Here is a 144,179-nt window from a genome sequence, read left to right on the forward strand (position 1 = left end):
TTGCATACCATTTTATATTGAGGAAGTGGCTGACTCAAATGATTAGAGAAATCCGTCAGAATTGGCTGCCTCTGGAAGTGCCCCAGGCAGCAGCCATCACAAAGTTAAGATACTGACATTTACAATACTACCAACAACCTGTCACCGAAATCGGGAATCAAACTCCTTAACACCAATGTAGTATTAAGAAGCAGGCATTCTTTATTACGGCACCGGATGCACGGGGGATCATTCCACCTAGCGTGCATACCACAGGTTACATCAGCTGAAACTTATACTGTCCGGTTACATACATATGCATCAAATTTCCCGGAATGATCATGCATATTCATTCTATTTCCCAGAACTAATTATCATATTTGCGTGGTCATTGCGCATGCGTCCTTGAGCTCCGAGATGCTTCCGTGGGGGTCTCTGGTGGTCCTTGGTGGCCGTACAGGTGTGTCCTTTAGTTGACCCCTTCTTCTGGACATGCGCAATCCCACCTTGCTTATGTAACTTGCTTCCCTTCTTCATGGTGCATGGTCCCTAACAATGATTTGGCACCCTTAACACAAACCAATTATTCTAACCACCCTCGACTCGTTGTCAAGATGGGCTGGGGCTGTACTGGGAACATAGCAGCATGACCGTACTACTCCTTGTCCAATTGTCTTTGGGCATAGTAGCATATCCATAGCCATAGGTGTACAAACACAATATTAAAGCACTGTCTAACCTGCTCCTATCTCTATGTTGCTTAGTTACAAAAGAACAAACTAATCATTTTGGTTACATCTGGTTACATTTCCCCCCTTTTGAAGTTTTGAAAGAATTATCTTTTCAATACTTCCACTCTTAATCTTTCATATCTCAACATAAGCAGGTGGCTTCTCTCCTGGCATTGGTGTACGACGCTTCATCACCGATTTCTGTGTCAACATTTTCTTTAAACATTGATAAACCAAACAAATCACCAAAACAACTGTAATCAAAATGATTAGTGTCTGTAACAACTAAGTTATCCATCCTTTAAGAGGAAATCCAAAATATTCCAAAATTTGGCGTAACCAATTTGTTTGCATTTCACTCAAACCTTGAGTCTGCTGTGCCACCCTCTTCATATCATCTATTTGTTCATTCAAAGCAGCTGTAACATTTGGGATGTGCACACAGCAATCTTGATTTCTGTAAATCCACAATCATCGCTTCAATTCCCCAATGTGTTTCCCTCTGTTTTTCCTCTACTATTTTATCATTATTTGCAGGGTAACTATGACTTGTCGGGTGTATGTTACCCACCTCATTTTCTACTGCTCTCTACTGTTCTGCCAATAATCTATCCAATTTACCATAGTTTGGTTTCGGGGTTGGAAGTTTTACCTGTTTTACTGGTACCAGGGCAAGGATGCTTTGCTCCGCTGCCTCTCTAGCAGTTTTATCAGCCAATCGGTTGCCCACATTTACCACGGTTTGTCCAAATTGATGTGCTTTACAATGCATTACCACTACTTCCTTGGGCTGCTGGATGTCCTGGAGCAGTTGAAAAATTTCTTCCTTATATTTAATGGGCGATCCTCGAGCTGACAACAGTCCTCTTTCCTTCCAGATAGCTCCATGTGTGTGAATCTGCTTTCTGTGCTGATGTATTCACAGGGAGAGCTTCACCTTTCATCACTTGGGTGGTGGTGACCACTGCGTACCCCACCATTCATTTTCCATCTTGGACAAAACTGCTTCCATCCGTAAACAGCTCCAAATCAGGATTAGGCAGCGGTTCGTCCGTCAGGTCCTGTCTGCTAGAATATACCTGTTCAATAGTTTGCAAACAATCATGGTGTAAAGACTCACCCATTTCCGAGCTCAGAAACATTGCTGGGTTCACTGCTGTTGTAGTTTTAAGTTCCACATCATCCTGTTCCAAGAGAGTGACCTGGTATTCGAGCATGCGGCTTGGGGACAGCCAATGCCCCCCTTTTTGCTCCAAGACAGAAACTACCATATGTGGGACATAAACCGTAATTTTCTGCCCCACGGTAAATTTCCTTGCTTCTTGGATTAAGAGTACAGTTGTTGCCACAGCTCACAAACATCCAGGCCATCCCTTGCTGACATTATCCCATTGCTTAGAAAAATACCCAATGGCCCATTTCCAAGTTCCTAATTTTTGACTCAACACACCCAAAGCAAGATATTATCGCTCATGTACAAACATTCAAAAGCCTATGCTAAATCTGAGAGTCCTAACACAGGTGCGGACATCAACGCCTTCTTCAGATTTTTAAAAGCTGTCCAACACTCAGGTGTCCACAACAGGTGATTCTCCTGGGATCCTTTCAAAGCTGCATAATTGAGGATCCACAACCAACACCACCTGACCATAAACAAAAATATCCGCAATTCCTGTATTGTTCTGGGTTCTGGAACTTGACAAATTGCTTCCTTTCTGCCTGCTCCCAATCTTCTTTGTCCTTGCGAAGTTTCAAAGCCTAAATATATCACAGTCTCTTTCCCAATCTGGGCCTTGCTTTTTGATACTCGGTATCCTGCTTGTCCCAAAAAATTCAACAAGCTGATGGTCACTTGTAAACAGCTCTCTCGACTCTCTGCTGCTATCGAGATGTCATCTACATACCTCAATATTATTCCTTCTAAATTTTCTTTTTTCCACACTTCCAATTCCTTTGCCAACTGATTGCCAAATATTGTAGGACTATTTTTGAACCCTTGAGGTAGCACTGTCCAGGTGAGTTGTGTCTTGCATCCAGTGGTGGGGCTTTCCCATCCAAAAGCAAATATGCCTGGCTATCTTTGTCTAGAGGTATGCAGAAGAAAGCATCCTTGAGATCAAGTACAGTAAACCACTTATGTTTTTCTTTTAAGGATGTCGGCAAGGTATATGGGTTAGCTACTTCTGGGTGAATGTCTTAATCTGCTTCATGGCTCTTAAATCTTGAGCTAACCTATATTCCTTGCCATTCTGCTTTTTCAATGGCAATATCAGGGTATTACATTCTGATTCACACTCTATCAATAATGCATAATTCAAAAATTTCGTTATTAATTCTTCCAACCCCTTTCTAGCTTCCCACTTAATAGGATACTGTTTTGTCTTACTGGTTAGTTCCAGATTTTAGAACAACCTTTACTGGTTCCGCCAATTTAGACGGACCTGGAATTCCAGTAGCCCATACCAAGGGTGTTACTGCATCCTCCACTTCTGCAGGAATTTCTTCCTTCGGTCTTGGTGTGTTCTGTAACATAAAAATTCTCACTTCCACAGCTTTTGATTCAGGTATTAACACCTGAGTCTCCCCACATTTTTTTTTTTTAATTATTTTGTGCATTCAATTTACTCGATATATCTCTTCCTAACAAAGATGATGGACATTCTGGCATATACAAAAATTGATGAGTTACTCATTGCTTTCCCAATTTGAATTTCAAAGGTTGTAAAAAAGGCCGATTTTCTTTCCACCCTGCTCCCCCAACAACACTTACAGTTTTAGGACTAAACCCCCCTTTGCATATATTTAATACCAAATATGTTACCCCTGTATAAACTAAAAATTCTACTTCATCATTCCCCAGCTTTAATGTAACCAGGTGTTCAGCTGGTGTTGACTCCCCTGGTCTCCTTCAGTCCTCATCATTCAGAGTCATCAACTTAATTGCCTGTAGCAAAAGATCCAATTCTCTCACTTTGGGACATTCCCTTTTCCAATGCTACAGGCAGAGCAACATCATCTTAAACTCTTATTCCTTCCCTGTTTTTTTCCAAAGTCAATACCATAAAATCTTACTGGATAATCCCACACTGTTTTTGCCACTCCAGATGATTTCTCAAAGCAAAAATAAATACCTCATAAGCTATTTAATCTCATTTACCTTCCCTTTTGCAAAATAACATTAATTGCAAGATGGTATTATATTGCGATGGACTATTCTTTGGCCATTTCTCCCCACCTTCCAAAGTATACATTGGCCACCAATGATTGCAATATTCAATTAATTGTTTCTGAGTCAAAGGATCACCCCCCAGATCTTTCCAATGTTTTAAAATACATCCCAAAGGTGTTCTTTGTGGGATGGGTTTCTTACTCGGAAATGTACCCATCTCCCAGACGACTAGTGGTTGTGATAGTGCACTATCACAAGCACTAGTCAGAGGGACCCCAACCCTTGTTGGAGCTCCCTCTGGGATTCCAGGCCCCTGCCAGAAATCCCAACCTTGGAGACTTCAACCCCCCGTTGAAGACTCCCCCTTGGGCCCCGCTCCACAGGCTTTCGCCTAGCAGAGACTTACCAACCGAGGTACCTCTTAGCCCAACCCTGCGTAGCTTTCGCCGCGCCTTAAGAGCAGGCTTGGTGGGACTCTAACCCATGTCCTACCTAAAGTGGGACTCTAACCCCACGTCCTACCTAAAGTTCTGTTACCTGTTAGAAGAATGCCTTATTACCTTGTTCCAAGGGATCTTGCTCAGAATTCTTCGGTCCGGGGATCGGAGGTTCTCCCCGAGAATCCCCTGGTGCCGGCTGGAGGTCCTGTGATCCCTTGGATCCGTCGAAATTCAGAAGCAGGGTCCCATCTGGGTCGCCAAAACTGTCACCGAAATCGGGAATCAAACTCCTTAACACCAATGTAGTATTAAGAAGCAGGCATTCTTTATTACGGCACTGGATGCACGGGGGATCGTTCCACCTAGCGTGCATACCACAGGTTACATCAGCCGAAACTTATACTGTCCGGTTACATACATATGCATCAAATTTCCCAGAATGATCATGCATATTCATTCTATTTCCCAGAACTAATTATCATATTTGCGTGGTCATTGCGCATGCGTCCTTGAGCTCCGAGATGCTTCCGTGGGGGTCTCTGGTGGTCCTTGGTGGCCGTACAGGTGTGTCCTTTAGTTGACCCCTTCTTCTGGACATGCGCAATCCCACCTTGCTTATGTAACTTGCTTCCCTTCTTCATGGTGCATGGTCCCTAACAATGATTTGGCACCCTTAACACAAACCAATTATTCTAACCACCCTCGACTCGTTGTCAAGATGGGCTGGGGCTGTACTGGGAACATAGCAGCATGACCGTACTACTCCTTGTCCAATTGTCTTTGGGCATAGTAGCATATCCATAGCCATAGGTGTACAAACACAATATTAAAGCACTGTCTAACCTGCTCCTATCTCTATGTTGTTTAGTTACAAAAGAACAAACTAATCATTTTGGTTACATCTGGTTACAAACCCATTTAGTAAAACGCTATCAAGCTTCAGGTCGCAGACCATGCCTATAAGTTCTCAGAGTTTCCCTGCCAGCAATTAAATACTACAGCCACCCAAAGCAGGCTACGTTTTTTTTCTGGTTTGCCTGTAATCACAGGTATAGGAATGGTGTGGAGGTCTTCAGATTTGCACACAAGTGCCAGGGATAAAGGACTGGGATTTCAGTATTTTGCCTCTGGTTCAGCTTACTGTGTGACATCAGGCAAGCCACATAACCTCCTCATTTCCCCTAACTGTTCAGTAGCGTTTTGAGATCCTCCTTGTAGACACGAAGTGTTTCTACCTTGAAGTAGTAGTACCCTAGCATTACCAACTTATATGGTAATGGTAGTATCAACTGGACAGTTTTAAAAAATAATTACACAAAATCAAGATTTAGAAATATATTGACAGGAACTCTATAAGACAAAAACAGTGCCTGTGTTGTCCCAAATCTTTCCAGAATTGAGATGGTGGTGATAAAGCCCTTGAAAATCAGATGTGTGCCAGTGCAAACATCATCCTGCCCCTTCCGAGTTGAGATCCATCCCTGACATCCAGGGCACATTTGCTCAGGATATAGGATGTGTCAAGAGCAGCAGTTTAACCCTACTTTGGTGTGAAGACAAGTTTTATGTTTACAGAAACTATACTAGGTAGTTAACTATTTTACTGCAGTAGCTATTCTACACTCAAACTATTAATCCCCTCTCCAGATACTGCCTCTGGTGCTTGCTAAAGGTTATAATCTCATCGTCCTTTTAACAACGTAGTTGCTTGTCCTGAGAATGCCATTTAACATTGTACTCTCATTTATCCATTATTTAAACCCATAGACCATTCTTTCCTATTATCTCCCTCCTCACAGTTTCCAGTGCAATGTCTTTCCTTCAGGCTGTCATTGACAACTGACAATACAACCAGAACTGCCTCTATACACTTTATATTGTGAAATCTCCATTCGCTGTAGTCAGTGCAGGTACTCACTGCTAGAACATGCAAGTGGCATGACATAAACAAAACAAAAAACAGACACAGTGAAAGAAAAGAAAAAGGAGACAGCTAAAATAAATGTGGAACAAATACAGTCTAGGGAGCTTTCTGGACTGAGCATCAGCTGAAATAATGAAAAAAGAAACAATGTCCCATTTCATGTTGATTGCTTTGAGGATAAACATTTTTTTGTACATTTTACTAAATAAATCTGCTTGCATGAAAAAGAAAACAAAAACAGGCTGTACACTCAGAGACCTAACTGCACAACTCTGTGGGTCAGCAAATACATTTCATGCTTCTGCGTTTTTACCATGTGTTTGCAACACATTAAGATCACATGCATCCATAATTGCTGCAGTTCTACTAACTTATTCAGGCAGAGTAAGATGATCATGTATCTGAGCTGGCAGCCAACAATCTCCTTGTAATGGAAGCAACCCACTGGGCCTACAACTTCAGGAGGGCTTGTGTTCAGAGAGGTTTTGTGAAATAAGGATGTGCCATCATATGCTGAAGGGTAACATGAGCAAGGATGGCTCTTAGTAGTGTAAAGCATACTGTGACTCAATCTTTGGGAGAACCAGTAATGCCTACAGAAAGCATAGGAGCCAAAGCTTGGTCAACTGGTAGCAAAGACGAAGGAACAAAAAGAAAGCTGACACTGTGTCCAGCCTTTTATGCAATGGGCATTATGAAACCAAGCACCTGAGCAGCTGGCAAGAGTATCTGCTGTGTCAGTGCCTGGACAAAACACAAAGGCCAGGACAAGTTAGCCTGTTTGCAGCTACTATAAACCTGATGGCTACCTTTTCTTTAGAAGCTAGCATCTTAACCTGTCTTTCTGTATTTAAAGTGATAAAATCCAGAGGAACCCCAAGCAACCTATTAAAGTTCCTGAACACAATACTAGTGTGAAGTGGAAGATGTGGACTCCCTCTGATCTGCAGGCAAAATTCACTCCTTACACTGAAAAGGAGGGTACACACAGAAAGATAAACACACAACTTTACCTATTACATATTCCCTTTGTCCACAAAACAACGTGAAGATGTTTAATGCAGAGACAGGCTCCCATTAAGACCCTACTCTTGTAGCCCAAGATTTGAGCCCGTTTCTAGCTTGACTCACTGTTTCTCTCCTGAGACGCTGCTTTCTGCAGCAGCACCCTCAATATTTATGTCTCTTTGCAATATCAATAATTTTGTTTTAATGGGAGCAGGTCTGCCAAGTTGGTCATTGATTTGCAGTAAGATGTAAGTACAGCTGTATTGAGCTTAACTTTGTATGTCAGATGAGTATGTGAAAGATGTGAAGATACATTATTTGAAGTGGAGTTGCTTTATCCTAGACTGCTGATTCATAATGAAGTCAAAGAAATGTATTGTTTTCCCCTTCCTTTGGTATATGAAATAAACACAGTGATCTGTGCTACCCTTCAGTTTTCATGTGCTCTACATGAGGTGCCCACAAGAACTACCCTATCACTAAACTATCTTTTCAGCTCTGTTGTTTCTTCCCCCATTGTAAATAAATAAGTCCTTGCCTTAACCATAACATAACTGTTTCTCTTCTTAAACTTACTATGACCAGCAACTACCAGAACAAATATATGTCAATATAAAAAAAAAATTAGCTCATGCATGATTCACACTTACTCATTATAAAACAGCTCTCTGCCACCATTCACAGAAAGCACATGCTACCCTCACAATAGGCAAGGCAAATGCTAGCATGATGGAAAATTAGCTTTGGTGAGCCTGGACTGCACCATACCCCCTTCAGCTACTTGCTTACATACATTGATGAAGACAATCATGGCTAACACCATGCTGCCATGGTACCACAGTGCCCTGACAGAGCAAGCCTCCAAGAAAGGGAGTGTTTTACAAGTCCATGAAGTCAATTGGTAAGGAGAACAACAGGCTTTCCTGGCTCTGTTACTATATTGGGAAGAGACGTCGGGAAGACGGAAGGTTCAGGAGCTGGAACTTGTAGACAGGCTATCTCCCTTTGCTCTAGCAGGTGACTCCCCCATCTGCACTGTGGCCCCTCCATGCACCTTCTTTCACAGATAGGCAGACATTTTATATACATAAACATCATTGCCAACCCTAAACTTTTTTAAAAAAAACCAAACACACAAAATGTAAAAGGCAGAACTGCCATGGTGGGTCAGGCATGGTGGCTTGGGCTCAGCAGAGCCCCCTTTCAGCTGCACCTTCCCTCCCAGGTGGGTCTGGGGAGGGAGGACCAAAAATAGTTGCAAGTGGCGACCAGGCCAGTACTGCCGCCCCAAGATGCAACCAGAAATTTTTGGCACCCCCTGGCTTGCTGGTGCCACCTCCCATCAGCAGCCCCGCCCCCCCCCCCCAGCTCTTCAAGAGCCACATGCGGTGGAAACCATTCAAAAACAGTCAAAAACACATTGAAACCAGGCAAAAGCCCACCCAAACCAGACAAAACCTGTTGAAACCTGTCAAGGCAGTTACCTGATGGCGGCTCTGCTGACCACAGGCAAAGTGTTGTTGACCATGGCCAGGTGGTCTCCTCTGGGGATGGTGATGTCATCCTGCCAGTGACATTTTGAAACCTGGAGGGCTGCCCTGAGGGCTGAAGGGGCAGCAGTCAGAAGGATCACCACCATTTTGGGCGAAGTAATTCAGGAGGCTTTGTGAGGGAAGACCACAGGCACCTTGGCTGGCCAGAACACATTCATGCCTCTAAGACACAGGGCATGAAACACCGCATCATAGGTGTTTGTTTGCCAGTTCTGGGGCACACAAGGCCACCTGTTCAGCTATCAAAAAAAACTTGAAAGCTACCCGAGCTTCAAGCAGAGGTCCTTGCCAGTGGGGTTTGGCCAAGCAGGGTTGCAAAGCTGCCGCCTCACCCAGCAGTACTGCAGGCAACATGCACAGAAGGTTGCCAGGGCTGGGGTGCAGAGCCTCCCCTGGTTTTCACACACGTTTATTCTGGTGCACTTTGGTTAAAATCTACTGCCAGTCTTTAGGTGGAGTTGGAGGTCCCACGGGTGCCCACATGGAGGCTCAAAAAAAGAAAAGCCCTACTTCTGGAGAGCGCGGGCATCGATTCCACTAGCTCTCACATGCTAAGCGAGCGCTTTACCACCTGAACTGCTTCCTCTCCTCACTAATTACTCCCCTACTCCCCCCCCCCCCCCCTTCCCCCCGCAGGCTGCCACATCGCACCCCCTGCCACGCGCGCCACCGACTTGTTGTCAGGCAGTTTGGCGCCCGCGCCACGCCCTAAGGGGCGTGGCTCCGCGCGCTGGCCAATGGTGAGGCTACGGGGAAATCGCTAGCGCAGGCACCCACCCCTCTCGCTGTGGTCTCCTACCGGCTCTGGGTTGTGGTGGAAAGGGCTTATTTTTAAAAGGCACCTGCTCTTTCTATTGGGCGAGGGAAACGCCTGTCAGGGTGACGTTTCCTTGTTGCTAAGGCGGGACGGTGGGAAGCGAGATGCACCCGCCCCATGCGTTGACTGGCCAACAGGAAGCCGAGAGCCCGCCTCCATCCCCATTCGACCCTGTTGCAGTCGCGTAGCTGAGTGACTGACACCCACCAGACTGCCAGTGAGAGGCCGAGCTCCGCGCACCGCCCAATAGAAAGGCGCGAGCGGAGGAGGAGGGCGGTGCTGGGGCAGTATGATGGGCAGGTGGGCGGAGCGAGAGGAGGGCTCGCAGGAGCTGATATGTCCGCCATCTTGGAGCGTCGGTGATGGTGGCAAGCGGTGGCTTTCCCGCCTGAGCGGAGGCGGCCTGGGACCTGTGGCGGGGGGACGCGCTTGTCGAGGTATGGGCGGGATAGTGGTGAGCTCTCCCTCCTGCTGCTTCGAGCGGACCGGCGCTCCGGTAGCGGCTCTTCTGTGGTGGCGCGGGCCTGGCTCCTGCTCCCCTCTGCGCTGGGGGCTCCAGACGCTCCTCAGGTGCCGCCGGGCCGGGGACTGCTGGGGCCTGTCGTGTGTGGCGCCCCCTCGCATACGCACTACTGAGCCTGGAGCGCCTGGGCCAGGCGCGGCGGGCCGCGGCACGGCTGCGGTGTGTCGCAGGCCTGGGCGCGGCGGGGACGGCCTGGGCCGCGCTGGAGGGAGCCTTGCCCGCCCGCTGCCTCTTTCTTCTTGTGGCCGTGACGTTGGGTTCTTCGGCAGATGCCCCGGAGCTTCTTCCTGGTGTCCGTGGCGCTTCATCCCGGGTGTGGAGCCGGCCGGCAGCTGCGGAGGGGCGGGGACGCCGCGGCCCTTCCACGGCAGCATTTGGGCGCGGAGTGTTGGCGGCCTGGTGCGGCGCGGAGCGGGTCATGGCGCGGTTGGGTATGGTGGGCGGCGCTCTGTTCCCCGGTAGACTGGAGGAGCTCTGAACTGGGTGAAGTGTTTTGTCGAAATGGGGGAAGCTGTCTGCACTGTTCCCTCCCCCGGCAGCCGCTGTTGCTGTAGTTCACAGGACTTTATTCTGGCTTCACTGTTATCTCTTAAAAAAAATAGATATCTCTTAAAGTAAAACAGATATCTCTTATCTCTTAAAATAAAACAGATAGCTAATTTTGCATTCATTTTCTTTCTTTAAAATCAGTGCCTCAGTGTTCCTGTGAGGACGCTGCCTTTTTCTTTTTTTGTTGGGTTATTTGTGGATTATTTTTTTTTTTAACAAGGCAGCTTCTTTCAATTCGAATTCTTAAGGGCATAGCAGTGCTTGGGTAAGCTTTAACTGCTGTTAAATACATTTGGCAAAATCTGACTTTGAACCTGCTGGTTCTTTTGGTTTTGTTTTGCTTTAAGAACTTCTTGAAGTGTAAGAGGGAATTAGTGTTATAGTCTTGTGTCTTGTATGATGTAAATATAACTGAGGCTAAAGACCATCTCTGTCAGGATAAATGTTATTTAAGTTAGAACAGTAGGATACTTTGACTAGGTGTGTTGCTATTTAAAAAAAAAAAGTGTTCACAGTGGAAGAGTACAGAATGCTTATGAGTGGGTGGATAGCTTTAGGAAGTGTTCCTTGTGAGATGTTGACAACTTAAAAATGAAAAGTTATGTTACCACTAGTGATATTACTTAGGTTTAAGATCTCCTTCAGTGGAAAGAGTCTAAATGTACTCTAACAGTGCAGTGCATGTTTGGTTTGGTTTTCAGTTTGTGTTTTTGTTTGTTTTTTTAATTGATGAATATTAAGCTGGCTTAAAATTTCTAGGTAGTATATAAAGTAGCTTATGAGCTCCACAAATACATGTGTACTTTTTTTTCTAGAGTGCTGAAAGATGGGAAGTATCCCTGTTTCAGTGTTCCAAATAGATTACTGCAGTTATTTGAACTGCAGTGTGTATTTTCAGTACAACATACATTCCAGTAAGAGTCTGTGATTACTTAGCTCTGTGTTATTTAATGTTTTCAGTAGTGAGGCATGGACTAACTGTAGCTTGCAAGAGTCTTTATTATACAAATATAAAAGTACACTACAGAATTATCTTTCAATATGTAACTTGTTAATGAGACTTCATGCAAACATGGTATCCAGTCTGCATGTTTATTTCTTGACAGTTTGTAGTTCTAAGTACTTGTTTAAGTTCACTTAAGTGATTTGTTTCCTCTGTCTATGATGTTGCTTTGAACATAGGTGATACTTCTTATTTGCTTTCTGTGTGAAAAGCAGAATGTGTATGACGTATTGAATCCTGCACTTTGAGTTACTAAAGGAATTTATCTTCTAACACTAGTAGAAGATCTTATTTCGGCCAGAAGAACTGCTGAAGAGGTCTGTTTCCAATGAACTTAAGGAAAACACTGAGTTAAAGTAAAAGTTGTAGTTTAGAAATTCAAAACAGGAATGTTTTTAGGTAGGGTAGTGCATTATAGCTTCTTTGCCAGCAAGTTAGATTTATATGCAAACTGCTGAGACTGTAATATCTTTGGATTCTTTTAAATATAAATCAACTAGCCATTATTTATTCCCTTATGAAATTAAAGATACTAAATAGTTTGTGTCTCTCTTCACAATACTGCCTGCAAACTGTTCACTCTACTTCTGTTGACTTGCTAAAGTGAGAAAATGTGACTGTTTCCTTCAGAACCCTTCTCTTTTGCACTTAAGAGAGGTGATGCTCTTAACAGAGCCTGTATACCAGTCAGAATCAGGTGATGTTCTAAGAGTGAAATTCAAGTGAATTAATAGAACAGAATCTGAATTTAGCAGTATTAAAGCAGAAAATTATGTATGTAGTTTTACTACTAACAGATGGTTAGAGAGTGAACCTCTATTGTCATGGCTCAACAGCTTTGCTTCTCTACTCAGCTTAAGCTTGAAATGCCTGTACTATGAAATGCTAAAGAGCTGGCTCAAAAACAACTAGTATGGCATTGAAACAGTTAGAAGGGAGAAACGCTTTGAAGAATTGTCTGGTCCACTGTCCTTTCTCTCTTTTGTGAGATGTCCTCTTTTGTGCTTAAAAAGCCTTGAAGTATTTACTTAATTCTGCAGTTAATTAAGATCACTCTGTATCAATATGTTGAAATAAGACATTTTCTAGCTTCAATGTTCCAGCATACTACACAGTAGCTTCATAGGTAGGAGGCTTGCATATTCACTTCTCACATATAACTGGGTTAATTTATGGCTTTTGGAAGTTATGATGGAAACCATGGCTTTTCTGCTTGGGCAGAAGAGGCACTAGTATGAGCATAGTGATCTGTTTATGTAGTAAGGTAGGATGTCTTAAGCATATTGTCTGCCATCTAGACTCGGCGCTCATAGTAGCATCTTCATCTGTGACCCTTAAGATTGGTGTGTACTCTGTTATTTCCTATGCCAGGTTTAGGAATAGTGTGTTATCTCAAAGTAGACACGACATCCAAATTCTAGAAGGCTAGATGTCTGACTGGATTATCCTAAGAGCAAGATGTGGAGCCATTGTTTTTGGCAAAACTTTCCACAATAATAAAACAAGTAGGGATAAATGAGAAATAATATCTTGCTTGTCTCATATTATTTTGTCAAGTTGGAGGAAGAGAGCAAAGAACTTGGGGAAATTATTTAGTGATCACATTTGATCCTGATATTTTTGGGGTTGGAGGCAAGCCTGAAAGATCAATCAGAAAATACATAGAGAATATGAACATAATGTTGAAAACTTTGCATAGTATGTTTAATTGTCTTTGTGGTGTGTCGGGATGCCAGCATCTATTTTAGAAACCATATGCTACTAAGCAACTAAAATAAAATGTTTTTCTACTCTTGGATATTATATGCAGCTCTATAGCTAGCTTGGGACACTTCTCAGGAAATGGGATAGACTGAATTGATAGGATCAGGAAGACATTTGGTATAAGCTGTTAACAGCTTGCTTGTTTGTAGAATAGTTCTTCAACACAATATTGGGAAAAAAAAATCTTACTGTAAAATACAAGACTCTTCATGACCTTTGTTTATTTAATAACTTCCATAAAGTGCCACAAAGCATATTTGAAGTGGTACATTTGATTTGGAGTGGGTGAAAAAGTTCCTGACTAACCCTTTGACTGTTCTTTCCTCTTGCTGTTACTCTATATAGTCATCTCCTAATCCTGTTAAACGGACGTATCTTTTCCTCTTTGATGGCACTTAAAAACTTGGAATGCTCAGTGACAGAATCTATGCAATGTGTTGCATGCCAGCAGTGGAAAAGAATACCAAAAGGACCTAAGCATACAACTGTATGGAACTGTGAAGCTGTAATATGCTCTAGTGGAATGGTGGTATATAGGATCATAGAATCATTTAGGTTGGAGAAGATGTTTAAGATAAAGTCCAACCATTAACCTAGCACTGCAAAGTCCACCACTAAACCATGTCCCTAATATGTCTCATGCACCATATCTACATGTCTTCCAAATACCTCCGGGGATGGTGACTCAGCCACTTCCCTGGGCAGCCTGTTCCAATGCTTGACCACCCTTTCAGTGAAGAAATTTTTCCTAATATCCAATCTAAACCTCCCCTGGCGCAACTTGAGGCCATTTCCTCTTGTCCTATTGCTAGTTACTTGGGAGAAGAGACTGACACCCACCTCACTACAACCTCCTTTCAGGTGCAGAGAGAGGTCTCCCCTCAGCCTCCTTTTCTCCAGACTGAACAACCCCAGTTCCCTCAGCCACTCCTCATAGGACTTGTTCTCCAGACACTTCACCAGCTTTGTTCCTCTCCTTTGGACATGCTCCAGCACCTCAATGTCCTTCTTGTAGTGAGGGATCCAAAACTGAACACAGTATTTGAGGTGTGGCCTCACAAGTGCCAAGTACAGGGGGACCATCACTTCCCTAGTCCTGCTGGCCACGCTATTTTTGATACAAGCCAGGATGCCGTTGGCCTTCTTGGCCCCCTGGGTACACTGCTGGCTCATTCAGCAACATATTCAATATGTTTTTAGGCACGTTGGCAAAATGGCTAAGAAGAGCGCCTATGAAATTGGTAGTGAGGAATTGGTTAAAGGTGTGAAGGGAGGCAGAAGTGAGTAAAAAAAAAACATGTATGTGTAGGCACAAGCAGAAACTGCCCCATAGTGAGATTTGAAGGTTAGTTAGTTTTCTTGGAGGAAGTTTTAAGAACATGCCTATTTCATTTTGAATGAGATGATTCTAAGCATTTATACACAGTCTAAGTTGTGTATCTGCAAGGAGACGGAGTACATGGCCTAGTGGTCTCCATCCTCTGTCCACTGGGTCTTTTGGAAAATGAGCACAGAAAGACCATAGGCCAGCTCTTGTCAGTTGTGCCAAAAGATACTTTTAAATATGAAGAAAACTCTAAAGCCTTTTTATGATGACCAAGTAGGTCCTGGGTGAGGCTTGTGAAAGGGCAATGTTATTTCTAGTTTGGTCACAAAACATGGTTGGGATCGAGGACGGAAACTTCCCATTTTTTTAGTAAAAACTAGTGACTTGTTTCTGAGTTTATTAAACATGTTCTAGAAGATAGCAATTTCAGTACTAAAAGCATTCTCATTGTTAACTATGTATCAAGTGAATCCTAGACCTCTCATTCCTGCTTTGCAGGGATTCCTGCAGGAGCACAGTCCCCACCTTCAATGGCCATAGGCAGAATTTCGAACTGGTTCCGAGTGTATAAAGTAAGATTCTATTGTGCAAATTTAACTTCTAGAAGTTTTTTGGAGTGAATATCATTATTTCCCAAGCTAGTAGTAGAGAGAAAGATGCTTTCTGTAAATGTATGTTATGCCCCTCTGGAAGAGGGAAGACCCTCTGGAAGGGTCTTATGACCCTGGTCCCCCAGTTAGGTGATGCACATTTCTCACTTGTAGTAGTGCCCTAATTGATGAACATTGATCAAAAGCAACTTAAAATTTCAAGTAGTGCTTTATACAGTGGCTGTAGGCAATGCTAGTACAGATGTGATTACTTTTTTTTTTCATTGTACTGTAACTGGTTTGAGCAGTTGAGTTAGAGCAGAAAACAAGGGAGTAATAGACATTTCTAAAGGCTTGGCTTGCTACAAATTGATGTTACTTCAATGCTACTTGCATTGTGAAAGGAATATCAGCCGCTGCCTCTACAGGGTGGATTTTTGCGTCTTTGTACCAGAGTGGCTATACAGTTAGTGTTTCTCATATAGAAACTGTAAAAATACACAAAATAAAAGCAAATAGCATTGTAAGTATGAAACCAAGTCTTGTGGGGTTTATTTTTGTGGGGTGTTTTTTGTTTTTGTTTTTTTTAACTAAGTTACAGTAGGGCAAAAATCGTAGGTAAGGTCTTGGTGAAAAAACTCTTGTTTCTGTGAAATGCACTGTAACCTTACCTTTAAAGCAGATGTAGGGCTCTCTTCATATTCTGTTCTTACTTACCGTGTACTACTTTGACCACTCTCCAATCTAAAGAGCTCAACTGGAAACTTTAGGACTGGTTTGAACTACAGTAATTCACGCTATTTCTTCTGTTACTACCTTGACAGACTTGCGAGATATCCAAGTATCTTTGGAAGCTAACTCTTCTAGAAAATAAGTAGTGGATTACATTTGTTTGAGAAGTTTAGCTGCTGTCACCAAACATCTTGAGAAAGGATGGAAAGTCTAGAGACTGCTGAAACAAAGCTGTAATGCTGGCCAGAACAGACCCACTTCTGGGTAAGTGGGTTTCCTGCTGATGTTGTAAGTGGCTTGCATCTACAGGAAACTAACTTCCATTTCATGTTGATATTGGTCAGCATGCATTCCAGATGGAAGTCCGTTTGAAAATTGCAACAGCATAGGGATTGTATTCCTCTCTTCCATATTTGTCTTTCTGTGTTCTGTTATGAAGGAGGAGTTTGTCACTGCTCATAGCAATTCTGAGGGCTAATAGCATTTTGGTAACTGTTTTTTTCCTGCCTGTGAGTGACAGCTGTAGAAGTTAGACTGAACTGACTATGAAGTAGTCAGTTCTTCCTTTTGGCTGTGACAAGCAAGCATTCATCAAAGGATCCTTCTGTGTGTGTACTCGATGCTGATGATGGGCTCTGTTATAGCTTCAAGCCGCATTTAATGGCAAAAAGACGTTGTATGCTGAACATTGTATTTAGATGAAATTTGTCTGATAAAGGAGGTGGTAAAGATAACATTAGTGAGAGGTCTGCATTTCTTAATGGGCAACATAAACTAAATGTGTCTTTTCATGCTGCTTGCCTTTACTGTAGCAATGAGTGTTTTCATTTTAACAAGTGGTGCTTCAAAGAAGGGAAATGAGGAAGATTTAAAGGCAATGCAGATAGAAATCCAGTAGTTGATGAAAGATGGTATAAGACTACTGCACAACTTGTTGAGCTCTGCAGGTTGTTAAGAAAAAATAATTGCTGTCATGGCTGTGAGTTGATAGTAGCATTCAGTGCTTAATTTTAATTGTTAGATACTTGTAAAACTTTATAATTCCTTTTGACATTACTGAGTCCTTCCTGTTGCTTTACCAGTGGTGTTAAGGAATGTTTTTCCTCGTTTAAAAGGGATCTACTTTGGCATCAGATTATGAAAGCTGCGTCTAATTCTGTAGCTTGATTGTTTTTCAGGCTAAGGCTCTCTTCTAGAGTCACTTATAATCCAAAAGCTTATACATTTTGCTGTGAGACCAGTAATGTGTGATTGGGGACTAAACTTACAACTTTACTCTTTCTCAACCCATTATAAGTGTTTGATTGCTTTTATTTCTCAGTAGTTGTGCCAGGTGCAGTTGTCTTATTATGATTTCAGTCACAGATGGGCACGTACTTTTTTTTTTTCCTGTGGCTGTCTGTTCCAGTATGCTCTCCTGCTGTACTTAAGTATTATTTATTTTGGGAGCCAAAAAAAACCCTTGACATGGCTGAACTGAGTACCAACCACACCTGGCTTGGATGCTCTGCTTCAAAAATGAAATTTATAAATACAAATTAATCCCTAACTCTCCAGTTACTGAACAGGGAGTTTAGTTGCCCAGATTGGAATTGTAGAGATGGGATATCAAAGGCAGACAAAAAAAAAATTCTGAATCTCTTACATATGTGGGTGTCTGTGAAAAAAGATTCAAAGTCTGAAAAACCCATAGGTCGTTTGATATCTTTTATAATATAGGAAACACCTGTGGGTGTCTGATACCCTTTTTATTATCCTTTGATAATATTGATATCCTTTTCAGCTGACTTCCTTTTGGGGCATAACAGAAAGCAATTATGTTAATGCTTGTACAATAGCTTTTTCTTTGAAATACACTGGTCCAGTCCTTCCCTTCTCTGGACTTGGGAATTCTGAAGTTTAACTTGCACTCTTCAGGAAAATATGCTAGCCATAAGGCTGGAGACTAGAATGCAGTGGGGTTGCTTTTTTCCCTCCCATGTTGAAGTTGTAGCCCCATGCAGTCAAGAATGAAATTATTAATAGATACAATAGAAAATTTGTAACTATGGTACTGGTCTCATCCTCGTGAGAGGGAGGGATTATAGATTATCTCAATGTCTATAACTTTTTTAATTTATTGGAGATTGTGAAGATTGAGTGTGAGGATCAAGGTCTTCTCTCTGGAAATGTGAATTGGTAACTATGATGTTATATAGTGGAACTATAAGCAGCAGAATGCAAGTAAAAATGGTAAAGGTGTTTTACCGTCAAGTGAGTTTTTGTAGAGAAAAATGTGATCTCAATTTTTTTTATTATAGGAAAAACTGCAAGCAACAAGTAGTGAATCCATCCCCCCAAAACTAAAAGCAAACTGGCAGTTGAAAATAAAGAAAGGAAAGTTGGAGAGGCAAAGAGATGAAGTTGTCTTTTTTTTAATTGCAGCTAAACCACCTATAAAGTTTTGTTTCTAGACTTTCAAGCATTTCAAACTAAGTTAATTTCTGTGCCACTTGCTACACTAATGACTTTATGGAATGGTAATAAGACTTACTTGACAAAATCTGTGTGGAACCCTAAATGTTACTAAAAAGGTTAGAAGACTGTCGTGGTTTAACCCCAGCTGGCAACTAAGCACTGCACAGTTGCTCACTCACTCCCCCCCCGGTGGGAGCGGGAGAGAATCAGAAGAGTAAGAGTGAGAACTCATGGGTTGAGATAAGGCAGTTCAATAAGTAAAGCAAAAGCCACGCAAGCAAAGCAAAACAAGGAATTCATTCACTACTTCCCATTGGCAGGCAGGTGTTCAGCCATCTCCAGTAAAGCAGCGCTCCATCATGCATAACGGTTGCTTGGGAAGACAAATGCCATCACTCCAAATGTCCCCCCCTTCCTCCTTCTTCCCCAGCTTTATATTCCTGAGCATGATGTCATATGGTATGGAATATCCCTTTGGTCAGCTGGGGTCAGCTGTCCCAGCTGATACAGCTCCACCTATATCAGCTCCCTCCCAGCTTCTTGTGAACCCCCATCCTACTCTCTGGTGGGGTGGTGTGAGAAGCAGAAAAGGCCTTGACTCTGTGTAAGCAGTGCTCAGCAGTAATGAAAACATCCCTGTATTATCAACACTGTTTCCAGCACAAATCCAAAACGCAGCCCCATACTAGCTACTATGGAGAAAATTAACTCTATCCCAGCCAAAACCAGCACAAGACTTAAGTTCAGGTCTTATGTAAATTGTCTTCTAAGTTTCTGCTCAGCAGGGTATTGCTTTTTAAGGCTATATCATGTAATGCTGTTATAAATACTTTACCATTTTAAGTTCTGAGCTAGCATTTTAAATGGCTTGCTTTCTTTGAAACTTTATTGTTCACATCCCTTGAGGCATACGGCACAGAAGTATCAATGTAGTTTTTGGTAACTATTTGTCTTGCATTTGCATTAATTATAACGTTTATTTCAGCAATTCCTAGTTAGTAAAGTAATGCTTCTTGGTGAGAGTTGAGATCTCCTCTTGCAGTGGGAGAAAACTGTTGATAGATATATTGGTAGCTAGAGAGGGACTTGTAGGAAGGAGTGGATGCTAGAAGTATTTTGGTGAATTAGTGTGTTGTAGCCCTGTCTTGAAAGGGCATGAAGAAAATGAGAGAGGAAACATAGCCAGTTGAAATAAGGGTAATTCCAAAACAGCATTGTATCCCTAAACTATGGCATGTTGCTTGAATGGTTCTTTTAAACTCTGTTTGCATGTATATATTAGTGCACTTATGATATTGCACAGCTGATGATCACTTCAGTGTAAAGATTTAGAATATGAAAGTAATCTCCCTTTGAAAACAGTTTTCTTAAGAAATGCTACTAAATCTTTGAGGTAGACTTGCCCTGTAGTTTGCCGCTTGCAACTATGGTAGAGTTTTGAAAGACACTGCGTAACAAACGTCCTCTTCTGATGCTCCAGAGAGAAGCATTGAAGTAGAGCTTTAAAAAGATTATTTTGACAATTACAGAGAAAACAGAGTAGGCTTGTCATTTCCATATAAAACTTCGGCTTTTTCTTCATAAGTATGGTGCATGTTGCAGTTGGGAGAAGATGGCTTATTCTGTTAGGCAGTCTTGTGTAGTATTGTCCATCAAAATAGAAAAGTTCCATGGGGAAGGCATACAAAAGTTCAGTGGAGGCACCAGAGGCATCTGTGCCTGAAAATGTGGTGTAATTGCAGTGTGCATGGTTTGTAAAAGCACATCATTGCAAAACTGATTACTGGAGTGATTTGCTCCAAAATATAAATTGCCTGGGGGGTGGGGGAAGGAGGAAGAAAGATGTTAACAGCCACTTCAAACTCTTATGTGCAAAATGCCTTCTTCAGTGATCTTTCATTATTTTGCTGGGTTTCTAATTTCTCATCTAGAACTTGTTTCTGCATATACCCAAATAAAAATGGTAGTAATTCATTAAACTTATGTAGGTGAGACTTGGTGAAATCTTCTCATTCAAAGCAGTTTTCTCTTAGTTTTGTAAGCTGAGTCTCTCAGAAAAGTAAAGGTAGTCATGCCTCTGTAGTTTCACTATGTAGTGCTAAGTACTCATTATTTAAATAACATGGGGCAGGGGGCTTTCTAGCACTTCATGTTACAAAAAATGGTGGTAAAATGCTTGTGGAGGATATTGAATCTCTATTCAGTTGTCTTAATCCTTGAGTGATAAGGTAACCCAACTATTTGGCATCCAGTACTTAATTGACATTCCGTATGTATTAAAATAGTTTTCTTTTTGAACTACTTAACTTCATCATCAGGATATCTGCAGAAATGGGGAAACAGTTGTATAGACTATTTTCCCAAGTATACAGAGTATGTTCTGTGGAGGAAAGGAGAGTGTTCTTACTTGGTTAAAGGCTAGACTAAAGCTGTAACATTGACACTAAACTAGGGAAGATTCCAGATGGCACTAAAGCAATTGTCTAAATGCAGATACCAATATTTAGGTAAACAGGTATAGTAAAGTAGCATCACTTGCCTTGTATCCAGGTGCTGCTGCTGTATTTTATTTCTCTTGGTTGACATTGGAATAACTTTTCTACTCTTGTCTTAGGGGTTGTACTGATAAACATGAAAATTTAGGGATTGCAGAAATAAGTATAGATGGAGCTTAAGCTTGAGTAAGTGAAGTCAAATTAGTAATCTTTCCCCAAGAGTAAATCAAAATCAAAGATTTATTTTAACCTGCTTAAATTAAAGATTAAAAGAGGAAATATCTTCAGTTTTTCTCTTCATGCTATTGGACCTGCACACTCTTTGAAAAGTTTTAGGGATTCCAACTTTCATTTTGAAAAACAAAACATGTTTGTGATACTGTCGTCTTAGGGGAGTATTAGCCTGTGTATGCACGCAGGGTGGGTTGATTTAGTTCTCTCAGTTTTCGCAGGATATGGTAGCACAGAAATCATAGGTAATATATTTAGTGGCTCAATTCTTGATAGCCTAATTAAAAGGGCAGTCCCGCCTGACATCTTGAAAATGTGCAGCTGTCAAAACTTAGTTTAATGGTTCTGTAAACCTTAGTATGAAGTAAAGCAGGACAATAATCTTGCCCACAGTCTTTAACTTGTGCAGTTCAGGTAACCTGCAATGAAAGTGCAGGATACCTGAACAACCGGTCCAAGGAACCTTTAATGAAAGTGAAGAGTCAAGCAAGAAGTGACAAAGAGCTTTGGATTTAATTTTGAAGTTGCTATCTTAACACAAGAGTCCACTCTAATTCTGGCAGTAGCGATGGCTCACTGGACCTTCAGGAAGCAAAACTTTCACAGGCTCCTAGAGGCTGCTGACTTGCATTTCTGAACTGCGAACGATCTTAAGTACTCTTTTTAACAAGACTAACATTTTGCGTAAAAAAGAAAGCTCGTAACAGACTTGAACGCATTGACTATACAGAAAGAACCCTCTGGTGTCCTGGTTAGAAGTTGCTGGGGTAAGCAGCTTTCTTCTACCTCCACGTATGCACGTCAAAATTTGATTTGCATCCAACTTGCAAGGTCTAATCAACGAGGTGAAAAGGAGGATGAACTTGTTTATCTGAACAGTTAAAGGTTGTTCAGAGAAAATGAGTATGTTTACATGACGCACTGCAGTGTCTTGCTAGAAATGTCCAAGCCAGTTATGTGTATGCTTTTGTTCAGTGTGCCATGCTGAGTAGTGGTTTTGGGTTCAAAAGCTGTATGGCCAGTTAGTGCTGGCAACACTAACAGTTGTGCTGTTGTACTCGGGTTAATTAAGAGAAGTGAGAGACAGGGCTGAGTAGCTTTGGTACAGCAAAGTGTCTGACAGCTGTATTGCCTTCTAGTAGCACTGCTTCTGGTACTACCTCAGGGAACTCTTTATCATACTATTGCCAGATATTGGTAAGCATGTTCAAACAGTCTTCTCATCTCTAGCCTGCTCTTTCAGCAGCGTTCCATCTGGTTGGGGTGGAGTGGGGCAGATTGAGTGAAATGCTGAAAACTAAAGCTGTAGCTCGAGTCATGCACAGCAACCAGTGCAGCCATGGTAACTGTATCCCTGTGATCTGATGGTAGTGTCTTAAACTTGACAAAGAAGTCCAAACCCACACACTTTTTGAGAGTACTAACTGGAACACAATAGAATAAATGCTTAAGAAAAAGAAACCTCTGCTAAAATTCATACATCTAACCTTAAGGCTGTCTCCTTAAGTTACAATAGTTTTTCCTTAAATTTTCAAACAAAAAAGGAAAAGTGTACTGCTGAAGCAGTCAGTCAGCATTACTGGCTTTTACATTTCAAGACTAGTAGTACAGGAATTCAGGACTCACTTACGCTTGCAGATTATCAGATGGTTGAGACAATAGGAGAACTGATGTTGAATTGTCCAGGTTCAGCCTTACATGTCTTGTTCTTATTTGTCATCAGATTCAGGAGAACTTTTACTCTGCATTCCTGCAGCAGGCCTAAGGTGATACAATCTGGGGCAAAGGTGGAAGACACAAATCCTACTTGCCCTGTTCGTAATGGTGTGTTCCCTCTTCCTTGGCTATGCTGGCCCTGGTGATTGACAGAGCCTTTGAGCTGTTGCAGCATGTGGACTGCAGAAAAACTCCTTCCCTTCTTCCTCCACCAACTTCATTTGTCATCTCTTAAAGTACGTTTTTCACTCAGAAATGACTTGGCAGAAGTTTGACCAGTGTCTGGGAGCCAACAGAGGGAGACCTCACAGCAAGGGGTAGTGCAGAGCTTCTTTGTGTAGCCAGTTTAACCTCCTGTACCACTGCTGTTGGAGACTGGATGGAATTTCAATCCTGGTCCTCATTCTCGGTGTGGATGGTGACATTTCAGCATACAAATAATGCCCTCTAAGCAAGGTGTTTGGAACTGATAGCCAAAGCATTCAAAGTTTAAGTCCCAGCACAAGTGAGCCACTTCTTACAGTGTTTAAAAGTTGGCTTGCTTATCATGCATATTTTTTTATAAACTTCACTAGTTCACAAATTAGAATTCTAGACTGGACTAGATCAGATGCACTGATTTGTCTGTCATTCAGCTGTCTCCACCCTACCAAATTCATGGTGGTGGACAACATTTTAAGGCCAAGTTTCTTTTCTTTGAAGACCATCTGTTGAAGGTGTTCCTTAAATAAAAGTTTTTGGGAAGAGATGTTCCTGATTAACTTCTGTATTTAAGAGATGAGTGTTCTAAGGAGGACACGTTGTTATTTTTATTTTTCCCACCAGACATTTGGAGAGGTGTGGTAAGCAACAATGTTGAATCTTAAATGATGATTTCACAGTGCTCTGCCTTTGGCATTAACATTAAACAGTTTTGTGTTGCTAGACTGTAACTTCACTGGGGAATCTTTCTTGGCCAATAAGCCAGTGGAAAAAGAGGAAAAAAATCTACTGGTTTTTACTTAAGCACAGTGTTGTATAAAAACACTTGCACTTGTTCTCAGTACAATATGGCCCAAAGAGGGACTAGAACTAAACCATGCAGTGGCCTATGCTTCCCATTATTAATTGTGATACTGTATTGAATTCAGAAGCTGACTGTTCTGGTGCTAAACAATGGTATCTAAGCACTAGAGTTTTCTTTTCAAACAGAAAGAGGGATAGAGAAATATCAGAAAGACATCCTTGTAAAGGGAATAATAATAGTGGTTTTCATTTGGATAGTTTTACTGGCAATTGAAATCTCTGTGGACAATATCTTGAGAATTTGTAAACTTTTCTGAAAGTGCATTAAGCTAAGCAGACTGCTTATTTCCTCCCACATGACATAATTGAGGAAGTGATGTTTTCTCCCTTCTTGGAGCTCTACCTCTGAACATAGGTGTGCATTTGAAATGCAGAAATGATAACCAAGGAAACTTCAGTAAAGCAAACTAAGTACAGTAAACTTGTTTACTTTTTCTGCTCTATTTAGTCACTTGACTTGCAAGGGATTGGCAAATCTACTTGACAATGTAGAGCTGAAGGTCTAAGGATGAAAAACACGTGACCTTTGAAAGTATTATGGTCAATGTAGTACATCGACCTTCAGTTCATGTGTATGTTGGTTACTAAAATAGCCTTAGAGAAGGTTGTGTTTAGTGTTTTGTGTACATTAAGATGTGGAATCTTTGTGCTGTTGTGAATAAAATGCAAATGTGGTGGCTTTTGGTTCCAGAACTGTTGGAGATAACAAACAATATGGTATTTAAAACCACAAAACTTCACTACCCTAATAAAGCTAAGAAAAAACACTGTTATTGTGTGATTGTTTAACTAGAATGCAAGAGTTCCTTTTAGTTCAAGAGGAATTTATTTGTAGTATATATCTTTAGGTTGACAGAGGCTATCTGTTAAATCATCTGCAAAGATCAAGAAACAGCTTTGAAGACACAGCTTCTTATCTTTAACACGGAAGGTGTAAAATTAAATCATTCTTCTCTTTGGCAGAATACTTGAAATGCTTTTGAGGTGTTTGGTTTGGTATGTTGTGTGGTTGTGGTTGTTTGTTTTCTTTTTTTTTTTTACTGAAGATATATTTGTGGCAAACTCTGATAGCAGAGCTTTTCAGCCAAATACTAGGTAGTCACTGACATGAATTAATGAATGTGCTAGTATATTTGCTACTCTTCTTAGTTGCTACTACTTCTACTTTCTTCCATGAACAATATTATCCATGTTCACAAAAGAAACAAAAGTCTTGTCTTGCTTGAAACCTGTGTTAAAAAGCAAAATCAAAAAGCCCTCTAACTGGTCGAAAGGGAAGGTGATTCTTTCCTTCCCTGGAAAGGGAAGCAAAGGGTAGGAAATTAATCTTACAACTGCCAGAAACATCAGAAAGAACCATCAATTGATGGGATGCTTTTTCTTGCCTATTTGGTGTTGACCAAACCACAGGCAGGTAAGTGTCACTCTGAAGCCAGTTATGGATATGTAGTTAAGCTCTTTAATGTTACTTTGCTTTACATTGAAAGAATTAAACTATCAAAAGCAGAGGTTGTCTTAATGATGAATTTTAGGTGACCAAATGCTGCCTTAAAACAGCTGGTTACTTTGTAAGTCTGTTTTTTCCTAAGTTAAACTGATTTCAAATTGAAACTGCCGGAATTGTTTATACAGACTTATGCCAAAATAACTTGCATTCTTAATGCTTGTATGTTTATTTCTGTGCAGGTTTGTGGATAAATCAGATCTTAATATAACGAGAATAGTTACAAGGATAGAAAAGACTGCTGCAAAAAACTCTAGTAATGGGTATTTCGGTTCTTCTAGATCTGAAGACGTTACTTCATATGGAATTGCTAATAGTTTATAAAAAAATAGAAGTTTGGATTTGTGTTAGATTCCGCAGTCAAGTACAGATTATAAAGGAAGTTTTATTTGTGAGGCAATGAAGTTTCTTCTTTAGTCTCCCAAAAGTAAAGGGGCATGTTTAATTAAAGCTGGTTTAAAAATAAATGTCTCTCAGATGACAAGCTGCTTTTGAATTTATTCTGCACTGAACTGACACTTTTCTTCCTACCAAGTTGTTTCTTTCTTCAGTTCATATGTCTTATTCCCTGCAAAGCAGTGCGTAGTATTCATGCAGTTGTTGAGCTATTGAATAGAACCTGTTAACAGTATTAAATGATAAAATGTCTTCTTTTTTGTTGTAGGAAGAAATCTGCTTCATCTAATTCAATCCTAATTCAGTCCTGCTAATCTGCTAATACTGTAGATTGAAAGATTTTTGGCTGTTGCCAGGATACCCTGTAATGGGCAAGGAGCCTGAGAGAATACAAATCGTTCTGTTTTTTTAACTTTTAAAAAACTTTTGTGTTTAACAGGTAAGAAACTATTAAGCTTCACCTACAGCAGTAGATTTAGGTTCTGCATCTATAAAGCCTTATCTTAAATTTTAAGCGGTTCCTGAACGCTTTGTTTTTCATGTCCCTGATGTCCACCAAAGGCTTATTTACCTGATTTCTGTAGGTTCACATTTACCGCCTTCTAAGCTGCTCTTCCTTCTGCAGTTCAGACTTTGTGGCCATTCCTTCCCTTTCCTTGCAGCTTTTTTCTGACTTTTTTTTTCCCCCCCAACTTTCTAGCTAGCTGTTTCTTTGTCTTTTAACCCACTCTGCTGTTGCACTATCTTCTTTCTCTGCCCTGCTTTGGTCTTACAATAAGAATCAAGCGTCATCTAGACACACTGTTGTGGTTATTCTATTTGTTTTGCAGGGAACATGTTTTAAAGTGTTTTGGTTTTGTGCCAGGAGGTGTATCTGCTGCCCGGCCTCCAATTCTGTGGAAGAGTTTCAAAGCAAATGTGTTCATGAACTGACATATTAGGTATGAATGATGTTTAGCACTGTAGGTTATTATATTGAAGTATGGTAATACTGTCTTCTGCAATTGAATTTTTGGTACTAAACTGCATGCTTCAGTGTAAAATTATCTTCTGGGTAGCTATGCATCGTTTAGCTTGCTTTTTATAATATTATGGAACCATCTGCTTTTCTCAGTACATAGGTATCTTCATTTCCATTTTGAAGATAATTGGGAGAATTCAAAATATGAAGAATCTAACTAAATTCTGTCACCAATGAATATTTTAAATGTGTTAATGTTTGGCTGTTGAATTGAAGTTACTGGAAAATGATTTATTTTTTCTCCTTGGGCAGGGGAGATCAGTGTCTAATTGTAGTTATTGCAGGTAATTAAGATCTATATTTATTAACACTTACTAACCCGTCATTTGAGAGAGTGTAGGAATTGACAAGGATACACTTGTTGCTTGCTATAAAATTGCTCTTGTAACTTCTTTGCAAAGTGTAGATTTCAGCTGGTTTTTGTACTTTTGCTGGACAGTTATGACCACTTGAATTTTGAGGGATTGGTGTCTTTGAGTAAACATTAACTAGTTTGGACTTTTTAAATGTACTTGCATTAAAAAAGCATGTCAAAGCAATTTATTGCAGCATTCAGTCATAACGGGGTGTGTGTGGTGAATGGGGGTGTGGCACATGATGAATATATTATCTATAATGTAAAAATATACATAGTTCTGATCTAGATAGAAGTGCAGCTAGTGTGTGTAAATAAGGGATGCTAGTGATTAATAAGGGTGAAAGTGATTTCACTTCTGTCTCTGTTCTTCACTGTTCTGCAACCACAGCAGGTTCCCTCTTCCCTTGTCTGATAGGGGAGTGAAAGTCCCTGCTTAGATAATTTGCTGCCTCATTAGGAGGAGGAGGCAGCAGCTGTTAAAGAGGATGTTATGAAAATTACTGTGTCTTCATATAGTTTTCTGATGTGTTTCTCTCCCAGTCAAGAAAGGACTACCACATGGTGTCTTTTGCTTGCATTTCACTCCAGAGTATGTCGTTACCCTCTGAAAGTACAGTAGTTAGCTGAGGAGCATATGTGCTATAAGGAGTGTAATGTCTGGAAGGAATTGTCTGTAGTAGAAGCTTAAATTGTACAATAGTTAATGAATGTGATGAAGTGTTTCTCTTGTATTCCAAAACATTGTTTGGTTACCCCGGAATTCTTGATGGTATTTGGAAGAAGGTGCAGTCTTTTGTTTTTTTGGTATGTAAGTGAAACTTTACTTGCAAATAGTTCAAAACACTGAACTATTTGCTGAAATATTGCTACCTTATGTACAAGGAATGTTCCCCCATGATTCCTGAAGCTTACAACTTAATGATGGTAAGGTCTTACTAAGATAGTTATAGAATCATAGAATAGTTTGAGTTGGAAGGGACTTTTAAAGGTCATCTAGTCCAACCCCCCTGCAATGAGCAGGGACATCTTCAACTAGATCAGGTTGCTCAGAGCCCCATCCAGCCTGACCTTGAATGTTTCCAGGGGTGGGGCATCTACCACCTCTCTGGGCAACCTGTTCCAGTGTTTCACCACCCTCATTGTAAAAAATGTCTTCCTTATAACTAGTCTGAATCTACCCTCTTTCAGTTTAAACCCATTACCCCTTGTCCTATTGCAACAGGCCCTACTAAAAAGTTTGTCCCCATCTTTCTTGTAAGCCCCTTTAAGTGTTGAAAGGCTGCACTAAGGTCTCCCCAGAGCCTTCTCTTCTGCAGGCTGAACAGCCCCAACTCTCTCAGCCTGTCTTCATAGGAGAGGTGTTCCAGCCCTCTGATCATTTTTGTGGCCCTCCTCTGGACCCACCCCAGCAGGTCCATGTCTTTCCTGTGCTGAGGACTCCAAAGCTGGATGCAGTACTCCACATGGGGTCTCGTCAGAGCAGAGCGGAGTAGAGGGGCAGAATCACCTCCCTCGACCTGCTGGCCACACTTCTTTTGATGCAGCCCAGGATACGGTTGGCTTTCTGGGCTGTGAGTGCACATTGTTGGCTCATGTCCAGCTTTTCATCCACCAGTATGCCCAAGTCCTTCTCCCCAGGGCTGTTCTCAATCCCTTTATCCCCCAGCCTGTATTGATACCAGGGGTTACCCTGACCCAGGTGCAGGACCTTGCACTTGCCCTTGTTGAACCTCATGAGGTTCACATGGGCCCAGTTCTTGAGCTTGTCCAGGTCCCTCTGAATGGCATCCCATCCCTCAGGCATGTCAACTGCACCACTCAGCTTGGAGTCATAGCAAATTTGCTGAGGGTGCACTAAATCCAACTGTGTTGTTAATGAAGATATTAAACAGTACTGGTCCCAATACAGACCCCTGAGGGACATCACTTGTCACAGATCTCTATCTGGGCATTGAGCCATTGACCACTACCCTGGATGCGACCATTCAGCCAATTCCTCATCCACCAAACAGTTCATCCATCAAATCCATATCTTTCCAATTTAGAGAGAAGGATGTTGTGGGGAACTGTATCAAAGGCCTTACAGAAGTCCAGATAGGTGACGTCCATAGCTCTTCCCTTGTCCACTGATGTAGTCACTCCATCATAGAAGGCCACTAGGTTGGTCAGGCAAGACTTGCCCTTGGTGAAGCCATGCTGGCTGTCTCGAATCACCTCACTGTCCTCCATGTGCCTAAATGCAGCTTCTAGGAGGATCTGTTCCATGATTTTCCCAGGCACAGAGGTGAGGCTTTAACTAGTGTTTTTAACTAGTGTTTTTAACGGGTGTCTTTAACTAGATCAGGTTGCTCAAAGCTCCAGCCAACCTGACCTTGAACACTTCCAGGGATGGGGCATCCATAGCTGCTTTGGGCAACCTGCTCCAGTGTCTCACCACCCTCGTGACCAGAGGCAGTTCCCTCAGCCTGCCCTTGTGTGCTGTGTGCCCTGGCCCCTCACTGTCTGGGCTGGGCCCATACCCCACACATCAATGTCTTTCCTGGACTAGGGAGACCAGGAGGGGACAGAAGAGTCCAGAGGCAGTTGCCAAAGTACCAAATAAGAGAGGAGGAAAGCTTTGGTTTGTTTTGGTTTGTTTTGGTTTGTTTTGGTTTGTTTTGGTTTGTTTCCCAACCTTGAAAAGAACTCCTAATGAAGCAGCTAGAAGGGACTTCAGTGCTGTAGGCCAGCACTTCTTCCTGGCAGAACTGCAGTCTTCTGCTTCTCTAAAGGAACAACTGCCTCTAACTTCTTTGCTTGATCTGTTGCTATTCTTCGTGCACCACCGCGGAGTGTCTGGCCTCATCTTCAAGCACCCATCCGGCAGCCTTCTTGTCCTCAGACTGAAGAAACCCCACCTCCTGGCCCCAAGGACCTCGGTGGCCCTCTGAGGGACTCCGCCTGTCACCCCAGTGTAGCAGCCTGGTGGAAGCCAGGTCGTCTCATCCCCTTTTCATGGGGCTCAGGGCAGATGAGATGGCACCCCTTCAGGAGGGGTGGGGAAAGGGGTGGGGGATGGGAAAGAGAAGGGCTTACACCACCTGTGGCAATCAACAAAATAATTATTAATGCTGGGAGATGGAAGGGGTGAGCCTGCAGGACAGCCGGATGTGGAGGCTGGGCTGATGGTAGGGCACTGGCTGGGTGCTCCTGCAATGCTGTGTTGATGGTGTCATGGAGGGGAGCCCTGGTATGGTGTAGTGGTGCCAGGGGAGCCATGCTGGAGGTGGATCCATTTCCATCGGTGGTTCTTGATCTTTGGGTGGATCCGCCTCCATGGGCTCCACACCATCAGTCATGTGAGCGATGGCTATTGCTACCATGTGGCTGATGGATGCCCACCCCCCCCCCCCCCACTGCCTCCTCTTCCTCTGTGTCTCCTGCAACCACCTATTTGCCTTCCCATGCAAAGTGGGCAGCCACTTGCCTTGTTGCTGTGGGACCTCTTTGTTCCAATCATCCTTGGAATCCAAGGGCCTCAAAGCTGAGTGAATTGTGGGCGAGCTGCCAGGGTCCCTGTATTTATAGGGCCCGTCAGAAAAGGCAGTGAGGTGGCTTGTGACATCAAGAAGCCACTGTGATGGTGATGCATATGGCCAAATATGGCTGTTCTGGGAGCTGGGGGGGGGGAGGCTGTGGCCTGAAAGATGCCCTTATGGGAGAAGGAGGAAGGTTGGGGGAGCTGAGGGCCCTTTTCCTGGGGATTGTTCCCCTGTGCCATTCTGCTGCCGCTTGGGCACAGGGACTGCCCTCAACCTCCCCTTGTGTGCCTGGACTCCAGTCCCCTCCTCATCCTGTGCCTGGGGTCCCCTGGATGAGATAGTGGCAACAGTGTTGCAGGAGGGTCGGGAGTCCTCGGTGACCCCTCACTGACCCGGCTCCCTGCAAGTAGCATAGCTTCCTGTGCCCGACAGTGGCTGAGAGGGGGCAAAGCATCCGGACATCCTGTGGGGAGGCGCGGCCAGCTTGTGCGTGGTCTCCCAGCACTCCATAAAAGAACTATTGATTGGTTTTGTTTCCCTTTCAGTATCTTTTCTAGATTGCTGTGGCCTTTTGGAAATGGGAGGACTAGGACTGTGCACAGTATTTGAAATATGGGTGCAGTATGTATTGAATTGTTGAGGTAAAGGTGTTTGTATTTTGTGTTCTATTTCATTCCTTTTAATTTCAAACCATCTATTGGCTTCCTCCTCCACAAAGTTTATTTGAAACTTCTCTAGCTTATAATCATAGAAATCTAATTGTTAGTGTAAGTAATGAAGTATTTCTCAAAAATGAATTTCCACTAGGGCTTGCATTCGTGGCCTGAACAGGCTGTTCTGACACTGAAGACTGCTACATCTTACTTTGTGTTCACATGAGATTTTTATTCTATGTCAAATTGATCTTACATTTTGTTTAAGAAATGTAGAAACTGTACCATGAAAACTCTCCTGTATTGCTGCTTTTATTTTTTTTTGTGATTGCTGGATGTAATATAGTTAAATCAAGGGACTTGGAACAGTAACTTATATCTTTCTAGCTAATAACACAATGAACCTCACTGCTTTAATTGAAAATAAATTTATTTTCAAATAGGTTATTGGGTAAGTATGGTCTCTATTGTATTATTTAAAGTATTGAGAAATAAAACTAAGGTATAGTTAAGAGCAGAGTTTTTACACTACTTAAAAACCATACTATTTTAAGGGATAGAAGATAAAGAATTTCTTATTTTTTTCCCCTGAACTCTCAATGCAGAAGCAGCAATTTAAGTGTGTTGCTGTATATGAGAGATTCTTTCTTGCATTCATCAAGTGGAAAAATCCCTATCAAGTGGGGAATTCAGTTATGGCATAACTGTGTATTGCTATAAATTACCATTACTTTACAGAAAAGAACTGTTTTGGTCCAGATTTTCAAGCTAGAATACAGGTGTCTTATTTTTTTGTATTATTTTGTTCAAATTGTCCTCGATTCCAGACTAAATGCATAAGTGCTTAATTTTCCCATTTAATAAGTTTTGGGATAGTTAATGCTTTGAGAAATTGTGCCCCAGCCTGCAAAGGACAGGAGGCTGTAGACAGCAGGCTTACAATGGTTGATGCTCTGGCTGAGTGAAATAGGAAGTTTAAAAAGTAGCCATTAAGGTGTCTTCTCTGTCAGCTTGGGTAACTGGTAATTCTGTTTAGCTCTTAAATTTTTTTCAGACATGCACTTGTGCTTAGCTTTCTTTTGAACAAATGGTCCATTCCCAGTGTCAAAATAAGCACTTTATAAATGCTAGTGTGGTGTCTAATTACTGTCCATTGTTTGGAGAAAGGAAAAATACCCCCCAACTGGAAACTAATTAAATATACCTAGTGACTAACTGGTTGAGGTTATGTGAAGCTGACAGAAGGGCATGCTTAGCATTTTAAAGAAATCACTTAATGCATTTAAAGGCCTTAATGTTGGTAAAATCTCTTTTAATGATAAAAGCATAAGACTTCATCATTACTTTGTCCTTCCCCAAACCTACCTACCTACCTATTTGGTTTTTAGAAGGCAATGGATTGTTTGCATTGGAAATGCTTTTATTGCTAAGAAATGTAAGACCTTCTTGAAAGCCTGTGGTGGCATGGTGGCTGCTCTCCCTGCATCCAAAAACTAAGTTGTCTTTTGCTAGTTGCTACCCGGGAGTAGTAAAAACATATTTTGCTGAAGTAGGCTACATAATTTAGGATGTGTTTCAATCATGGAAAAGTTTGTTGGTGTAAAAGTAACTGATTTCTTTTTTTATCTGTGCACTTGAACCCTATAGTAAGAAGATATGATGGTGCATAAAGAAAATTGACAGTTACATTCTGAGTTTAGTTTTTTGTAATGCAATCCTTGTTATAACTCTCTATGTAGCGTTTCTCAGACTTTTGTGTATTACAGAATCTTTAGCTTGACACTGATACACTTTTTTTAAAAAAATTTCTCTTGCTTGAAAAATGAAAATGGGTGTTGCTGTAAACTCTGAGAAGTTCCTACTGGAAGCTCTGTGCATATGCTTTTAACATCCCAGGTGTCGGGTAAGACAGCTAGTTTTCTTTCTGCACTGGTCTAGATCCTCATGTCTGCTTGTAGCTACCAATACTCAACTGTTAAGTAGAAATATGAGGTACCAACCTGGTACCTCATACTTCTGTTTACTCCTTGCAAAGGATGTTTCTCATGTTTGTTGTACCTAAGTATGGTTCTGAAAAGTTTAACTTAAATGAGCAGCTTGCTTTAATAGTTTTCTTATTTACTGAAGGGAATTCTGCATGCTTTAAAGTAACAAGTCTGTTTTGTAAAAGGTTCAATATAGGAGACAGTGTCCATAATTAAACTATATGCTTGTCTGACTGGAATTCACGTCTTTGTCCTGTAGCTTGAAAACAGGAATGTCTGTATTCAGGAAAGGTGTTTGACAGCTATGTTGACTGGAAGCTACAGAGAAACTTACTTATACAGTTGTTACCAACTTTTTTTGATGGAGACCCCAGTTAAGCATTTGGCCTCTAGAAAGAACTGCGGACTAGTTACTGTTAAACAAAATACACAGTGTGGTTTTCTTCAGCTGTAGTAGGCAGAAGACTTCATATTTTTTTTTCTGGTCTGAAAGGATCGCTTCTAAGCTTTATTTTTTTTCCCTTTAGCAACCAATTCAAGTGAGAATTTCAGTTACCTTATCTCAGAGCAGTTGACAGACTTTCTTCATCTTGGTGAACTGCTTTCTTTTGTTTCAGATTTGTCAGGTGTTTACTACATAGAATGTTATTTCAGCATTAATTCAGAGAAGAATCTGTTAACAATATTAACTAAGAAAACAAAGCAATATTTTTCTGAATGCTAGGTGTTCCTTAGGATCTTGAATTGTTGTAACTTGTACATCAACAAGTTGATATAAACTTTCAGAAGTACTGTTTACATGAATTGGAAGTGTGTTACTCTTGCTTGCTGGGAATTTTCAGACATTATGGAAACCTAACTCAAGTTACAAAAGACAGCCAAATGTCTCTGGCAGCTTTACCATCTTTAACACAATTTTTCTTTGCACATCTGAGGTTTTTTAGTGTTATCCTGGATTATTTTGCTGCTTGTAGTATCTAATCTTGGGCATGTCTCATATTTGGCAGTCTTTTGCATCGAATCCAAATGTTGTGATTTTTCTGCTCATATTGGTGATGGAGTTGAACACTGGGAGTAAAACAACCCAGCTGACCTGTGGAGTTTATTGTAAATTTGCAGATAGTGAAATTTTGAGAGGAGCACTCCTGATTTGTGGACATAAGGACTAATTCTGACTCTGTTAATGGGACTGAAATTTGAAAAACATGAAGATAATTCAAAATTTCCAAATTGGTAGGTTTTGGGAGGGATGGGAGAACAGTAAGATGTGGGAAGAATAACAATAACTTTTGGTTTTTAAAATGTCCGTTCAGAACTATGGTAGGCTGATTCTAGATTATCACCAGTGATAACGCCTAAGAAAATTCTCTTCTCTTCAGGGTTCCTGGACTTCCTGTTTGGCACATTCTATGTTATTTTTCCTTATTTCAAAGGACCTGGGCTCCTGTTGAAAAGTGATGGAATAATCTCTGGCCGGCACCTGACATGTTGAGGGAGCACCCCCTAAAAGAGCTTGCCTGGGAGAGAGTTTGTGAAATAACGCAGTAACATGTTTGCAGTAGTATGCCTCTCTTTTGTTGTTGCTATTTTTTGTTGTTGAACTTCTCATGAAATGAGTAACTGACAAATACATTGAAGCTACTGAAATGAGCTTTAATCACTGCAGAGGGATTTACATCTGGAATTAACATTGATAGTGGTTACTTGGAAAGATGCTACTTTCACTAATTGAGGCAAGGGGAGGGATTTGATCTACTTTCTAGAGGCTCAAAAAAAAAAAAAACCAAACAAAAAACATCCTGTGACTTTAATAATGCACTAGTTTCACTTGCTTATAGTAAGTCTGTCTGTAGCCTGAATACCCACAAGCTAGTGTTTTTAATAACTTTGTATAATTTGATTTAAGCGAATTTGTGAGATCAGGTGTTGTGAACCCTGCTTGTAAGTTTACTATACTTTTAGTAGAAAATAACTTTTTTCTGGTTTTTAACCACTTGCATGGGATCTCAGATGATTATAAGTACCAATACTGCAATTGAAATTATCTGTACCTCTTCCTGATTGATTTTGTTTGACTCCATATCTTTAAACAGAAAGCTATGTAATCTAGGGGCAGTTATATGCTTACAACTTCTGACAAAAGGCTAAGCAAAGTAAAGTGGTATTAAGTGATCGGTGTGTAATGGTTAAAGCAACAATGAAAACCCTAAAAGCAGTTAAAAGTTCTCCATAGTGAGTATACCAGGCTTTTCAATATTTAAGCCAAATATTGGAAGCCTTGCTAATGAAGGGAGTCGTAAGGGTTTTGCTGGATCCTTGGACTTGTATCTGTGTTCTAAACTGCTCAAGTACTAAATTTGACACTTCACTGTTCTAAGTAGCTGTAGTGTGCATCCTGAATCCATTTTCACTTGGAAATAAATGCTTAAAGCTGTCTACCTCTTAGTTTGTGTAAGAATTAGATATTTCTGTTTTAGTTTTTGTAGGTTTTTATGAGTGTATGACAAAAGCATAGTTTGATTATTGTCTTTAAGCTTGCTCCTGCATACAAGCTGCAGCTTACAGAAGTGTTCTTGCTGAAATAGTACTGTTCACCTACATTCTCTGTGGTAACTACATGTCCTCACAGCTGATGTCACTAATGCACAGCAGTAATGTATTGAATGAATGCTTCACACTTGGAAAGCAGTTACTAAAGGAGCAAAAGAGTGTTTCTTTCCTTATTTAAATGAGTACTGCTCAAAACCATGCTGCTTCCAATTGTAAGGAAAGAAAAGTTTCTCTTACTGTTCTCTAGTATCTGTAGTATCTCTTTCAATCTACTTAAGTTCTGCATTCATGGAAGACCAGCTTATACTGTGTCAGAGGTTAAATGTTATGTAAAAGCCCTGTTTTGGAGGGGCGGAATGTAGTGAATGCTTGTATTGAGCTTAATGAGAGGGGAAAGCAGGAGTTTATTGGATCTATCATAGACTGAAATATTCTTTTCTGATAGCATAGTTGTCTCAGTAGCAACTACTTCCAAGATGTCTTAGAGCAACAGAATTAATATGGAGGTGCCAAAGCCTTTTATAAGGAAAGGCTAAGTTGCTCATCCTTACATATTTCTGTTACGGCCTTTTACAATGTTTGTGTTTGGGACACTGCCCTTTCACGTGTTTGCAATAAGATATTATTGTGCCTTGTTCTTCCTCTTGTGCCAAGTTTGTGGAGGGAGGTACAGCGAGAGAGTAGGTCCTGTGTTGGAACACTTTATGTGCTGCCTGCAAGTTAAAATTATTATAATTCCTCCACCTGTATAGGTGTTTTCTTCAATGGTAGGGGTGGTACTCCAGTGCATTTATGCAGTGCCCATTTTATCTTCTCTCAGCTCTACTAATTGCTGAGCAGGTTGTTCTGAATCTGAGACTTGGTGCATAGATTAAAAACAAAGGTTGGGAAGAGCAAATTCAGTAAATTGAAAACCAAAGTTAACTTTTTTCTTTAATGCAGATTAGCATGTTCCTTTGATGTAAGTAAAACCCTGGAGCTGCCTGACTTTATCTTTGGATGGTAGAATATTGGCTATTGCTAAACGTACAAAATTTACTAAGGAGTATTCAGTCATCTTTAATCAAGCCTGATTTTGTAGCTTTTGATCATCAGCATCTATTGTTGTGTCTCATTCAAGTTCTAGAAAGTTTCTATGCATGCAGGTACCTTTGGGGTTAGAAGCTATGAAATAACACTTCATAGTAGTACTACAAATACTGCTTGAATACGTTTGTAAACTTAATGCTTTGTGTATATTCTTCTTATCCAGACCAGCATGTTTTGGAAATTTGATCTCCATTCGTCATCCCACATAGATACGCTTCTAGAGAGAGAAGATGTAACACTGAAGGAATTGATGGATGAAGAGGATGTTCTGCAAGAGTGCAAGGCTCAGAATCGCAAACTTATAGAGTTTCTGCTGAAGTCAGAATGTTTGGAAGACTTAGTTTCATTTATTATCGAAGAGCCACCTCAAGACATGGATGAAAAAATTCGATATAAGTAGGAGAACTTTTTTGGCTGGGGGAGACTTGGGAAGGTGGAAAGAGGGGTAACTTACTGCAGTTAATTTGGTAGTGTGTTTTGAATCCCTGTGTGCTGGTGTGTAGTACAATACTGGTATCTTTAGAGTAAGTTTGTTTTCAAGGGGCTTTGTAGAGCTTTTAAGTAAATCATTCTAATATTTGCATATTTTTCAAATGGAAGCCTCTTATCCATAAATGCTTCCAAAACCAATTGCTGTCTAAAGGAGGCTTAAAAAATAATGGTAACTCACATGAAGAATCTTGTAGTTGTGATTATTAAGGAAATAGTTGAATGAAAAACCCTATTTGGGTAGTATAGTTAAGTGCTTAGCTTTGTTTTATTGATGATTGGTAAGATGTTTTGAAGATGCTTATTAGAAGGTCTGTAGCACTCCTTGGAAAAATGTACTTAATGTCTAATTGCTGCTGTTTTCCTTTGCAGAGCTAGAACTGTAAGAATTGGGTATGGCCATGACTTCAGCTAGTTTGAGAAGGTTCAAACTCAAAAGTCAACCTAGCAATTCATATAAAAGCACTTCTACCGTTTTTGGCTTATTTTAGAGTTGTCTATGCAGAAAGCTGCTTTTTTCTTAAAACAGTATGTAAAAAATAATGTGAAATAAGCTACATTCTTAGTTGCAGCACTTCACCATTTCTGGTAAATCAAGCCTCCTGTAAGTGTTTCTAGTAGAGTTTGAAACTGAAGCATCTTTCACATAAAAACCTTAAGCTGCTGATGCCGTCAAAATTGCCTTCAGTGTGAGTGCGTGACAGCACTGTCAAATGCAAGAAATTACTGGTCTTGATGGCCTCTTAGTTTAATTACTCAATGTTCTGAACTGTACTTCTGACTGTGTCATGAAGCAGTACTAGCTAGTTTTGCAGGCTTTGTGAGACTTTGACTAGTTTACTGACTTTCTACGTAATTGCAATTTTATATATATATATATATATATATAAAAAATATATATATAAAAATCCTGAAGCTATTCCTTTTGACTTTTTTAATATAGTCCTTCTTACATTAGAAAGAGGAAAACACACTGCTCCCTCCCCAGTATCGGTCCAGTACTATCAGTCTGCTTAACTTCTTGGTAACTAACTTTTTTCCCTTCAAAAAAAGAGGTGGCTTCTGAAATGAGAGATCAGTGCTTGAACAGATGGATTTAACAATAGAACAGATGGATTTAACAGTAGATCTTAAAATAAAAGCTTTCCCTTTCCTTTCCCCACTTTCCTAGTATTGTCCTATTGCTACTGAAGAACAGAGTAGTCCATTTCTTAAATGAAAGAACAGAGCTTGCAGGCTGAATGTGCAGTGATGTTACCTTGCAGTAGTTTGCTGTTTTAATTAGTGCAGACCAACCCTGCTTGTAAACTTAGTCAGAAGCCTTACCAGGTTCTGAATTCAGAGCTGGAAGTATGATAACTTTGAAGTATGAGTGGTGGATAACTTTTTTTTTTTCCTTTTCCCCAGATATCCAAACATATCATGTGAGCTGCTTACATCAGATGTCTCGCAGATCAATGATAGGCTGGGAGAAGAAGAATCCTTACTTATGAAACTGTACAGCTTCCTCTTAAATGAATCTCCTCTAAACCCTTTACTGGCCAGTTTCTTCAGCAAGGTGCTAAGTATTCTTATAAGCAGAAAACCAGAACAGGTAAATACTTACAAGCTCTCCAGTTTAACAAGTGCTTTAATAAAGTCGTAGTACTCGGCAGTGCTGCTTTAAGGCTACACATTTGAGGGATAGCAGCAGAGTCAAAAACGAGCATTCAACTTCCATACTAGCTGAAGACACTAGCTTTTTTTATGGATTAAAAAAAGATTAAAAAATATATCTGGATGAGTAAGATGTATTTGATTCAGATTTGCCTGAGCTATTTGTGCAATCAGTGCAAGGGATTGCTTACCTTGTGGCTTAGCTCAGCTCAGTATTTTGTATGGCGATAGTGGCATTAATTGCTGTTAGAAGTGAAGGTAAGTGAATTGCATCAGTGGGAGTGGGTCCCATTTGGTGTGAAGAATTCTTCTAGAAGAAGGTGAGAGGCATTGGGAGTCCTTGTTCAGAAACATTGTCCAATGTGGCCCAATACTGCAAACAGCTGCAATGACTGGCTCTTGTACCTGAGCAAATTAAGTTTGTGACTCTATTCTATATCTTTAATTTAGCAAGCTCTGTATTTGTTTGTATTGTATTATGGTTTTGCTGTGTTGAGCTCTGCTCACTAAGCAGGGATGAGAGTAATTCATACCAAAAAGGAAAGCTGACTCTGCATTGGATTACAAGTAGTTTATGGTCAGCAAGTTGGGCTTGAGAGGAGGCCCAGGACACACTGCATATAGTATGGATCTGTTCTGTGCCACTTTTGCTACTCTATATGTGTGTATTTTATCTTGCCTTGTACTTCAAGCTTTAAGTGGAAAAAGTGTTTAAGAAGCTCTAATTTTTTTCTCCCATTGGTAGGAGAGAGAAACTAAAACCGTTTGATGTAATTTGTAATACAGATAAGCAAATGTAAGCTTACTTCTTTTTAATTTCTAGATTGTGGATTTTTTAAAGAGGAAACATGATTTTGTAGACCTCATTATTAAGCACATAGGGACCTCTGCTATCATGGACTTGTTGCTCAGGCTACTGACTTGCATAGAACCTCCACAGCCCCGGCAAGAAGTGTTAAACGTAAGTAAAATGTCTCAAAGGATTTTTGTCTGACATGTGAACTGTAAGATGGCTTATCTTCTGCTAGTTTTACTAAGTTTATTTCATAAATGTGCTGAAATTAATGTTTAGGGTTTTTTTGCTTGGAGCTGCCAATACTTTTCCAGAGGAGCCACAGTGCTGGTGGGGACAACTTAGAACCTGAGTGGCTGGTCTCTTCCCCTGGTCTTCAATATCCAACTTAAAACTGCCAGATGCAGTTTTAAAAATGTTTTGGACCTTACTGAACACTTTTTTTTGGCATCAGAAAGCTTATTTAAAAATTATACCTAAGGCTTTCTTTTTTACAGTTGCTCAGAAACATTAATTTTACTTTTTTCATTTTTTCTGAAGTGTTGTTAGTCTTTGTTTAGAAATACCAACAGTATGACTCATGGCAATTGTCAGACGACTTCTTTTAACTTCATTAACTTTACTTCATTTAATTCATTCACTTGGATAACATTCTTACTAACACCCACAAACACTTTTACAGTGGCTAAATGAGGAGAGAATTATCCAGCGGCTTGTGGAAATCGTACATCCGTCTCAAGATGAAGATGTGAGTATTGATCTGATGCTTTTCTGGGTCTATCTGTTCAGCAAGTTGCTGTATGACATATGGTTAGAACTTTTAGTTTTACTGTGTTCTGCTTGCTTTTTTCAGTAAGCCAATTTCATTATTTAAGTGTGGTCATTTGAGGGAAGGTGTGTGGTTCCCCCCCTTTCACCTTTATTAACTGAAGAATTACGGTCCAGCATGTTACTACTCTTGTAGTGAAAAGCTATGTTTTTCTGTTCCAGAGACATTCAAATGCATCACAGTCACTCTGTGAAATTGTTCGTCTAAGCAGAGACCAGATGTTACAAGTACAGAACAGTTCAGAACCAGATCCACTGCTTGCAAGTCTAGAGAAGTAAGTTGGTTTGCTGAATTTCTGATTTAATTTTAAATTCATAGAAAACATAGTTTTTAACTTTTGACCTTGAAAACCTTTAGAAATGGCAAGCTCTGCTTTTCAGGTGAATTTTCTTGGCTACCCATCATCTGTGTTTAATTTAAAATAACTCAGCAAGTAAGCAGGGCCCACCTGGAGGACTTCCTTGGTGGGGTTTTGTCTCAAAAATATTTCCTGCTCTGCCAACATTAGTGGGATCAGACATGTGGAGGTCAGTTTGATACTGTGCAGAGTATAACACAGACTTTGGCTTTGATCTGGTATTTGTTTTAAGTTAGTTTAAGTGTGTGTTTCTGCTAGAGAAGATTCTCCTGTATTCCCTTCTTCCTTTTGCTGGTTACAGGTTTAGGTTTGTGTGGCTGTTACAGCAAGCTGAATCAGGTTTTTGATGTGACTGAAAACTCCCTTTTTGTAGTGTTGGCTGTCAGATCAAAAAACTAGATCAACGGAAGGAATTGGAAAATATGATTGGGACAGTGAGGATGGGAGTGATTGTCCTAGTGGTACCTGCTAGCTTGAAATAGCTGTTAGTTTTCTTTGTATTACCGCCTTATTAATTTTACATGGACAAATGGTAGCTACTTCTGTTAACAGCTGTATCCTGAAGTAGTGTTATATCTGATGTCAATGCTTTTCTTTTCAGACAAGAAATCATAGAGCAGCTGCTGTCTAATATTTTTCATAAAGAAAAAAATGAATCTGCAATAGTCAGTGCAATCCAAATACTGTTGACCTTACTTGAGACAAGACGACAGACGTAAGTGTTCTTATTTCGCTTGAATTATGCCTGCATAATTTAACTAAACTGCTGTTCAGCAATAGCAAGTGTCTTCCATGTACTTAGGACTGAACCATTTTTTTGTGGCCTGTTGTAGGTGATGAAGTAAAAGAGCAAACCAAGTGATTGAGGTTGGCATTACTACACTTTCACCAAATGACTAGTCTTTCTGCAGTTTGTTCTAGAAGCTAGTTTAAGTGCCACTGGACAGATCAGACTAATTACACTTCATCAATTTATTTCTGGATACAAAGAATACAGTAAATATGTACAGTGCAGTGAGTGGATATTGACTTTTTAAAAAGGTTGTTTGGAATTTTATTACAACTTGACTTTGAGGAACCACTGAACAGATCTCTGTGGTACATTCGACTTGTATATGTTGTTCAGGATAGATGGGCGAAGCTCTTTATCTGCCTCAAAAGAAATACAACAGCTGTAATGTTTAATCTCTAGACTATATTGGAGATTTCAAGCACAATAAACCAAAAAATACTAGGGCTAGTGTTTGGAAAAATCTTGTTCAATCATTATTTCACACTTAATTTATGTTTGTAACCTTATGTTTTTACTTGCCTCTTCTTTTCACATGCCTTCAGAACTGTGACACTCAAAATCATACCTTAAAGGTGTTTTACAACTAGTTTTGATATTGATTATCAGATTTTGCTTGTGTGTGTTTTAGGTTTGAAGGCCATATAGAGATCTGTCCTCCAGGTATGAGCAATTCAACATATTTGGTCAACAAAAGTGTTTTAGAAGCCATAAAAGCACGACTTTCATCCTTCCATGAGCTCCTACTTGAGCCTCCAAAAGTAAGTGAAACCTTGTGTTACAAATTAATTGAAACAAGACTGTCACTGTGTGACTGTATTTTAGGCAGGTTATAATAACAAACAAAACCCAGTTTGACAACTTTCGGGCAAGTGCCCAGGTTCCTTCCCAGCCTGTTGTGAGCTTTGCTGTTCATTATTGTTGTCCCTGAGCCAATGTGTTGTGCTAATTGATACACTTTTCCAGCTTAAACTTTGTTTAGTTGGCAGAATAGCCTTGAAGCAATCGCTTCTTTCTGAAAGCAATGAAGACATTTGCTGTATATTCTCAAGGTGGATCCTGTTTTCTGCTTGGAAGTCGTACCTGGATAGGAGGGATGGACGCTTCAGTTGTCTGGAACTTTGGCATGGCCCATGTGAGGCCTGCGCAATTCCTCTAGACTTGCCCAGGACCCAAGTAGACGAGCTCCATGGCGTGTACCCTGCACTCTAGTCATGTTAAATTCCTTGGGCTTTTTAACAGATTTAAGCAACTTATCTTGTATTTATCTTTTGCAACACCATGACATAGATGTATAAATAGAGGGTTTACCTATGATCCATTTATATTTTTCCACTCAAATTTTCACTGGCAGAATTTCAGCTGCACCCTGAACTGGGTGCCACAGTCCATAAGAGAGAAGGACCTGTGAGCCAAAGTGAAAATAAAGACCAGAGGCGTATAAAATACTAGAAGCAGGGCGGGGGTGGGGGGGTCAAGGTAGTGTTAAACTTTATCTTAGCCTGGAGAAGATGAGACCTCAAGACTTCCAAATGCAGAAGAGGTAATAAAATGCAAAGGAACTGTCTTATCTTTATTGCAACAACATGGCAAGATGCAGGTCTATTTTACAGTAAAAGCAAAGTCACATAAGATACCTGAGTATTTTTCTGACGGTTGGACATACTTAGCATTTGAGTAAGTCATCTAGTGAAGTTATTGAATCTGTTGTTCATTTTGAGCACTAGTTAAATGGGCATCCTTAGATTTTTGCCTTATGTAAGGAGTGGGCAAAATGAACTAGCAGGATGTCAGTCATCTTTTTTCTGATGCAAGGGTGGTGATGGTCAGGCAAAAATGACATCCAGTGTTATGGAAAGCGGTAGTGGTCTCCTTGACAGAATGTGTTTATGCCTTAAGATAGGAAGACATTTTGAGAGAATGAGACATTCCCGTGCTCATTGCATATTTGCTATTAGATTTTTAGCTCTTATGGTAGCTAATACCAGATTTTTCTTATTGGCACTTGGTTATGTGACAACAGTTCTGGTTTGTTAACCAGCTAAAATTTCAATGCAAGAGCCATGAAGCTTAGAACTGTAGTATAAGGACCCACTAGTGCATGGAAAGAGATTCTTGCTGTGTTGGAAGTAACTCCTTCAAAGACTACAGATAGAGCTTGTTTCATGTATAACATTTGAATAAGATGCCAGAGAACCTTGTTGCTCAATGAAATTGTTTTCAAGGTGTATGAAGCTAGGGTCGTTGAGGCATTATATTATAAATTGGAGACTGTCCACCTAGCTGTTTTGTGTATATTGTAGCAATGTAGACTGTAGCTGTACATGGATTAACCAGTGAGAAGCCTTTCCTAGGAAGTATCTCCTAATTCCTTTCAAGGTTGGGTACAATGCATCTACTTTGAGATCCTGTCTGTAATTAACAACTAGATTTTACAATGTTGTTTGTTTCATGTGGCTGTTTTTAGTGCTTCCTGTCTATGGAGCTAAAATAAGCTCTAGTGTTCAGAACTAAAAATTGCTTTTTTTTGAAGGGTGAAGGTAAGCCTGTTGCTCAAGGACTGATTGTATATATATTTTTAAGCACTACTCTGTCACTATGCATAGTAATGACGAGCTGGTTTTTTTTAAAGCTATTTTAATGGGTTTTATGTATGTACCTTTTTCAGAAAAGTGTCATGAAGACAACCTGGGGAGTATTGGATCCACCTGTGGGAAACACACGTTTAAATGTGATTAGATTAATATGTAGCCTCTTACAGACGAATACAAGCAGTGTGAATCAGGAGCTTATAGAGCTTAACAGCATAGGAGTAATACTGGTAAGAACTTTATGCTGCCTTCCTTATTTTTATGGATTGCTGTTAAGATCTTTTCTGGTTTTCCTGTCACTGCAGATAATTTGTAGTATATCTTCCAGCATAACTTTTAAGCCTGTTGTGTTGTGGCTTCTATTGCACCATTTAAGAACTTTTAATATTGGATTTTACTGTTAAATTCATCTGTCTGAAGTCAGCATTTTCCTCTGATCACTTGAATGGTTCTTATTCTCTACACCTTCATAAATGTAGGAAGAGGTTTTCTTAACAAGCTTATCTCTTTCATCTGTATGTTCTCAGATTTTCAGCCATGGTCAAGGATTCCCTACTGTCTTCATTATTTTCCTAAGTTGTTCCCTCTAAACCCCTTTTCCTCTCAATAATATATGGCACACCAAATGGTATCTCAGCACTGTCCTATAAAGGCACAGTTATTCTTGGTAGCTTCTATGCCTTCAAATCTCTGAAAGCAAGATGTTGCACAACAAACTTTCAGTCAGTTAATTCACTGCTTTTTGCTAATGTGGAACGTGTACTTTAAGTACTTCCTACCTCATACTTCAACTATCGCTGGACATATTCTTTGTGTTTACATTGACCAAAAAATTCAAATGTTGGTATCAGTTAATAACTAGCAAAACATGCTAGAACTTATACTACAGTTTCTGAATACAATATGTAAACTTCTGCTTTTAAGCAGGCAGTTGCAAACTTAAAGTGTAAATATTCTCTCTGTCCCAAATTGTTTTAGTCTAAAATCCCTTTTTCCTTCAACTAATTAATACAGTTATGGTTGTAATGTTTTAATCTCAATTTCTCTGCACAACTTGGGTTTTCAGACAGGTGCTAACTTGTACACAAATAGCTAACTTCACTGTAACTGAAGTTTTTCCTAGATGTGTTGTCTAAGGGAATGTACATGCTATGAACACTTGCATGTTCTTATAAGTAGATTATTTTGTAAAATAAATTCAGTGAGGTTTGAACATGCTTTTCTGTTGCAGGTTTTACATAAGGAGGAAAAAAAAGTAATTATAGCCATATAAACTTCTCAGTGTGTCATGCTGTTGGCTGAAACAGCACATGCTTTACTGTGCAGACTTGACTGTTAGCAAAAATAATTGTCTAGTTCCAGTAGCATATCTTTATGGGAGGATATCATTAGTTTAGGAGGACTGAAGGAAAATTTGAGATCTTTAGCTGTGTTTTGAATGAGACTTAAATTGTTTAATGGTGTTCCAATCACTGCATATATTTCCATAACTAATTACATTTTACCAGTTACAGCAATCATTTGAGTTTTGCAGTAAGAAGTAGTCTAAAATAACAGGACATAAAGCTTGAAAAAATCTTTCCTATGTTTAAGAGGAAAAATGTGGAGAACTAGGAACATGACTGAATGAACACTCTTTATCGTATCTCAACCTCAGTATTTGTCTGTGTCTTATGTAAGGTGTTTAATAATCCTAAACTGCATCTAGATTATCTGAGGTAGCCTTCTGTACCAGAGAATAAAATTAGTAGATGACAGGTTCAAAACAGGTAGATAGGATTTTGTAAGGAACCTCACTGAAGTGAGGAGCACATTATAAACAGTATTGTAGATGCTAGAAGGTTAAGTGAATTCAAAAAATAAATTTGTCAAGGGCTACTAAGGTCGTAATAACACTTCTGACTCTGGGACTCTCTGGGCTGCAGCTAGGAGAAAGAATGTAAGTGGGGAATGTCATTCCTCCCTGTCTTTCAGAGAACAAAGTGCATTATTGCTTACCCCCAGGATAAATCGAGTTACAGTTGAGTTTTTGTTCTGATCCAGTATGATAGTTCTTGTGTTCAGATAATAGCAAGCACAAGAATTAACTTTTTTGTAGGTCACAAATTTTCTCTTGCACAATAATACGTATTGTAAAACTTCAGAATTTGTTCCAGCGTAGTCATTCAGATGATTTGCTGGGGTGAGACTATTGGTTACGTTTAATGAAAAGATCTTGGTTTGTATAAACCTTGTTGAATTTGTTTTTCAGGACATGTTCTTTAAGTATACATGGAATAACTTTTTGCATACTCAAGTAGAAATCTGTATTGCATTGATTCTTGCAAGTCCTCTTGAAAGCACAGAAAATGGCACAATTACAGATCAGGATTCCACTGGGCACAATCTCTTACTGAAACATGTAAGTTGTGGGTTTTGGGGAATCTCTTGAATTTTCCTGTCTCCAGGCTACCGTAGCAGTTACTCTTACATAAAATATACCGCAGTTTTACTTTATGTATAGAATGAACAGGAATATTTTTCTGCTTTTTTTCTTAAAATGTCAGTTCCGGGTGTTAAAGCTAAAAGTGCCATGGAGTAGACTTTTGCTGCCCCAAAATGAGCATGTATGCAGAACTGCAAGTATTTATTTTTCTTGAAGTTCCTCCCTATTTTTAAGAATTAAAATTGCTATTTCAATAGCTTTATGCTACTACAGCTCAGCAGCTATAAAGAGAAGCAGAATTAATATAGGTTTAGGTTTTAGGTTTCTGGCTGGGATCTGACTGCTGATTCTGAACTCTAAAACCTTTAATGGAAGTATTTATCCTGAATCTGAAATTAGTTATCTTGTAAGACTTCAGTATTTGTAAAATCAACTGTAAAATGCATAATAGTGTTCCACTTTACTGCTACTAAGGATATTTTGCTTTTTTGATAGCTCTTCCTTAAGTGCCAATTAATAGAACGAATACTTGAAGCATGGGAGATGAATGAGAAGAAACAGTGAGTAACTAGTTTTTTCATTCCCTGCAATTGTCTATGTAAGACTCAAATTGTGAAATGAATGTATGACCAATTCATGGCTGATCTGGCCAGTTCTAAAAACACTTGTATGTTAATATTTGGATTAAAGCTTTCTCTCCATACTACTTTTTGGTAGCATTCTAATGCTTTTTCCCATGACCATTTGAGAATGCAATAGTTTGTCATTCTTGCCACATATATTACTATGATCTTTAAAGTCTACCCATCTTCAAGTACAGAAACATACCATAAGTTTTGAGAGGACAGAAAATACTTTTCTCCAGTAAGCAATTGAAAATTATTTATAAACACATCAAAGCATATTACATATTGGGGAGCAACCAGACTCCTAGGTAGTAAAAGCCAAGTCCTCAGCAATGGAATAACTTCCAAAAGTATGTGTTTGTGAAAGGATGGAAGTTTCAAGTAGTTGATGTTGTCTGAAATTGTGTTTGTAGCAGGAGAAAAAACCCTCTATCTTCACCTGAGGTGCTAAAACAGCTCTCTGAAGGCTTAGTAAATTTTAGCTCTAACTTGTCAAAATACTGAATTAGCTGACTGGGATAGTGTTGCTGGTTTGCTGGTGTATTATTTGAGACAGTTCTACTCCCCAAAATACTCCTGTTCCTATTTGATATGAATCAGATAGTAAATATATGGCTAATGTAACTGACCTGAAAATAAGCATGTTGAAGCAGGTGAAGAGGGTGGTACAAAGAAAGGGAATGTGACTTAATTTAACTGTAGAAAACATGCTCTCCCAAATGTCTTCTGTTTTATATCTTATTCTCCTGAGGTTATAGAGAACTGCCAACTTTATCAGCGATTAGACTGTCAAAGGAGAGAAGTATGGAAAGTTATTTCCATAGATCCAACCTAAAACTATTCTTTGGTTGGACAAGAATGTTCTTGATCCAGTACTTATCATATGGATGAATTAAATGTTTAGTCTCATGTTTGCAAATACTAATGTGGAAAATATTGTAAACCTTACATTGTGCCTTTATCTGGAAAGAATTTATTTTTATTTGTGAGAAATGAGCAGGCTGTTGTAATTAATTCACCCCTTTATGAAATTTTGTACAGGTATGACTCCAAATATAAAAGATAAGTCTAAGATAATCTAAAGGTATTTTTAGCTTAGCTGCTTCAGGAAATGGGATTTTTTTTTTATGCTTTTGTATTGTCATTTATGTTATTTTGAGCAGCTCTGGAAGCTTGAGGGTGACTGCTTTCTGCTGGTAAAAATCTGACATAGTAAAAAGCTGTTTGTTTCACTGGGATTAATAAGCATTTGCTAACAGAAGATACAATCGTATTCTAGACTTTTTGGCTAAGCAATGACAAGTCAGTCCACTTTGTCAAATACAAGCGCTCTTTATGGCATATCCTATATTAGAAATGATAACGTTTGCCATCATGTGTTGCTTGTTTTGAATGTACTTGTTACCTAAGCAGTCGAGGAAATAAGACAGGAATCTCTCAAGTTGTTCCTGTAAACAGTGTGGTACTGTTTTGTTCATGACATCTTGCATTGACATAACGTAATTTCAGTTACGTCATGTGTTAGATGATGGTGGTGGAAAATAATGTGATTTGTGTTTGCATAACATAAGCTACTTCCTGAACTGTCACTTTACAAAGACTTCAGTCAAGTTCATGGGAGGTTAGTCTAGCCAATTGAGTGGGTCTTTCTTGATTCGCGGCACCCCCTCCCCCATTTTAAAAGCACAAAACCTTAAAAAGCTGACACAGCAAATCTCTGGTTACCTTGCAGCTAAATGCTACAAATTCAGTCCAAATTGGAGCTCTCACTTTAGCTCTTTGGTCAGATCTAGAACAGTTCTAGCTGATAGTAGCTACTCAAAGCAGTACTCTAAAAATGGGTAATTCCTGTTTCTACAAAGCTGTTCTGGTACATAAAAAATACTCGAACCACCTTGTAATTGTACCTTTGGTATGCATTTAAATGTCATTCCTAAACTTCAGGAAAGCAGTGATCCTAACTTAAATTTCGGTTGGTCATACCATTCCAGCTCTGTATGCTAAATGTAATGTTAAGAAACTCTGCAATACTGGAGCACACTTAGGATTTAAGAATTTCTTTCTCCTTTGATCATGGACTCAAAGCTCTGAGAGAATGTTTGGTGTATTGGGGTTTTGAAAAATGCTCTCGGCAACAGAAATTTCCTAAAAAGTGTGGGTCTGTTAGTAACTTTGACTTTATCTTGATAATGCTGTACATTTTTCTTTCTACACACACACAAATGTGAAAGCAGAAATAATCTGTTCAGATATTCTGCTCTTCCTTCTTGGTAGTTTACATGCTTGTTAAGTCTTCTAAACTGGCTCAGTGTAGTCAAACCAGTTGGTATCTTAAATTCTTGAGTATTTTTGTGAACCTTTCATTTTAGGATGCAACTCTTCTGCTTAAAAGCCCCTATGCTATTTGCCTTGTGTAACTTCTTGACTCTGGTAGAGTGTTTTATAACAAAATATAGTAGCACAGCGCAATTGCTCTGTGGGCAGTTGAATTCCTTTTGTCTCTTGCAGGGCTGAAGGAGGAAGGCGGCATGGCTATATGGGTCATCTGACAAGGATAGCAAACTGTATTGTGCATAGTACAGATAAGGGGCCAAACAGTACACTAGTCCAACAGCTCATTAAAGGTAATGTTAATGGTCTCAAGTTTGTCTTCATGGCTTTCTTTATCAAATTTTGGGGAAAGGAATCCAACTTAAATTAAAAGGCAGGTGTTGGATAAAGGAAGAAAATATTGATTGTTTCTGACGCATTCAACTTAAAACCAGCCATCCTTAAACATATGCTTAAGTCTTTTTTTGTTTTGGTTTGGTTTTTTTCCCAAACAGTATCAAAACTCCCTGAAATAAATGCAAAGAGATGCTGACCTGCTTAATTTGGACTTGTTTACCTAGGTGGAGTAATCCTTATGGATTTAGGAGGATATATACGTTCTTTGCAGTATTTCTGGTAGAGCAGAAGAAAACAAAATTGTTAAATTAAATTTTAAGTGATGCTCCATTGTTGATAGTATCAAATTGTTGGGTTTTTTTTTTCTGTTTCCTATGCTAGAGCTCCCAGAGGAGGTCAGAGAGCGATGGGAGACATTCTGCACAAGCTCTTTAGGAGAAACTAACAAGAGGAATACAGTGGACCTGGTAAGTAGTGATGGGTAAGGTATCAAAATTGCTGCTGTTTGCTTGGGCCCCAGTTTCTTTTTGTCAGCAGCACAACCAATCTTCCCAACTACCATGTACGTTTGTTGACAAGTACATCTAGTTGCTGAACTATGGAACTGATAATTCTTTAGTTTACTTTTCATCTAAAGCCATATCATTAATATTTTGTATGGGAGTCTTGCAGTAGCTCAGTTTGTATAGCTCATCCCAGATAATTGCCAAGACGGAAGATTTCTTTACAGCTTCAAATTAGTGTCCTTGAAAGCTGCTGTATGCTTGAAGAGTGCAAACTAAAACTGGAGGAACTGGTGTTAATTGTTTTATCTACAGTTTAATGGGAACCTCCATCCCACTGCATGTGTTACTAACCTTGCTTAAGTCAAGTAACTCTGCATACTTTTTTATGCACCTGTCATATTTCTTCTACACACAGTGGTAGTGATTACACTTTTAGAAAAAAGTTAAACTTAAGTAGAAATATGAAGAGGTTTTGTATAATCATGTTAAACATACAGTTTAAGAGTGATCACTTGGAGACTTTAATAAGCAGAGGCTGTTTCCAATGTCAACAGACTAATTAATGAATTTTAATATACCTGACTTCTCTAGGAATGCAGTGCTTTGCATGTGGCTTCATTAACTTGTGCTGGTGCTATATTAATTGGGGTATAAGACTAACAGATTGTTAAATTTGCTACTTCAACATAATATAGCAACTGGAACATAATGCTAACATGTTATGTGTGGCAATAGAAGCAATAGGAAGTTCATCTGAAACTGTGCAATTTGTGCACAGGACCAAATGATGTACAGATGGTATTTTTTCCATGAGCCTGTGAATGCAAAGAAGTTTATAGTGCTTGTAGAACAATGATATTTTCCTCTTGTTAGAAACTGCTTCTTGGTCAAGGCCAAGAGAAGAGTCATCTAAAGAGGCAGAACTTTAAGCTGATTATAATTAATAACATTGTAATTAGTACTTTAGATAGGTAATAATTTACCTGAATGTATTTGATGTAACAACAATAAAACCTCATTTAAAACATCTCCAAACTCCACAATATTCAGTTGAATAGAAATATGAAGCATTAAAACAAATCCTTGTATCTAAAATGCCATCTGGAAAATACTGTGTCTTTGAATTTTTAAAGTTATAGGCTTTGTTTCTGCTTGCATGATTAATTCTCCTGAGCCTTGGATTAGCATTTAGTTCAAAGATAAGCAGTAATGGACAGTACAATGTGGTGTAGGAGATATTAAAAGACAGATCTTGGAAAAGTCAGCTTGTTCTACTGAGTCAAGTTTAAGTTATAGTTATTGTATGGGTGTTTCCTGAAAACACAGCCCCACAGTGTTTCTTCCCAGTCATACTCTCCCCTAATATCCATGCTTTTGATCTGCACGTTGGTCTCCATAGGCCTGTCCTCTCTATCTATAAACCTGGACCATTTGGTATGTCTGAGAGTTTGAACTCTTCTGTAAGTTGATGAAAGCATCCTGGGTTAATACAACAGCTTATCAGAACTAATGTTTATACCTGAAAAATTATATCCCTGATTTAAAGTGCAGATTTTCAGTGTCCCCAGAGCAAGATCTTAAGCACACCTTTCTTAATTTTCTGTGGATTAGCCTTATTTATTGCTGGATAGATAAGTAGACTGACTTATTCGGTTCAAGGTTTTCCTGTCCTAAGCAAGCTGTTGAGCAGAATCTAGTCATGGGTTTTATAATAGTTAAGCACACAGTTCCTGACCTGAATGACAGAGCTGTGGTTTACTGTTATACTTGATCTTCTTCAGTCAACTTACTGGATTTACTAAGCTCATATGAATCTGATCTTTGTGTGTGCATACTCTTATGATGTGAAGTTCATTTAAATATATGTAAATAAGTTAGCTGTGTGAAGGCTATGGAAATAACTGATCTTGTGAGTACTTGCAGTGCTTCAGCCATTTGGTGCTCAACAGAGAGAGCTCTTTTACTGTAATGGAACAAGGTGTGTGGTCCTGGGCTCCCGTGCATAATGAACTGCTGCTGCAGCCATGAGACTATTCTTCTTCAGTTGTTTTACATCAGGGATGTTGATTGTAAATCTATCAACACTTTATACCTTTCATTCTCTTTACCCCTCTTCAGGCTTTTCTGTCTTTCAAACAAATTCTTGTTATGTTTTCTGAAACAACAGTAACTGCAGACTTAGAAGTGAGCATGTAGCAGAACTATCTCAGAGTTTCCCCAAAACACTTTACAGACTTCACAGGAAGTTTATTTTTGTTTTCCCACTGCAAATTGTCCTTCTGGCAGTACTTCACTAAGCTTACCTACTTACACTTAGCTAGCTGAAGATTAAACAAATGTGGAGTAATTGTTCATTTTCTCCTTAGACAAGGTGCATTAGTGATGCTGGTACAGTGAAGAATGCTATACAATTTGTAATACTAGGTTTGTACAAGAGACTTTGTATAAATTCAGATGTGTGTCTTTATGGCATCCTACTAGTCATGATATTGAATGTTTGTGAGGTATACTTAAAGACTAGGTGAGGAGAATATACCTCCCTTAAGCCTAAAAGTAAGTCTACAGGACAAATTGTTCATGGTTGCCTTAAAAATCACCATGTAGTTCCTTTCTCTTAAGGAAAATCTGTCTCAATGTTACCAGGAAATGAGGCAGAAAATGCCACATGTTAGAATGAATTATTTGCAAAAAGTCTGTGCTGTGTGTTAGTGTTAGAAAACAACTGGTCTGAACAGTGAGGATCTTTCTTAAGTAAAGAATTAATTGCTGGAATTTGCCATGGTCATTCCCACTCCCTTCCCTGGCATAATTCTGTCATTTATTTGTTAGGGTGGAGTAATGCTGGTTTCTTCTTTCAGGCTTATGCTTCAACTACAGCAGCTGTCAGAAAACAAGAGAAGTAACTCATATATCTTAGGCCTTATGTCCTCCTAGTTCCCAAAGGGAGAGTTTAGGGGAGAAGACACTATGTCTAGCTAAGAGTCCTGAGCTTGTTTCTGTTACAGCAGTAAGGGCAGGATTTCTACTGGGGATTAACTTGTTCATTAGTTGAACAAGTTAATGTGCAACCAGTTGCAGCTGTAGGAGTAGGTATATTAACTTTTGCCCTCTGAAAATGTGCCCACATGAGGGGGGCAGTATCTAGGGCAGCTCAGGGTGTGGTATGGAATGCCATATAATTACCTTGAAGTGTGCAGACTTTGCAAGAGTATTTTCATAAATATACACTGAGCACTAACCTGCAATGGACTTGGTCGGTCATTTGATATAACAGTTCTTCGCCAGACACAAGAAGCCCAGAGATCATTTTGTGCATTACTATTCTTCCCACTTATTGACAGTTTTAGTGTTGATAGGTCAGAAATTCACTAACTTGAGGTCAGGGTACTTCTTGTATGCAAATTACAGTGCAGGGCTGAATGGTAGACATGCAAGAATAAAGCGCTCCCAATTATTTTTTTAAGTAAGTGTTATACTAACAGAGGAAAAAGCATAAAAGCACAGTATACTTCAGGTAACAACTTTCTTCATTTCTCTTGCATGTGTGTCCTGACTCTAGCATTGTCCTGTGGTATTTGTGGGAGCATATAAAGGTGTCTGTCTTGTATGAAGCCTTGTATGTGTTTCAGAACTCCTTTTGTATAGACTTGTATTTTCTTCAAAAAGTAAAAAGAATCCGTGAACCACCTGACTTCACTTGAGAATCTGTAACATGGAGTTCTAGGGGTGTGTAGAATAATGCAATATATTATAGTGCAGTATAAATGTTGTCATCTGTAGATTTTCTTTATGCTAGTGATCCTTCATAGAGTATGTCTTAAGTGTCAGCTGTTGGTACTGTTACTTTAGCTAATTGCTGTCCCAGCTAAAATTACTTTTGGAATGCTGTTCTGATTGAAGATGAGTACTTCCAAGAACATGTTGCTTAGATAGCAGTGTCACTGAACAAACTATTCCCACTAGTTCTGTGTCAGATCATAAAAAAAAAATCTCTTCTTTCAAGGGTGGTGTTTAAAACAGCGTTTGCTGTGGCAACAACTCTATGTTTGTTTCTGCAAGTACACATTGGTTGAGAATTTCTGAAGTTGAATTATTTTGTCTTTTTGTAAATGCTGCAGATACCTAAGACAGTTTCCCTTTAACTTTTATATATTTTATAAATAGGAAAGGAGGAGGATCTCTGCATATAATTTAGTATTTTGGTGATACTAATTCACTTGCTGTTCAGTATATTTCGTGCAGTACAAAGACAAGGTGCAAGTTTTCTCTCATTTTAGGTAACTGTCAGCTGTAGGACTGGCTTTTTATATTAAATAGTCATTCTGAAGTAGTCAAAAGCTTTGGCTTTTTTGGGGTATCTAATACTCACGTATGTGTTAATACTATTGAAAGATTTCAGGGACTATATTATGTGGTATAGCAGCTGGGAAAACTAAAAATAATCAGTTTCTTGTTTTGATATGAAACTGAAGATTCAAACAGATAGTGTGAGTATACTTGAGTGGCTGTCATATACTATGCAAATGACTAAATTCCTTTGTATAGGTTACTACCTGCCATATTCATTCTTCCAGTGATGATGAAATTGACTTTAAAGAAACTGGCTTCTCACAGGATTCTTCTCTGCAGCAGGTAAGTTGAATTCTTTTAACAGTGTAAGTTGCTCTTTCTGTAAAAATAAATAAGAAATTTTAAAAAAGCAGTGGAACTTGTATTTCTATCACAAGCAAATGTAGAAAGTTGAAAATAAAACTTAAGGCTTGTGTGCGTGCACACGACTGTGTTTTATCAAACCCAGAGGTATGGCTTTTAACACAAGTCACGATATCTTGGTGTGCCTTCCAGTTTTTAGTCTTTGATCATGCTGTGCATGCAGATCTCTACTCATTATGCCAAAGAACACATTTTACATGCCAGCTGTCTGTCTAAGTTGAACACAGTTTCTGTGTTAACTTTAGTTGTTACTAGATGCAGAGTGAATTTCTATGAAGGCAAGTATGGGTTTCTGTTTGCTTTTGCTAATAGATTTTTTTCTTAAATGTTGACCCTTATTTTGATGAGGAAACAAGGTGGATTGGCTATTTGTTGTTACATGCTTTTAGTTTTTGGCAAAATGTCAAGCTCTGCAGCTGCAATATAAACTCTGCAAACAATATAAATGAAGAGCTAAGTATGCTCCTGTGATGGGTAGTATCTAGCAGCTCGAATGTTTTTAACTTTATAGACCCTTGATACCTGGCAAGTGTATGTAGCCAAATCTTCCTGAACTAAATTTCCAATGAACTTGATGACTTATTTTTAAATTCAGTATGTGCTTTTGACAACTTATTTGTGATTGACTCAAAGATAATTATTTATCATTTGGTTTTTATCATTTGGTATTTATCATTTGATCTGAAAATTCCTTAGGCGTTCACAAAAAAACTTTGAGAATGCCTAGGGAATTTTCAGATCAACCAGACTGAAAGCTTAAGTCAAAGCTGTGTCCATCTTGAAGTTTTAATGCTTTCATAGCTGATTAATTGATAATGATACAGTGTTTAATACTATTATTGTATTAGAGTATTTTTGTGATGAGTGATCATGGAGAACATTGGTGCCATTTTGATGAAGAATGACAGTGTTTCTGTAATAGTACTGTACTATCTGCAATATGCATCTCTTTCAATTCTTTTGCTGGTGGTGAAAGAATGGGAGCCATGTGGCACAAGACTGCTGATAGATCCCTTATATGGAACAAATTACTTATCTAGGTTATTAACCAATATCTTTCAGCCCACACTAACAGCTATGTAGTAAATACCTAGTCTAAGACTCGCTTTGGTACTTTATGCATCTTCTATAGTTTTTGTAATAAATAATTGCTTATCTAAGTTTGAATTGTGGGTGGTGGCTCAAGCTTTAAGAATCTGATGCATTTTTATCTGATTCAGTGATTTTGTGCATGTAATGTGCACCTGAATACAAACTTGTTAAGTTGGGTGCTATCTGTAGCAGCTCTAGTGAGAAAGTAAGATCTTCAAGTATATCTGCGCTTTTCATGCATCCCCTTAGTGACCTGTTGTGCCTAGGCAATCCCAGCAGTTCCCGGTAGTTAATCTGGAGAAATGCAGATGCTCCAGTGTTGTTTCTTTCAAGTTTGTCACCATTTTCTTAATCTTTTTTTTTTTTTCTAAGCTAGTGAAATATATTTTCTAAAGTGGTCTTGTGAGGAAAGTATGATACTAGACAAGATAAATCACTGATGGGAAATGCATTGAAATGACTTAAAGCATTCTCCAGCTGCAGAAATTTGTTCATAAAGGTGTCTCTGGCTTCAGCTAGAATACCCTATTCTAGACCAATAGTTAAAGGAGGAAACGGGAGGTAAACTTCCAAAATTCAAGTGGACCCATTAGGAATTGGATAAGGGAGGAAACTACTAAGGAACCTATTTAATCTTTGATTTATTTTTGTCAAACTTAACTTCTACCTGTGCACCTTTGCTATGACTTCTTTCTTCTGGCATCCAAATCTAGTTTGATATTGTTTTCTTCTAATGAAGACCCTTTGTTCCAGAAGGGAAAGTTTCTCTCCCACGGCCTCCCCCCCCCCCTTCCTCAGAAACACTTTTTATGTAAGTTTCTGAATAACGCTTCAAAACTGACATCTCTGAAAGTGTGTTCCGTCACCTAGTTCTGGGTTGTAAGGTTTCTCGTGCCAGCAATATTTAATGTGCTGTCTTGCTGTGGCTCTGGAAACTTTTACTCCAGGAAAGCATTTCTCCACCAGCTTAGTACCACTTTTTGTCTCTTAAGCATACTGAAAATAGAGAACAGGATAGAACTGTCTAGGTCTGAGATACACTAGCAGTGTAGAGGTGCATTTTACATACTTGTTGTAGACAATTTTGATCTAGTGATAAGATTTCACACTAGTTTCATAACTAGTTGATGTCATAAACCTCATGTCTTAATTTTCTGTTTATCCTGGTGAGTGGTGTTCTTAATGGTTGCACCTTTTGTAAAACAGAACAAGTCTGTTTAACTTCTTTGGGTTTTTTCTTCCCATTAAGGTAATTTTACTAATGTCTTTGTCACATGCGCTTTTTAATATCCATGATAATGAAAATACTTTACAGGAAAGGAGAGCTCAGTAACCAGTGTAAAGCAGAGTCATTATTTTATAAGGGGGACACTTGTCTACCTGTGTAATGTTGATATACTAATTGTGTTAGTATCAAATTCTGAAGTTTTTCAGAACTAACTATCAGATTTTAAAATTTAGGATCAAAGTGTGAAAGAGTTCTTTTTTTGGCCTGTCTTAGCATGGTGACCCTACCAGTCATGAGGGTTTTTCAGGCCCGCTTCCCAGCCTGATAGTGTCTTGCTGTATACCTCATCCTTCTGTATCTCCTTTTTCCTCTAGTTCTCATAATGCCTTAATTCAAGCTTGCTTTTTTTGACCATTCTCTTGTTTTCTTTCCATATTCACTTTGTTCAGCTTTGCCACCTTCTTCAAAGGTTTTGTCTGTATACTGTGTCCCTTTAGCTACCTGGGCAAGAAACCAAGACAGTTTACGACAGCTATATTTCCTAGAATATCTTAGCATTGACTGACTTTACATGTGGAAATAACACTATTAAAAGTCCCTAGAGAATGTGTGATAATTTAATTAGTCCTTGGAAATAAGGGACAAAAACTATTGTTATGGATAGGAGGAAATGCCTATGTGTACCTTAATGTGTATATACCCATCTGCAGGCAGTTGGCACTGGCATCTTTATTTAAAAAAAACCAAAACAAACAAACAAAACACAGTTGAGTCAGTGACACTGCATTGAGGTGTAAAATGAAACCAATAGTTTCCTTCTAGATGTTGAATAGATGCAGCTGATGTGTGTGCCTGAGACTGATATTTGTAGTGATAACTACATGATAAATATGCAACTGTGCTTTAGTATCTCTATATAATGTACTCTTCTTGTTCTTACCATTTATAACTTCATGTTATTTTGAACAAAGGCAGCTTTTTCTTTTATCTAGTATGCTGTGTTGTTTCACTGTTTCTTTGGGGTGCATTTGGAAAGGTGCTAATTAACACATTATTAAACTAGAGATTGAACTTTCTTATTGAGAGCTGCTATTAGACTGGCTTTCAAGTTAGTAAATGTAAGTAGGCGTGTAGTCAGTGTTACCATTTAAAATTCAAAGGTTAAGACATTGTTTTCCTGTCCTTTATGTTTAGATTAGAGAGACTGTTATTTCTTTGGAGCAAAATGGGCAAATAAGATTTAGAGTATTATTAGAATCATTATATCACTGTCGTTGGTCCTGGGGTTGCCAGGCCTTTTCTGATTATCAGATGCAACAAATGACGTCCAATTTTATTGACCAGTTTGGCTTCAACGATGAGAAGTTTGCTGATCAAGATGACATCGGCAAGTGAGTATAACATTATACTGGCTTTGACTATAGCCTTGGGAGTTTCCTTTCTTACTGTGTATTTGGCTGTGGTTTTGCTGATGATAAATACAAGCCTTTACTGATGTCAGGCAGTTGCCAATCAGTCCTGTCTTTTTGTACCATCTGTGTACATTGATAGAAGCCTTCATGAACAGTTTATAGAGGAAAGCAACAGCTTATCTTCAATTTCTAATGTCCTGGTTGTGCCAAAATGAGAACACAGTGCTTGTGAATAAATAACTAAATTATAAATCTGGTTTTGAAAGCTATGTCTGTCCAGTGACATGGCATTGTTGGGGGCACTTTTACTTTCTCTGTGCCTCAAAGTGATCCCCCCCATCCCCCCACTGAATCTATGTACCAGACCAGATGAATAACTCTGCTTTTAAGTTTTCCTGGAAAAGATGACAGCAACAACATGTCTGAGTGTACTTTTCTGTAGGGGACAGTAAGGATGGGCATTGTAAATCTACCTTTGTTTTCAAGGTCAAGGCAGTTAAGACTTGTTTCTACAAATAGGGTAAGTGATGAGGAAATTAGAACAATCTTGGTCAGGTGTTTAAAAAAAAAAAAACACAAAAAACCACACTACCCCACACAAAAACTGATCTCTTTCTTCAGTTCTAAGTAAACTGATTCTATAATGGGAAAGGGAAAGAATAGGGGTTCTTGCTGAAAATAGAGTTGGTCTTGACTTTTGTAAGAATTCGTGGCTTGGGATGCAAGAACATGCAGATAAGAGTAAAAAACATTACTTGAAGATGGTTTCTGGAAGCATAAAATACAATAAAATGCCTCAGTGCTCTTCTGTAAGACACATTTAGTAAGTGATGGTTGACTGAAGCTTGCATGTGCCATCTAAGGATCATTGCCTTTTTATACCACATAATCTGCTGAGACTATAGATTAAGATATGATGGGAGAGGAGGCAACTCGGGATACTCTTTAACTTTGCATGTGGGTTTTAGCAAGGATAGGATTTGGAATTCCTTTAAGATCATGCCCTTAGACTATGGTCTTGGTGGAAAGATGACGACTACTTGTGTAAGCAGATCTCTTGAGATTTGTGATAGGTATATTGATGATGTACTCATGAGTTGAATTAAGCTGTATATAAAGTTACTTTAAAGTTATGCCTGTTGTGCAGGAGTCAATTACAGCTTAAATTGCCTGCTTACTGTTGTACAGTACTTCAGATGGTAACTTGCACAGTAATTCAGTCACACTTAAAACTTATGTTCCTCTAGACCGCTTTACCTTGTGCCCTACTTTGTAATGCAATGAGGATTAGAGGAAGAGTAGTACATGCTCTGCTGAATGCACTGTTATATGTGACTAGAAAAAGAACATATTAACTCTTCTGAAAGTCTGGTAGTGTTTCCCATCTTTTCCTCCTTGTTTCTTTTTACTTCCCCTAGAGATTTAGCTTGCCTAATGCTATTTTTAGTCTAAGACATGTTTGTAATTACTTTACTGAAATTACTCAACAGCTTAATAGGTGAAGATGTGTAAAGACTAATATTTAGCGTTCAGTTTGGAAAGTAACTTCAGTGATTGGTTTAAAAAAATAGATGCATTTTTTTTTCTTTAGGAAACAGAAGCTGATATTACATTTTTCACTTTCTCTCTTCCTGTTGAGAAGGTCCTTCTGTATAGAGTGATGAAATCAGTTAGAAGGTATAAGAACTGCTAACGCAGATCTTTGCAGGATTCTGAGCTGTATCATGGTAGACCCTAGTCAGATTAGGCATTCTTTAGGCCTACTTTTTTTTTCCCAGTGCATAACAGTACAGTATTTGAGATTTGCGTATATAATTCCAGTTATGTTAGTGTATATCATTCCAGACTGTTTTATGTTGGAAACGACTTTGTCTTTAATCTTAGGTTTCTCACTTTTCAGTAATCTAAAAATATAAGAGAAATGAAATGTCTTCATGTCATAATACAACATCTTGTTTTATTGCATACATCTGCTTTTTTGTAGTGTTTCTTTTGATCGGGTCTCAGACATCAACTTTACCCTCAATACGAATGAAAGTGTAAGTATGTGTTCCTGTATTGTCAGAAAAATTACTGTCTTTTAAACTTTGGTGTGACCTCACAGTTTTGGTGGTGATTGTTATATTTACTCATTTGATGTGTAATCTTTGGAAAATAACTACCCTACTTTGTTCCTGTATCATGAGATTTTCTGATTGGAAGACACTATTGTTCTTTGTGATCGGTATTAAAAAGAATTGCTTTTAATTTGTATGGCCAGGTTCAAGAACACTTGTGTGCATATTGCACACTTGTGTTTTATGGGTAGCAGCTATTTCAGCCTTCCAGTGAGATTGTGGTGACAGGAAAGTAAGCACAGAGGCTTTAACCCTAGATATTATTTTGAGCTGAAACGAACCCCACTACAGAAAATAAAGCTGGAGTACTTGGTGGTCTGGTTATCTGAAAAGCTCTTCAATGTCATTCCTGCATGCCATTCTTAAACATGTTGGAAACTCCTACCTGTTCTTTGACAGTCTACTCAACTTGTTAGTAGCTGAGTAAAACGGACACTACTGAATATTTTCTTGACAAGCTTTAAATTGTTAAGATATTCTGGTTTTCTGCTGTTTTTAGAGAAATGGGGGTTTTTTCCCATTTTCTCTTGTTTAAGATTCTCTTCAGAATAGTCATATATTTCCAAAATGTTAACTAATGTGAGTAGAAGGATTAATCATAAATACAGATTTTATACTTTTGCTGTATTTAGGGCAATATAGCCTTGTTTGAGGCATGCTGTAAGGAGCGGATACAGCAGTTTGATGACGGTGGCTCTGATGAAGAAGACATTTGGGAAGAAAAACATATTGCATTTACACCAGAGTCCCAGAGGCATTCCAGGTAAGAAATGTGTTTTTCATCCAAATAACAGTATAGTGAGCCCTCAACACTGAGCATGTCTTTTGGTTCAGGCTGACTGTTAGCCTAGGCTGTCCAGCATAACTAGCTATTTTCATTCTGTGGAGAAATGAGTAGAGGGATGGCTCTAGTGTCTGTCTTCCAGACGTAATTTGCAGAAGATAGCAACACTGCCCTGCCTACTCAGCTCTTCCTGCACTTCAGCTTTTGTAGCTTGTTCTTTTCCTGCTGCTTATTCTTTCCCTGTGCTTTTAAACCTGCTCAGCTATTCTTGCTTTCAACAAGGCAGTCCAGCTCCACACCTCTGTACACTCTTACTCTGTACACCTCTTACTAACCTCTCTACGGTACCAGTGTGGTTATGGACAAAACTGCATAGGAGGCTGCATTGAGGGGAAGGAGCATCTGGTCCCCAAAACTCTCAGGGCTGTGCAGCCTCCCTTTATCTACTGAATATTGTCCCAGGGTAGTCTTGGCTTCCTGTGGCTTGAGTCACAAACCTGATCTCTCCTTCCCTTGCGACCTTCGAAATGCATGTTGCTAATACCTTCTGTACAAAATCAATTATTTTGTCTGATGGTGGTGTGGTTACTTAATGTGGTGTGTTTCAGGGATATCCTTACCTTTTCACATTACCTTGCTTTTTGTTAGTTGTGCTCACCAGGAAGGGAGAGATGCCAATAGGGTTTAAAGTATATATGTAGTTAAAGAGGATGGACTGGAATACAGTTGGGGAGATTTTAAAATAGATTTGTTGTTAGATTTTAAGATAAATCAAGTTATATCTTGTTAGATTGGTGTTGAGGAGAGTTTTGTATTTCAGTACTTCCATTTAGTGCAAAGAGACCAAATAGACCAGCAATCTCTGTACACAGATCTGATTCCTTACTTTGCTTTTCTGCTCCCTTTTGTATGGCAGGAGTAAAACCAATCTTTGCCTTTTGCTTGCAAATGGGGGGGGGGAAAAGATAGCCTCTTTACATGATCAAGTGAAAAACCTTAAACCTTGGGTTTTTTTGAGAGAAATGAGGGGAATACTAACAGTTAACAAATTATACCTCGGTTAATCTGTTAGAAGTGATAGTTGTTGTAATTCTCTTCAGCCTCAAACTCCCCAGTATTTCGTTGTGCCCTGGTCTGATACTAAATACAGAATGTAAACTATCTCTTTGTATTTTAAGTTCGGGCAGTACAGACAGTGAAGAAAGTACAGATTCTGAAGAAGAGGATGGAACAAAACAAGACTTGTTTGAATCGCACACCAATACAGAGGACAAAATGGAAGTAGACTTAAGTGAACGTACGTAGCTTTTCTCCCAGCTGCTTTGAGTTACAGGAAAGTGTTATATCTAGCAGTCTTATTTTGTGGGAGTTTTCCTCATTTACTGTTTTTATTTCAACTATCTTAATGAAGTATTCTTTCCCACTGTAAAGACTGCTTGCAACAGAGCATGCAAATGTTGGGAAGTTTGAATTCCGTATGTGTCTTGAGTCAAGTTACTTAGTCTCTCTAAAATTCATGTTTCTGCACTTCAAGAGGGAAAAAAGGAGGAATCAGAAAGGGAAGGATGAAATGTAAATGTTTATACATCTTGAATGCCTGCAAAACTAGTAGGTTAATCTCCAAATGTAAAATATGGTTATTTTTACTGGAAGCCTTTCAGAATCTAACAATGCTCTTTTAAAAGACTTCCTACAGAAGCCAAGTAAATTTGCATTGGTCTGGTTTCATGTGTGAATGAAAGATGTGCATCAGTAGACTCTTATGTGGAAACTTAACTGATGTAATTGGTTTAAAAGTTTTCATGTTCAAGTCACAGTAGACTAAACTGGCTTTAGTTAAACTGGTGATATCTGTAGGTAAAAGCCCTGTGTTTATCTAGACTGTAAGGAATTAAATTAAAATAGAAGGAAAAGTTAAGGGTTTTCTTTTCTTTTGTCAGATTGGTGTCGTTGGCATCTGTGTGTCAAACAAGTTTTGATCCATGTGGGTCTCCTCCCATATCTGCCTGGGTTGGAATTTCTAATTGCTAGTCAGAGCTTCCTTTTCAGCCTGTTTTTTTGTATGTAAGTGTTAATGAAAAACATGTTTCCCTTGGGTAGGTGAAGTATTTTGAATTGACCTATCCTAAATTAGATGCTGTTAAGTCACAGTTGCTCCAAAATTTAAAATCCCAATAAATATTTTAAGTTGTAAAAAGCCTTAAACTTTTCTGAAACTTAGCAGTGGTGTTAGTGCATGAGAAATTATTTAGAGACTGCCTATACCTAAGTTGACATGCTCATTTTCTATGTTCAGGAAAATGTGCATAGGAAACTGAAAAAGGGATGAAAACTCTTAAGATATATTTTTATTATAGAAATTAGTTTTGAAAAATGATGACAAATGTTGATGTTAGTTTAAAGAATAAAGTGGGATTATACTTGTGATCTAGTATGGTTTATTGCTTTTGTTCTTCAGATAAGCTATATCGAATTTTAGCAGAATACTGAGTTACTGTTTTTAAAATTCTGCATTACTAGCAGAATTTCCCTTTTAGGGAATGCATTCATTTTTTAACAGTATATAGGATTCTTCTGCATGTGCTTTAAAGTCTAGTTATGAACTTTGCTGCTCTTTTTGGAATGTACATATAGAGAATAAGTGTGTTAGGCATATGTGCACTCATGTTCTTTATTTAAATTTGTTCCTAATGAACTTGTTGATGGTTTTTCAGCACCAAACTGGTCAGCTAACTTTGATGTACCCATGGAGACTGCACATGGTGCCAGTCTGGATTCTGTTGGATCTGATGTGTGGAGTACAGAAGAACCTATGCCAGCAAAAGAAAGTGGCTGGGCTTCCTTTTCAGAGTTCACATCCTCTTTGAGGTAAGAATGTTAGTGATTCAGGGCAAGTTCTTCACTATTAAATGTAATGGCAGCTGCTGTGTGTTTTCCTTGGGGTGTCCGTCTCTACCCAAGCCTGTATCGGTAGTGTTCTGGTGGAACACAAGGTGTGTAGTGTCTGAAGGGCTGCATGTGTTATAACAGTATGTCTTTTTATGATCTACCTCACAGCAGGATGGGTGGATCCTAGTGTGTCATTGTTTTAGAGGATTTTTAAAGAATATTTGGGTCCTTTAATATTGGTCTCTGACCAGAATTTGGGCTGTGATTTTTTTAATTTTTTTTTATTAGTATTAGACTGAACCCAGTGAATGGTTGAACACGAACTGTTGAATGTAAAGGTCATAAAATGTCTATGATGATTCTGGTTTATGGATGTTATAAAGCAAGTAGGTTTGTTTTTGTTTTGGTTTTGTTTTTTTAAACTCACGTGGTTATGCAGCTGTGATATCTAGGTTAGGCAGTTCTGCATTATTTTGAGAGTGCCTGAGATACACAGAGGACTTCAGTTAATTTTTTTTTTTTAATGTAGAGTTCAAGCCAAGAAAGGAAAGTGTAAGTATCTAATCATAAAGATGTAAATTTTGAGTTGCCAAGAACTGATTCCTTTTCCAGTCAGAATACTCTTCCTTTTATACATCTGGCTCTCAATTGTCTGTGGGCATTAAACAGCTCGGATATGAAAGTACAGTTTTTCCAACATAGAACAGTGTATTGTTTCATGCTTGAGGCAGGTAAGCTGATAACAGAATTACAGGTTTAGAAAATGAAGACTTGGAGTTGCCATGTTAGTAGATAGAAAAGACATTATTCTGTAAACGGTGAGAAGTGTTTCAAGTGGCCAAATCTTGTCTTTTGAGTTCCTTCAGAATGAAAAACTTGTAGCTCTACTGTATATACAATTAAGTAGTAAAATCACTTCTGAGGTGGATGATGAGGACTGTGTTGGCAGTCTCAGCAGAGAACCATCCTTCAAGTTGCAAAGAGTGTGCTTAGAAAGTCACTTAATGTTGGAAGCATTGCAAGGAGCCAGGTGTGCCTTATTTACCAGGGACATGTGCACTACTACTTGTAATCAAATTAAATAAAACAAGTAAAAATAAAACTGCTGCCAAACATACTCAGTCAGCTCAGTTCTGGTGGACTTTGCATTACTGAACTTCTGTTTAGCCTGTCTTCCCAAGACTCCTACAAAAAAAACTTGCTGTCATTCAGTTTCAGTAAGAGTTCTAGGCCTCATAGACATAGAACTAAAAATACTGTTTAAGAACATTTCATTCTGTTATTCAGAAATGTTTCTAAAGCTTTTTTACTTTGTATTTGAAGCTCAAAAGATTCCTTAAGAAGTAATTCTCCTGTGGAAATGGAAACAAACACAGACCCAATTGATCCCTTGAGTGCGAATGTAACTGTTCTTGCAACACAGCTAGAGAGTAAGTACACTGCATTCAGAAATGCAAACAAATTGATTTTAAGAGTTGTACCAGATAAAGATCTCCCTGAACTTCAAAATCTGGGTTTCCAGAGACCTCTCATCTGCCTCTGCTGCTGTTCTGCCAGGTAACGAAAATGGCTTGTCAAAGAATTCCTGAACTATTTAAAGCAGTTTCCTATTTAAAACAGGAGCCAGTGTTACTGTTGCCTCTCAAAAGCCTGCACATCATGAACAGAAAAGCATTACAAATAAGTTAAATGTGTTCTATTAGAGAATCCTCAGCTGTGTCAGCATTTATTTAGCTGAGCTGATGCCCAAGGAGAGTGGTAGCCTCTAGTTTCTTCCTATGTGGCAATAGGCCAGTAGCCTCTGTGTGTTCAAATTTCCCCTTCCTGCTCATTCCTTTCCACGTTACCTTCACTATGCATGCACTAATTCCTTCTTCTACATGTATGAACTGATTGAAGGCCAAACATGTGCTAATTAGCTTTTTGTATATATTATTAACAGACAGAACAAGAAGTGCAGATGAGAAGTCCAGGGAGCCTGGACTTCCCAAAGGCTTGTCTGTACTTGGAAACTTACGGTCAAATTTGTGCTGTGTGGGCCTGTGTAATTAAATTGACTATATAGAAGAATAAGACATCACTATAATCCTACTGAAGTCTTGTTCAGGTGTACCTGTTGCAGTAACCATTGTCTATCTAGATCATGAAGTGGCTTGCAAAATGGAAAAAAAAAATAATAGTTTGGGAATGTGACTTTTCCTTAAGCCATCTGTAGAGGTACTTATGCTCTATATATGTGTATAGTGGGGGTTGCAGAAAGGTGACTTTCTCTGTAAGGAAAAATTCAAGTGTACAAAACTGCAAAAATATTGTTGGCTTGTATGCTTGCTCATGAAATAGAAACATAACCAGCTGTGTACTAAAGAACTTCTGTATATGTAGCCCCAGGAAGTGTTGCTATGGAGGCCAGCTCAGATGGAGAGGATGATGTAGAAAATGCAGACAAGGTAACTGAAACCGTAATGAACGGCAGCATGAAGGAGACACTGAGTCTTACTGTAGATGCTAAAACTGAAACGGCTGTTTTCAAAAGGTGAGGATACCTATTTATTGTCTTCCCACCCTTGTAAAATAAGCACTGTTGATGGAACAGTACGTGTCATCAAAAAGAGTTCTTTGCAAGTGGTAATTCCTGAGGCTTTAACTAGAAACCTTCTTCCAAAGTAATTGCTTTGAAATTTTACTTCTAGTAAGTTACTGTAACATATGACTTCCCATATCAAGCCTTAATTTCAGTGGAAGATTATTAGTGACTCAATAACTTTTGACCCTGATGCACATTATTGTGCATTTCTTATGTACAATTATTCTTTTAACATAGTTAATTGCATGTCAAAGCTAAGCTTTTTAAATTTTGCACGGAATTGTTAGATTTGGGTTGGAATTCCATCCCTCTCATCCAGGAGGATGAAGGACAGAAGTTGAAGGCCAGCCAGGAACTGCTCTTGAGAGTAACTCATCAGACATATGGAGTGATCACTGTTGGTGGTATGGATAATGCTGTCAAATCTGTTCTGGACTACAGGTGGCACGTAGAATTCTAGAATAACCAGAAGAGCAAACTCCTTAATTTTGGTATCTTCTGATAGTGTTTGATTCAGGAATAACAGTCTTACAACATGGTTATATTCCATATTACATATGTCAACGTTGCAATCCTTTTATGGGAATAAAGCACATTTCCATTTAGTCTACTTAAGATATCATCTACTAAGACTTTGTGATCTTAGATTTAATGATCAAGTGTTTTTATTTAGTATCAGATCTTCATGTAGGGAAACAGAGGCTACAGTCTGACCTGCAAAAATAATTTTGCCTTTATTAATTGGAGCTTGTGTGTCAGCACCTGCCTCTGATCTTGACAAATCAGAACATACTATTAGCATTTTGGCATGCAACCCTCATCTCATTCTTTTAGAATAATTTCCTAGTCTCTATTCTAGCTTTAAATATTGAAAAGAAATTGTCCACATGTCTTGGAAGTTGCTTAAAAAAATCCCAGTCCATTTCGGTAGGAAAAAACTTCCCAGTGTTAGTCCTTATGTTGCCCTTTAAATTCATTTTACTTTGTCCCGTTAGTGGTAGTAGATAAGTGCTATTCATTTTGGATGGTTCAGGAATTGAAATGTAACAACTTTCAGTCACTCTTGCTGCCATCCTTTTGATTATCAAAGCAATAAATGACTCTAATCTCTTTTGGCACCTGGCTTAACTTCTGATGTTTTTCAATACAGAGGAGGGAGCATTTATGGCTGCACAGTGCTTATAAATCAAATGGCATTGTTAAAGGAATTGATCCAAAGCAGTTTAGAGGAGGATTGTGACACAGTGCAGGCTGATGTGGCATGGAACCATGGTGCCTTGCTGACTTAGTAAATGATGCATCTGCTTTCCAGTTTATTCTGTGTTTTGGGGAATGCTTTTATATGGTCTGCATTCCTATTGTGTTAGATGTTTACAGTTGGATGTAGTTATCCATGGTGGTTTCGCACTTCTCCTTAAACTGCTTTAGTTCACATGCACTTTAAAGTTCTGTGACTTCTGATACTGGTGCAAAAACTAACATGAGGCAGCATGTGGTGGCAGTTCCTGCCTGCCTTCATGGAATTACCTGCTTGAGCTGTGGAGTAAGCACTTCAATTCTTGTAGTTAAAAGGACACAGAGGTGCAAAGGGAGGCAATATCATAGAATCACTCAGGTCAGAAGATATCTCAAAAGATTATCTGGTCCAACCTTTTGTGGGAAAGGGAGCCCAGATAATCTCATCTAGCACTCTGCCCAGTTGCATCTTGAAAACCTCTAGCAATGGGGACTCTGGGATCTTGATTTGGAAAGTGGAGATTAATAAATGTAGAAGGAGGCTGAAAGGTGAGGTCTTAAATATGGAGACTGTTCTACCTCTGATAGAGGTATGTGGTCTCATACTGAGTCAATGCTCACATGGCTTTCATTAAACCAACTTTTAAATATGCCAGAACAACAAATGGGAGAGAAGTAATATTTCCTTTGGAATAAATATCTAAAACAATGCTGGGAAAAAAAAAAGTCCCGATTAAGGGACAATTAGAGTAGTGAGAGGAGGTCCTACTCTGGCCTGCATACCTGGCAAAGTGGATGACCTAAGCCCTAAGTTTTATATAGGTTTCTGCCAATAGAAAATTGATGGTGTTGAAGTCAATGTTGAGAGGAGGAGGAGCATCATAAGCACAGTAGTTAATTTGTGGAAAGCTGCAAAGGACAAAAATGTGGTTTCTGAATTTGGTTCAAAATGGAGAATGAGAAGGGAAGAACGATAGCAGTCTGCCCCTTTTTAAAAAATAAAAAAATTAGGCCAGTTCTGATGGTGATAAGTATCTTATTTTGAACAAATACAAAGAATATCAAGGCAAATGAGATGGGGAGAGCAGATGGGGAAAACTGGAACTTGATGAGAGGTTGCAATGCAAAAGACTATTTTTACAGGCTCTGCAGATATAAGGAGGCATGGGAGGAAAGAGGAGGATTCATTGAAATTTAAAGGATCCGTTGAAAGGAGAACTGTAAGAATAGGAAGAAAAATCAGCAGAGGAGAGTGGCTTTAAAATGTTCCTGACTTCTTGAATAAATAGATTTGTTGCCACAGAGGTATAAGATTGATGTTTGTGTCTACTTCAGAGCTACCCTATAACTATCTCTTGCAGCTATATGGTCAAATTTGTATTTTAGTGCACTCATAATGGTGTGGCTGAGGTGGGAGAGGGTGGAATAGAGAGGCAGAAAAGCTTTGATTTAGAGGCGAAACACAAGTATTTGTTTGCTAATGACTTTTGAGGCTGCCTAGTTACATGGTAATGTCTTATAGTGTGAGTGTACTACTTTTTCACTGAACTATGTCTGGTTTTGTCTCTGAGAAGAAGTTCATGAAATAGATTGGGCTGCAGTCTTAGTACTGCGTAATCCATAACATTGTATTTCACTGTGGGTTATTAGGGAGTTTAATAAAGATGGTGATGAGTTAATGATTCTGCTGATATGTTTTGTGGACAGACTCTAATGTCAGTTTCTGAGGGAATCTTGAATTTGTTTTATACTTTCTTCCTTCCACTTTTGCATACTGGCTTCAGAGTGTTGAAATCCTATCGGTATGTACAGTAAAGGATCATGACTCTGTTACCACTTCAGGCATCACACACATTCCTTATTTCCTTTCTGATCTTACTTGTAATCACTGTATTTCCTGCCCTTTTATCCAGTCAAGTTTTAATGGACATAAACACTGGTGCATTATTAGGTGTTTGTAAAGTCTAGAGCCATGTGCTTTATCTTCATGTTGCAATCATAACTTAAAATCCATTTGCATGTGAAATATGGACCCTTCTCCCAGTTTTCTCCTGTTTGCCTGAAATTTCCCTATAAGTGAACTTAAAAATTAAGTAACTTCTTTCCTTTTTTTTAAGTGAGGAAGGAAAATTGTCTACCTCACAGGATGCTTCTTGTAAATATGTAGTAGAAGAGAATGCAGAGGTTGCAGAAGAGGCTCCTTCAGCTCTGCAGCCTACTAACAGCAGTCCAGAACAGAGGTAACTGCATTCAAGGATGCTTTCAGTCCTCTAAATAGCAGTTTGCATGTTTTTCTAATAGGATCGATCTGAAGAGATTAATGAATTTCTGTTATCACCTCTGAGTTTAGCTCAATCTAAACATGTACTTGCATCTATTTTATAAAATTCTCTCAAGTTATCTTTTCTGTTGTTTCTAAGACTCTTAAGTTGTCAAAAATGTATTTGCCTTGTATTATTTGTCTTGCAGGGTGTTGTAAATATCCCCATTCTGTTTTGTGATATGTTACTAAGTTAGAATAGTGAATTGATACACTTATGAAAGTGATGATTTAAAAAAAATAATTAGGGGAGTAAGTTTGACTTTGTCCTGAAAATTTACATAAGTTAGGTCTAGGTCTACCATGCTCCTCTTCCTGCAGGGCAGGGCTTGGGGGGTCAGAGCTGTGCATGCTGCCATCTTGTTAGGGAGCTGAGGATGTTCTGAATGGGAGCATGTTTTTTGGAGAGAGGATTTTGCTTGATTAAAAGCAATTCCAGGAGTCACTTTTGCCTTGCAGTATAAACAGGGGTATAATTCTGAAAATCAGAATTCAGAATATATATGACACATACATATTTTCTGAATCTGTATTTATCTAATTGCTTAATAGTTTAAAAGCTGTTGTATTTCTTGACTTTAATAGATTTTAAACTATTATTGGAGAAACATGGTATTTCTCACAAATCCTGTGAAAGAAGTAATAATTTTCAAGACTTTGTGGGCACTATATTATATATTTAGTTTTCTTGTGAAGACAAAATTGAAATGCTTTTGTAAGCAAAGATTTAGAGTATAGCTCTACATACAACACAGAACTCTACTGCATGTTGATTATACTGTATGCAGACTAGGAAAGATGCAAGCATGTTTGACAAATTCAGATTCTGTTTTTTAGGCTTATGAGCTAGTATGTCTTACCTCTGTGGTACTGGGTGTTACACTAAAACACTGCTACCTTTTCCTGTAAGCCAGAACTTCCAACTCTGCATAAATACCATAAATTTAATCAAGAAGTGGTTTCTAATCAGAAAAAAACAACCCTCCATACTTACTTAAAATGGGAAACCCAGAAACTACCTTTCACAGGCTCTTCTATATCTGGAGGTACTGTTTTTATCAAGACAATATTTTTTTAATGCTTATCAGCATTAAATTGTAGGGAAGAAGTCTTTGGATACTAGGTAATTGCCTTTTGGGTAAAGATGGTTGTGTAAACCAACAGAGGGCTCTCCGAGCTAACAGTTTGGATTGCTTTTGAGTTGTGGGAAATCTGGAGGAACTCCTTTCATTGAATCTAGCTGGCTTCAGCAAAGCCCAGTACTTTCTCTAAAGGTGGCTGTCACAGCAGATCCTCATATAAGCGCAGTATAAAGATAAACAGAATTGTGCTTTTGGGGCTCCATGCATCTATGACTAGTGGGAGGAGTCCCCTAGGTATGTCTTTGGCTGGTGGCCAGCAGTGGTAATCTCTGCTAGGACCCCTGTTCTGTCATGGACTTTTTTCCAGTTAGTGACTTACTGCTGTGCAGACTGTCAGACTTCCTTTCCATGCAGCACTTGTTTCTTACCTTCCAGGTTTCTCTAAAGTGTTTACTTTTGTCTAGTGCTGTCTGTCTTTTCTCTAATGTGTACATATTTTTTTTAAGAAGTGTTTTTAGAGCTTAACAGCCAAAGACTTAGCTAGGGGACTCCTGCTGGTCATGTGCATGTAGAGCACGGACCCAAGAGTGGCTTCTCTGTGATGTACACCATCAGAGAACGGGAGTTACAGGTAACTTTTCTCATGTGCAGTTCCAAATGGTATTTATATTTAAGGAAATCTTCAGATGTATTCAGTAGACTTGCAGTGAGTGGAATTTGAGATTTTTTTTTTCTTCTGTTGCTTGCAGTTGTTATTGTTCTCATGCACTACTGATTTGATCTCTTTATTTGTGCTAGTCCAGGGCAATTGAGCCCACATTTACACTAAATTTCTTATCTAGAAATGTATATACTGTTACTGTTTTCACTTTTGCAGGTTTGCTCTTTATTTTCCTCCCTACTTCCTGAACTTTTCATGCTAATGGACTGACAGTCAAAGTATTTGTGAAATGGCAGTTTGTAGATTAGATTAGTAACAAAAGCAGTCTTTTTAAGACACTGTTTCCTGTTGTGTCTTAGCTGCTTACTTTTGAATGCAACCTTAAATACCCCTGGTATCACATTTCACCTCACAGAATAAGATTTGGAGGAGTATCAGAAATGTGCTTTCTATTAGTGATTCTCTTGGGGAGATATCACATCTCCCTATCTGATCACTTAGTAGCTCAGATAATAAAGACCAAACACTCTTCAGTGGTGTGCTCAGTTAGTGTTATGCTTAATTAGGCAGTAAGGACTCCAGAAGTGCTGGACTTCAGAAAATAAATGGGATGAACATGTTACTAGCTTGTGTTTCCTCTCTTCAACTCAGGGGTCATGCTACACATGGTTTGGGGTTTTTTATTTTGGGTTTTTGTTTTTGGGGTTTTTGTTTGCTTTTTTACACCTAGCCAAACTTGTTTTGGACCCTTCTTGTTTCATGTATGCTTACTTTTTTTTTTTTGGCCTCTTAGGACTGATCAACACACCCATTTAGGAGAGGCGTCTGTTAATGGCCCTGTATGATATGTGATGTCTACTTGGCTGAAGAAAATGAACTGATATCCAGGTGTTTGAGTGTTTCTTGAGGATTTCATCTACACCCTGTTGAAGCCAGTCACTGCTGCACTAATTTCGCAAGGGATCAGGACCAGCAACATTTATATTCTAGATTTTAAGACATTGTACAGAAATTCATACATGTAAAGAATATTGCACATTGAAAAATACCAATAATTTTTGCGTATGTTTATATTGTATTGTTCTAAATAATGGGTGGCCTGTGAAATAAGATCCTGCTACCCATGTAATGATGACAGTAGTGTTACTGTAGTTAAAATGGCTGTAAGAATAGTTTTATAAAAAAGTGAATACACAAATCTAATGTATTTGAGACATAACTATTTGATTAGTGTGACCAAAGTATTTAGCAGTTTTCATACATTTTTCACCTTGTAAAAAGAAAAGAAAATTAATTCATGTTTCTTCTGAAACTGAAATGCCCTATAAATGTTATTTTGGTTGTTTTAGCTTACAAAAGTGATTTAAATAAGAATTTTTTGGTGTTCAGCATTTTACAACAGGTTTTTTAATTGGTAATTGTTTTCTGTATTGCTTAAAACAGATCAAAAATGTAAGTCTATTGGTAGAGATTTTAAGTATTTATTGCTACAACTTAGTTGACAAATTGATGTTACTGTAAAGCCATATGCTCTGTTAAGTCTTGTTTGCTTGAAACAATACCTTACAGGTGAAACACAAGAATATTTGAAGTGCACATGGCTTGTTGTGTTTAGGTGATTCACCTGCCTTTTAACCCATTCACCAAGATTTAGTTTAATACCAAGCATTATACAATGGAACATTTCAGAACAATCTGCGTATTTAAAACGCTATAATCCTTTTAGACAAGTCAAGTAAACGAAATGCCCATGCTGCTAATGTAATTACAGTACATGCATTTTAAAAGTATAGAGTGTTTTTAATACAAATTTTGGCAGCAGAGCATGTTAATTGTTACTTTCACTGTACTGATCTGTGTGAGGCTTTCATTTGTATGTTCTAAACCAGTTTTTTCACCGCTGGTTTGTGTATATATATATAGTGATTATGGAAACTAATTCTGTGTAATTTATAATTTTCTATGTCAGTGTAAAATTCCAACAGCCTTCTCAAACAGAAGCAATATACTGTATATTGCCACATCATCTGGTGAAAGGGTTAAAGTACTTCACCTCCTGCACTTTTAGATGCAAATCCATTTTTGTTTCTGTAATAGTTATATTCATTTATTTTTTACATAATTTGTTTTTCTGACCAGTATTTAAAGCCAAAAGGATACTCTAAACAATGGCCAATGATTTATTTTAGAAGGCGTCCCAAGCAACGTGCCTAAACATTGCATTGCATACAGAAATAAAAAAAACAACCCACATATGTATAATGGCATTGCCCTTATTGCTTCCTCTCTTGCATTTTCTGCAGCAAATTTCAGTGGCACTCTCATTGCAAATTGTTACAAACTGATCAGTTGTGTGAAAATGGAGGGAAAAAACACAGGATCATAGGTGGAACTGGTAACTATGGCTGCCCTTTTATTTGTACTTTTATAAATGATGGAATCCAGTCAAGTTTAAGTTGTTTCCTCTTCAGTTCAGTATTACTTCCAGATCAGCTTGACCAAAAATGTTTTGTATATTAGCTTTAAGGTTGGCAGCTGTCCTCTTACCAATTCCTGATCTGTTATTGAACAAGCACTTTTGGAAACAAAACCACTCATTTCAATGCATGAATTGCAATCCAAGTAGAAATTCCAAATACAGGACAGCAGTGTGTTGCCTTATATAAGTTTGATGCTTATAAGGAATAAAACTTTTGTCCTTTCCAGTGGAGCTATTTGTCCCTTGCTAACAAGCTGAATTAACTAGCTACATAGCCATGAAAAGTGAAGGAGTTTTCAGCACTGTTGCCTGCAGTTCAGCAAAGTCTTCTAGTATGTTGTCCTTCCTTCTGTTAATGAACTGTCATATCAGTCCACTATCCAGTTCATACTGAGCTCAGAATTGAAAAGGGGGAGTATTTTGTCCCCCTTACCTCCATTCCTGATAGGTAATACCAGTTGAGTGGACGTGTGAGAAGGAATTCACCCTTCAGTGTAGTTTGCCTTCTAATTAAAGGGTGCCATAGAGGTAAACTAGGTTGGCTTACCTAATGCTGATTCCAGTGGTCTTGAGAGTTCTTCCTTACTATTGCATTTATTGTTAGTTTTAACAGCTTGTGTGGGAGGTGAGTTAAGCCTGGGATTTAATCTAGATTTGATGTAGTGTGAGCTTGTTCTGAGGTGGTGTAGGGTATGTTTTACCCACTAACTGTATTAGTTGTACAAGGAATCCTGAACTTGAAGGGAAAGCTTTGGAGGTGTGGGGGTTTTTTTCGGGGGGGAGGGGGGTGTTTTTGAGGGAGTGTATGGGCGTGTGCGCACACACACACACCCTACACCCTCACACCTTTTGCTATCTTTTGCCAACACTATACTGCTCATGTAGGCTTATGAAGGTTTGAGCATACTTGGAGAGAGCTTCTGAATGGCTGTGTTGCCTAGCCTGTTTAATCAAATTTGATTTGTATGCAGTGGAATTTGAGTCTTCTTTATTAAAAGGTATTTTAATGCATTTGTGAGGTGGACTAAAGTCTAATACCTTTGTACAGGTTTGACTTCCTACAGTGCATTTAGCAGCAGTTAGGATGAAATAGGTTGCTCTGAATGGCTCATACTGAACATATGCATTGCCACGTTTCACAATGCTCTTTGAAATGGCTAGAGGCTCAGTTGCTTGAAACTCAGGAATGGTGATGTCAGTTGATATCAAAGGGCAATGGATTTTAACCCTCAAGACTTCTCTGGTAAAGGATTTTCACTCGAGCAAGAGCATGTTGCAAAAGTGGCTAGACCAGCAGTATCTACAGTATATACAGTCATCGCCTCTGCAGACCTGTGTCTCTGTTACCTGGCAGAGTGGATGAATTATGCCTTCTTGACCAGTTAAACCATTATTTTTAAGTGTAAGCCTTGTACTAGATTTTATAGCAAGATTATTCTATTTAAGTAAAAGTAAGCCATTGTCTTGACTAACATTATTATTATTTATTAAGCAAGCATTCCCCCTGTTCAATGAGTTGACAGGTAGTCACTGAGAAGACAACAGGATAGTTGAAACAATGTCATTATGTCATTGTAAATGCAACCCAGTGTGACCATGCTTTTGAGTGAAACCTACCTTCTTGCTCCTGTTAAGCCTTGTATCTACCTCTCGAAAACAGTGAGTTCTGTATTGTCATCTGCATATTCCTGTGGAAACTTACTGTGACATTCATTCTTTGTGTGAAATCCACTGAGGAGTGATGAAAGACTTATAAGGAAGATGAATGAGGTTGTTACTATCATTCATTATAAACTTATCTTCCTGTTTAAATTAGCTTTAGTTTCCTTGAAGATTGCTTTGTTTTCTGACGTAGTCTTATACAGTTATATCAGGAAGTATTTATTGTATAAACTGATGGCTCTATTAATATACTTAATCACTTCTGACTGTCTCAGAATAAATAGTGCTTTCTCTAGTGTAGTGTTAAGTGCTTCAAGTTTCATTATAAAGTGTCTGTATTGTTTCCCAAACCAGGATGGAAAATAGAAGTTAACGCAGCAGCAACAAGCCTTTTTTAAGGTTTTTAACTTCTGTCGTTTAGTTTTTCTGTATCTTACTTCCTAACAGGTAAGGATTTGGCATCCTTCTGTTCCATTATTGTTTGAATATGTAAGGTTACAGCATGGGGGAAGAGTAAGGCAATAAAATTAAAACAAAAAATATTCTTAGCATAAAAATAGAGGCATCTTCCTGCCTGCTTTAGCTAGGACAGTTCACAAAATCTTTTGGACTTGCCCAGACCTGGCTTGGCTTTCTGGTTCAAATTGTTCCAAGCCTGTGACTTGCCCTGTGCTTAGTCTTGGTTAATGACTTGTGTGTAATTACACTTCTCTTAATGACATCACAGGGAAGTCAGTGTGTGCTGCTTACTCTTCTGCCACAGGCTGAAGCAGTAATGAGAACTGAACTTTACATTGTGTTTTGCTAGTAGTCTCTTTTAGAATTTCTCTCTCATAGATGAGTCTGGGCTTAGTGTTTGATGCATCTTTTTCCACTGGAGAGTGGAACTTCTCTGCATTTTTATCTTCTCTAAATTGGTAAGTACCTTGCAAAATGAGGTAGGATTCCCTTTAGTTCATCTTTCTGGCTATAGCTTAAGTACTGTAGTTCTAATTCTAGGACTTTCTTCCAAAGGAGTGTTCTCCCTTCTCATTATGGATCTCTTCTGAGTGGTGTGGGTGCTTTCGTATGATCTATGTTCTCTGCATCTCAAAACATGGATTTTGAAGACATAATTTAGATCATGATTGTCTGTTGGTATACAGTCATCCAGAGTAAGAGAACTAAATCTTGCCTAGCTGTCATTGAGTAGATTTTGTCACTCATGTCTCATGAGTGAAATTCAACTTACCCATTTGCTCAGGTAAAGTTTATCTGGTTGTCTCACTACTTTAGTCTGTGGATGATAATTAGGTAGATTGGTGGTTGATTCTCAAGGGCATAATAGAGATACTTCATTTTTTTTCAGGTGGAACCTGAACCTGTTGCAAATCTTTTGGGACTGCTTGTGAACTCCACTGTCTGTTACTCTTCCTGTCTGTCTTAGCTAGGGGGCGTTCTTCCCCTCTTATCTACACCAATTATCTGTCAAAGGCTGTCACAATTTTATCTTGGGTAATAGATTAACCTGGTTCTTTTGCCAGGGCACTGAAGCCTCACGGCATATACTGCAAATAAAACCTGCTTTTCCTTACACCAAACAGAATGAAGTGTTTGGAAAATCCCTCTTTGTTATTTTTTTCAAATGAAAGATACACAGTGGTGACTGTCTTCTACTGGTTCTTGTATCAGACAATGGTACAAGATTGCTAAGATAAGCCTACTGACTCTGCTGAAACTCAAGTGACCTTGTTTCTGTTGTTGGAGTTCTCCAGAGTACATTTTCTGCTTTATCCTTATAGAAACACTTGTTAATGCTGTATTTGTTTAAAAGGGTTGTTCTTCTGTAGTCACTGCTAAACCATGTGCTTTCAAATGAGAAGGGTTCTGCTTTGGAGTGAGACATAGTGGACTGTGCATATTGATCAGCCAGCATTCAGATGAGAAGAGGTAGTAACTAGGAATTGAGATGTTCATGGGACTATGGGGTCCTATTCTTTCTCTGTAGTCCCTTCAAAATTAAGTAGCTTGAAAAGGAAAAAGGGCTGAGGAAGTGTGCAGTTTTTTTTCTTTATGCTGGTACTGTGCATGTCTAGTTTGAAGTACTCTAAAGACAAGTCTCTGAACTCAGGAAGTGGTGGGTGACTTCCTGATAGCTATATTGTTTCAAGTGTGTTATTTACACAATTCATACATAATTTAAATTGATTGCTATGTCCAAGTACTTAAGACAATTTTAAACTAAGCTGTATAAATAAATAGAGATACACACTTGTATGGTACACATCAATGGGTAGGATATATTCTCTTAACACAGACAGCTGCAGCGTGGATGGTGCATTTCCTAAATGCACTGAACTGTAGAATACTAGGAAGAAGAAAGAGATACTTGTGCATATGATACAGCCCATTCTGAAGCACTTCAGTAAATATAAAATTTTTTTAAGCTCCTATCTCTGCATGTGTAGACACTATCACTGGTCTCTAGCTAGCCTGAATGTAATTTGACAGGAGCAGGAACTGGTGCCCCTGGTTTCTGAGGCCAGCTTTGACTTTTGTCAAAGAAGATTTCTCTACTTCTCTCATAGTCCAACTACTTGATATATTTGAGCCTTTTTTGCTGACATGTTTATAGCTTCCCAGAAACCAAGGCAAGAATTTGTAGTTGTGATTATTGAATTAACACTGTGCACTTCAGCCAAAAGTGGTTCATCTGTAAAGTTGTACTGATGCTCTTAATCTATTAACTGCTATGCTTCTGCATGCTGCATTAAATTCTTCTCAATACAATGGTGAGATGTAGCTGCTTCAGCAACTGTCACCAATACTATCCTCAAGAACATACTGACAGGTTGACTGCTGCTTTGAATTTGGTGTTGCACAGATGTAAACCATCATAACACCCTGTGTGAGAAAGGTAGCGTCTCTCTGATGTGATGGAACAAGTCTCTAGCTGCTCTAAGGAGTGATCTAATGCATCCTGAAGAGTCCAAAGGAAGTAAATTCACCTGAGTGGTTACCTGCTGTTCATTAGGAGCTTCCTGGTCTCTGCTGGAGGAACAAATTGCCCTTGACTTCACATTAAGTCCAGAGAACAATGGCTACAGATAGTGCATGCAGGACCTCCTGCCCCCAGCTGTCCCAGTATCTGAGCTGAGCAGGCTGCACAGAAAGGCCTTTGCAGATGACTCGGCTCTGAAGGAAGCTTTCTTCATATGGTAAGGCATACCTAGTGGGAGTCTCCAATATATGATGTAGAATGGAATATCTCAGAAAAAGGCTTTCATTGTAAAACTAGGTGCAGATTAATGGTTATGTTAAGCTTGAATTTGCATATGAGGGTGCTTGGTGCTCTTTTATCTGATCTATTCTCCAACATCCTTTTCTGTCATATGAGAAAGTATGGACTATGTTCTAAATTACTAAGTAACCGGTTCCTTCAATGAGAGGGGTAGCTGCTACTTCCAAATGCATTCTTGTGCCAAGTGTCTGGAGAGGAATAAAAAAAGTGTTGGGGTGGTGTGACAGATTGATACAGAAGCTACATCACCCGGTTACACTGCAATATGTTTTTTAGGAGCAAGAAATTCTTCATGCTCACAAATGTGCAAAGTCTGTCACCAAAAGGTTATAGGTAGGCAACAGAGTCAAATAGAATGATCATCTCTATTGCACATGTCAAGATACTGGCTTGAAAGAAATAAAGCAGATAAATGATGAAGTTAAGCTTTGAGAGGATAGGGGAAGGGGATTTGGAGTTCTTAATCTCAAGCGAGCGCTTGTTTCTCTTTGGTCATTTCAACACTTAAGTGAGCTAGAAAAAGAAGGTTACATCTTTCTAGCTGGCTAACTGCCTGCAAAATAATGGACTGCTGTAAACAAGAACCTGTGAATGGCCTTGTACTCCTGGGAGAATTTTTTTTCAAATAGTTCATGGCCATGATGCCTGTGTCAAATTAATCATGAGGAAGAAAGATGAAGTTGAGTTGCACTAGAAGAAAGAAGCAGGATGCACAGTAACAGAATCCTCTGAATAAGTTGTTAATATTAAGTCAGAATTTATACTGATGGTGTGGGCTGAGTATTATGTACTGAAATCTGACCCTTTGGAATGTGAAGATTCAGAAACTCAAATGATTGCAGCTGCTAGACAAAAATTAGAAGGTTATTTTCTATTCACATCAATTGTCTTAAAATACTTGCTCTTCTATTTAGACTTGCTATGAGGACTGCAGATTTAGTCTTAACTTACATGTAACACAAGATATGGACTTTAATATGGCATGTTTGAAAGGGTAATTAGTTAACTTAAGATTATTATTGACTCTCATAACACCCAACCATATATATCGGCAAGGTATTCTACAGGCTCTTAGCTGACTGTAGGACTTAATATTGCTTCTGAACTTTTTATTTGCTCCAGCTTTCATCCAAACTACTCTCTCTGCTTGAACACTGCTACCTTTGACAATCTTCACTGTGTGTTCTCATGACAAAAAAGCTTTTTTGATCTCGGAGTGGGAAATGGTAATGGGGCAAGAATTACTTTTTTTTTATAAACAATGTATGGCCTTGATGTGTGCACAAACCTCTAAGAATGTTTTAGAAACTCAAAAATAAGCATAAATTTTTCTATTAGCTACAGCTTTTCTATTGAGGAGAAATAAAGGTAATGATTTTTACTACTAAGCTGACAAGCATTTATTAGGTCTTCAGCTTACTGAATATATGCGTGAGGATTGCTCACTGCTTATCTGCTGCCATAGCAGCTTCTATAGTGGCTGTGGATGGAGCTGAAACACTGCAGTAACTATACTGCATGTGTAGTACTTGAACTTTGAAACAAACTGCTCTTACTCTAAGAAGTGAAGGAGAGAGCAGAATCTGTGTCAATACTGCCCAATACTCTTCATTATAAGAGACTTGTATCCCTTTTGTGTAAGAGCTTTATCATCAGGATAATTTCTTGCAGAACTTAAGGAAAAGGAACAGTGCGAGACGAGTTTTTTTTTTCCTACACTCAAAAGATGACAATTACAAATAGAGTGACAGATGATAAATGATTCCAGCTTTGAATTATTTTTACAGTTCAAGTAGCTCTTGCTTTCTATGGATTAAGAATCCTGGCAGCATTGTATTTGGCATTCTCTTCTGCCTGATGTCTCATGGAAGATTTCACAGAACTAAGATTTGGGACTGTGCAAAGATAGAATGAACTGTTATTAGAACTGCAAAAATCACATACTCAAGATATAAGTATTTATGAAGTAAATGTTCCTTTATCATAGATGTTAGAAGCTAGATAGAGATGAAGGCTGATAAGTAAAAGTATGTATGTCTAAAGCTGAAAAGGCAATTCAAAACATCTCTTCTGCAAATCTGTGTAACAAAGACTGGAATTTCACTTAATTCTTACTGCTATTGCTTTGAGTCCAGTAATTTGCCTTTGGTGAATGTTACTTATATTAATTGATGGCTTTTAAATAGATCTGGATAAAGTATCTTATGAGTAGCAATCAAAAAAGCACACCATATTAGTAGTCTAGTTTGTAATTGATAATAGGTCTAAAATTCAGGTGGCATATATTATATAAATCAAGGCAGTAGATCTAACAAAGCTGTTCTTACCCTATATCTGAAGAGTTAAATGATGCATAAAAAAGGTTTTGCATCTTCTGTCTTCAGCTTACTAGCTACCCATACAACTGCAGTGCCTTGCATCTGAAATCAGATTTTTGCAAAAGGAAAAATTAAGTACATCACCACATCTACAGTATGATGCATCACATTTACTTACCTTTTTCTTGGATATCACTTAGTATACTGCAATTGTAACTGTTTTATTTGCCACAATCAGGAACTAGGTCAGAACTGCTTAGTTTCTTTCTAGTAGTAATGTGAAATATAACTAACTTCTAAGCACTGATTGGGACTCCTCTAACAACCCAAAACTCATCTACTGCTGAGCATTTAGACTCAAACTTCTTGTAGCCTTGTTTCCCTAGGTGGTTTTTCTTTTCACCCCCTCTAACCCACTTAAGCATGCTAGATCAGCTCAAACTCTGGGTCTGTCACATGCTATGTGAATAGCTCAGTTTAACTTTGAGTTATATACAGTGTAATTCCAGATCATCTATGCTTAAATTCTTCTATTTCTCCTTCTTCGCCTTGCCCACTTTTTGAGAACTGGCAAAATGGTAGAAATCCAAATAGGATGTATTTTTCCTCTCTGGGACACTGAAGCCTGCCTGTTTAAGGAGAAGAAAAGGGCCTGTTCTGCTGCAAGAGGAGTAAGAACTGACAGCTGGGAAGTGAGAAGAGGCTTGCGTGAGATCTGATGGCCAAGATGATGCAGAACACTTAAGGGGCAGCAAAGTCCCTAGACTTCCAGCACCCATGGCTGTCAGTGCTCAGCATGAGTCTTAATTTGCAGGGTCCTTATGCCCTGCAGAAGTTGAGGCTCAGTGAAGTTCAGTATCTCCCTTTGGTAGTAGCCAACACTTCAAAACCTTTTGAGCTGCAGAGCCCAGTTGCATTGTAACCAGAAGGTCCCATCCCATGTCATTTGGGTTTTTTTCCACTATGCATTTCTACCCACTTTCTGAGGATTTAAAAGATTCTAAAGCATTTCCTATAATATATTTTATTACTGTCACTATCTTTAAAGGAAGATATTTGTTCACTTTAAAGATACAAACTTGTATAGATTAATAGATTAACTTAAATAGATTTACAGGTGTGTAAATATGAATGCTTAAATGGGTTTGAGATTAAAGCTTTTATTTTCATGAAACTTTACAACTGTTTACAACTTCAGAGAATCAATAGTGGTGGCATGTTCTCAAACAGCTGTTAATGTGATATTAAAAGACATAGCTGCCCTTTCAAAAACAGTACAGGAAAAAAAATGCCCCCTCTTCATGGATTTGAGCGTAGCTAATAAACAGCATAGTAAAACTGCTTGATTACACATATCATCCATCACACTGTAGTCACTAATAAAAATCTGATTGTTGTGGCCATGAAAGAATAAGGAAGGAAAAGCTGGACAATTTTGTCTTACAAGAAAAGTTTTTAAATTCTTAACAATGAAGTACACCAGAATTATCTTACTAGGGTAGACTAACTCCATATTAAAAAAAAAAAAGTGGAAAAAAACCAATAAAAACAAAAATCATCAGTCTTGGCTGTAGTACTAGAATTCTGTCAGGGAATTTGTAATGCTCCCCATGCACTTAAAATAAATAAAAACTCTAATGAGATTTAGTCAGAATTGGGCACTTCTGTATTGGTGAAACATTTGCTGTAGCAAATGCATTTGAATGATGATCAGGTAACACTTTTTTTGTAAATTACTGGTATTGTGGTGTTGACGTAGGACTAGCATGTAAGACTAGCTGATATAAGACTAGCTTGCATTTTTAGCATCTAAAACGTAGATGGGCTGCACCTAACTATTAATACCTTCTCATATTTATTTAGTCTGAAAGAAGTTACTTAATTGGCTTTTATATTTGAGAAGGCAGCACTCCTGAGCTGCAATAGGCAGATCCAGTGTGTTCCTCTAGAGGAACCTGCCTCTCTAATGATTATCAGGAAAGCCTAGGGAAATAGCTGGCTCATGTGGCCATATAGTGATGTTAACTAAAATTGAATGATACAGATAGTCCTCTATCAAAAATGGATTGGGTTTTCTTTCCCTAAAATACTCCTAACTCCCATTCCACCAGCCTTTTGATGATAGACTGACTTAGTATCTATGTTGGGGAAGGCGAGAGAAAGACCAGCTTCATAATTATACTTGCAAATTTCTTGCTTACTAGTCAGAAGAACAATAAATACAAATAAAATTTAAGTGATATTCTTTGATATTGGACAGCAGTTATGTAGGTAGCAGTGTATTGCATTTCTTTCTCAGGCAGGTCAACTTGCCCCATACTGCTGTACTTATCTGTTAGACCAGTAAATGATAAATTTGTAGGATGTAAAATACAAAGTGAGGACAAGAACCATAAAGCTTTTAAATGACAAAAAGACAAAACTTCAAACTGAGAAGGGTAGCATGAAGCAGTGAAACATGAAGAAGCAGTGACAAAAATTCTAAGGAATTAAGTAACTATCCTATGACTTCATTTGTATGGTGCTACTTGAAGAAGTGCCTTAGATGCATATCAGTTTATATCAGTAATTTAAACCTGAATTTAAAAGTATGTTCCACAACCCCATTTGTAACACTATCTCAGACTTGTAAGGCACAACTTCCCTTTAACTTTCCATGTTTGCCAAAAAGATAACATTTATCTACTTATTTTCTAATTTTATTCCTTATTACAATTTACGCTTGTTATTAGTTTGGTCTCCTTTAAAAACACCTAAAAATAGGCCCTATGTTTATGATTTTCCACTCCTCTAGTACAAAGTAGTGTTTATAATCTTGTACCAAGAACAGTTATTCTCTGTTCTGCCCTTGATAGGCAGCACTGATGTCAGAGGACTTCTCCCTTGTGTGAACCTCTTGGAGGCAAATACAGCAATGTAAGCATCACTGTACTAACCACTGCAGAGTCTCTACCCAAAATCCCTGAGGGCAAACTTGAGAAACTTTAAACTTTTTCCTTTCCTTGCTGTCCCTCCTTTGGTTACAAGCGACATGGTTTCTCCTCATAATCAGTCCATGAGGTCTCAATATCATTTTTTGTGGTTGCATCATATTTCAACATGCCCACTCTCTTAATTTCTTTTTCAGAAACTTTTTCTGTGAGTCTTATGGCAGGAAATGATCCACCTGTTGGCTGCACTGGCCATGTAGTGATAGTATACTTCTGTCACTGAGATGAAACAGCATTGAAACTTTGGTCCTGAAGTCTTTGGTGGTAACACATTCTTGCAAAGCTTCTATGCCCAGTCATCCACAAGACTAGGAGTCTTAACTGTGCTCCCTGGGCAGGTCTTAACTGTCTTAACTGCACAGTCTTAACTGTGCTCCCTGAGTTCACCATATTGGATAGAAAGGATGAACTGTTTTGTGGTGGTGGTGATGAGCTCTAAAAACAAATGCATAGTACTCTTGGGTATACACAAATAAAAGCTTGGGGCTTTTTTTTTTTTAGAGATTTCACAGAGGCGGATTACTGATTTTATGTGCCCAAGCAAAAAGGATTACTATTTCTTATAAACACAAGTACTGCTGCCATTACAAAGGAGTTGAGTACTTGTAAAGTTATCCAAGCTGTTAGAAATGAAAAATCTCCAGAGTCTATTTGGATCACTTTGGCTTCTCAGAAATTGGAAGATTTTGCCAATTAAGCCATCTTATATTAGTTAAATAATAATTTTTTCTGAAATCTAAAAGCATAGATAAAAGTGAGCCAATATAACAACTATCCTCTGAGCTCACAAACAAGTCACTCGGATCTTTTGAACAAGGTATCATGAAGTTTGTGTTGTCAGCTGATAAAATGAAAGTTTACCTGCAGTTCTAGATGTGATTTCAGATTTGTATCTTTAATTTCTACTGGATCTCTCAAAAAAAAAAAAAAAAAAAAACCCCAACAAAACCATTTGTGGTCTATATAGGCAAAAACAATCTGAGAAGTTGAATCTGATTAAGAATTTGATGCTTTGATATGGGTAAGGATCAGGCTCTTTATATCTTTACAATTAAGTTATTTTGTGAAACTTAAGACTCTCCTATGAAAGAGTGAGGGTACTGACATTAATGTCACATTAACCACAGAGGTGGGTCATAGTGATGCATATAATTGATATGGGTCATATGGCAAATTCCAAAATTATGAAGATTTTTATTAGTAGATCTGGAACTTAGTCTTAGGAAATGAAGAATGATGAACAAAAGTCATGACCTGATCACACTCTGAAATGGGATAAAAAAAAAAAATCATAAGCAGCTAGGTAACTTTCTAAGTAATGGACGTATACCTGAAATCTGAAGTGGAAAAAGCCAGCTAAATTGCTGTAAAACAAAAAGGGATCACCAGAGCTGTTCAAAGAGCAGATGTTCCCTTTACTTTCATCTGTGCATCTCTCTGTGTAAGTTGAGATCCATCGGTTTGCCTTTACTGATCTTGAGATGATATGATAGCTCTACATTTTTATGTAGTCAATGAAGCTGTAAAGCATAAGGCCAAACATCAGCTGAACATAAATTAGTAATTCCAAGCAGCTGGACAAAGGCAAACTAATAAGTATAGCAAACAGTGTAACACATGAAATAGTTACTCCATCCAGTATAGGCAAAAAGCCTCAGCTGGAGAACTTCACAGAATCACAAAATCACAGAATCGTATAGGTTGGAAAAGACCTTTAAGATCATTGAGTCCAACCGTAAACCTAACACTACCAAGACCACCACTGTACCGTGTCCCTGAGCACCTCATCCAAATGTCTTTTAAATACCTCCAGGGATGGAGGTATTTGACAACTTGACAACACCTTTGTGTTTTTAGAAAAATGTACCCATTTGGACAGAGACCATAGAAAGCTATGTGAATTAGAGAGGTCTAGTAAATGTAACTTATGAAAAACACTTGTCTGCCCTTTTGGATTGACACAGCAAATAATTATTGTTCTACTTACAGCTAAGAGTTTGTCTGTAATGTGCAAAAGCCTGGAAAGTTTGTTGTCTTGATAACGATTTCTTGCAAATTTCCAAAACAAATATGAAATTGATCTTTTGACTCATCTGTTTTAGTGTGAAATACAGCTTGTGGTCTAAATTGAGTAGATTATTTGCAACAGAACACTCATCTACATCCTGTAGGAGGGAATATCAGTCTATATGCAAAAGAAGGAAAATGCAGATTTATTAATTTAACTGAAATCAAACACTTATTTCAGAATAAGCGATGTGGAAATGCTTCATATCTTATTCTCTACTGTGCAGTTCTTTGAAAAAGAAAATCAACTTTTCTATCATTTATTGTATCAAAGATTCTTTTACTACAATAGTATAGGAAAGAACACCAATGCAGACAACAGACAAGTGATTTAAAACAGACGTGAAATTCCCTCTATGTAGAAAATTATAGGCACTGGTGATGACATTAGATGCATATGACTAATCACAGTTAATGCTTGCTGTTGCCAATTAGCTTTATTAGCACAAGCAATTTGAGCACAGGATGACATTAATTACTGTAAGCAGCTTGTTCATTTGTTGAGCAGTGTGCATTTAGAAAAGGGTTATTCTATCTGGAAATTAATCATAACCCTCTTTATCATTAGAAATTCAGGAACACTGAGGAAAAAAGACTTTACCATGCAAATAGAAAAAAATGGGTGATGAAAGTCTGGCAGTAATTTTAGTATTTTACTACTATTTTATTTTTTTATAAAAAGACAAAAGCTATTGTATTATTTCTCTTTGAAAGCTGTACATGAGTGAGACAAAATTTCTACCATTAGAGTTAAGGCAAGACATTATGCAAAAAAAAAAAAACATTTGCATTATGCAATGCAAAAAAAATCTTGTGAAGGTGTACAGCAAAAATAAGGCTAAAGGTATCTAGAAAAAAAAAATTCAACCCACACTCCAAGCTGCACAATAAACACAGAATTTATTTCATGCTTTTTTATCATACGAAGATGTTTGATGTGTGGCACAGGTATCAATTTTTCATACAAATTTGCATATGAGAATACAATCTTCAAAGGGTGGAATAGGCATAATTTCATTAGCAAAATGCAAAAAGAGTCAGAAATGGTATAGCAAATGAAACAGCTGCAACTATGATCTGATTTCATTTGCACCACTACACTGGCTCACAAAACTATTGCTGCAGAAAAGTCAAAATCGTGTTGATGTTTTGGAAACAAGAATTCAAAATAAGATATTTTTTTTTCTTTGTGAGTTTTGCCTAAGTCTTTATATACCAGAAATTGTTAGTTCTTAATTCAAAAGATAATAGATTCAAAAGACAAAATTTACCTTTCCTATCTCTTAAGTCTGTAGATAATTTGAGCTTGAATCAGGAATCATATTCTCCATCCCTCATTTGCCATCTTGGGCTTAGTGACCATGATATGATAGAGTTCTCAATTCGTGGCGAAGTAAGGACAGGGGTGAGCAAAACCACTACCGTGGACTTCTGGAGGGCAGGCTTTGGCCTGTTCAGGACACTGGGTCCCTTGGGTCCTGAAGGGCAAAGGGGTCCAGGAAGGCTGGGCATTCTTCAAGAAGGACGTCTTAAAGGCGCAGGAGCAGGCTCTCCCCATGTGTGGTAAGATGAACCGGCGGGGAAGACGACCGGCCTGGCTGAACAAGGAGCTTTGGCTGGGACTCAGGAAAAAAAGGAGAGTTTACCACTTTTGGAAGAAGGGACAGGCAACTCGAGAAGAGCACAGGGATCTCGTCAAGTCATGCAGAGAGAAAATCAGAAAGGCAAAAGCCCAGCTAGAACTCAATCTGGCCACTGTTGTAAGAGATAATAAAAAATGTTTTTACAAATACATTAACAACCAAAAGAGAGCCAAGGAGAATCTCCCTCCTTTATTGGATGCAGGGGGGGGAACATTGCCACCAAGGATGAGGAAAAGGCTGAGGTACTTAATGGCTTCTTTGGGTCAGTCTTTAATAGTCGGACCAGTTATCCCCAGGGTATTCAGCTCCCTGAACTGGAAGACAGGGACAGAGAGCAGAATAAACTCCCCATAATCCAGGAGGAAGCAGTTAATGACCTGCTACACCACCTGGACACTCACAAGTCTATGGGGCTGGATGGAATCCACCTGAGAGTACTGAGGGAGCTGGTGGAGGAGCTTGCCAAGCCCCTCTCCATCATTTATCAGCAGTGCTGGTTAACAGGGGAGGTCCTAGATGACTGGAGGCTTGCCATCTACAAGAAGGACCGGAAGGCAGATCTCGGTACCCGGGAAAATTATGGAGTGGTTCATCCTGAGTGCACTCAACAGGCATGTGCAGGCCAGCAGGGGATCAGGCCCAGCCAGCATGGGTTCATGAAGGCAGGTCCTGCTTGACCAACCTGATCTCCTTCTACGCCCAGGTGACCTGCCCAGTGGATGAGGGAAAGGCTGTAGATGTTACCTACCTGGACTTTAGTAAAGCCTTTGACACTCTCTCCCACAGCATTCTCCTAGAGAAGCTGGTGGCTCATGGCTTAGGTGGGTATACTCTTCACTGGGTAGAAAACTGGCTGGATGGCCAAGCCCAGAGAATTGTGGTGAATGGAGTTAAATCCAGTCGGCGGACGGTCACAAGCGGTGTTCCCCAGGGCTCAGTATTGGGGCCAGTTCTGTTTAATATCTTTATCAATGATCTGGATGAGGGGATTGAGTGCGCCCTCAGTAAGTTTGGCAGATGACACCAAGTTGGGCGGGAGTGTCGATCTGCTCGAGGGTAGGAAGGCTCTACAGAGGGATCTGGACAGGCTGGGTTGATGGGCCAAGGTCAATTGTATGAGGTTTAACAAGGCCAAGTGCTGGGTCCTGCACTTCACTCACAACAGCCCCATGCAATGCTACAGGCTTGGGGAGGAGTGGCTGGAAAGCTGCCCAGTGGAAAAGGACCTGGGGGTGCTGGTTGACAGCCAGCTGAACATGAGCTGGCAGTGTGCCCAGGTCGCCAAGAAAGCCAACGGCATCCTGGCTTGTATCAGGAACAGTGTGGCCAGCAGGAGTAGGGAAGTGATCGTGCCCCTGTACTCGGCACTCGTGAGGCCACACCTCGAATACTGTGTCCAGTTTTGGGCCCCTCACTACAAGAAGGACATTGAGTTGCTGGAGCATGTCCAGAGAAGGGCAACGAAGCTGGTGAAGTGTCTGGAGAACAAGTCCTATGAGGAGTGGCTGAGGGAACTGGGGTTGTTTAGTCTGGAGAAGCGGAGGCTCAGGGGCAACCTTATCGCTCTTTTCAACTACCTGAAAGGAGGTTGTAGTGAGGTGAGTGTTGGTCTCTTCTCCCAGGTAACTAGTGATAGGACAAGAGGAAATGGCCTCAAGTTGCGTCAGGAGAGGTTTAGACTGGATATTAGGAAAAACTTCTTTACTGAAAGGGTGGTCGAGCATTGGAACAGGCTGCCCAGAGAGGTGGTGGAGTCACCATCCCTGGAGGAGTTCAAAAAACATGTAGATGCAGCACTTCAGGACATGGTTTAGTAGCCATGGAGGTGTTGGGTGGACTAGATTATTTTAGAGGTCTTTTCCAACCTTAATGATTCCATGATTCTATGTTTTAAAATAACTATTTTCAATTTTTCTTTTAAGCCATGTGGTGCAAATCTTGTTTTGGACAAGAGATCCACTGTTCAAAGCTGTGGATTTTGAGGGGTCTTAAAGAATGACAGAGTTCTTAGCAGTTGTTGACTTCTACACTGTTGTTATTCTCTCTTGTTTATCCATAATTCCTGTAGAAGCAGTACTGCTAGAGAAAGTAGCTAGTCTGTGGCTTGTGTTATGTGGGCTCCTATGGCAAGACCACATCACATAATCAACTGTGGACTCTGCTATATGCAGGCTGCTAGGGCATGTGAATCTCTGCTGTGGGATAAAAAAAAGAGTGAGTTACTAAAGGCCAGCAAGGCTGATAACACTGGCTTGCCCTTGGCGGCGCATCCAGCTAAGGCTGCTGAGACACTGGAAGAGGTTGCACATGGATGTGGAAGTGTCAGGTTGGCTAGAGCTTTGAGCAACCTGATCTAGTGGAAGATGTCCACGCCCAGGATAGGGGGGCTGGAGCTAGGTGTTCATTAAAGGTCCCTTTTAACCCAAACCATTCTGTGATTCTGTGAGTCAAAGGTTCATTCGACAGTGGTGTGGAGGAACTCCTCAGGAGCCACTGTCTCCTTTTGCATGTAAGCTGCTTCTAGAAGTTGCCGCCTTCTTAGGGTAATACATGTGCCTTGCAGGCCTCTCAATAACTTTAATGCTAAATTATTTTAGTAAGCACAATGTCAGGTAAGGAAGGTTAGGTGACTTAACTCTTTGATTTCCCTGTTGCCTGTGTCCAACAAACGTCTTGTGAACTGTCCTTAAAATGAAAGCATGCGCTCAGGTTATGTCACTGTTTTCCACTGCATCAACTGTGTGCAGTGTCTCATGCCTGTCTTTCAGTCCCAGGACATCTGCAACTCAAAATTTCTACCAACTTCTGACAAAACTGGTTTTACCAGCCTAAATTTATTTTCAGTAGTGTAGATAGCTTTATTATACTGGGATGAAGAGTTAACTCTCCTGTGTCCACAGAAGAAGAATTTTGCTGATAGAGCATACTGATACTGTATACTGCTACCCTTTGTTATAAGCCATTACGCTAAGCAGGCTGATTGATCCTCAGCCTAAAGAATCTATCCTCCAAGCCTACCTTTGGCAAATCATCAATGATAGAATATGAATTGTTTAAAATGCACTTTAAAACAGTCTTTTCAAACTTACCTTAGCTGAAAAATAACTGATCTTCTTTTTCCATAACCTTAATATCACTTTCCATGCGTGATTTGATTCAAATAGAAGTCTCCAGCATGCATGAACTCCTGTAAAGTATGTCTCTGAAGAGCAACAAACCCTTAATTCTCTCCTAGCTTTACATCCATTTTTCAACTTATCTGAATGCATTCAGCATTCAAAAGCTTTGTAAATACAGAGTTATAGTTCTCTGGACAGCATGCTCTGCACTTCCAGAATGCCAAATAGCTGAAACTGCTGAAAACACACAGTCAGTAGGTTTGAAGTGTACAGTCTTTATAGCAAGGAACTTAAAGTAGCCCCAGGAACTGACTCAACAGAAGAAGATATACTGCAACCATAATTCAGATATGCTGCTGAAAAATGAACACAAGAAAATAATTTAAATTATTAAATGGTTATATGAATGTTCAGCTTTGTGATGTGTTTGATCTCACACTACATTTTGTTAGTCATCTGCCTGTGCTCCAGTTTCTTCTTGGCACATAATGAACTTTTTTCCTCCTTTCTGGAGCAACAATTGCTTGTGGCAGACTGTCACAACTTATTCCCAGGATGAGTACATTTCTATTCAGAATGGAGGCTCCCTTCTTATTTCTGTGCTGAAGATTATGCTGTGGAGCTCTCTAGCAATACGTACGCATGTGTTAAAGGGCAGAGGTGTATATATATATACACAGCAACGATACAAGGGAAATCTTAGTATTTCAAAAAATGATAGCATTTGGCAACTTGCATCTGCCTTGTCAGGTGCTTTCTGATTTTTTAAGGTTTGTTTTGGAGAGGAGGATTTTTTTTTGTTTGTTGTTTGTTAAGGTCACAGTTTGAAAGTTGTTTTCCTCTGGGTGCACACAGTGTGCAATATTGCCTGAAAGGTTACGGTACTTGTCAAAGACTGGGATCACAGCATCATTCTATGAGAACAGCATTAAAATAGTTGGGAGACAAAGATAAGGTTGAAGAAAAAATGCTCTATCTTCCTGGCTGCAGAGAGTAATTTTTGTTATGTATCAATTCTTTGAATTAACTGGTACTTAGAAAAATGAAAACAATACTGTGTTTTAAACATGATACCATGTTTGCATCCTGAAGGATACAAAAAATGCAAGGCATATTTAGCAATGACACATCTATATTAGCAAACATTGATGGGCAGTAAATTTTCCGTTGTTGTGGTTTGGGTTTTTTTGAGAAGCAATGAGGATACCATTGCATTGACACTGAGCAATTCTGATCTTGTTCTGGACCTTCCACATTTCTGCTGGGCCACAGGGATTATTGCAAAAAAAAAAAAAAAAAAAAAAAAAAAAGAGGACTTTGTCAACATTCTTTGAGAGCAAAGCCTGAAGGAGAATGAAGTAGCACTTCAGGCTCAGTGATGTATAAGCCATTAAGCCGTTTTAATTTCTCTTCTCTGCATTGTCTGCAGAGAAGAGAAATGTGGAACAGCATATTCATTTCAACAGATGTTCTTCACTGACTGTGAGCATCCCAAACTAATGAAACACAGGTTGGCACAATAGCTCTGAGAGGATAAAAAGTTCTGTTCTGTAGAAAAATATTCCTCTTCCCCCCTCCCATTCTTGTGACATACCACTATTCAAAGCAATCTCATTTACATAGGAATTTACAACATGTTAATGACCCATGAAGATGCAATGCTGTGTGTGTGTGTGAGGAACCCAGTGAACCCATGATGCTGAATTTGCATCACTGCAGCATTCCCCACCCTTCCCTTGTAGACTAAGCAATGTTATTTTGATCAGAGGGGAGGGGAGGCAAGAAAGGAAGGGGCAATTATGCCACCATAGTTAAAGTTGTTCCTAAATATACAGATTTAGGAAAGAGACCTACCAATGTCTTTGATAGTTTGTGATGAGGTACAATTAAAAGTGCATTTAGTATGCAACTGGTATTTTGTTCTGATATGGCCAAAACTAGCTATTGGAACTATTCCAAGCAAACTTTATTCTCTGTCCCTGCTGATGGTTCTTCCCATAATGCTGCCAGCTACTGTTATTCAGGTTGGTGGTTGGGCTCTCCCCCTGCATTTGGCTAGTTTTGGATTTAGATATCCCTGTTTCCGAAGTATGGGGAACAGACTCAAACCCTGCTAGTCCTGGCCTTATCCCATAACTATTTGATATGCCCCTGGTAAACTTCTATTTCTTATCAGATTGCATTTGCACAGGCTATAGGGTTCTTTCAAAGATGGCAGTCAAAGTTTGATATCCAGGTTTAGGCTGATAGAAAGAAAGAATATAGAAAAATAGAATTGTTTTCTGTGTTTGTTTCATGATCTGAGGTACTATTTTGGCTGACAAAAGTAGTCAGCAGCATCCTAGTCAATATGGACCATATGCAAATCTTATTTCTGTAACAGATGCATTTTCTGATGCTGAACTACCCACCATACTCACATTAGAGAGTCACAAATGCTTTTTACTCTATCATACCTAGCCATATTGCTCATGGAACTAATAAAGAACATTAAGCATAAGTATAATTTTAGTAGGGCCTGATGCAATAGGACAAGGGCTAATGATTTAAACTAAAAGAGGGTAGATTCAGACCAGATATAAGGAAGAAATTTTTTACTGCAAAGGTGGTGAAACACTGGAACAGGTTGCCCAGAGAGGTGGTAGATGCCCCATCCCTGGAAACATTCAAGGTCAGGTTGGATGGGGCTCTGAGCAACCTGACCTAGTTGAACATGCCCCTGCTCATTGCAGGGGGTTTGGAGTAAATGACCTTTAAAGGTCCCTTCCAACCCAAATTATTCTATGATTATATCATTCTGTATTTCCTTAATACTACTGATTCTTATATTTCCTTAATGCTGATCTTGCCAGAGTCTTCTACCATCCTCTATTTTATTAATACAATTTTATTTGGCTGTGTTCTTAAGGTAAAATCTAAATAAGCTTGTAAGGCTCAGAACAGTCTGAAATACTGTATCTTAACCCAGCTTACATGCAGAGCAGCAGGAACACTTGCGAAGTGGAAGCACAGAGTACACAAAAATGTGTAACTCAGTCTCAAAATGTTGTGGAGAGCTTAAACTCAAAGCATGTAGGTATTGTTCAGAATAACTGAGTTATTCTGAACCAAGTATTGAATCATTCTCTTATATTTCTGTGTCAAGCTATTTGCAAATATGCTGGCTCACAACAGAGTCCAAGCCCTGTTCACATACACATTCAACTTCGGTGCATTAGTATGCAGAGCTTTAACTATTGCTTCTCTAAAGGGAGAGCAAGTGCTGGCTAAGTCTGTAGAGTACAAGGACAGCCCGATTACCAGATAGTACAAGATTTTCTAACTAACTGTAGTGTTTGGACATCTTACTCTTCCATGAGATTGTATTGGTCTGAATAGCAATCCTCTCTCTGTCTCTCTCTCATTCCCCCTGTCTTTTTACTGTCCTGATTTAATTACATAAGTTGATTATAGCTCCCTCTTAGGACTCATCAAAAGTTTCTCATTGTTAGGACATTTGAATACATGCCTGTAACCTAAACTATGTTTCTGAGCATCTCAAGCTACTATCACCCTGGTGAAGAGGATCCCACCTAGGCTGGACTTTTAAAACATGTTTATCAATTAGTTGAAACCCATATAGAGCTATGATGGGACTGTGTTTTAGCATATTCGTAAGTGATGTGGAAAAGGGCATGCGTGGAAAGTTTGTCCTCTAAACTTAAATAGGGGAGCAAAAATGAAAGTAACCTGCAAAGTGTTGCAAAATTATTTCACAATACTGAATAAAAACAGGCAATAAAATGGCAGATAAAATTCTATGTTGATCATTTCAAAGTGTTATGCTTGGGATTAAAACAACTGACAAGATATAGAGAGAATCTTATAATAGGCTCTAATATAGCTACTGCACTGGGGAAGAAGTCTCTGGATTACTCTTACAATTTTTTAAAAATCTCAACTTTATGCTGAGGGGGTAGCTAAAAGAGCTAGAAGAATTTTAGGAATTACTAGAAACAAAATAAGGAACTTAACTCTTTGTAAATCCAATTTGCACTTGCATCTAGAATACCATTTCCCCTACAAACACATAAACAATATAGGATAACAATAAAAGGTACTGACAGCAACAGCAAAGGAGATCAGAAGTCAGAAACAGCATATGCAGAATTGGAGTCTTCTGCACTGAAAAAAGTGAATGAGAACATGATAAAAGTATATAAAGTCATGGATAGAAAATTATCAGTTTTCTATAGCACAAGAAGATAATTGAGCTAAATTAAACCACAAAATTAAGAAAAGGAACTACATAACTAAGTGCGGAACTCACTGATACAAGTTACTGTGGAGCAAAAAGCTTGGACAGGTTAAAAGTGATTAGACAAATTAATGACAAAGAATAAAAAAATCAGGACTATTCAGTATATAGATACATTCCTCTACTCAGGAAGTCCACATGCCACAGACTATGGTAAATGGGGGCTTATCAGGAGCAGTACACTGCACTTGTCCATTTCTTTTTTTTTTATTCCAGCCATCTATTACTGTGTCTCTGAGTCAGAGCAGCAGTAGATGCCTTCTTGAAGATTAAGCTCTGAACCAAGTCTTTATTAAAAGGAGGTATTAAAGTGTAAAACATTTCTCATTCATGTAAACAGACTTGTGTATTAACCGTGGAGATACTGGCATAAGCAGACATTTTAAAGTGCAAATGAAAATTTTCTACCAGCAAGTTCCAGATTTATTAGATATTAATAGCACTCCAGCAGCACCTCCAGCTAAGGGGAATGAGTCGCAAAGCAATTTTGAAAGTCTTAGTTTGAAAGTTAGAGCATGCTAACACTTCATACCCTTTCCTTACACTTGAGTTTAATAGCTACTTAGACTAAATCATACCATTGTGAAGGTAAGTTAACTGCCAAAATTCGGATAAATTGGTATAAAAGCTATTTTTAAAACACTGTTTCTTACCCTTAAGAACGTTTCCCCATGCTTTATGTCCTCTCTGAGACTCTAAATACCAGTTAGAATTCGGAATAAATATTACAATATACTTCTTTATAACACAGTCCAGCTTTATAGCAAACTGCCCAGCAAGAACCTTTTTTTTCCCTATTGACAAGTTCTGTATTAGAACAAGACTTATACAAGGCTGATCTTTACACAACAATAATTTTTCTGCTTTTCTCAACGCGTATTCCCTTTAAAGTGCAAATATATACGTTTTCATTCAATAAAAATTTTTCTATTAAAAATAACTTTTACATTTCCATCTATGTGATGCAGCCACTATAGAAGTATTATATATTGATGTCCAGTTGACATGAAATATTTCTTTATTATTCTGATTTGCTAAATTGCCAGATATTGTTACAGAGAGTACCCTGATATTCTGCTATAATTATTGTTTACCTAGGTCATAGGAATAGCTATAGTGTATGAAGATGAACTCATAGAGTAGTGGAAAGAATTTCCAGAAGTTTTATTTAAGTATGCTATCCCTTTTTCTAGAAGCAATGTTTCTGGGGAGTAGGAAGTATTTTTGAGGGTTAAGGACTAGGCAGTAGGCCTATTTCTTTGATATCCATCCTGCATTCAGCACATCAAAAAATTAACATTCTTGTTAATTAAATTATTGGCCCTCTTTTTTTATATTGCATTTATACATACTATGTAACTTTGAGTAAGTGAAAGTGTAATCATAAATAAAAAATGTTTCTAGGAAACTTGGCATAATTCATTAAAATGTCTGTAATTCTTTAAGGCATACCTACAGAATAAAAGGAAAATTTACAGCTATGGCTGAGAAGGAAATATGCTATCAAGAGCAGTTATAATAACAGATGATATCTAAACAAAAGCACAGAATAGGTCAGGATCTGACCTGCAGTTTGAAAAGTGCTGGAATCAGCTGAGGAAAAGGAAGGCAGGCAGGAAGGAAGGAAGGAAGGAAAGAGAGAACGGAGGAAGAGAGGAATGGAGGAAGCCACTTGTATCATCTTGGAAAAGGAAGGCAGACAGGAAGGAAGGAAAGAGGGAAGGGAGGAAGAGAGGAATGGAGAAAGCCACTTGTATCATCTTGAAGTCAGGGATGGTAGAAGCTGCCAGATTCTGGCAATCCCTTTAAAAAAAAAAAAGGAGTACTGCTAGCATCCACATTTTTTTTCTGAAGAATTATCTGAGCCAAAAATACTCTAATTTCATCCTTAAGTCAGGTGATGAAAGTACACTTATTTTATAAAGTATTTCAAAAACTATATATTTAGTATTTACTGAAAGGCAATGGACACAGCCTATTTACCAGTTTTACAGAACCTTAATAGAGGTATCCAGGCCCTTTGGTCTCTAAGCAGTCATCACACACAAAGACAGGGGAATCATTGCCTGGTTCTGTGGACCCAGTTTTAGCAAAAGAGGTTAATTGTAAATGCTAGTAAAAAGCTGTAGCAGCAATTAGGTTGCTGAGCATTTAAGAACTGTCCTGGGGAGTGCGGGGGGTGCTGAAAATCACATATACAATCACACATATAGGGTCTCCAACTGTAGGAAAGAGTCTCACCAGACTTGGAAAAAAAAATCAGGGTTGAAGGGGAAATAAACACCAAGTAGCCATCAATAGGAAGGAAATTATCACAGCTGATCCTTCACTGGGTAACTACTCATCATGAGATACAAGAAGTAACTCAGGATCAGAGGCACAAACATTTTCTCTAATTGCATAAGCCATCCAATAGGCATGCCATGAAATGGAGGATAATGAGGATGGAATAATTGCATTTCCAGATTTCTGTGTGAACAGAACTGGGAATAGGCCCAACAGTGTTGGGGACTGGAGATAACAAAGCTAAGCCTTAAAGCTGTCATCTGTTATTTTTTATGTACCTGAATGGCAGACATACATCATGAACAGTACCAAGATTGTAGATTTTTCTCTCTGATGAGGCTTATTCATGGAGAATGGAGATCAAGATCTTGTCAAAAGCCATCACCTTCGTCACCAGTATCTGTTACAGGCTAACGTGGATGGACAATACTGCCTCTCACAACTCATAGCAGTGAGGAATGTCAGCCCGCCTTGGGTTACAAGTTGCAGGAAGTCACTCAGATAAAAATGAAGTACATTCAGTACCAGTTCAGTACTGGTGCCAAGGATTGTTGTCGTTTACATCCCAAGATATTTCTCAAAAAGGTATTTCTGGATATGTACCAAAACCCTTTTAATTTCCTGGGATTTACAGCATCTGAACGGGATCTGAATCCAAATCCTCACTTATACAAGACAAAGAGTAAAAATGAACCTCTGTGATAGGAATATGCCCATAACAGAACGGGCAAAGTTTGAAGACATATGTAGGAAATGGAAAAGCCACTAAGGAAAAGACAAAATGAAAAATTAAAGAAAAGGAAAACTGGAAAAGAAAATATATCTAGCAAAAATGATAGAGTAGGAGAAAACTGGCATGGAAGACAAGAGATACAGGCTCACTGTCAATTTTGTAGGAGAAAAGATGGTAAAAATAAAAGGTGTATGGTAAAGGCAGTTTTGAGGGAAAGTCTGCAGTACAGCTGAATGACTGGAGGGAACTCGGGACCATATAGCCTGCACAATGGCTGTATTCAGGGTACATGGAGAGGCATAGCTTCATACTTAACACCCAATGCTAAGGTAAAAAAGCTACAGCTTGACTGCCTGCTAGAGGGTGGATAAGCATACAGCAGACACTTAAAGAGGAGTAGCTCATGTGGCTGTGTTCCTGAATGAGCTGTTCTGTGTGCCTGCACTCATCAGCATCTCATAATACTCATCACATGAATACACCACGGATTTCTGTGTCCTGTTCAAAGGCCAGTCTGAGTAATTATAGTTTATCCCAATTTTCCTGTGCAGTTTCTACACAGATATGGTTGTCAATAGCCTAACAAAGATGTATTATGAAATTATGTGCTCTTATGCATGTGCTGCATCAAAGTGAATGTCATGGTTGAAAAAGCAACACCATTGAATGCAATTTATAACATATAACTACATGGGGAACTGAACCCCCACCTGATCTGCCTTCTTAAAAATCTCTGCAGGAGCGGAAAGTGAGGAAGAATGGGAGATTCTTATGATGGCTTTCCTTCCAAAGCCATATTTAGGGAAGGAACAGCAATCATATGTTTTTGCTTAGATCTGACTGTAACAGTTTTAAATTACATTAATTATAAATGCTTGATCAGTGTTACAAGGTAAAACTGCTTGGAGAGGTTTCCTAAATAAGGTTGGATATATGTTGAAGGTTTGGATTTTTTAATTTGATCCCAACTAAATATAGAACCACAAACAATAAGCATCACAAATTTATGAAGACAATATTACAGGTAAATGGATGCAGAAGAGGCTAATTAGAATTTACACGTAATCAAATAATATATTAAGGTATACAAATACAGAGTTAGAACCCTAAATTTAGGGTTGTTTTTTTTTTTTTTAATTTAAAAAATATTTAAACACTGCTTAATAAGGAAGCTCCACATACTGCATTTGGTATAAGCGTAATGCTTATTTAAAAAGAACTGATGTATGACTGGACAATAGTTCCACACCCCCCACCCCTAATCAGTGTTAATACAGCCTTAAGCCAAGTTTCATTGGCAGGGTGGGGTGGGGGAGTTGAGAGGGAAAAGTTCAGAACAAATAAAAGAGAAAGAAAAAGGCAAAGGGTGAGAACTATTTCAGCAAAATTCAATATGGAAAATATCCAAGGAACCAGACTGAGCAATAAAACAGAATCTAGAAAACAGAATGATAAGGATACATGGAAGTGCACACAAATTAATGTAATTCACATTGCTTACAGTGGAATTATTTTGCCCATGAGAGGACTATTTTACTATTTAATATTTTCTGAATAGTCTATGAATTAGTAATTTGTTTTAAAAATGCTGTCTTGAGAAAAGATGAGTCTGCTTCTTAATAGCCCAGAATGACTCACAAGTCTTCATGGTTGACACCAATTGCATTTTAAAGGTCTTCATTTACAGAAGTCTAATAAAAAATATTTTAGACACCTCTAAATACTGAAATGGCTCTCAAAGCATTAAAATTTCCCTAAATATCACATACATTCTTCAAATAGGAGTTAATGCAGGAATAAAATGCAAATAAAATAAGCAAGCTAACCGTAAATATACACAAAATGAGTAAATTTCATTTATATAAACTATGAATGTAATTTTCTAACTGTAGGTCACACAGTGATAACTGACAGAAAAATGTGATGTCTTTAAAGATATGGTAACAATTCCTGAAACCAAGAGCAAGATCTCTGTGGTGACAGAAATCATGGAAAAGAAAATGATCTAGCTATTTCTAATATCTGAGGTTCAGATCAGAAAAAAGCACAACTGCCACTTCAAAGGGTCAGGTTTTGCTTAGTCTTCAAAAACTGCAGTAATTACTAGTATTATGCACACAGTATCTATAGGACCTTTGCAATAAGAGAAACTAGATATAATATGTGGCAAGTTGTGCTGTTTTATGCAGTCAATGAATCTTCCAGCATTTTTTTTTTCATTAGCTGATTTTTTCATACCTGGGTTACAAGTGAAAAAGGAAAACACATTTTAACAAGCACAATTTGAAATTTGAAACCACATTCATGAATCGAAACAATTCAATGAAACGTTAGGACAACACAAAATGAGGTTTTTCAACTTCATGGTTAATTTTTTTGTTAACAAGCCAGTTTTCTTCTGGCTTGTTTTCTTCTGGTTGAAGTCTGTAACAGAAATAGGATTTAATCAACAGTAACATTCTTCAGAATTACTTTGCAAAGGTATTACTTATTGTTGCAGTTTCAGTTAACTTGCATGGTAAATAAATAAAATAAGGAAAAAATGATCACTCATAGTGTCAAATCAAAGACATACATACCATTTAACAGATAGGACAGTGATCATTCTTCCATTCTGTTTCTCTTCCTGAAGTGTTTATTTTTCCCAGTGAAAACCTGGAGTGACCTAATTTGAAACTGAGGCATCTCAGTTTATCTGAAGAGAAACAAATGAAAGGCGCCTGTCTCATTTTTACCTTGCAGCAAGGTCAAAGAAAGTTCTCCTATACATTCAGATGTCTCCTGCTAAATAAGGCAGCAAAAGCATTTGCATTGTTTCCCTACACTATACAATGAAATCTTCCAACAACTTATGCTCCAAGTTTAGCTCTTAAAATACCAAGGATTTCAGCAAGTCCTTACCAGCTGTTTGCCAATGGGACTCTACATACTGTTTTAGTGTTAATACACAAAACTTGAAAGATTATAAGCTAAATTGTGAAAATATCCTTTTCAGATTTCTTACTTCATCGTCTTTCATCCATCATCTTTCTCCACATTCAGCTGAAGTCCAATTTCACCTAAGTCTTGAATTCATCAGTGAGAATAAATGCCTACTTACAAAATATAGAGAGTATACTTCCTATAGCAGTTGACTGCTGTACTAATTCTAATTACAAGGGTAAGTATATTACCAATAGGGTAATATACAGAACCAGAATATCTACCAGCAGAAATTTTTGAAAGGAGGCTACATTTACATGAACTAAACAAACTTTCTGACAAAGTCATTCAGGAAGCTGGTGCCACAGTCTGCCACACCAGTCAGATATTAAGAATATTGAAATACATTGACTTTATCTTGAAGTTGGGGACAGCTGTCCTGGCTGTGTCCCCTCCTGACTTCTTGTACACCCCTATGGGGCAATGTGAGAAATAGAGAAAGCCTTGATGCTGTGCAAGCACTGTTCAGCAATAGCTGAAACTTTGGTGTGTTATCAACCATATGAGCTGCTATGAAGAAAATTAAATCTATCCCAGCCAAAACCAGTACACCTATAAAGACAAAAACAAGTCAGAGTAGACAACTGAAAGCTGATGGAGCATAAAAGTCCTCCCCTTATAAACAAGCATTGTATTCTTATTTTCCATAAAGTAACTAGATTTGGCGTGTTGCAAGATACAATTTTGACCACTTGGTAAGTAACTAACTTTCCATGTCCACAGTGTAGGTGTTTACGTAAGAACTATTTGTTCAAGCTGCCATTATAATTGAAAGACAGTTAGTCAATGGAGTCCAGAAAGTGACCTATCTCATCTTAAAGTATACAGTTATCTACAGTTAGATGTATTTGCACTCTTAAGTTCCAATGGGTATATTGAAGAGGTTTCTTAACTCTAATGGAGCTAAGAGAACTCACTTGCTCATACGCAGCTGCCTAAAAGTAGGTAGGCAAAATAAATCACACCCCCATTTTTTCCACATATTTTGACAAAGGAGATTTTTAAATATATTTTTCTTTAGCCTAGAGAGATGTCTACAAGTAAAAAGACAACTTTTTTCCTTTTTTCCCCCTGAATGCACCTTTGCTCAGCTACCTGTTGTTCCTAATTCAAAATACCAGATACAATCTTTAAAATCCTCAGTAATTTAAAACCTCCTATTGGGAAAACACTCTCCTTCCTACAGAATATCATCTTGTAACTCAGACATCTGTCAAAATGTGTCGTTTTTCAGTATTCTATTAGGGGTTTGATTATGAAACACTTCCTTTTAACCTTCACCAGAGTCTGTATTTACTAACTTTCAAGGACTAGAGTAAGCCATTTTGATTAGCAAATGACAGATGGGAAAGCAAGGGTCTATTTTTATGCATATGTGTGCGTCTTTACCCAATAGTGGAGGCAGTCCTTTTGGCCACCCATGCTATTTCATTTATTTGTTAAATTGTAACATGCGGGCCATGCCAGATTCTGCAGCTACTGATATCAATTCTTTTCACAAAGACGTATTAATGGTACCCAGGACATATAGAGAAAAATAAACTGGAAACAGAATAAGCCTAATTATTCCTATTTTTATCATGCTAGCAAAATCTACCTTGATACAAGTGTTTATTACAGAAATGTTTATGAAATTGCTTGTTTTCTTCTTGAAATGCTAATGCACACCATTTACCTTTTCAAGACAGTAGATATCTAATGAAAAACAAGCATAAGTATTTTAACAGTTTATAATGTTTCTTGTTTTTTCAGTATATACAAAGCTTATTTGATAAATATTATTCAATTATACAAGAAAACTAGTAAGCTAGCTGTCTGCCAGGCATATTTCTGCTTTTTTTTGTTTGTTTGTTTTGTTTATTTAATTTGCTTCATTCGATTATTTAGGGAAAATGGAGCCTGTAAATTTTCAGTAATAATTGAACTGCTGTGCTGTAAGAAAGAAAGAAAGAAAGAAAGAAAGAATAAATAAATAAATAAATAAATACACAGAGAAGTAACTAACCATTGAACTAATCTGAAGAAAAACTACCAATTCGTTTTACCTCAGCATTTGTACATTTAGAGAATTGAAATTTCAGATGAAGAATGAACTGTTTATATTCTATGTAAAAAGAAAAAAAAGTACAATCTTACAGTGAAGATTGGCTTATAAAGTCAGGTATTTGTGGCTGAAGTTCTGAAGAACAAACCTATATTTTTGTAAAACATTTAAATCTTTTTTTAAAGGCTTCTAGGTTATGTACGCAGGTGTAATTTTTTTTTTTTATATATAAAGAGGCATTCACACCATCTACCTTTAACATCTGAGACTCTTAAGACAAGATCTTAGCTGCTCATAGTTTCAGCAGAGAGAAATTACTAACAAATATTCAGAATCACTTTCTTGAGACCTCACTGATTTAGGTCCTTATACACCTGAAGTTACATGGTGTGAAACTCACTTACTGAAAAATGCAATGTTATGGTTCTGAATACAGCCATCAAGACATGTGCAATGATGTCTTCTTGAACCTATAAATAGCTTGAAATAATAGTTCCAAAAGAGGTATGAATCATTCTGATTTTGATAGTTTTATTGCCAAATGAATATGATATCACAGACTAAGATGGTAATCATTTTACTCTGAGTTGCAACACACAAAAAAGTGATCCAGTAGGGGTGACTTGGAAAGTACTAAATTCAATAATTTTTTTCCTGTTACATGTCTAAGCAAGATAAATTAAAAATGAAACTGCTGCTTCAAACTCTGCAAAAACATGAATCCCCAAACCTTCTGATGACATGCTTACACTGATAATAAAGAGGTGAAAGTTGATTAAAATATGCCTATAGAACAGTACTTCTAACCTTTACAAGCCAGCTGAAGTGTTCAACCAAGTAATGATTTTCTCTACTTGACAAATAGAATAAATGTTTCTTTCCCCCATGTAAAAACAAAAGTAACTCCCCAAGTAACTCCTAGGAAACAAGAAGGAAGATAGTAAAGAGAAATATGGTAACATATTCCCCTCGTACACCTGGATTTGAAAACATTGTACATTTATTTCTGTTTGCCCAAAGAACAGGCAAAATTAAATGGATATGGATGGGGAAAATAGAAGGAATAAAATGCAGGCAAGGTAGAAGATAGGGAACTATGACAAACTCATTTGCCCCTGAATGTCCCTTTTTAAGCATTCCTATTCTTTCCTTCTTTCAGAAGTACAAAGCTGGGAGAGGTAGCAAAACAAGAAACTAACCAATAACAGGGCTTGGGGAATTTTCTATGTGGTGTTTGCTTTTGCTGAGCTATCTGGATTTGCTTGGTGCTATGTAATAAAAGTGTGTGATAATTCCAAAGATGGCAATCCGAAAGACCTCATAAGATACTGCATTTTTTTTTTTCTTAAAGAGCTTGCAACTATCTGCTGGTAATTGATAGAAACTGTTAGCTAACTTCCATTCAAAGCAAATTAGTAATCTTGTTCTTCTGTAAATTCAAGTACTTTGAAGTAATATCTGATAAGAATGTATATAGTCAACATAACTTTTCCTCAGATAAAAGTGGAAAGAAACAATCAATTTGAAGTCTGCAAATTCATGTTTGGCTACCAGCAACAGGCAGTTTTCAAAATGGCACAGAATCAAGACGCTCATATAACCTAGCGGTGTTGATTCACTAGGATAAAGCTCTAATATTGCTCCAATATCTGTGAAGTTTTCCTCTTTATAAGTACTGCAAGACACAAAGCATACAGTTTCTGTGCACAAAAGGCCAGACAACTCTGGAAGCAGCCATCTTAAGCCTCTCTTTGATCAGGTATTGCATCAGGTCCCAGAATAAGTCTAGGATATTCTGTGCTTTGGCTTTTGGGAGGATAGGTAGGACAAAATCACTTCCCCCATTTGTCTTGCAAACAAGGCCTTTGAGTGGGGGCCTGTTACTGGGAAGACAGAACTGATTGGTTTTTTAGCCTACGTTCTTTTTTTGGATACCAAACTTTTTTTATGGGAGTGTTTTGGCAGCAGTTCTCCAGAGATACTGGATTTTTTGTTTTTGCATACAGATATTTTAACCCCTACCAAACAGTGCACTCCCATTCCATTTGACTGATGTGTCTTAGTGCTATCATAAAATAAGAGACTCTCTGTCTTTTTTTTCTGTATAGTTTCTGAGAGGCTGCTGGTAGAGGTAAGATTGCTCAGTACTTTGAATGCTTTCAGCAGCTCCTCTACTTTTTATGCTTATTGAAAGAGAATGTGATGATCTTCAGTTTTTGCTCCTGTTCAAAAGACGGCTAACAGAAAACCCTGAAGATAAATATCTGTGTGAAAACCAACCCTCAATCAGAATATGCATATTCTATATGTGTGTGTGATAATATTATTAGTAACTTTAGTCACCTTGCTAGCAATGCCATTAATGCCCATAATGAATAAGTATCAAGTCTGGGGTCCGAATGAGCTCTGGCAACCTTTCTGTAGCATCTCAGATTGCAACTCCTGGCAATATTTAGGCACAACCTTCTGAACAGGAGGTCAGATCATTATATAGATGCATCTCCTTAGGAGGAATTTGACAACCAGTTCATTTTTGTGTTTATTCTTGAGTTCTTCTGTGAACATTGGACTCTGTTCTTTCTCTTTGCCAGGACACTATACTGATTATTGGTGGGCAGCAAGTTAGTTGGCACAAAGTTAGGTACTCCCTGTGGAGTACATATGTCATTCTCCGCAAAGTTGCAGCCTTCTCTGTCCACTTCCCTTCATGGTCTCCAGATGTTTAAGCCTGCTGGTTGAGCCATCATACAGTATTTGGTGTATATTTACAGAGTCTATTATGACAGACCACGACAAGTAGGGACTATTGATTCACATTCCATCCAATTTCCATTGACATTAGACTTAAAGCTCTCTATGAATGTAGGATTTCAGGCCTAGAAGATGGGAATCAAAACCTGAAATCTTAGTGATTGCTGCTCTATAAAAAGAAGTATTTTAATGTCAGCTTCATACTAAAAGTCCTGTTCAGAATTCCTGCTAGAAAAGAATAAACATTTATTCTTCATATGCAACACTGACATTGACTTGGATACCTAAGTTTCAGGTTTTCTACAATGTGCTTTCCAAAATAGCATGATAGAAATATGTAGCTTAAGCAGCTAATGTACACAAGCATTTTCTAAATTATTTTATTATCATCTGTATTCTGGCAACAATTCCTCCTGATTTGAGTACTTTAAGAATTTTTGTGACTGTTTAGCACAGTTTGGTTTCCTCATCAGTAACAATATCAGGATAATAACAGTCCAATAAACATAATATAAGAAAATGCTTTGAGTTTTTCACCTTAAAAATATGACTGCTTGCCCGAAGTATCTAACCTTTCGTTGTCCCTTTCATAAACCAAGAAGCTCTGCTGCCTGGCTTCTCCACAGCTCCAGAACTACCAAACATACCAAAGTTCAGATATTAATACATTTTAAGTTATCTTTCCATGTGAGAGCTGCCATGATTAGTGCTTCCAACAACTGATGAAACAGCTCCAGAATGAATTTCAGACTAGCTTCTTTAATATCCACTCATTATTATTAGATGGATATAATATGTGCTCTAAGGATTGTGAGAGATTTTCTGTTTTGTCTCGTGGAATGTGTTGAAAGGGAATTGCTCTTTTTAAGACATCCTGACAAACTTTGAAGGCACTCTGCCATGTCTGGGGAATCCTCATGATGGGAAAGACACTAATCTACCCCTAGATCTATGAAGAGACTGAAAACTATTTGTAGGGTCCATTCTCAGAGCAAGGCATTTGACATGAAGGTAGACTGAGTATCCCTCTCTTTTGTAATAGAAGTGTTCTGTAAATATATGTAGATTGGCCATGTCCAGCTTAAAGCAACAGCAACCACCTTTCTTCTGCTTCAGAGGTTGCTAATTGTCTCATCAGAACAAGGCTATATTTGCAAAAAAATTCAAGTTATACAAAAATCCAGCAAAAAAGATATTAGGCATGAGATGGTCTGAAAATCTGGATAAATCTGTGAAGACAAAGTAAGAGCAAAAGGCTTTGTGGAAAAAAGAAAGAAAGTGCTCCTGGAAGAAGAACAAGAGTGTTTAAGGACACAATTCTGAGAACATAAAAACCACAATAAATAATCATAAGCAATTTGAAATTGTTAATAACTGTATTGAAAAACAAAGGCTCACAAAAAGTGATCTTAATCAACAACAACAAAAAAAGATTATTGTAGAACTGAATGATCAGTAATTGTAAACTATCTTGTCTTGCTAATGAAACTGTTGGCACCCACAGTGTTGTGCTTTTCCGAGCAAAACACATCTCCTTGTACCAACCCCTGGTACAAGGCTAGCTTTCCAAAGGTTCTGTTTTCACAAGCTGTGAAGAACAAGGTGCCATCAAACAAGGTGCAACTGGTAAGCCATCAAACTCAACAAGGCAAGGGAACTTAAAGATAAGATGTCAGGAATGTCCACAGTTAGGTGATAGCTGGGGAAGGAATTTCAAAATTTGAAACTGGAAAAATTTGAAATTTGGAGCAGGACATTCCAAACTCTCTCTACATCAAGCTTCAATTATCTAAGAAACTTCTTGAATCTGGCCTCTGAGGAATAGCCTTGGTGATATCCCAGCAAGTTGAATTTTTTACTAGAAACAAAGCTTGTCTTACTGAATCTGAAATGCAACAGGTGATTCCCATGTCTTCCAAATGATCATTAGTAACAATTCCTTTACAGGACATTTCCCTCTTTCTCATCTGTAGAATTAATTGTGATTTTTCAGTAAGGAGAGAGGAGTTGAGAAACTGGGCTCAAAATGCCAATGGAAACCAAGTCCTCAACACCATTCTCTCTCTTTGCTTATTTCTAGTCACAGAAATGTGTTCATGTTTTTAATTCCTCCTCCCCAGTCATCAAGGGTGCAATATTGGTACCCACACCATTTGTATTTCATGAATGATAGAATATATTTACCAAGTCTGACAAGAGTTATGCCAAATATTTCAAAATATTTTTGTTGAAATTATCCGCTATTTTATTTTAAGGCAAAACACATACCCTTTTTTACTATTTTTATACACATGATATGTGAGTTTGGAAGACATATTTTAATAGATTCCAATGTATTTTGGCCCATTTATCTGTATTACAATTAGCTCTTACAAACTTTATTTGCAACATCTATTATGGGTGAATTGTGAGTTTATTACATATTTACCTTTCACATCTAAGCTATTTACCCATATTTGATAGATTTAAATTTTAAAAATTTCAATAAATGATACGCTTACTTTCCTTCAATAGCAGCAAAGGTTTCTGCTGCATTTATGAATTTTTGGACAGCATCTCTGGCAAGCACTGCTTTGCTTCTGACACCTGGCCTAGATAAAAATGCTCCATCCCACCCAACTACGCCAAACACAGCATTCCGGCTAAAGGTCAGGGTATGCTGTCAGCTACACTATCCACATATTATCATCAAAAGCAATCACAGTAGCAGATGGACAGTAGAAGTATTCAGTCTCACTGGCCTTGGTGGTGAGATGGAGCTATCCCTGATTAATTTTTTTGTCTTTAGTGGAAAGAGACATGGACTAACAATGGGCAGAAGTGCAGCTGCAAGGAATCAGATCAAACAGATAAATAAATAAGTTAATAAATCAGAAGTAGAATCCATATGAAACATCACCTTCATTGTCATGAACAGAAAATGATGTGAAGGGACATCTCCTGTAGAAATCTCTCCAGAAGACATCTTTCATTTTGTTTACAGTCCAAATTATATCAGCGCAAATTTTAGCAATTGTAGGTGCATGCCTTCTGAGAACAAGAGCCAAGACAAAGGAATGCATGATCAGTCTTTCCAGATCTGCAAATTCATATGTCGTCAAGGTATGTTTTTTTCTTTTTAAGTTTTGCTCTGTGTTGAGGTGTTCCTTGAAACCATTATTCATTAAGTTCCTGGAAGCATTCCTCAGGTGAACCAGAAGAAAATTAAATTGTGTACCAGAAGATGATTACAATCTCTATAGAGGAAAGAACTGTTGAGACAGAGAGCTAGCTTTTGCAGTTTATGTGTAGAGAGATTTAGCTGACTCAGGAACCAGTAACAGTTTAGTTTTTGTAATACAGTTAGCCTAGTAAGAAATAATTTACTCTGTCAAGAAATTATTCTTGTTCTGAAAATTCACAAGTTCTGTCAAAGCATTTCATGAATACTTTATGAAGATTAACATGATACACTGACCTCTTTTTTTTTTGCACACTGAAGTGTAAAGTGAGTTTTTAAAATTACCTTTTACCTGAAAAAATAGATTTTGAAATATATATAAAAAAATCCATTTAAAAAGCAGAAATAAAGATTGAAAGAGGTGTGAAGATATGAATAAAGAAGTCAGGCTCACATGTGGTGAGGGAATTAAATTGTGGTGGTTCTATTAAAATCGGACAAGGAGTGCATTGTACTCCTACAGCACTTTTTACAGAAATCCCTTTATATTTGGGAATTGAAATAATCATAAAATCAGAAGACATTCCCTTATATATACAATAATGTATTCAACAACCTGGACTAAGAGGCTTTCTTCTGATGTCCGAACTTGCAAGTTGGTGTGATAAATTCCAGAAATTGTTTACCTTCCTCTACAAAGCAGTATTTCTTCTGTTCTTATTATTTAAACAATTTCAACAAGCATCCTCTAAAGACTGGGTCATAAAGGGTTATATATCTGGGGAGAAAACAACCTTTAAAGAATGATAGTGAACTGTACCACCTGTTAAAGGCATCTACTGAGGCTTAAAGGTCAAAGAAGTCATGCTTTCTAATAAATAATACAAGATTTGCTAGAATAGTGGTCCTTCATAACTCTTTGACTGAATGCCCTTTTTTCAAGGGCCTTTTTTCATTGCCTAGTAATGAAACTCCTGGAGCCAGGAGAGAAAATCTAGCAGTTTTATATGCAGAAAGTCTATGGAACTTAATCCGTTTAGTTAATCCATAAACTTTTGAGGTTATTACAGTTAACAAAAAGTTTGATTTTATTCATTTCCTGTATATAAAAAAATAAATGAGCTCTTTAATCATAGTCAATGCTTTTCTAAACTTCTTTTGGAGAATTTAAGGCAAAAAAAACCTGACGGATAATTTTCTGAGCAATATATCAAGAAAATCTTAACGTGAGAAGACATTTATCTCTGCTTTTTTTCTCCTTCACAAAACTCAGGTATTTACAGAAGTCACCTCTATAACCTATCTGACCAAAACAATCAGAAGAAAAGTTAGCAAAGTGGAGTGAAAAACAACAGTCTAGAGAAATAGGGACTGTATGGCAAGAAGTGCGCAATGTGTCAACCTACAAACTGTGATCTTGAACAGAATAAGCCATTGAATTCAGAAGATAAAAGGACACTGCAAGGTTTTTCATAATACATGTAATATCAGCACTTTTCTATGACCTGAAAAGGAAGCTTTTCTTTATTCTTATGCAACTTCAATAGGAAAATGTAGGAAATGTACTGACATAAATCCATTACTGACATGGTCTTTATAAAAGCTCTTGGGATTTCCCCAAAACATGAAGTTTAACCAACCATTGTAAATGCCCCTGATCCAAAGCAGGGCATAAGTACTTTCTGCATAATATATACATGTAGTTTGAGTCTTTTATCCCCATAGGAGGCCTTTAATCCCCCAGGTACAATAAACTCCTAAGGTTCTATGATTATCAAACTGGGTTGCTTCTTTCTCTAATTTCTTTTTGATGAAAAAAGCATCATGGCAGATCTAAGACTAAACTTAAATCTCTCCTCTCTTTCACACTAGAAAGCAGGAACAAGTAGACTCCTGGAAACCCTTTCTTATTTGATACTGACATCTAATACTCAAATTTGACATCTAGAAGCAGCTAGAAGGCCTCTCTGGCTTCTGTTTCTTGTGATGATAAAGTAAACTGAACAGATCTGTAAGAACCTGTAAGCCAAAGAATAAAGAGTATGATTTTTCCTGGCTTGCATAACAGGAAGTGGACCATCATGATCTGCCTGCCTGCACTGCTAATATTAAAACAGACCCTCGGTACTGTGTAACCCTCAGAACAATGAGGTACTAGTTAAAAAGTACAAGTGGAAGGCAAAAGAAAGTAAGTAATTAGGCTCCTATGAACATATGAGATTCATTCAGGACTAATCTATAGACTTAATGTAAGTATTATAGAACTTTAATACTGAAAATTTTGCAAATAGATTAGAAGAAAATACAACATTAGCAATTGCATTGTAATGATACCTATAGTTTTCAACCACACGTGAGAAAATATGCATACTTAAGTGTTTCATAATAGATCTTAAAAATTTAGACCCAGGAAACATGTATATTCACTTGCAACATGCAGCTATTAAAAGCTTTCAAGAAAGGACATGATAAGGATTTCTTTCTGTTTCTTGTGTGCCTCTCAATTATCCATACTGTTAGTTGGTTTGATAACTTGGCTGATAATGTTAAAGGCTGAGTGAATGTTAAAGGCTCACTGTATATCTGACAGGATCAGTAGGACTTAATTGCTCTTCATAAGTGACAGCAGTGACCATCCTTCCCAGAGAAGGAAATGGGGTTGCTTTCATTAAAAACACCCCTTAAAACAACTTGAGACTGTTTCTTTGGGTTTTTCTTTGTAGAATCTTCTCATACTGAAGGAAGGATTGATTGGTAAGCAAATAATATTTCTCAGAAGAAAATACTACATAGGAAATCTTTTTGTCTTAAACAATTAGGTGGATTAGTGTTGTAAGTACAAGAAATTGTAAATATTCTGTGTTAAAGAGAAGGATAGATGGACTCCAGTGAGCAAAAGTTTAGAAAAGAGATCAGGGAAGAGCTAGAAACATAATTTCATCCCATTAAATATATCATTAGCATAGGTTTAAACTATACCTTCTGCAATTTTATTAGTAATGATAAACAAACTAAAAAAATTGTAGAATCTAAGATGCTTATACAGATAACTGAGCTGCACATGAAGCAATGAGAGTTCTGGTAAACCATGACCAGCTTCCATAATCAGATAGCTCTTAGTAGTGCCTTGCTTTTGGTGATCTTTTTAATTTTTGCCTTATATTACAGTGGGAAAAAACTCTTCAAAAATATTTTAAACTAAATATGTAGATCATATTCTGCAGCTAACAGGGTCTATTTTTCAATTTATGGTGATAAGGTGTAAGGCAAAATGATGGACATGATGACAGACCATTCTGTGAAATTCTGAAAAAGAGTTTGGAATAAATTTTGATTCAAGTGTCACTATCCCAAAATGAAAACTATAGTTGCTGTTTTCACTAAGGGCTGCTAATTTACAGTCATACATAGCATAGTCATGGTTGTTAGAAAGGCAAGGGATAAGGATAATTGCTAACATTCAAATGGCATAAGCTGAAGAGTTAAATCAAAGGACTTCTTATCATCCAGATTCAGGTTCCAGTTAAGAAAAAAAAAAAAAACAAAAACACACTGGTTATTGGTTTTGCAACATCTTGATTATACAAAAAAATTGTGATAATTTTTTTTAATATTTATCTGAGGAAAAGAGAAGTTTAATGGAGGCTATGTACTCTATTTCATACAAACTCTGGATCACAGAAAGTAGTAGCAGCAATTAAACTTTCCGCTGTGCTACAGCTGCACACAGTTTAGGATATGCACAATGGTAGGACGAAAGGCAACAGACACAAGTTGCAACACAGGAAATTCCAACAAGATAAAAGGAAGAAAAAAAATCACCTTGAAGATAGTTACACACTGGAGCAGGGGCCCACAGAGGTGGGGGAATATCTCCACCTTTGGAGATATTCAGACCTCAACTGGTTAAGGCCCTGAGGAACCATATCTAGTTGTAGAGAGAATATGAAAAGGAGTGATGATCCTACAAGAAAGCAGAAGAATGACAGAGGAAGTAATGAGGGAGATAACAAAATGTAAGATGACAACAAGCATGTGCTGGGAGACTACACGAAGTTAAAATGAGCAATCAATCACAACAGTAAAAATCCAGATTATGTCATAGCATAAATAGATCTGAAAGAATTCTAAGAAACGCACTGTCCCTGAGTTTTGTTGACACAGACAGGTAGGTAGGCATACAGGTAGAACAGAGAGATCATGTAGTTGAAGTGCTACTCTTCTGGAGTATTAAGTGTACCTGCATTATTCCTGACATATTCACTGAACCTGTTCTCTAAGAGAAACCTCCACATAAATCCTCTACCATTATATTTCTTATGACATTCTTTTTCTAACCATATAGTTAGAAAGTTTTTCCTAATAACTAATCTCAACATTTTTTCTTGCAGATTAATCCAGCTCTACCTTTTTCTACCCCCCCATTAGGCATGGATAACAACTGATCACTGTTTTCTAACATATTTTTTGTTTGAAAGTTTGCCATCATGGCTGGAATTATTTGCCATTAATTTGGGTCCCTACAGGTGACCTACATGTCAAAGCTTCCATAGCAGTCAATGGATAGTTAGCCAAAAGAATCACTGGAATCTAGAGCGCTAGTCAATAATGACACTTAGGTACTTAAATTAGCTTAAGTGGAGTCAGTCTTGACCATATTGATTCCCTCTCCACTGACTATCATGGGAGCTTGATATCTTACTCACATATAAGTTCCTAGAGCTAAGAAGTTGAATCCCACCCCGTGTGTCCCTTTTACTTCTTCATTCTCAAGCTTTTTCTTCATGGGGGGAGTGATAACCTCAACCCCTCATTTATTTTCTGTAATAAGGAAACTTGGGGACAGAGGGAAACTGCTAAGGAACTGAAGTGAGTTTGGTGGGAAATAACTCCCCTACACCGACATGCATGCCAGCCACAGAAAATTTTGTTCTCTACCTGCCTGGATTTACTTCTGTTTTGCAGGGACTCTTTAGTGATAGTTGGGGAATTTTTTCATTTGCTTGTTTTTAAAGCTAGTATTTCATCAGACTGTGTGAACCCTCTCTACACCTTAATAGCCTTTTATTTGTGGTTTTGGCTTTCCAAGAAACCTTCAGCCTCCTCTTATTGTCTCAAAATGCAAATAACCTGGAAACTCACAGGTAACTGTGAGCAAAGATAACTTTAAAGTAATTTTTAGCTTTGCACAATCTCTTTTGAACTGTATGTATCAACATGCCATAGAATTCTTGTTTTCTATCAGAGCTGAAATTCCACACTTGAAAGCTGGACCACTGAGAACTCTTTTTAGCCTGAGATCAAATGATTTTGGTTTATGAGGTTTTTTTGCTTGTTTTGTTTTTAGGAAGTTTTTTTGTTGGGGAGAACAACTTCTGCCTCATAGTTACTGCTAGTGTATTCTTATCACCAGGGCATCAGGTGAAAAGACTTCCAGAGGAGAATAGAAGAAAGTTTTTTCCCTATTTATTTTTCCACTGGAAAGATGTGGGAGAACAGTCTGTTCAGCTATCACTTTCAGTCTTCCTTGCAAGAGATCAAATATGCTCAAGCCTTTCCACTTCCGGAATACAATGCAAAACACCAAATTTTCCCTAACCTGTTTTCAAATTACACAGTGGGCTTGTAAGATGGAATGGGTTATTTCTTATCAAAGCAGAAAAAGACTAATTGGGTGCATTTACAGTAGGACAATGAAGGCTGTGTAATATCATCCTGCTAATTCCATTTTGTGCTTTAACAAAATAAAAAACAGTAACAACAAAGATACAAAATTGTATTTTGTAACTGAATATCTATCTTATAACATTCTGCTTAATTTTCTTATACTTAAATGAACTCAATATAAAAATATTTTTGGAAAACATTTTATGTAAATATTATTCCGTAGCTCCTTTTGGCATTACTGTGAATGTATTTTATGTCTGAAATGCCTACTTGTGAGGTTTTTGTATTATAATATTGCAACATATTTGTTAATGAAGCAATTGGCATTGTGTCCTGTTAAAAAATAAAAGCCATGAAAGCACTAACCTGTTTCCCTATGGGTCCTTATTTATTACAAATAATTTGATAACTCATTTATTGTAATTTAAAAATAATATTTTAAGTGGATAATAGAACATAGAATAGCCCATGTTGGAAGGAACCTCGAAAGATTGTCTGGTTCAACCTATTATCTAGCACCCTGTCCACTAAAGTCTTTAAAACCTCAGTGATGGGGACTCCACTAAGTCCCTAGGAGGTGGATTGTTTTCACTGTAAAAAAATTTCTTTCCTATATCAAGATGAAACCTCTCCCAGTGCAGCTTGTACCCTTTGCCCCTTGTCCTCTCCATTAGGCGCCTTGTGAAGAGAGAGCCTCCATCCTTTTTGTAGCTGCCTTTTAGGTACTGGAAAACTGTGATGAGATGCCCCCAAGCCTTCTCTTCTCCAGGGTGAAAAGACCTAACGTCTTCAGTCTTTCCTCGTAGAGAAGGTTCTCCAGCCCTTTGATCATATTTGTGGCCCTCCTTTGGACCCTCTCCAGTCTGTCTGTGTCTTTTTTGAATTGCGTGGATCAGGACTGGACACAGTACTGCAGGTGTGGCCTGACAAGCACTGACCAGACCAGGATGATCACAATATCTCTGCTAGTAATGCCCCTGTGAATGCAGCCCAGGATCTGATTTGCCTTCCTTGCTGCAGCAGCACACTGCTGACTCATGTTTAGCTTGTTGTCCACCAGGACCTCCAGATCCCTTTCAGCAAGGCTGCTCCCCAGCCATACAGATCCTAGCCTGTATTGGGCTCTTTGGTTATGTCATCCCAGGTGCAGGACCTTGCACTTGTCTTTGTTAAACTTCATACAGTTCTTGCTAGACCACTCTTCCAGCCTGTCCAAGTCTCTCTGTAAGAGGCTCACCCTTCTGACATGTTCACCTCACCACCCAGTTTGGTGTCAGCACCAAACTTGGTGAAGGTACTTTCCATCCCATCATCCAGACCATTGATGAAGATGTTGAACAGTGTGGGGCCCAATATTGATCCCTGTGGGACCCCACTTGTGACAGGCTGCCAGCCTGAGTAAAAAACAGTGATCATCAACCTCTGAGTGAGGCCTGTTAGTCAATTTCCTACCCATCTCACAGACTACTCATCCAATCTCTATTGTACCAGTTTCTCAAGGAGGAGGCTATGGGAAATACTGTTGAACTCTTTGCTGAAGTCCAGGTCTCCCCATTTTCACCATGTTATTTTGCTGTAGGAGGTGATCAGGTTAGTCAGGCATGATTTGCCTTTGGTAAAGGTGTATTTACTTTTCCCAATTACCTGCTTCATTTGGCTTGTAACAATTTCTAAGAAGACTCATTCCATTATTTTCCCAGGGATTGAAGTAAGACTAATGGGCCTGTAGTGTCCTGGTTCCTCTTTTGGGCCTTTCTGTAGATGAGTGTCACATTTGCTCTCTTCCAGTCATCAGGGACATCCCCTGGTCTCCATGACTTTTCAAGGATTATAGACAGTGGCCTTAGCAACAATGTCAGCCACTTCTTTTAACACCCTGGGTAGATTCTGTCCAGGCCCATAGATTTTATGTGGTTGAGCCCTTGCAAGAGGCCTGAGATCAGCCCTTCACCCACTACTGGTGGGTCAACATAGGTGTTGTCATAGCTTTTTGATCCTATGATCTGGGGTCCAGCTACACCAGTAAAGACAGAGGCAAAGAAGGTATTGAGAACCTCTCCCTTGTCAGCATTATTAGTGACTAGTTTCCCTGCTGCCTTTAGTAATGGGCCTATGTCTTCCCTGTGCTTCTGCTTACTGCTCATATATCTGAAGAACCCTTTCTTGTTCTTGACATCTTTGGCTAATTTCAGTTCCAATTGAGCCTCAGCCTTCCTGACTGCATCTCTGCCCTAGCAAGGTTCTTGTCGTCCTCAATAGGTATTTGGCCACCTTTCCATAGCTGGTATTCTTCTTTTGTGCTTTTAAGCACACCCAAAAGCTCATTGTTAAGCCAGGCTCATCTCTTCTTCTGCCTTCTTTCTCTCCCTTTGTAGGGGATGGACTGTTCTTGTGCTTCCAGGAGGTTGTTCTTAAATAACTCCCAACACTAGCTGGGAGTTATTTAAGCTCCTTTCCCCTCTGTGGATGCTTCCCATGGAATCCCTCACAGCTAGGCTCTGAGCGTAATGAAGTTGGCTCTCCTAAAATCCAGGGTCTTTGTCCTACTACTGGTCTTTAGGGTGCTCAAGAGGATCTTAAACTCCACAATGTTGTGATTGCTGTATCCAAGGCTACCATTAGTAGTTATGTTGTCAAGTAAGACTTCTCAGTTTGTGAACAGTAAACGTAGCAATGTGCTGTTCTGAGTCAGCATGTCCAGCATCTGTAGCAGGAAGCAGTCCTCAATGCATTACAGGAACCGGACGAATGACTTGTGCACCACTGTGTTGTTTTCCCAACAAATGTCCAGGTAATTGAAGCCCCCCATGAGGATCAGGTTTTGTTGGCCCAAGACTTCCCTGAGCAAAGTAAGGTTTTGTCGGCCTCGTCATCCTGATTGGGAGGTTACCTAACATAAGATCCCCCTTGGTGACAATCCCTCTAATCTTGATCCAAAGACATTATATGGAACTTTCATGGTCTCCATAGCTCACCACCATACACTCAAATGTCTCTTTTACATAAAGTGCAACTTCACCTCCTCTTCTTCTCTTCCTATTTTTCTGAAAGAGCTTGCAGCCATCCAATTATGATCTTCATCATGTGAGTTTTCCCACCAAGTTTCTGTGATTCCTATGACATCATAACTCTCTGACTGAGCATGGAGCTCCAGTTCCTCCTGTTTGTTACCCAGACTTTGTGCGGTGGTATACATGCACTTGAGATGGCTGGTCTTAGGGATTTTGCATTTGGAGAGGGTTGGGGAGCATACCTCTCTACCCTGGTAGGTGCGCACATCCAACCTGTTGCTTATGAATATGCAAGTGTCACAGCTTTGGGTAAGTTCCCAACTTGAATCCCCCAGGTTCATTAGTTTAAAGCATGATTCACTTAATCAGCCAATCTGCTAGCAAAGATTCCTCTGCCTTTTCTAGATAGGTGGATCCCATCTCTCCCCAATAGGCTATATTCATCAAAGAATGTCTTGTGATCATAGAAACCAAAGCCCTGGTGTTGAAGCCAGGTGCTGATCCGCATGATGTGTAGACCTCTGCCTGCACCCCTGCCTCTGACTGGCAGGACAGAGCAGAAGATCACTTGGGCACCTGTCCCCTTCACTTGTGCCCCCAGGGCTCTGAAGTTCTGATTAATCTTGCCCAGGTTTTGCTTTACCGTGTCTTTGGTGCCCACATGGAAAAGAAGTATGGGAGAGTAGTCTGTGCTTTTAACCAGTTGTGGCAGTCTCCCTGTGACGTTCCATATCTCAGCTCCTGGCAAGCAGTGAACTTCCCTTCACTCTTATAGCAGGCTGGCAGATGGGTGCCTCTGTGCCTCTCAGCAGTCACCTACTACTAGCACTCACTGCTTCCTTTTGCAGCTTTTAGTGTGTGCTGTTGGTGCTGTTTCTCCCCGTGAATCTTGCTCATTGGCTTTGTCCACTGCCATATCTGTTGCTGGTTGGTACACACAAGGAAGGAGGGTGAAGTGATAGCCTGTTCCCACAGGTCACCAAAGACCGTGGTGTCTCATTCTCCAAGGTGCTGTCTGTTCGCTGTTGAAACTCTTTGTCTGGTAGTCCTTAGAGGTCAGTGCCACAGGGCACTAGTATTTCTTCTTGCAAAGTCTTGAATAATACTCCATCTATTTCTTGTTCACTCTCCCTAATACAGCATAGCCTGTTTGTTAACTTCCTCCTGCACCTCCTCCACCCACTGCCCGAGTGACTCCACTAGAACACAGCTTGTGCTTCCACCTTGTGCCTCCTGTGTACCCAGGAGGGGAGGTGCAGTCTTTGCAGCCCTTCACCTGGAGAGCAGCTTCCCTGATAGGAACTCTGTCTGGGTAGCTGCCTCCAAACATCCCAGGCTAGCCTGGCTAGGGAGTTGATTCCTGTCTGCTGCAGAGCGCAGTCCTTGCTTGGTCTCGGCTACTACGCTTCTGACAACTTCAAAGCACTGCCTAATAAGCCCTTCTAATTCCCTGAAGACCTCAAGCTCATGAGTAGGCTTGCACAGCCACCAGCTAGCTGGGGTGACCATCAGGGTTGCAGCCTAAGCCTGCAGGTGAGGAGAACAGGCAGCAGCCCAATAACTGGCAGAGTGTGCAGCCCTTCCTGCATGCCTTTCCGCAGGAACCACCACATCCTAATCTAATATTTATATTAATCCATTTTAATCTCCATTCTAAAATACAGTTTAAGAAAATGTGTGGTAATTATTTATTTTTTGCAGACTTCATTCATCCAGTGATGCTAAAATAAAGTCCCATGCAAAAATTACAATATTTGCAGAATGTTGGTTTCATTCTGATTTAAATACAAAGCTATAATTTAGTAAGAGGAACCTTTTGCATCATGCTTCATAAGCACATTTTAAGAGCTTTCAAAGCCACTACAGAAATTCTAATTGAGTTATGATGTTGTTTTCAAATAAGGAACTAATACTATTTTTAACATAGGCAAGCTTTTTTAAAAGCAGTGAATCTTCAGATTGTTTAACATTAAAAGGCACAAAATATACAAAGATTATTTCATGTGATGTAAAAATAAAATCATATGGCATGATGCATATGTATAGAGCTATTCACATATGTACCCTCAGTAATTAAAATGAGAAACAATATAATAGGCGTATGATTTCACACTGAGCGGGAGGTTGAGACAAAATACTTCAGATCTCTGTTGCCTGTAAATAAGAAAAGCTTCTCAACTTTGATGACCTTAGAAGTTGCTCACCAGGAGACAGGTCGCTGTCATCAGCGGCTCCTCACATCATTTCTCATCAGTGGGTAGGCAGTCATTCCTCCTGAGGTCTTGCAGGAGCAGAAACAGCTCCCTTGTGTTTGGTAGGTGTGAGCTTCCACTGAATTTACTCTTCAAAGGAGGAGGAAGTAATTGGTGAGTTAGCAATTAAATGGAAACTTAAGCCAAAACCCAACTTCCTTCAGGCAAGCATCGGAATTCAGAACATGGGAAAGGAGCCTCTGCATCTAAAAGTCCTGAACGTGCCCTCTGAGTCAGAGGTTCACAGCTGTTGTAGGACTCAGACAGAGTTGCTGCCTCCCAAAAAGTTGAGCTCTAACCTTAGCAGGAGCTGAGACTCAAGCTCTGTTACCTCTTACAGAGCTGAGATACTGTATTTGCTTCTGAGACAGGCAGTGGCTCTGAAGCCATCCTCCTTCTTGGCCTGTGAATAAAATTGCTGGAGCACTGGGTCTCCTGGAATTTCAATGAGGCTTCTGCATAGTGCTTCTGCACTTTGCCCAAATAGCTATGGTCTGGGGATGCATAAGACTAGAAATGGCAGTAGAGTGTGCAATCTGTTGTGATCCACTACTATCAGAACTGGAAACCCTTGCAAAATGGTATTTCTTAGAATATTTCAAATTCTCAGTGCTTTTCTCAGATAAACCCTCATCAAGACAGCCTCTGGTTTAGTCTGACTTCTTTAGGATATGAAGCTTATGTGGTTGTGCTGGCTAGCAACCTGTCCTTGATAGATTTGAACCTATTGGCTAATTTTAACCATATGCGACAGATACATTATTCTTCCGTAAGTTTTATGAAGGCTTCTTGAACCAAAAATAATTTTTAAAAGGTATAAAATGATCTAACATGTGGTAGTCACAGTTTTGTTGCAATGATATATGTTGTGTGAATAATAACTCTGGTAGCACACTGATTGATGTAATAACAGGAAATTATTAGTTGATATCAGTATAATTCAGAACAGAAAATAGCCCTTCATTCAGAAGATATCTATAATATTTAGTTCTATTTGACACTGAGCTGCAGGTGGTAAAATTGGCAAAAGACTCACTCACTGAAAATTGCATACATTTTACAGAAATTACAAAATGGGAAAATGGAGGAAAACAATACAAAGGTTTTGGAAGGATGAAGAAAATGACCCTTCCCTTATTACTACTTTTTTAAAAAAAAAACAAAAAACATGTTCTCTGTTCTATATCCATTAAAGAAGAAACAAGTTCTAAGGGAAAAAATAATCAAGAGGTTTCTTGAAGACTAAAAGAGCAAACTGCTTTCAAAATTATAGTTGCATATTGAAGCTCTATGTCATTTTCAGATAAATGCAAATGATGTCATCTTCAACCTATCGCTGCTTAGTTAATGATGAGCAGCTGAGATGCAAATATTGAAGGGTGGGGTAATGCTGTTGAACAGAAAGAAAAACTCTAAATAACTTTTCAGCTCTGTGACAGTGTCCTCATTTACTACCAAAATAGCATTAAAACTTTTGATCAGTGAAGCAATTCACAGCCCTGTTAGCAACTGGAATGCCTCATTGCTTCTGGATACTCAGATCTGTCAGTGCCCATACTCTGTTGGAAAGAAATTTGTGCCTTTCCCACTCAGAATTAGATTTAGTCACAGAAAGCCTTGCATTTGTGATCTCCATGCTCAGTTATGGTAAATCTCTGCACTCAGGGTTAAAACACTGATCTCGAAAATCTAAAATTGTTTCCAATGCAGAAAAAACAGTAACACAAGTTACTGGTGTCACTGCATGTTAGTGGTCCCCTGGTAAATATTGAATTAGATTCAAAGATAGAAATCTTCAAAGTTCTGCAAAAAATCATTTCTAGTTAGGTGGGTGATGGCACTCCCCCAATAAAGCATTTACTTTATGTAATGTCAGTGTTTCACTGGAATTACTTCAGTGTACGGGAGACAAGTTTTTCTGGTAACTTCTCTCTCAAGCCCAGAATTCATTGCCATTGCTCATATAATATTAGTGATTTTGTGTACATACTTAAGGATGGCCTTAAACAATATGTTCACGCTTGATGTTACCTGGGAAGTAGGAAAAGACCTCGCTCATTTTTTATGCAGATGGACATCACTCTGTGAATGCAGTGGTTTTTAATATTTGATTTTAATATTCATTGGTGAGTTGCTGAAACCAAACCTGGCTATACAACTTCAACACAGAAATAACAGACACACTTTTTCCTGCTTCATTCATTATATCTCAGTAAGCTTGACAGTGAAGGGAGCCACTGCAACTCCAGACCCTTCCAAAATACACTGCAAAATCCACTTTTATTCAGTGTTTTTCCTGAATATTTTACAAAGTTGTATGTAAGGGAAATTTTTACCATTAAACACATAGGAGAATCCTTAGGATTTACCACTTGTTCTCAAAATTAAATCTCCAGTGACAAAAATGCAATTAATTTTTTTCCCAAGCCCAATGTTTCAATACTCTCATTTTTTTAATCCATATTATCATTTCCTTAAAAATTTAAAGCTTTTTACTCTGGCTGAAAACAGTATTCTCCCCTGTGTTTTCATTTAATTGTTATGAAATGCAGTTACAATTATAGAACAGAGTACATGTTGTGTGAGACAGGCAATGTAATCCTGTCTCTCCTATCAATTTAGAGACATTAGAGACAGTTTTGTTATCAATGTTTATTGTTCTATTGACTTGAGTACATTTTAGATGAGCCTTATAGTGAGTTTGTCTGATGGTGAGGACTGGTGAGGACTAGGCATAACCTAACAGCTACTGCACATTGCATTAAGCCTTTACAATTAACCAAACAACAAATAAATCAATGGAGGAATTAGTACATTGAAAGGTCACCTCAATAAGAAAATAAACTGTGTAGTCACATGGTCATTTTTCAAGCTAAGCTAGAAAAGGCAGGCTTCAGACTAATTCTAATTCTTCTGTCTGAGCAGTGAGTTTTAAAATTCCTATGGAATAAAAAAAGACTAATAGCATTCTTGACAAGGAAAATTGAGGGAATGAGAACATCAATTGTAGGAATGACTGATAAAATTATTTAATTGACACTAACCTAAAGATAGATTTAGACAAAAATTATGATGGGCACATGACGGATTAAGCCTTTGAGTATACAAAGAGGCTTTCTTCTGCATCTGACTCTAGTGGAGATGAAGAGATCATTTGACTCTCTAATTTGACAAGAAGATGCAAGTATTGTGATAAAAAATTGGAATAAAAATTACAGGTTAAAATACATTGTTTCAAATACTTTTTACAGGAAACTGAAGAACAAACTGTAGTCAAAGATAACAGAATTAACACATTTTTGTAATACTGCTTGAATGCAAATTTTGACATCTCAATATAACTTCTGTGGTTTTATTCAAATAACACAAAGAAAACATTTTGTATCACGGAGAAGCTTCACGTTTCAGAAATGACTTTTGGGGAGTTAACAGTTGAAAGCTAGGAAATTTCAGCCAGAAGTGCATTTTTGATAAAGTAAAGGAAAACAACACTTTGCAAAAATTATATTGCTATTTTCCAGATCTATCTAGTCTGAATTGTGAAGATCATGCAATGGCTGAGAGAACATCCTCAGCAAATGATAAAAAGCATCAAATGAAATCTGCAAAGTTGAGGTTCCCATTTATGTACATTAGCATTTAAGAATTGTATAAAATAAACTTAATTCAAGCAGTTTTAGATCAGAGATCCAATGACATGGCTAGACTGTTATAACCCTATTGCTTCTGACAAAAGAGGGTAGGAAACAGAACTACAAGACACAGCTTCTGCTTCTAGTCTGGATTATGAACATTATGCTACATTGAAGTAAAAAAATTTTTTGCTTTTAAACTGGTGAACTGGTGAATAGGTGTATTCCATTTTTCAATAGCTGTCTCAGCTCCACATTCAAGTTTACATACACACTGTGTTTGCAGAGAATCTTAAGCAGCTGCAGAAAAAGGAGTTGGAAGTATAACTTATTCTGTGCAACATCTGCGATGCTTTTCTTACTGAAAGATTAATTTAAGGGACTTGTAGTGAATAAACTCATCTGTTGCAGAGAAAATATGGTTTGGCAGGAAAAAAAGGGAACTAACATTGGAATCTCTGCCTTGTAATTCAGTTTTGCACATCCCGAAGCCAGCTGTAACAACAACTAAGATAAGCAAACTGGTGAAACTTCACTGGTTGTAAATTAACAGGCCGGGGCTAGTCTAATCACTGGGGAGAGCTACCTCCCTAGCTTTTCATATATAACCATTAAAAAAAAAAAAAAAAAAAGGAAAAAAAGTGGTATCTCAGATATGAAGCAGTGAGGAAGTACAATAACAGAGTTTTGGCTCAGCTCCTTTTGCTCTGATGCTAGGTGAGTCATGCTCTGATGAGTCAAAGGGATTTTAAGGGACCACGAGTGGCCTGGACTACAGGGAGCTCCAGGGATCACAAGCGGAGGGGGGGGTGTGTGTGTGTGTGAAGTCCTCAGTATTCCCAAATGCAAAGCTGAAACACTGTGAATCTTGTTAGCCAGCATCACATGCAGACGTTTGTATTTAGCTCTCCTTCCGTACCTGAGTCTCTGAAAAGTGATCTGTATTCACTTTACGCCTTCTTATCCCCCAGGCGCTTGTGAAGTTGCAGTGGGTGACAGGCGCAGGCCAGGCTGCCCAGACCAGAGCTCCTCTCGCTGCTCACCAGCCTGCCCAAGGCCGCCGTAATCAGAGGTAATTGCCCGGGCTGTTATCTCCCTGCAGCCTGCGTCGTGCTTCCAAATACCTCTAATTGAATTGCTATAATTTTTGCCTTTCCTAATGGAGTGGGTTGGCGAGGGGGAAATGACCCAGGGGAGGCGGAGGAGAGGGGGGTGGGCGGCTCTCGGCTCTCTCCCTTCCCCCTCCCGGAGGGTGCCCCTCCTGCGCGGTCGTGCTGCAGCCCATAAAGAGCGGAGGGAACAGAGGGAGAGCGTGCAGGTCTGCACCCGCGCGCCGTGGCCATGCAGTGAGTGCCCACCGGCAGGACTGCAGCCGTGGGACAAGCCGCACCGCCGCCAGCACCAGCTGAAACGCTGCGAGGGAGAGGTCGTCGCGCTCCAGCTCAAGGTACTCCCCTCCCCACCTCTTGGCCTGTCTCCCAGTGGAAATTTGGATGCCAAACCGGTAGCCACAGCTGCCCTGCCCCACGGGAGGGAGGTTCTTCCCCACTTTGCACCCGCGGCAGGGATGCTCACATGCCTGGGGGATCTGTAACTGGAAGGCAAAGCGATAACTCAGATCATTCACCCTAGTATGGCTTCTTTCCAGATGCAGAGGTGCACTAGTTTCCTGTTTCTGTCTTTAATCCTTTGTGCCACCCTGTCAGAAACATTTGGACTGGTCTTCTCAGTAAGTACTAATTTCACTGTTGGAGGCCCTATCCATTGGGCAGCATCCATGTCTCAGCTGACAAATAACAGTAAACCTTGCAGTGATATACATTGTATTTAGATAAAGGGGTTGGACAAGATGCAGCACTCAAATATTTTGGGCAATAAACAGGTTTTTAGGTAAGAATTTGGGGCTTGTGAATACTAGCTCCCTTGTAACTAAAGGGAAAAAAGAGTGTCTAGTTTATAGACCAAAGTTGAATGGATGTCCCATCTGACTCAGAAAAGGTGGTGTATATAAGGACTTTCTTTATAAAGAGGCTGTCATGTAAATCCAAACAATTAAAAGAAAACCTTGCTGTTTAAGGTGATTATCAGGTGGCAACATAAACTTGGAGTATAAAGTCAAAATTTCTGCCTCCAAACTGTGATTTGCAGTTTCACTTATACAGTGTGCAATCTTCCCACTGCATTGATGTCAACAGGAAAACTATTGACTTAGATGGGGAGGGGGCAAGAGTTCACCATTAATATTTGCTTCTATATTATTGGCTTTTTTTTTTTACAATACTTCTTTATTTCACGCCTTCAGAAGACACTTTCTGCTAAGAGAATGTCCATTTGGGTGCTGTTTGCTTTGTCTTCAGAAAGCACTGTGTAGTTTGTGCAATAACATGCATTTTTTTCATTAAGGCAAAAGAAAAAAGGGGCTGGACTCTGAATAGTGCTGGTTACCTACTTGGGCCACGTAAGTCAAGCTTTTTTTTTTTTCATTATTTCAAAATGCAGAAGTTTTTTCTTGTAAACCAGTTTGCTGTAGTGTGTTACTCTTCTGATGAATACGGTAATTTTGTCTAAACCTGCAAGACTGAAGAAACTCATTGGGGAGAATACTTGTTTAGATATTTGTTACATGCCTATTATAGAATTCAGTTGTCTTAGACAATAACTGTTCTTTTTTAAAGCGGAGTTTTGCTGTGAGGCTTTATATCCAGAAGCACATGTGGTCACTCTTTGTGCTTCTGAACTGTAATTTTCATATGACAAATACTTCCTCTCCCCCAAAGTGTTACAAAATCTTATAGCACCTTAGATGTCAAGGGAAGAATGACAAAAAGTGACACTTTGGCACTTCTCAATATATTTCAGATTTCACCTTTAAATCTATTTGAAAATGGCTTGGCTACCTGGCTTTATTATACTACTGGTTTTGGTTTTTTGTGTTGTTGTTCTGGGGTTTGGTTTTTTTTTTTTCCAATTAAAACAATAACATGCAGACTCATGACTATAAATATTTTTCACATAGTGAACTGTTAATATTTAATGTACAAGGTATTTAAAATACACATTGGCTTACAAAGATGAAGAATCACAAATGTAGATTACAAGAAAAATGAAATGCAGTGCTAAGCTGTCTCAAATATCTGTCCCTTTACCATTATTTCTTGTTAATCTAATAACATTCATTACCAATGTTTCTGTATTTTCAGTCTCAGTAATACGTGACATGCTACAGATACTTACTAGGACTCTCATCATTCTTTTTAACTAAGCTTAAGGATACCTAAAAAAAAAAAGATTAATGCATCGTAAACATATTAACTGGTTCTGTAAATGTCTGGAAGTATATTTGCCCCAAAGTAGATCTAACCCAATTGGCAAAGATACTGGGGGGAAATGTACTTGTCAAAGTGCCATTTATCTAAGACTGCATAATAGGAATCATCCTTTGTTGCAGGTCGTATTGATCAGCTTTTACTGGTAAAAGAAATGTCCATTGCAAGGGGGAGAGAAGAGGCACCAGGGGCATGTAAGATAGTTTACATGAATAACCTTCAAAAACTACCTGCAGTTTTCTTTTAAGCAGACTCATTGGCAACATTTTCTAAAAATAGAGGAGAAAGTAGCAAAAACAACTTCCCAAATTACATGTGAATGTACAAACTTACATTTTCTTTACAACTTCCTCTAAATTCAGTAATAGCTTCAGCAAGTATGTAGTACAGGACTGTGTCAGTAAATTATATAAATCATAAGCACAAATTCAGAAGAAAGGTTATTTTATTTAGTGACACATTAATTGCTTCTTTGTCATTTTGTACTTCAAAAGTCCCATCATGATCTTTTCTTTGAAATCCATGAAAAGCAAGCAATATAGCAAAGGTTGTTAAGTCCTTTGATTTTTAATCTATCCTCTGATTTTTAATTTATTTATCAGATGCAGTAGATAACCACAGATCTTTTACTGACAAACATGGTTTCACTGGTAAACGTGAAATACAGCCTGATGAGGATATTAAAGCAGGTAATGAAATTCTGAAAGCCAGTATTGTTTATATGTTTTTTATGTTTAGTAATTTATTTACTGTTATTGAGTTAACTAACTACCTAGATACAAGGCTATTCCTGCACTTTAACAAAAATAAACATATGAAAAGAAGAAAAAAGAAATTTGGCCATTGTGTGTGCTCTTTGTACATGGCCATAGTTTAAAACATCATGGTGCCTAGGGAAAAGTACCACAATTATGTTGCTTTTAGAGTACAATAGATCATATTACTTAGAATAAACCTAGTTTTTTCTCTTCATATGTTCAAATAAATATTTCAAATGTCACCCTAGACACTCAAGCGTTAATTTTTTTCAGAAAAGAAGTGAGCCCATAAAAGAATCTTTCAGTAGGAAGAGCTATAGAAACTGGCAAATTTTTTTTTAAATTCTGATACTCCAGAGCTGAAACCAGACCTCAGAACTGTATGGCACTGTTTATGTTGTAAAGAGTCTTCACTATTTAAAAGAAAAATAATTCCATGTTAAGTCTCACAATATTTCCTATATTTAAGCGAGATGGATTATCTTCATTAAAAGATTGAGAACCTGGCCAAAACCAAAGTCAAGTCTACTGTTTTGAGGTTGCATGTATCAGAACTTAGTAAATGGCAATGAAAAGGATGTAGCCTTGTTCTGGATTCATCATCCAAAGCTGGGCCTCTATAATATATGTCTAGACTCCCTTTATGAAAAGGATTTTAGGATTTATTTTGAACACCTACTTCAGGATAAGATGTAGAAACTTTGAGAAAAATCTGTTTATTTCTCCTGAGGAGAAACTAAATCTGCTGCAGACATCTGAAGTGAGCTGGGATAAATCTCATCTTTAGACTGTCAAAGAGTGATCTATTCCTCACTGCAACCAAAGAAAGCAGTACTTACTTGAGTATATTGCATTCATCACTGCACTAATGGGGGAAGACAAAGTCCCAGCCCCAGAGCTCTCTCAAGCTGTTTTAAATCCACCCAGCACAAAGTAAATGTAGCTAACACTAAATAAGTTCATAAATAAAGGAAATGAGCTTAATTACAATTTCATGGACATAATTACTTTGTAAATAGGAGCGTAACATTAATACATTTCTTAGTTGTTACATTCTCAGAATGACTGCCAGTTTAGTTCTGGTACATAGTGGGGTTTTGTGTGTGTGGTGGTTCTGGGGTTTTTTTCTGGTTGGTTTGGTGGTTTGTCTGTCTCTAAGGGGAAAAAAGGAAGAACCTACTTCCTCAAACACTGGTGTAAAAAATAATATTTTGTCAGTCAAACTATGTGAAAGGAAGGCATCTGTAATCTAACAATGCAGCTCACATGGCAACATGTTGCCATTTGTGGATATACTGCTAGCTTCTTTACAGGAATATGATCTTTAAGAGTCTTTTGCCAGGTACTGCTGCACCTCCACAATTACAAGTAAATCCAACCAAACTTGTCTGGATGGGACCTGAAAATTATATAGCTGTGTCTGTTATGAATTGCATTTTAGATGGTCTTCTGTCATCAGAAGTTTTCTTTGAAGCTGAAGTTTATTCTAGAGTTCCTATCCAAAGGAGATTTGAATATTAAAAAAAAATGGGTGAGGTAGCCAGAATTCTTATTTTAATTGAAAAAAAGCATTTTTTTAGTTAAATTCTGTTGGTTATTTACAAAAGTGTCTTAAAAATTACATTACATCATTACTGTAAAAATTCGTGCGAAGAACTGCTCTCTCTCATTGAAGGAATGCTGCAAAATTCACAAGCTCTCCATAAAACCTAGAAGAACTTGTAAGCTGTATTAGTTACATAACACCAAGTCCAGGAAAAAAAATCTGTGAGCATAATTAGGAAAATCTTTAAATTCCAAGAGTATAACTGTTTCTTTACTAGTGTCTGCAAGTAATTTGCTATATAGAATTAAGGTCAATAGCAAAGTATGTAGAAATACACATGTCCAATATGCTCAAGTCACTAAAGAAAAATAATTATCCAATAAATATCACATTGGTAATAAAATCTGGGTCAATAAACTACTAATACAATAATGATTAATCATAACAGGTTAGGTGGGAATAAAAATTAAATTAAGGAAAACTTAACTAATACAAGTATTATTAATGTAAGTAATAACATCTTTGTGTCAGTTCAAAGACTGGAAGACAAGACTTTTAGATGCAAACTTCTTAAATGCTGACTCTCTTTATACCAGAAACCTCTGTGTCCCTTACAACTTCCCATCAATATTTTTTACATTACATTACGGTGCTACAGAGCTCAGTCTGCCTTCTGACCTGTATGTCACTAGAGGCCTAAATCTTGTCTTCTATCATGGAAGAACTCCCTCAACATTCACCTGCAACAATGTCAGTCTTTCAGACTATTCTCTGAGATTAAACACATCCCCTATGATAACATCAAGGGACAGTATTTTCAGTGATGTAGTAACGGACTGTCAGTCAGGTACTGGTACTGGTCTGTTCTGTATGCAGAGAACTAAAAATCTTAGGGAAATTACCTACCACTTGTTCTCTAATATAGAACAAGTCTCCATCCTGTTGATAAAAAGCAAGATGTCTCCCTCTTTTTTTTTTTCTTTTTTTTTAAATAGACACAGAAAGCATACTTAACCTCCCAAAATGCAGTAACAAGCTCCCAGGGAGCTTGATAAATTGGGCCATTTAAAAAGCATCAAAAGGCCTACTTCCACAAGATTGAAGAGGAGTGTATTATATTAGATACACATGCAAAAACATACCTTTCTGAGCTTTTAGGAGAGTCCCAGGCTTAGCTTTTGGGCCACAAATCACTTCTGTATCACTTGAGTGGCTTATTGGGAACAATGTCAGACTACATAAAGAGCTTTTAACTGTTTTGCAAAGCTGATTAATTTCTTTGCTAAATTTACCTTTCCCTTCAATCTCAGGCTAGTGTACACAAAGGAGAGAGTTGAGAAGAGAGGATAACTCTCTTCTGCAACAGAACTTAAAAGGCCTTAAAGACCATGACCATTAAGGTGCCAAAGCAGCTCCTATGCAGCAATAGCATACGCAGCTGGGCAACTTTGATTCTGAGAATTGCAGTTACTTACCTTAAAGTGGCTTTGTTTTTCCATGAAAAGAGATTTTCCCTTAAGGATTTTAAGGAAAAAGAAATTTCAGATAGCTTTTTTTTTTTCAGAGTACTCATAAACCTAGCCACAATGTCACATATAATCTTTACCATACAATCTTTATACCATGTTAACATTAAGTAACAACCAACTTGTTTTATAGGGAATCTTAGAAGACCACTGGCTTATGAAAACATTGTGCGTACAGTAATTGAATTTTTGACTTACTTGCATCTTAAAGGTTAGTGAATACCTTTTTAATATTTCACACTTTCTGGTGTGAAATTTACTGAGAAGATAGAATTATCCTTGAATGTACAAGTTTGCTACAGATTTGAATGTGCAAGACTTAGAACAGCATCTCTGGTGGTGGGGAGGAACTGTCAATTCCATTTTAGTGCACTTAGGCCTAATTTAGAGAATACAAGTAGTCTTGCCAAACTGCAGGTCAATGAATATCCAACATTTCAGGGTTCTAATACCATTTGATTACTTTGGGCACTGTGAAAATAACAGCTACTACTAAAATTGTATGGAGCCAGCTTTTAGAAGAGTTGAAAACAAACTAAATACAGTCTGATTACATGGGAGTTAGTATAAAACAATTTAATAGCAAATTAAATAGGACGTCAGTTTAATGCCAAGACCAGTTGGTTGAAATTCTGAAAAACTTGTTAGTGACAAGATGGTGGTATTATCTACCCTCATAAACAGATCATATAAAATGGCTTTTCCCTGAGATAGTTCTTGTATTCCCAGGTTTCAAAAGACACAGAATGTTATCATATTACTCCTTAACAATATCTGTTGGCAAGACCTAGTACAAACTCTCACACAAAATCAGAACTGTAGATTTAGAATGTGAAAAAACATACTTTATTATGGTAGAAACACTTTAACATTTTTTCTCAAATGAAACTTTACTACATTAAATATATTGGTTTAGATATGTTCCTTTGGGGGGAGGGGGAAAACTCCCACTCATGGGGTTCAGATTCAGGGAATGGTTATTCAGGTTAGACATACATTTTGATCTGCAAGATGAAGTGCATATTTTAACTGCTAAGAAGTATCTTGATGATAACTAAAAGTGGCCTTCAGCTCTTTCTCTTGAAAATTGCTCCCTCCAGCTTTAAAGGCCCTCCCATGTAGAGCAGGCTGTAGGATGTCAGCCATAACTGGGTAATACTAAAACTTTTGAGATGCTGGGATCCAGCAATATCAATTGACGTAATAAAATTGATATAATTTCATTGTCATTCTGTCACTACAGTTTCTAAAAAAGGTTAATTTACAGCAGGAAGATATTATTAACATTCAAAAGAAAAAAACAATCATTTATAAATTAAAATATGAAAAGTTCAAGGGTTTGCCTCATAGCTGAGAGAAGAAAAATAGAAAAATGTATAGTACTGAAATTAGATTTCATTATTTAATTGCTAAGACCAATATTCATACTTACATAGTGTCAATTATCTTTTTTTTTAATTATTTTTTCCTCTTTTTGCAGAGGTGGGAGCACTTGACAAACTATCATCAGCAGAGGAAACAAACCAGTCTTGAAGAAGAATGTGTTTTGTTTTTGTTGTAGTGTAGATTTAGATTGAATTCTAAACAAAAGATCCAAATGAGCTGAAGATGAGAAGTATTGTTTGCATTAATCTGATAAATGGTAAACAGCATTCTGCCTTCTCTTTTTTTGGTTGTTTGTTTGGGCTTCTTATTTGGTGGGTGGTTTGTTTTTTTTTTTTTTTTTCCCTGTGATGTTATAGTGTAAAATTTTGCCTTGGTAAAATTTTTCTGTAGGTAAATGATAAAATAAAAATAAAGAGCAACTACATTGTTTCATTTCAAAATTAAGTACATACCAGCACACAATACATCATATAGAAAGCCCAAGTTAAATTGTAAGATTACGCTGCATCTATACTCTGCAAAATTACAGTAAAATAAAACATAAATACTACATATTGGGTACTTTAGCTAACTGAGAAAAAGAACAGTGGCTTCAAACTGCTGCCATACAGAGTCTTCTTAGGTCACAGATCTGTCTGTACTTCTATGCTTCATAGAAGCCTTACTTCCTGTTCATATTTTCATAGACATGAAATAAACTCATATTCATTTTAAATTTCATATTATTTGCCTGTAATACAGCAGCCCACTGACTGAAGCATACCTTCACACAATACAAATTTAACTGTTCTGTACAGGTAATAGTTTACATAAATCCTGTGTCCTCTGTCAAGGATACTGGATCTGTATTCTTTAATGAAGAAACTCTCCTGTCCACTCCAAGACTAAATAAATATTTTATTTTATGATAGTCTTTAGTCTGAGTCCAGCAAAGCATTTGAATACATGCTTAATCCCTACAAAAGAGCTTTGATGTACTGGGACCAGAATGCTAGGCTCATACACAATGAATGTCATATCAAGAATGAGGAAAGGTTTGAGAGGATACAGAATCTTAGAAAGGTTTTTCACATTCAGATGACTTTCACTCTCTGCATAGTGCAATGAAATATTATCCTTTCAAAAGGTTGCTGTGCACTAGAGTGCACAGATTGACAGAAATTTTGCAGACCATTGTTACATAATCTGTTTTTCACTTTTAGCGTAGCAGAATACATTCTAGATGCCAAGCCATTAGTGTCTAATTTGAACCCACAATGTTATCTCACTTTGTCAATCAGCCTGTGCTCTTCCTCTGACAATCACTCAGCCTCTAGCCTCTGATCTAATGCCTGATGTTCACTTTCCAAAGTGTACAAAGTACACTTTTTATCAGATCCAACGAGCTTTTGAGCAAGCCCTTCAGACAATGTTTTACCATTTTATTTTTTTGACAGAATAATAAATTATACACTGCTAGTATACCTGCTAGTTCAATATTTTTTTGTAAATATATAGGCTTCCAAAAATGTGAAAAAAGAATAGAGTGAAATTTAACTTTTGTACATTAGTATAGTTCAGTAATTCCAAACTCCCATTTTCACTAGTAATGTCCATATTTCTCATCATAAACTTGAAGCAGAGATCACTAAAATCAAGAGGCATTCTTTTCATTGAATTCCATGGACTTGGGTTCATTGACTGCTAAGAATCAGTATCCATTTGCAGAACTCAATAACAAGCCATCTTTCTATGGCAAAGCAACTGAATCTATGATCAAATAAAAAGAACATAATATTAGCATTGAATTTCTTTTATTTTGAAAAAGGATAAGAACTTGAGTTTAAAATTAGAAAGCAGTTATTACTTAAATCAAATTAGCATACTGTCAGCTCGTTAAAGTTGGAATGGTCTTGTTAGAATGTTTATTTGAAATTGGGAAATTTGAGATTATTTGAAATATTGAAAGACTCATAGGATCAAGTTCCTTGGAAGATTTACATCACTGTCTAAGCAGGAAGGCCCATAAGTTCTTACTCATTGTGCTGCACTGCTATATGTATATATTATAAAAACCAGAAAGGACTATTATAATCTAATTACCAAAAGCAGTCCATATACTTCCACTTGATAATTACTGCATTCAAAAACATACTGGTAATATTCCAAAAAACAGAGAGAGGTAAAATTTTCAGACTGTTTCTTCACCCTCTACAGCTCTTAACTTTGCAAAAACAAAGGGGCATTCTTCTCGATCAATTTCAGTAACATTATTATTTTATTAACATTTTATTTTATTTAAAGCATGTCTTACATCGCTACACCTCAGACATAAATTCTGCAAATATTTGGAATGACATCTCCATAATCAGCCTCTCAGACAAACACCTGATGAAAGATGGCCTTTAAATAACAATTTGAAAGCAATTAGTTTCAACAGGGCAACAGTGAATAAAAAGAGGTGACAAGTTTCAGTAGAATATAAAAAAAATCCCTAGCCATTTCCTCCTCATTTCATTTATTTGCTCATGTGAATACATTGTACCCACTTTTGTGTAGGATTAGATGAAACACGTATCTGCACTAAAGACAAAAGCCAAAGTCTAAAAAAAATGAGTAAAACTTTGTTGTAATGTTTGCCAGTGATATGAAATTACCGAGCATGCAAATTTAACACTGACAATGAACAGAAGGCTTGCATGATGCTGAATGACTGGACAATAAAATGGCAGCTGAAATTAAATGCTGATGCAAGCAAAGTAACAGAAGAAAACACAGAGGAAAAACAACTTGGATTTTGCATACATATAATGATGGTCTAAGTTATCTCCAGAAAAATAGCTTAGACTCATTGTACACAGTCCTCTAAAAAATATCATTTTAAACCTCAGCAGCAGTTAGAAAGGCAAATGGAATGTTAGGAATTATAATGAAAGTAGCCAAAACCAAACCAGAAAACATCACTATGCCACCACTCACAATGTTGACACCAGCTGCAGTTCTGGTCAGCTCATTGCAAAAAAACCCCACTGTAGAACCAGAAAAGCTATAGAGAAAAGTGACAAATATCTTCAGCAACAGGGAACAACTTTTATACACAGAGGGACTAAATAGATTGTAACTGTAGCTAGAGAAAGAGACTAGTAAGGAGAGAGATGAGAGAGTCTTAAATGTCATGGTAGAAGTGCTCAGTGAATTCACTTCTTGTAACCCAGGATTTAATGATTACCTGATAAAATGATCAAGTAACATTTTTAAACCCCACCCCCAGAAAAAAGAAGTCCTTTTCCATACATCTCATGATGAAATTGTGGCACTGACAGGCACAGGACATTGTGGAGGCCATAGGTTCTGAAAGGAAACAGTTATATTCATGGAAGAAAAGTCCTTCAAGGTCCAAATGAAACCACTACCTCAAAAAGTCTAATTAAATTGTTTCTTAGAACACATTATGAACATGTGTGCATAGAGCTATAAAACAACCCTTAGAACTTGAACTTGATCCATAATTCAGGGATTAGTTAAACAGAGCTTCTTCATCTGCACAGCATCTGATGCCAGCTTACAAAAGAAACTTGGAAATTACACATTCTTGGCTAAAAATTCTGCAGAAATTAATACTACCTATTACCAAAAAGGTATAATTTTATACAGTGCTTCACCTGTCAGGTAGTGTCACTAAGACTTGTTCAAATGCAGATCAGTTCAGCATAAAAGAGGCAATTTCTGGTGACATAGTTGACATAAAACAGTCTATCCAGATTAGGAATTCATTAGACGGCTGACAGGATACATGTATTTTCCCACCTATCTACTCATGTAAAGGTCACACTGCAAAATTAGCATAGAAAAATTAGCTAGGCCTCTGAATACTGAGGGCATTTGAGGGGGCTTGATACTGGGGTTGACATAATTCTGCTTTCAAGTTTAATGTTACCATAGTTAAAACCAAACTACAGGTAAGGAAGGAGAGGCAGTGGGGTGGCTCTGTATGTTAGGGAGTGTTTTGATTGTGTAGAACTCAGCAATTATGATGATAAGGTCGAGTGCTTATGGGTAAGAATGAGGGAGAAGGCCAACAAGGTAGATATCCTGCTGGGCGTCTGTTATAGGCTACCCAACCAGGATGAAGAGGCAGATGAAGCATTCTACAAACAGCTGGCAGAAGTCTCACAATCGCTAGCCCTTATTCTCATGGGGGACTTCAACTTACCAGACATCTGCTGGAAATACAACATAGCAGGGAGGAAACAGTCTAGGAGGTTCCTGGAATGTGTGCAAGATGATAACTTCCTGACACAGCTGGTAAGTGAGCCTGCCAGGGGAGGTGCCTCGCTTGACCTGCTGTTTACAAACAGAGAAGGGCTGGTGGGAGATGTGGTCGTTGGAGGCCGTAGATTATTAAGTCTGTAGATAATTTGAGCTTGAATCAGGAATCATATTCTCCATCCCTCATTTGCCATCTTGGGCTTAGTGACCATGATATGATAGAGTTCTCGATTCGTGGCGAAGTAAGGACAGGGGTGAGCAAAACCACTACCGTGGACTTCTGGAGGGCAGGCTTTGGCCTGTTCAGGACACTGGGTCCCTTGGGTCCTGAAGGGCAAAGGGGTCCAGGAAGGCTGGGCATTCTTCAAGAAGGACGTCTTAAAGGCGCAGGAGCAGGCTCTCCCCATGTGTGGTAAGATGAACCGGCGGGGAAGACGACCGGCCTGGCTGAACAAGGAGCTTTGGCTGGGACTCAGGAAAAAAAGGAGAGTTTACCACTTTTGGAAGAAGGGACAGGCAACTCGAGAAGAGCACAGGGATCTCGTCAAGTCATGCAGAGAGAAAATCAGAAAGGCAAAAGCCCAGCTAGAACTCAATCTGGCCACTGTTGTAAGAGATAATAAAAAATGTTTTTACAAATACATTAACAACCAAAAGAGAGCCAAGGAGAATCTCCCTCCTTTATTGGATGCAGGGGGGGGAACATTGCCACCAAGGATGAGGAAAAGGCTGAGGTACTTAATGGCTTCTTTGGGTCAGTCTTTAATAGTCGGACCAGTTATCCCCAGGGTATTCAGCTCCCTGAACTGGAAGACAGGGACAGAGAGCAGAATAAACTCCCCATAATCCAGGAGGAAGCAGTTAATGACCTGCTACACCACCTGGACACTCACAAGTCTATGGGGCTGGATGGAATCCACCTGAGAGTACTGAGGGAGCTGGTGGAGGAGCTTGCCAAGCCCCTCTCCATCATTTATCAGCAGTGCTGGTTAACAGGGGAGGTCCTAGATGACTGGAGGCTTGCCATCTACAAGAAGGACCGGAAGGCAGATCTCGGTACCCGGGAAAATTATGGAGTGGTTCATCCTGAGTGCACTCAACAGGCATGTGCAGGCCAGCAGGGGATCAGGCCCAGCCAGCATGGGTTCATGAAGGCAGGTCCTGCTTGACCAACCTGATCTCCTTCTACGCCCAGGTGACCTGCCCAGTGGATGAGGGAAAGGCTGTAGATGTTACCTACCTGGACTTTAGTAAAGCCTTTGACACTCTCTCCCACAGCATTCTCCTAGAGAAGCTGGTGGCTCATGGCTTAGGTGGGTGTACTCTTCACTGGGTAGAAAACTGGCTGGATGGCCAAGCCCAGAGAATTGTGGTGAATGGAGTTAAATCCAGTTGATGGCCGGTCTCAAGCGGTGTTCCCCAGGGCTCAGTATTGGGGCCAGTTCTGTTTAATATCTTTATCAATGATCTGGATGAGGGGATTGAGTGCGCCCTCAGTAAGTTTGGCAGATGACACCAAGTTGGGCGGGAGTGTCGATCTGCTCGAGGGTAGGAAGGCTCTACAGAGGGATCTGGACAGGCTGGGTTGATGGGCCAAGGTCAATTGTATGAGGTTTAACAAGGCCAAGTGCTGGGTCCTGCACTTCACTCACAACAACCCCATGCAATGCTACAGGCTTGGGGAGGAGTGGCTGGAAAGCTGCCCAGTGGAAAAGGACCTGGGGGTGCTGGTTGACAGCCAGCTGAACATGAGCTGGCAGTGTGCCCAGGTCGCCAAGAAAGCCAACAGCATCCTGGCTTGTATCAGGAACAGTGTGGCCAGCAGGAGTAGGGAAGTGATCGTGCCCCTGTACTCGGCACTCGTGAGGCCACACCTCGAATACTGTGTCCAGTTTTGGGCCCCTCACTACAAGAAGGACATTGAGTTGCTGGAGCATGTCCAGAGAAGGGCAACGAAGCTGGTGAAGTGTCTGGAGAACAAGTCCTATGAGGAGTGGCTGAGGGAACTGGGGTTGTTTAGTCTGGAGAAGCGGAGGCTCAGGGGCAACCTTATCGCTCTTTTCAACTACCTGAAAGGAGGTTGTAGTGAGGTGGGTGTTGGTCTCTTCTCCCAAGTAACTAGTGATAGGACAAGAGGAAATGGCCTCAAGTTGCGTCAGGAGAGGTTTAGACTGGATATTAGGAAAAACTTCTTTACTGAAAGGGTGGTCAAGCATTGGAACAGGCTGCCCAGAGAGGTGGTGGAGTCACCATCCCTGGAGGAGTTCAAAAAACATGTAGATGCAGCACTTCAGGACATGGTTTAGTAGCCATGGAGGTGTTGGGTGGACTAGATTATTTTAGAGGTCTTTTCTAACCTTAATGATTCTATGATTCTATGATTTTTTTCCTCACTAGCGCACTAACTTCCTAAGGTAACAGAGAAGCTTGGTGTGAGTTACTTTACAAAAGATTCTGACAATTTCTTAGCTGTTCTTTTGCCTTTCAAGCAAAATGAGGTGATATGACATGAGATAGTACGTGAAGCAACACAGGAATACCTCACAGAAGAAGCGATGAAAGTATTTTTACATTATTTCAGAATACCTGATACAAAAAAGCAACAACTTAGAAATGGACACCAGGAAATACTTTGTAATTTGTCCAGGATATAAACTACCTCAGGAGATTTCTAAGGCAGATATGAGGATTAAAAGAAAGTTTAGAGCTGACTGTTATTAACAGAAAAAGCGATTTTTTCGCCAGTTAACAAGGTACATTAACAAAGTGCAGTACTTCTGTCACTATTTTGTGTTCTATCATTTATTTTTAAATAAATGTCAATAATAATTCTGATACTTAAATTTGTGAGGACTTAGCATGACATGAACCAACCACAGAAAACTGCAACTCACAGATCGCTCTGCTACTCAGATTCAGTATACAAATGTTTAATGCTAATATTTTTAATACCTCAGAGCATAGGGCATTTGACAATGCATGTGCAACACTCAGCACCTCCTAGAAATGAGCTTTAAAAAGCCAGAGTTGAGCTGCAGATGCAAATTATTTTATTTCCTTCTTGTAAAACACTACATTATCCCCAAATACTTGATCAAATTCCCTTGAGATTCAACTCATGTATGTTCCATCATCTGTGGTATTTCTAATTGAATTGATTTCCACAGATTTTTCCACTAATTAAGTACATATAAATCGTACAGCCTTTCTGAGTGCTGGAGACATGAGTCTCATATGCAATGTCTGTCTGAGGGGAAATTCTAAAATACCAAAATACAATCTATCTCAAATCAGGATAAAATGTTACCATTCAGTTCGCAAAATTTTTTTTGCCTTCACTACGGCTTCTAATGTTGACTATTTATCACTTACAAACACTTAATTAATTCAGAATTGATTGCTTCTATAGTTTCCCCTTCAGAATGTTTATGAGGTCATATGTTTCCTTGAAATTATTGTATTTCATTAAAAATTATTCTATCAGAAAATAATTGATCTGATTTATGAACATTATGGCTATTGTTTACATTTATCAATATTAAAGGTTGTATTTCTTGACAAGATTTAAAATTGAGGCTCCGATTATTTATGTCAATATAAGTTCCTATGCTGTATTTGTAGAATGAGTATTCTTTTCTTACTATTTATTCAGATGTCAGTGTAGGGAAATCACACCCTGCTTCCCTAAGCTCTTTCTGCAATTTCATAGGGTTGTCCTATTCCTCTTGAAATCATAAGCTAAAAGATAGTAGATTTAGGAATCATTATCTTTCTGGTGGTTTTCACAGCTACTGTTCTCTGCAGCTGTTAAAACCCTACTCAAAGTAGTCTCCAAAGATTTGCATGAGAATTTTGTGCACCTCTTCTGCAAATCAGTGTTTGGGGACACTTATACTGGCTAACTTCTTTTAGGACTCTGCACAGGAGCTTTAGGCACTTGAGCTAAAGAGGGCAGTTCTGCTAAGTGAAGACCTGAATTGCCTTCTGCTCCCTGCTAGCTAGAGAGTGAGCCTTGGTTTTGAATCCAGAGTAACCTTTTAAATTAGGCATTTTGCTTTGCTTTTTCAAATCAAGCAGAATGAACCCAGGCCCTAAGGCTTAGAGAACCAGCAGGAGCAGACAGGAAAAATAACCATGTTCTTAAGGCTGTTACATTTTTGCACCACTTTTCAAAACACAGTTTTGCAAGTTGGGCCTGCTTGGCTTTCACGCTGGTTACCTACTTAGTCACCATTTAAAAACACAGCTCTTCAAAGACAACACATGAGGGCCAAATCCTGACGTATGAAACTCAGTATAGTGGTACTGATGACCTTGAAAGTAGGTTTACTTATATCAGTTAAGATCTGACTTTATCTAGTGGAGCAACGTTATTAAAAAAAAAAATCTCATTTTGATAAATCTCAGATCTTATGCTAAATATAATTTTAGAAATAAAAGCTACAGTCACCCTCATTCCATAAAAAAATACTACTCCTTCCCACCTGCTGCAAAGTACATTGTTCATTAAATCCTTCTCTCACTTTGGGCCTTCAGAACCATCTACTGATTCTAGCCATTAAATAAATTATACTGTGTCTGGGTATTATTTAGAAATGTCCCTACATCTGTGAAATCTTAATTCATTTTATGTAGTTGAAACTATATAACAGGTTTTTTTCCAAAATATTTACTTTTTTGTCTGCCTTTTGTCAATTTTTGTTTGAATTACTTTTTCAATGCACATTATAGACAGTATTTTATCTCTCACCACAGCCCTCAAACATCTGTTTCCAAAACTCAGTTTGATTAAACATAATAGCTTTGTTGTGTTAATCATTATTTTGATATTCTTCTCCCCACTCTAGCTATCTGTTAGTATATAACACAGTAATTACCAATAATTCATATTTGTGACAGTGTTGACAAGCAAGATATTCTTGGCTGGGTAAAGGGAAGCAGATGTAATACATTTTTTCCTTCTATGATCTGTAGTAGCTATTATGCATATGCATTATTCTTTGTCTCAGCCAGATAGAAAGGATGGTTTCCTTTTGCGGTAAAAAAACAAAATTAAAAAAAAATATATCCTTTTTACCACACTGCCTTTTGTGACTTCAGAGTGGAATCACACCTGTGGACAGACTTGACATATATATTTCAGAAGAATCAAGCAATAAAGGATTCTAATCTTCTATTTTCAAAAGTGATTTAAGGACAGGTTTTTTGGAGGCATTAATTTATTTTGAGATGCAGAAACACATTTGACTGGATTTATGGGAGCATGCAAGGATATCAGGTGTTGAACTACCAACAGGATTTGAAATTTTAATTATTTATATGTAATCTGAACCATTATTAAAGGAAGAACTTGTGTGCATTTATAAATCTGACTTGATATTAATCTGAATCTTAGGATGCCAAAATACATTCAAAAACCTGACCCTTTATAGATGAAAGCCTGGAGAACACTACTAACTTGTGCTATCAAAAGCTGGTCTTTGTTGTTTTTGGTTTACATATACCTAAGCACAAATGTGATAGCCAGCAAACAAAATTATCTCATCAACATCTCAAGGCCAAAAAACTGCTAGGAAAAAGTCAAGCTAAATATGTAACAACGCTGTAATTACAAGCTCTGGGCCCACGTGTAACATGGGCCATATCTTTTTCTTTCACAACACAGAACACTCTGCACTGGCAAATATGTGTCAGTCAAGTGTGCATATACTATGCATATGCTGTGCCTGGGTCTCCACAGCTGAAACCTGTGTAGACCCAGGAGACTGGAGACCAGAAGGAGTTTATGATGCATATATCACCTAAACTTCCTCTGAAAGATTATAAGACTTTGGCACCATAATGCTTAAAGTTGTGCTAGAAATTGGGACTTGCATCTCCTTCTGAAAACTGTACCCTTATGCTATGCAATCTGGGAAAAATTTTTGCAGACCCTCCAATTCAGTTTAGAATTAATAATACTAAAATCACATAAAAACTTAAAACTATGGCTTGCAGCAGGAAAGACCTTCCTTTAGA

The 144,179-nt window shown here is 38.5% G+C and overlaps 3 protein-coding genes across 23 annotated transcripts; 2 read left to right on the top strand and 1 right to left on the bottom strand.

Moving 5' to 3' along the window:
- Positions 1–202: 202 nt before the first annotated feature.
- Positions 203–10,598, bottom strand: LOC140653684 (uncharacterized). Of its 5 annotated transcripts, none has more exons than XM_072866035.1 (5): positions 9,829–10,598; positions 8,736–8,856; positions 4,440–4,582; positions 3,152–3,233; positions 203–1,789 (listed from the first exon to the last, which is right to left on the bottom strand). In XM_072866035.1, the coding sequence occupies exons 1-5, from the start codon at positions 10,562–10,564 to the stop codon at positions 1,765–1,767; spliced, it is 1,107 nt and encodes a 368-aa protein (XP_072722136.1). In that variant the 5' UTR covers positions 10,565–10,598; the 3' UTR covers positions 203–1,764. The 5 variants fall into 5 exon arrangements, 4 of the variants coding, with proteins under 4 accessions (XP_072722136.1, XP_072722133.1, XP_072722134.1 ...); XM_072866032.1 differs by having other exon boundaries at positions 4,440–4,681; XM_072866033.1 differs by lacking the exon at positions 3,152–3,233 and having other exon boundaries at positions 4,440–4,681.
- Positions 9,930–76,201, top strand: PPP6R3 (protein phosphatase 6 regulatory subunit 3). 14 transcript variants are annotated; one of them, XM_072866025.1, is made up of 27 exons: positions 9,935–10,058; positions 26,242–26,412; positions 26,804–26,914; positions 34,891–35,072; positions 37,314–37,546; positions 39,047–39,233; positions 40,119–40,256; positions 40,771–40,836; positions 41,079–41,191; positions 41,877–41,990; positions 42,697–42,826; positions 44,734–44,886; positions 46,908–47,057; positions 47,203–47,262; positions 47,577–47,641; positions 50,216–50,331; positions 50,756–50,841; positions 55,426–55,512; positions 59,225–59,304; positions 61,310–61,364; positions 62,075–62,205; positions 63,405–63,523; positions 64,941–65,094; positions 66,439–66,545; positions 67,498–67,648; positions 71,053–71,175; positions 73,792–76,201. In XM_072866025.1, the coding sequence occupies exons 4-27, from the start codon at positions 35,061–35,063 to the stop codon at positions 73,841–73,843; spliced, it is 2,682 nt and encodes an 893-aa protein (XP_072722126.1). In that variant the 5' UTR covers positions 9,935–10,058; positions 26,242–26,412; positions 26,804–26,914; positions 34,891–35,060; the 3' UTR covers positions 73,844–76,201. The 14 variants fall into 14 exon arrangements, with proteins under 14 accessions (XP_072722125.1, XP_072722126.1, XP_072722127.1 ...); XM_072866026.1 differs by having other exon boundaries at positions 59,258–59,304; XM_072866016.1 differs by having other exon boundaries at positions 59,207–59,304; positions 73,792–76,200.
- A 49,975-nt stretch (positions 76,202–126,176) lies between these two features.
- GAL (galanin and GMAP prepropeptide) lies at positions 126,177–134,248 on the top strand. 4 transcript variants are annotated; one of them, XM_072865102.1, is made up of 9 exons: positions 126,177–126,264; positions 126,343–126,443; positions 126,736–126,818; positions 127,020–127,100; positions 127,775–127,829; positions 128,820–128,891; positions 129,300–129,386; positions 132,661–132,738; positions 134,008–134,248. In XM_072865102.1, the coding sequence occupies exons 4-9, from the start codon at positions 127,020–127,022 to the stop codon at positions 134,058–134,060; spliced, it is 426 nt and encodes a 141-aa protein (XP_072721203.1). In that variant the 5' UTR covers positions 126,177–126,264; positions 126,343–126,443; positions 126,736–126,818; the 3' UTR covers positions 134,061–134,248. The 4 variants fall into 4 exon arrangements, with proteins under 4 accessions (XP_072721203.1, XP_072721205.1, XP_072721204.1 ...); XM_072865104.1 differs by lacking the exon at positions 128,820–128,891 and having other exon boundaries at positions 126,185–126,443; positions 126,652–126,818; XM_072865103.1 differs by lacking the exon at positions 126,736–126,818 and having other exon boundaries at positions 126,185–126,443.
- The last annotated feature ends 9,931 nt before the right edge of the window (positions 134,249–144,179 follow it).

This window comes from Ciconia boyciana, chromosome 6 (genome assembly GCF_034638445.1).
Source record: "Ciconia boyciana chromosome 6, ASM3463844v1, whole genome shotgun sequence".
Lineage (NCBI taxonomy): Eukaryota > Metazoa > Chordata > Aves > Ciconiiformes > Ciconiidae > Ciconia > Ciconia boyciana.

Coding starts and splice junctions, on each gene's coding strand:
- LOC140653684 (XM_072866032.1), bottom strand. CDS start 10,564: ATGACCCGCTCCGCGCCGCACCAGGCCGCCAACACTCCGCGCCCAAAT. Junction 8,857..9,828: donor GGCCTCTCACTGGCAGTCTG/GTGGGTGTCAGT, acceptor CTGCCCCTTCAG/CCCTCAGGGCAGCCCTCCAG. Junction 4,682..8,735: donor GTCAGCAGAGCCGCCATCAG/GTAACTGCCTTG, acceptor TATGCACGCTAG/GTGGAACGATCCCCCGTGCA.
- PPP6R3 (XM_072866016.1), top strand. Junction 47,263..47,576: donor TGCTGCCCCAAAATGAGCAT/GTATGCAGAACT, acceptor CTTTTTTGATAG/CTCTTCCTTAAGTGCCAATT. Junction 66,546..67,497: donor TCTTGCAACACAGCTAGAGA/GTAAGTACACTG, acceptor CTGTATATGTAG/CCCCAGGAAGTGTTGCTATG.
- GAL (XM_072865102.1), top strand. CDS start 127,020: ATGCAGAGGTGCACTAGTTTCCTGTTTCTGTCTTTAATCCTTTGTGCC. Junction 127,101..127,774: donor CATTTGGACTGGTCTTCTCA/GTAAGTACTAAT, acceptor TTTTTCATTAAG/GCAAAAGAAAAAAGGGGCTG. Junction 132,739..134,007: donor GACTTACTTGCATCTTAAAG/GTTAGTGAATAC, acceptor CTCTTTTTGCAG/AGGTGGGAGCACTTGACAAA.